The sequence below is a fragment of the Apostichopus japonicus genome, chromosome 17, assembly GCF_037975245.1.
Source record: "Apostichopus japonicus isolate 1M-3 chromosome 17, ASM3797524v1, whole genome shotgun sequence".
NCBI classification, from domain to species: Eukaryota; Metazoa; Echinodermata; class Holothuroidea; order Aspidochirotida; family Stichopodidae; genus Apostichopus; species Apostichopus japonicus.
In genome coordinates this window covers 28,264,398-28,366,585 of record NC_092577.1, presented here as the reverse complement: position 1 = coordinate 28,366,585, position 102,188 = coordinate 28,264,398, and the positions used below count along the sequence as shown (strand labels likewise).

Genomic DNA, 102,188 nt, shown 5'->3' with positions numbered 1-102,188 from the left:
GCTGTTACGCTATGTATTTCATTGGCCACTGATGTCAATCTTATCATTGAAATGTCGACTTACTGGAGGAGGCGCTATGCTTATTTAATGCTGTCATGAAACGAAATGAAATGAATTAGAATTAACTCGATGAGGAGCCCAGGATCATTACAGAAAAGTGGCTATGAAAGGTGTCTGGTATTAAACTGGCCGATTCGGTATGAAAGTGACCAATTTTATATATTGATTATATTGCATTATATATCTCATTGACCTCATTTTGATGTAATTAAAGGACACAATAAAGATGAAGAAAGAATCTCAACTCTTATTGGCACTATGATATCATACATGTTGAAGATTGAGGTTGTGTCACAATCTTCAATTGAGGTTAATACTGTAGAACAGAGCTGTGGTTATAACAACTTACTTGATGTAGTCTCTGGTAGTCAATGATACTGTTGTTACACAACAGTGTTGTACCAGGAACTGGCACACAGAGTTTCAGGGCTTCTTATTGAGCTTGGTCGCTGGAGCATGCAGTCACTTAAGATTGAGTGAGAGTGCATTCAATGCTGCTTGAGTTAGGGTTATTGAAAGTCATGTGAATGTCAATGTCACTACAATAGATTAACAACCAACCGTTTAGATCATTTTCAGTCTCCTGCCATCACTATATGAAGACTAACTCACAAACCGAATGTATTATATATCTTGATCTTTGAGGGGGTTGTTAGTTCATAAAACTGTTTATGTTACGCCGGTATTTGTGGTTAGCTCATGGTTTTTGTGTTTGGATAGTCGCTTAGACCATGGAGCTATAAACGAGATGCTCCATGCTTAGACCTACCACTGGTTTGATTTCTGCCCTGTTTTATTACGTATTTCTTGCATACTGCATTAGCCTTTATGGATCCAAGGAGGTGAAAGAGCAACATTATAAAATTAAAATAATAGTACAAAAGAGGACCGTAATTGGTTATATGGATGGAAAAGGAAAATACATTAGAAACACATACAATTATGGACTTAACCCTCAAACTGAACCAAACTACTAATAATAATAATAAGATTGAATTGTTTTGTAGATTTTCACCAAGGAATATATTAAACTTACGACCTTTTTAGTCGAACTAAATATTTCCACTATTTCGCTCAGATTTTTAGGCCATCAGCAGTTTATTTCATCCTCTTTAACATTCTAGCATCAAAAAATGCCAAACCAGTCAACACAATAGGGCACTTTAGGGCTATTTTCCGACAGTTAACCTCTCAGGCGAACGCGCATTACTCTAATTGTGGTGCGATACCTGTATTGTTCGCACTTGAAACATGACTGGCGAAATTATCACATGTGTTAAATTTATAAAGTAAAATTAGTATATAAGAAGTAAAAATAAATATGCAGACTTGCCGTATAAATGAAAAATATATAAAAAATAAATTAAAAAAAGTACAAATGCTGACCTGGCACTCTTCAATAACTGACTGCAGGTCTCTTGGCAGAGGGTGTACCCAGATGAGGGAAGAGGGAAGAAAAATATTTATTTGTACTTATGTCCCAATTGACAATCCTGTACTTTTTGACATGGATGTGAATGCTTGCCCGTTGCTAGATATCTTGTGCAATCAAAGTATATTCATTAATTATTTGCAAAAGTATCATGAAATTGACTGACATAAGACGCGATCCAGATGTTACTAAAAAATCAATGGCGGAATTTCTTCAGTTGGTTACTAAGGAAGAATGTTAAACTAACACACTGTCCCTTTAGTAGTGTCGTTCATCTTGTAGGTCTAGTTCTTAACAAGTTTGACCTTCTCAATTACACCTTTGCAAGGCAAGCCAATTTATTGTGTACATACCTTTATAATAAAACCTCTAAAGCAAACCAACTGAAATACTGCCACACAATTTATCTGGATGCAATCAAATCCTTATAAATTGATATGATGTCGAGAACCAAGGTTATACTTGTACTCATGTCAAAGAGGTTTAAGAAATGGCGCCTGAAAGAAGAACTTTATCGGTGTTCATTCTCATATTTTCTGCATCTTATATAGCATTTTATCTGCTGTTTTCTAGCCAAGAGATGATTAGGTAAGTTGTCTGCAATTATCGTTATCTATTTATGTAATTAATTGGATTATCCTTGTAGCTTACCCACAGCTAATACATGGAAGGTGACTTTGTCACTCCTTTCTGGTAAATGAACTTTGTTAAAGTAACATTCTTGCCGTTGGTACGTCAATAGTATTAAAAATAGGTTACAAACTCAGTAAAGATTGGAACATATCATTTTATGTTTACAGAAGAAATGTTTCAATATTCAAAAGAGCTGGTCATCGATTTTAGAATTTATATAACGTTAGATATGTATCAATTAACGATCGCACTATTCATGAGAACTGAGGTAGGCACCCATCTTTTTATGTTGATAAAAAGTAGTCTTCCTGGTCATTGATTCTTAAAATACAATTTAATGAAAATAAATCCCGTTGTCATTTCACGGCTAATGTAGTCTATGAAAAATACCTATAACATCTTATTTCGAGACATAATATGTGTATACACGGCTACAAGTCTTCTCGGATTAACTAGGCTGTGTAGTATGATACGTGTTTGAAGACAGCTGTTAAAATAATTGCCCCTTCTATCCCCAACAATTACATCTGTAACGAATTAAGAAGGAATGTTTTAATCGTCAAGAAGAGTTGGTCATCGATATAAGAAGCCATATATCATTAGATATATATACACTTGCGACCCCAATGTTCCCGAGAACTGAGTTTAGCACCCAAATACTTAATACATTCATTCAGGTTCGAAGCTGTCTCTGTCTCTGTCCCTGTATGGGTTGGTTGTATAGTTCCATGGTCCCCGTAGCAGATAATAAGCAACAATGCGTGCTGTGATAGTTCTTACATCAAAGATGTATAATGAATGCATTTTTTTGTAATGGTATTGTGCTTCCACATTTGGGATTAACATTACATTCTTGTTCATATATTCTTAATTTTCACGTATCTTACAACACCGACCGAATAAATAACAATAACTTCTTCTAAAGCAAACTCATGTCATATTAATACACTGCTGCACAAACCGCTTAAAACAAACCTTAAAAAGAAAGATTAAACAAATAACAACGAGAATGTGGTTAAAACATTCACCCATGTCGTTTTTGTATAAATGCATTTATCAACATTATTTGTTTCTACTTACATACAGGGATACACTTCCACAGATCAACAAACGAGTTCCAAACCTGAACGGAGAACTGTCTAAGTTACATTTACCTTCGAAGAGTTTACTCGCGATATCAGAAGAGACAAAACCATTTCATAGTTATCTTCCTAATATTTACCTTCATCCAAGTCAAGGCAGGCTCCACTCCCAGGCTATCAGCGCATATTTCCATAACCCCAAAAGTGGTGGAAGTACCATCAAAGAATGCATGAAAAATATAAGCGAAATGCAACATAAAAACAAGCCCATTCTCTTGGCATCTGACAAAGTTAATCAAGTGGTGACGAACCTCAAAAATGGTGTGGCTGAGGTTAATGACCACTATATGGGAGATATGGCCCTTGGGATATGTGACTTCGTCGGAGAACGCCCGTGTGCATACTTTACGGTTTTACGTGACCCATTTGAAAGATCGGTCTCACATTATTACTTTTGTAGAGAAGGAAGAGAGGCTATACACTCTTGTAACGGCAGCATAGAGGAATTCACGTTAAGTGTCTGCAGCACTTTCTACCTCCAAATGACATGTAGGTTACTATGTGAACGTGGTAACCAAGGAGACGAGGAAAACACTGATTGGCAATGTAAACGAGTTCGCGTTGCTGGAAGTAAGCAGTTCTCGAATGAAACAAATCAATCAGCTTTACAATATATTCTTGGAAATTTAGATAAATTATTTGCGGTCGTTGGTATAACCGAGGATTTCAAGACGACTTTACAACTTTTTGAGGATACCTTTGGAGAACCTTTCTACAAGATGTGCTATAATTACCATAGCAACGCAGGAAGGTACATCAATGGAGGGAACAATATTACAGCACGTCGCAAGAAAAAGATAAGAGAACGTGAAATAAAGAGGCTTAAAGGGAACGAAAAAGTAAGACAATGCTTACACGAAGATACAGTGATATACGAAAAAGTAAAAGAAATATTTGAAATACAAAAACAGAAATTTAAAGAACGTCGAAATCTAAATAGGGAGAAGTAGATACCATTAAAGTTCTATCTCTCATAAATTACATATGTTCTGATTCACCGCGTTGAAAGAGATTTACTAATAAACTGACGATCGGCAATGCTATAGAATTACTATAATACGCTGCTACATGAAGTTTGAATTATGTTTATTGTTTGCGTCAATGTCTTCTCCGTAGCGCCATCTGACATGAATAGCACTGAACTCTTCGAGGGAAAGAACTTTGTTGCCTGCAATAAAAACAAAACAATAATAATGAAATATTATTAATTGACCTTAAAGAAGATAATTTTAAATTGATCTTTGAGTTGGTTTTAATAAATTTAAGTAAATTTTCTAAAGCAAATGAAATGGAAAGACGATAGTCCATTGTCTACATTAGGTACGCATTATTTAAAAACCCAAATGAAGGAAAATGCACGAGCGGTGACCATGTTCAGTTTAGTATTGAAAACATCAATTAATTTCTCAATACGTATTGTTAAGGATCATTGGGTAAGTTGACGATCACACGCTTACGTTTTTACTATATGACGCAGAAGATCCACTGATCGAGATACTTAGGGTATAAAGTATTGGAAAGAGCATTTTTCAATTGATAGCGGGGAAACGATACCTCTCCGACGCTATGAAAGTGATTGTACCACGAGTTTAACTGCGGGTGAGGGGACGGGTCGAACGGAACGAGAAAATGACGAAAGCTTGTCGAACAAGTAGCTGTACGTGTTTCGCTAAAGCAGGGACGTAGCCAGGGGGAGCGACCGCTCACCCCCCCCTTTCAGTGTCGATTTTTTTTTTTAAACTGTCGTTTTTTTAGCATGGTATTTTGTCAGTGCTCTTTTGATCTTGAATACTCGTCAGCTCCGTTAACTCGATTGTAATCGTAGTAACATTCACGCCTACTGATTCAACTACTTACTTAGTTTGGCAGATGCAATTAGCTAAATTTAGCTTATAGCCAATTACAAGCCTACAGTTGGCCACTGCGTAATAAAATACATATTGCCTACCTAACCGCACTCTATGGAATGTCACGAACTGTATGCACAACAACGTCGACAACGTTCGTTCAATGAGTCGTCCTAAGTTGTTGCACGAACAGCATGTTATGAAGCTAAACTAGCAATCGTACGTGATACGCACTTCCTATAAATAATTATTACACTGCTAATACACTGCGATAACGATATTTGTTTTTAGGCCACTGCATATCTGGCTGTATTACAAAATATGAAAGTTTATATTGTCCATCAGTTAAGTTCGTCAAATGTATTAAAGTCCAGACATTGGACAATAAACAAGAATCATCCTACTGGAAAAATTGTAAAAGAGCACTATGTTTGTCTTTCTGATATATTATGTAAAAGAACATGTAAAAGAATTTAAACAGGAAACAAAATCTGCTGATAATGATATCATATGATCAGGGCGTAACCAGTATGTAGCACGATAGTTTCATTCAACACTCTACCCGCCGAAAAAAAGACTATAGGATCCGATCTTGTCAGTTTTTTAACATGTAGTTAAGAACCCGTTTACGCAGATAATATTTCAGTTGAGAAAACACTCGAGAAATTTGCATCAGATGGCAATCGTCGGATAGCTCTCGCCTTCTCTTATTAGGCTAACTTAAACTTTTACTAGCTACAGTTGTATCAAAGACAATTACTGGCTATAGTTATATCAAAGACATTTCAGGCCTATCTTTGTATCTATAAGTATCAGAAGTTGAAACGTAAGACTACTCTGTACGTGTACCTTGCTAATTTTAAATACATTATGTAGTATTGAATTAGACATTTAATAGCTACAGTTGTATCAAAGACAATTACTGACTATAGTTGTATCAAAGACATTTCAGGACTATCTTTGTATCTACAAGTATCAGAAGTTGAAAAGTAAGACTACTCTGTACATGTACCTTCAAGGGCGGCGGAACCGGGGGGCACAGGGGGCAAGTGCCCCCCCCCCACTTTCCTCAGGTTAAAAATGTGCCCTTTTTCTACATAAAACTTGTACTCTTGATCACCTTATTAGGTCAGCGATATTTCAGTAAGAGATCTAATCCTAATTTAGAACTATCAGGGGCTTAGCCAGTATGTAGCACTGTAGACCCGGGCCTACACTTTTTTTTGGCCAAGTTATCTTTTTTATTAAAACACCCATAATTCAAATCCATAAGCTTGCTGGACGAGTTTAAGAGCCTAGACAGGAAAAACTATTGAAATGAACGTAGCAAGATTATGGCTAAATTAGGTGACCTATTCTTCTGTCATCTAGGCTGTCATTCATATCGCGTGCCGTTTCATTCAATACTCTACCCGCCGAAAAAAGACTAGGATACGATCTTGTCAGTTTTTTAACATCTACTTAAGAACCCGTTTACGCAGATAAAATTTCAGTTGAGAACATTCCACAGTCAAATAAGCCTATCGTTGATTAACAGACTTTATATGTATAGAGCTGCAGCACTTTGTTGCCTGTTGTTGTCACGATCGGCGTTCCAAGTTCCAAAACAGCCTTTTCGATAAACATTTACTAGCTACAGTTGTATCAAAGACAATTTCTGGCTATGGTTGTATCAAAGACATTTCTGGCCTATCTTTGTATCTACAAGTATCAGAAGTTGAAAAGTAAGACTACTAAGATCTAAGACAGGGGGGGGGGGGGCGTTGATGGAGGGATGTGTATACGCAAATAAGATAATACAATAAGATTTATAAAGGGTACAAAATATCAGTCCAATCGAATTTCTGCAAAGTGCCCTTTGACGTCGGTGCCCCCCCCCCCCCAGATTAAAAAAGCTTCCGCCGCCCTTGTGTTCCTTGCTAATTTTAATACATTATGTATTATTGAATTACGTACTATTTTAACTCGTTTGTTTTTGGGGTTTAAAAGTGATATTGAATGAGGTGTCTCAAGTTAGAAAGAGGCCAGGGAACCAGAATGAACATTCGGGAAGGGCCGTTTCCGGCCATCTGGGGGGTTTGTAAAACCAAAAATTTTCTTGTACACTCCGCGCCAACTGATGGTGGCGCTCCGCTCAGATAGTCGTGCCTACAACTTTGAAAATCCATATCAATCGCAAAAAGTGCTCCCCCCTTTCAAATTCCTGGCTACGTCGCTGCGCTAAAGAACCACGGGATATGACAGAGAGATTAAGATCATTTTGATGCCGATGTTCGATCAGTTCCTCTTTTCTCTTCATTTGTTAACATTTTAAGTATAAAAACATATGTTATAAGTGTAGACAATCAAAGTTAAATGGTAAGGTATGATTAAAACAGAACCGCCCCTATAACGTCAGGTCGTTCAGTTGGCATGAAAAAGTTCCGGTATTCAATTGGCTTTTTTCTTCGATTCAGAAGTATTCCAGTAAGTTCATCGGGCAATAACCACACCATAATCGGACTAACTGGTTGGGCAATGGGGGTAGTGCCTGATAGCCCAGAGAAATAGAGGACCCACTAATATGACCAAACAAGCAGTGCAGCTGCATTCTCAATACGAATTCAAGTTAAGCGTCAATGTGTTGTAACCATTGGCGAAGCCAGGATCTTTTTCAGTGGGGAGGGGGGCGCAAGGGTTTTGATCCTTTCCTATGAGGGCGTCTTGTTACTATCTCAACGGAGCGCCAACATGGGTTGGCGCGCAGCGTAGCGAAATTGTTCAGCTAATAAGGCCCCCTAGATCGTTGGAAATGACACTTCCCAGGCCTTGTAAGCTGCTCTAAAGTTTTATCAACATCCTTAATTTTGAGATCCCATGTCTTTATATGGTTATCAAATAGTTTAATGAAATAGAAGAAAAAAAAACAGTCTGGTGAGTTACTTTGAAATATTATGAAATATCTTTTGTGAGTTTGACACCGGCATTCAATTTGACATTTTTCGACAAATCTGCAAATTGCGCGTGGAAGATAAGGAAAGATTGACTGGGCTTTCAGCCAAGTAACACACTGAAATGACCAAACTATATGTCAAACTGACATCAAATATTGCATCTGAAAAAGTATAAGGGTGGTAGACTGATTGGCCGGTAGTTCTCAGCGATAGTATTGTCTCCTTTCTTGAAAATTTGTTTTTTTAGCGGCTTTAAGTGCATCAGGGTACGTCCCAGAAGTGAAAATCCGATTGAAAATGTAACAGTATCGAGGCAATGGCGCGAGCAATGATGTGAGAAACTGTATGATGTCTTCTCGACCTATGCGCTATGTCACGTCAGGTTTTTCATCAACTATACCCTACAGCCGGTCCGCGGTCGAAGGGTCGTTCATGAGTGGTCATCATGGAGATTCTAGACCATTCAGACCAATGATATATTTTTCGCACATGTAATTTTTTCGACACCCAAAATCCCAGTCGGAGGGCGACTGGGGGTGACAAGCTTTCGTGGGGGACTTCGCTCCCCACGCCCCCCCCCCCCCGTGGCTGCGACACTGGTTGTAACGAAGTTCTGGTTCGATCCAAGAAGCTATAATAGAACGGTGCTGCAGCTCATCAATAATAATATTCAAATGTGTGCGCGATAATACATCTGTGTAAGGGAGAGTGCTGTTACACGCGTCAACTTGAAATGTGCTTGCGTGTGTTTGTAAGATTGTCAAATTCAGTTGGCTATGTATTTCATTGGCGACGGATGCCAATCTTATGGTTGATATGTTGACTTACTGGAGGAGGCGCTATGCTTATTTAATGCTGTCATGAAACAAAATGTAATAGGTTATAGGAATAGAAAAGGTAAACACAAACACAAACAGTTATTCACTTAACCCTCAAATTGAACCGAAATAATAATAAAAATAAGATTGAATTGTTTTGTGGGTCTTCACCAAAGAATAAATTAAACTTACGACCTTTTTGTTCGAACTAAATATTGTTCCTCTATCTGCATTATGTTCGGACTTTGTCTACAGTAAGAACTGATTACCATTTACCATTCCTGTGCCATTTTGCATGAATGAAAAGAAGCAAGTATCATGGCATCTCAGTATCCTTCCTTTGAAGTTTAGGATAAGTGATACCACTACCTGACGTCACTTTATATGGAAGAGCAGAAACCGGAAGAAGTGAAATTTGGGATAAGTGATGCCACTACCTGACGTCACTTTAAATGGAAGAGCAGAAACCGGAAGAAGTGAAGTTTGGGATAAGTGATGCCATTACCTGACGTCACTTTATATGGAAGAGCAGAAACCGGAAGAAGTGAAGTTTTGGGATAAGTGATGCCATTACCTGACGTCACTTTAAATGGAAGAGCAGAAACCGGAAGAAGTGAAGTTTGGGATAAGTGATGCCACTAACTGACGTCACTTTATATGGAAGAGCAGAAACCGGAAGAAGTGAAGTTTGGGATAAGTGATGCCACTACCTGACGTCACTTTATATGGAAGAGCAGAAACCGGAAGAAGTGAAGTTTTGGGATAAGTGATGCCATTACCTGACGTCACTTTATATGGAAGAGCAGAAACCGGAACAAGTGAAGTTTGGGATGAGTGATGCCACTAACTGACGTCACTTTATATGGAAGAGCAGAAACCGGAAGAAGTGAAGTTTGGGATAAGTGATGCCATTACCTGACGTCACTTTATATGGAAGAGCAGAAACCGGAAGAAGCGAAGTTTGGGATAAGTGATGCCACTAACTGACGTCACTTTAAATGGAAGAGCAGAAACCGGAAGAAGTGAAGTTTGGGATAAGTGATGCCACTAACTGACGTCACTTTAAATGGAAGAGCAGAAACCGGAAGAAGTGAAGTTTTGGGATAAGTGATGCCTTTACCTGTCAATGTATGTGTGTTAACTCTGCACACCATGTTCAAGAAAAACCCCGTCAAATATTATGTAATCATACTTTTTTCTCCACCCTTATTTGCTCATAAATCATACATTATGTTTACAAAGAAGTCCAAGAAATGTTATCTTTTTACATTTGGTTCTTTGGAAAGATTTTGAAAAACAAACTACATGCAATGGAAAAACAAAACCAAACTATAACATCAGTAGATATTTTTGATAAAAGGAAATGCAGAAGTATTATAAATTACACTAGCAAAAATTAAAAGCATTCAGCAATTAAGAGCAATTAAGCATTTGGTTTTCAACAGATATAAATTTTGACCTGAAGAATAAACCTTCAGTCTAGAGTAGAAATGAATGATGGTTTAGAAATCAAATTAATTAGTTTGTAACTGTAAAATGTAATGCTTTATAGTGTACGATATCGAAATTCATAGGGTGGATCAGGATGGAGATTATATCAAAAGTACAAATCAATCTTGCATATAAAATAGAATAAACAATTGTTCAGTATCAAGAAGAAAAGATAAAAAACACAGGACAAACCCAACCCAACAGGTGAGCCAGTGTCTCACTGCTCTTTTTTTTACAAAATGTCTGTGAGGGCTCGCAAATTTTTATTTGTTCAATAAATGAAGAAGATTTATTTATTCAATATTTATTTATTTATTTATTCAATAAATGAAGAAGACGAGATGTACCAAGAATACGCTGAAGAAAACGAAATTAAAAATAAATCACTTTTGCGTCAAAAAAAGGCACAGAATCTTAAACAAATTTCGCAACACACCTTCATTAACTGCTTTCAAACTTAAACTCTTAACTTATTTATTTAATTAATTTTTCAGTCTACTCTGTTCTATTTGTATTTTGTGTTTATTTGTTCATATTTATTTTGTACAGCGCTTAGGGACGTTTTTGTTGCGTTGTGCGCTTTACAAATTGTATTATTATTACTATAATTATTTTTAATAAGTATAGCATTTAACATGTGGGGATTTCAGACCCCCGTTACTGCTAACATTGTTCAGTGTTTTGTCGATTAACTTTATCAACATTTCCGGCAAAAATAAAATAAAACATAAAAGTATCGACCTCCTGAACGAAAAGTCCAGGTGGGTCAGGTAGACATTAGAAAAGAAAGACAAGTTGGGATAAAGGAAATGATTAAAAATGATATCATATCCAACTGGAGTGAGGTCTCTAGAAGACCATAAACTCAGCTGGATTTTCAATAAAAAAAAAGTTTTTGAACTTAATTCAACGTGAAAAGATCATTGCCATTATGCCATTAAAATTTATTCACAAGAAAATAATAGAACCAACGCTATTAGTTATGGTGAAGTTTGTTAAACATATGCTAGACGTGATATAAAAGGCCTAAGAGGAAACGGTGAGGTATAGCGATGTGTATTTTTGAGCCCGATGAAGACTCAGACATTTTAAGTCATTTAACATGTTAAGAATTGAGTTCCAACTCCAATCGATGAAAAGGGAAGTGCAATCCGCATGCTGAAGAATTTTGTATTGACTTACTGTGGGTATTAATCCCTTTACAAAGATCATCATCAAAAATGATCTTATGAAATAAATCAGTACCAAAATATTTAACATTTTAAGAGTTGAGTTGCACCTCCCATCGATGAGAAGGGTTGTGCAATCCGCTGGCTGAAGAACTTTGTAGTGACTTACTGTGGGTATTAATCCCTTTACAAAGATCATTATTCAAAACCGACCTCGCGAATAAATCAGTACAAAAACTGAAAAGGTAAGGACTTAGAGGGCATCCTTCTCTATAACACTCCTCCGAATTTGCAGACTTTTTTTTTAGTAAAACCATTATAACACACACACGCAGGAGAGTTGTTATTAAACAGTGCCTACACACCCTTTAAAATCAACGCCAAAATTAAAATAATCCAGAGGATTTTAGATGAAATTCCAATTCTCACTTTTCACACTTTAAATTCATACAGCTAAGTAATAATACCTGTACGCGTTTCATGTAAGAATATCACGACCTTCTGTCAGCATTTCACCATTCTCAGTGGTTAGCTGACTATTATTGTTTATCAAAATAAAATAAAACTGTTAGCAAACTGCTTATCCACTAGAGAGCCTGTGTAATAGAATGTGTAAAAGTAAGTTGACCTGACGTTTCGATCCTAGCAGGATCTTCTTCAGAGGATAAATGACAAGTACAGTAACAGAAGGGACAAAAACACGCACAGAAAACAGACAGGTTAATGAGCACGGTGAACACAATTAGATAGATGAAAGGGGATTATAAGTAGACAATGGATGGTGAGAAGAATGCAACAGGTAAAGAGGTAGGAGATCAAAAGTGGAGGGACAAAGAGACGATTAAAGGTACAGGGTAGGGAATAAACTGGAGAGGGACAAAGACAGAAAGGTGTGGAGAAAAAACGGAGGGGAAGAGAGCTGTGGGAGGATGAGTGAAGGGGGGGGGGAGGGAACAAGTGGAGAAGGAGAGGGGGACAGAAGAAAAGTTAGTCATTTCCTTCCTGAATGTTCAGCCCATGAGGTTGAATGGTGCGAAGGCGTTGCATCCAGAGCCTCTCTCTGCTGATTCGAACTAGGTCAGGGCGGCTACCTACGGATTCAATCCCCTGTAGGGACATGTCGTTAATGGTATGGTTGGGAAGGTTAATATGTTCTCCAACTGGGGTCTCAGTCTTCATGGTGTTGACTGTGGATCTGTGACAATAGAATCGCTTCTTGAGGGTGGTTTTGGTTTCGCCAACATACTGGATGCCGCAAACTCTACAAGAGATCAGATAGATGACATTGGTGGTAGTGCAAGTGATGTGACCCTTAGTCTTGTGTGTGAGTTGCATGCTGTGGCTGGTGATGGGATTGGATTCAACAATGTGGTGTCTGCGGACGATGCATCTCGAAGGACGATCACATTTGAAAGTACCATGCTGAATGGGTGTAGGGTTGGATTTAGAGGTGTAACAGCAGCACGCACAAGAAGGTCTCGTATGTTGCATGGTCGTTTGTAGGCGATGATGGGTTTTTCAGGGACGGCTCGTTGGAGTCTGTCTGAAGTGAGGAGCATGTTGTGGTTGTTAGAGGTGATTTTCTGAAGAGGAGGAAGATTAACCAGGGGCAGCTTGTTGTCGCGATCTCGTCCCTTTTTGTCCTTCACTGCCAAAGTATTTTGTTTAATAAGATTACGTCTTTCAAGGTTAAAGGCTTACTTAGAACTCTTTCCCCCATCTTCAAACCAGAGAGCTCTTGACCTAATTATACTTCTATCCAGTTTTTATTTCTTATAAAGAAGTTGAAGGTTAATACCGGCAGCATCTAACTGATGACGGATCTCAGTATGATGAGAAAAAAAACATTTTGTCTCAAGAAGTGCACTTTTCATTATAGATAAATAGGATTATTTTCGTAACTACACAACCTCGATGCTTTTACCTTTACATTAGATCACGTAAAACCGTAAAGTATGCACACGGGCTTTCTCCGACAAAGTCACATATCCCAATGACCATATCTTCCATAAAGTGGTCATTTACCTTAGCCACACCATTTATAAGGCTCGTCACCAATTGGATAACTTTGTCAGATGACAAGAGAATAGGGTTATTTTAATGTTTTGGTTCGCTTTTCTTTTCGATGCAATTTGTTATACTGGTTCCACCACTTTTGGGGTTATGGAGGAATGCACCGATAGCTTGGGCAATGATCTTCATTGATCTTCACAAAGTTGAACTCCCCCCCCCCCACTCCCCCTTCCCACAAAACTGTATACGTCGGGCCGTCATCATGACATCATCACTAGATACTTTTCCTACTCTCGAGCTTGGAGCTTGTAGATTTGGTGTAGCAACATTAACATACAGACATAGCAATGAGAATACTGGATTGGCTGATGGCAGAGTCTTCTTAAATAGCGGTGTACAATGGATGTGTGGTGTCAATGGCGATAATAGGAAGGATAGGAATGGGGTGGGTGGATATATAACAGCTCTAGAGAGTATTTTCCGTCAGAACAGATCTGGGATTGTTGGAAAATGTTGGCGGTTTCTTAGGGAAACATTATGACGTTTTGGGGGAAATTTCGATGTTTAATCTCCAAATGTTGACGTTATATTGCAATTTGACTATCTCAACATTTCTACAATTTATTTTAAAGTAATAATGTGTTTTGCTTCTAGAAAATGTCAACATTTCCTGATGACGTTTTATCTCCAAATATTGGCGTTCTTTTTAAAGAGTTTTAAATGTGACGTTTATCGTTAAATTTAGACGTTCTATTCGAGAGTTTCGACGAAAGAATACATTTAGTATTAAACTTTAAACTGATTGTTTAAAGGTCTCACTTCCTGTCAAATATTAGCATATTTATTAGAGTCGTTCCACATGCAGCTTACGTGTTAGCAACTTTCCTAGGCGTGTTAACACCTTGTAGTTATTCTTTATACCATGTAAGTATGCTACGTCACCATATAATGAGATGAGGAAGAAAACTTAATGATAACCAGTTGGGACGATCTAAAGAAAAGGTAATATCTCTCTTTTAGTAGACGAATTTAACATCTAATTTAAAAAGAAAGGCACCGAAAATAACGCAGTAATCGTGGCATCATCCAGTATATCTTGGTTGGGCTTGTGGCAAGTTTGTAATAGCTTTTCAGTGTATATTTACCATGCCACCAACCATTAATAACCTTATACTGATGCCACGATCATCCTTAGTATAAAAGGAACTGTACTTGTAAAGTTCCATCCGTCATGCTGCAGCTGACTCACATGGTAGTATACAATACTATTGTACTGTAATATTTAATAATTAACAAATGAATATAATATGTTAGTTATCATAATATATCATTGTATACCATGTATAATACTCGATGAAACAATATTATCATTCAGGATGTTTCAAATTATTTTATGGTATAATATTATTGTAAGATACGTTGTTAATCGGAGGCAAGCTGCCTATATAACACATCTTTCCGCCAAAGATTGGGGATGTGGTAAACCATTGGTTTAGAGTTGATTAGGCTACAGTTATACGATATAATAATAAATGGGCAAGTAAAAGTATTGAGTTATGATGTCAAGCTGATGTCTCATGGTTTTGTTTTTAACGTCTTTATTTATTGCTCTTTAAGGTTCGTTTATAGTACATTTGTAATACTTGTTAAAAGCTTAATAAGTTAGTTAATCTTTGATGGATGGTAATAGTTAAAGTTGAAGAAACAAGGGGTCTGGGAATTGCGGTAATGGTTCTACCAGGGACAGAACTTACTTTCAGAACCATCTGTTCCGCTTCCAGGACATCACGTGTCTGTAAGACTTCCGTACCGGTTTAAGTTCAAGCGACAGAGTCGGTAAGCGAGCAGTTTTGTGACCTTATATGGATATATGTTCTAGACGAAATGACATGGTGCTGAAGCTTAGAGGATGTGAAGTTCCTTTTTAAGGGGAAACGTAGGTATATTGTCGGTGGTTTCCCTACTGTTTAACTGCGGCCAACGTCCTCAAGGTGCATAGTTACGGTTCCATGACACCCCGTGACTTTTTTAGTTGCACAAGTTACCTGAAAAAAAGTAACTTAGGTATGACTTTATAAAGCTCCTTTTAATTTCTCAAAACCAGCACATCGATTAAGACTGATATTTATCATTTTGGTTTTGCTTAGCTATCCGGTACTGAAATATCAAGACAATATAGGCCATTAGACTTTTATCAGGTCTCATTTAAAATCTTGAAATATATAGTAAAAGTGTTTCGACAACTTTGTTCCTTACAAAACGTAAAGCTTCATTCTGCTTTCAGGCAGATGGCCCACTGCGACTGAGTTCGTCCCTTACTTCATCGATTACATAGATTATTTGTTTACATTGAAGCTTGAAATTTTGCAATACAGTAACTCGATTATTTTGCCCTATGGTACCCTCTTAACTTCCAATTTTCTTTAGATTATCAGTTACAGTATAAATGGAATGCATCATAAACTATATACAGAATCTATAAAAAATATTACAGAATATTATTAATATTATAGGGCTACCCATGTACGATTAAAACTAACGAAACAAGTTCATAAGTCGACGAATTTAGAATAACAGCGATGCAAAATCCAGAAAACTTAGCCATACCTGCTTTGGGAACTGATGGACAAGAAAGTTACCTTCTATATCAACAAACGTATACTGCTTGACTTGCATCTGGTAAGGTTTCCAACAGTAGAGTATACCCCACTCCCCTACTCACCTCCCACCCCACCTCCCATGCACGGATCCAGTGCAAAATTGACCTTTAATGAGTATCAGATACTTGATCACTTTTAAGAAGAAAATGAAGAAAGTGTTTATAAATCTACTAAAGTATGGAATTTTCTTGAAATTAAATGTTCTTTATAAGTTGCAAAAGAACCCTTAATTATAGGGTCATCTTTGACCACTTCCCCTTCCCCAGACAGTCAAACTTGCCCTATACTAAGTGAGTGTAGCATCTGACAATATTTTGAACATGAGAGTGCACCCACCCCTAACATGATGTAAGACTATTCCTGTAATTTATTTGTTTCATAAATACTGAGATACGGAAATACTTGATCTTTTAAAAGCTTGACTATTTTCAACAACATGCCGGTACAGGTCTACTGACGAATTGACATTTCTTGAAAGAAAAGGGACATTTGTAAGCTGAGTATCGAAAAGCGTGTCTGTCAGACAGCTTCCTAACAGTGAAGTACAAAAGAGAAAAAAGGAAATATTTATTAGCCTACCACATGTAGCCACTTATTAGCCTACCACATGTGGCCACTAAGAAGCCTTAAACATGTAGCCACTTGTTAGCCTGAAAACATGTCGCCACTTATTTGCCAACCACTTAGCATAAAACCTTTTACCTACCGCTTATTAGCCTACCACTTATTAGCATACCACATGTAAACACTTATACCACCATACATAGAAATTGAAGTAGGAAGAACGCGACATATACTGAAGCCACTCTCCAACTGGTGGCCCTTTGCTTGTACGGCAAGAATGTACCGGTGCGTAATACAACCACTACGTCTTTGACATAACTTAAGTGATACAGCTGACATAATATCACTCGGTATGGTGATATCGTGTGCCGCATTTGGGGGCCAAAATCGTAAACAACTGTGGCAGTGGAATGCAGTTTCACAGGTCATTCTTAGGAAACGATAGTAGAAGCAATTACTTAGGAATCCAATAACTTTAATCAAATCAAATCTCATATAGGTCACCAGCGTTCAAACTCTGAAAAACTTTTTACATGATATCTAACGATGGAGTGGATACCTCTAATACATGGTGTGTGGATTCACAACATTGACTACAATATCCATATTGTTTTTGGTGAAGGTGTATATAGTCACGTAAAGTAGACTGACCTGTGTTTATCATGCCATAGTGGTATTGTAACAGCTAGTTCTGGTTATACTAACAAGCAGAAGTCTAGTGTATTGAAGCCATCGAAACCTCAATGCATTTTGCATTTTGGTTAGATGTTGTAAAAAACGCCACATAGGTCGTATCAAGTTCAATATTTCAACTAAATGTGATTGGAATATCATAATGTATAAAACAGAAGCATATAGCTCCCGATAGAAAGGCTAAATTGCCTAATATCGGATATGACTGTGATCAAACTGCCATTCGGTGGAAAAAGGGGGAAATTCTAGATGGAAAAATTCCCAACGTTTACATTTCATTCGCTGTAGAACCGGATGGAGCGCAAAGTGAAATTGGGTTCTAATCACCGTTTTACAATTGTCATCGAATTGACAGTCTGAAACAGAACAATAACGAATCTGCAAATTGGCAGAGAACGTGGGGTTGGGGTGGGGGAGGTGAGGGGTATGGGGGTTCTGTCAGCTAGATTGTATTGCAAACAGGAGAAGCTCTATAAGAAATGAAGGGAAGTCCAAAACGTTTTGTCATCTAATCCGAACATGTATTGTACTTTGAAGGTGAGACATTGTGCTTTATCCACAATTTGAGAAAGAGTGGTAATAAAAATTGCTGTCCACCGCGGTTTCACACAAACGAACGGGGTAGGTTTATCATTTTTGGAGGTAGGAGCCAACAAAAAAAGGTTATATGTCTGTGTATCTTTCTGTATACCGTGTCACGAACTAAGGCCGATTGACTTCAAACTTGATGGCTGTGTGCACGAGATGTATTGGCCTAATGAACGCATACATTATTCACGCTATAAATGTTAAGCTTTCCATTTATATCAGATATCTGCTGAATCTACTCATATCACGGCTTGCCATCCATATTATGCATATTGCTTTATCATATTTATATTACAACTGGGCTACCATTAACATAGATAGATAGATAGATAGATAGATAGATAGATAGATAGATAGATAGATAGATAGATAGATAGATAGATAGATAGATAGATAGATAGATAGATAGATAGATAGATAGATAGATAGATAGATAGATAGATAGATAGATAGATAGATAGATAGATAGATAGATAGATAGATAGATAGATAGATAGATAGATAGATAGATAGATAGATAGATAGATAGATAGATAGATAGATAGATAGATAGATAGATAGATAGATAGATAGATAGATAGATAGATAGATAGATAGATAGATAGATAGATAGATAGATAGATAGATAGATAGATAGATAGATAGATAGATAGATAGATAGATAGATAGATAGATAGATAGATAGATAGATAGATAGATAGATAGATAGATAGATAGATAGATAGATAGATAGATAGATAGATAGATAGATAGATAGATAGATAGATAGATAGATAGATAGATAGATAGATAGATAGATAGATAGATAGATAGATAGATAGATAGATAGATAGATAGATAGATAGATAGATAGATAGATAGATAGATAGATAGATAGATAGATAGATAGATAGATAGATAGATAGATAGATAGATAGATAGATAGATAGATAGATAGATAGATAGATAGATAGATAGATAGATAGATAGATAGATAGATAGATAGATAGATAGATAGATAGATAGATAGATAGATAGATAGATAGATAGATAGATAGATAGATAGATAGATAGATAGATAGATAGATAGATAGATAGATAGATAGATAGATAGATAGATAGATAGATAGATAGATAGATAGATAGATAGATAGATAGATAGATAGATAGATAGATAGATAGATAGATAGATAGATAGATAGATAGATAGATAGATAGATAGATAGATAGATAGATAGATAGATAGATAGATAGATAGATAGATAGATAGATAGATAGATAGATAGATAGATAGATAGATAGATAGATAGATAGATAGATAGATAGATAGATAGATAGATAGATAGATAGATAGATAGATAGATAGATAGATAGATAGATAGATAGATAGATAGATAGATAGATAGATAGATAGATAGATAGATAGATAGATAGATAGATAGATAGATAGATAGATAGATAGATAGATAGATAGATAGATAGATAGATAGATAGATAGATAGATAGATAGATAGATAGATAGATAGATAGATAGATAGATAGATAGATAGATTAAATTATATATACATATATATATATATCATCTTACATCCTTCATGCTGCATATGCCACACATCTTTCAGCCAATCATGTTTGTGCCTCATGACTGGAGGCGTGTCAACCATTAGTTAAAAAATCAGCCGTTGTTATCCGAGCTTTGTATAATATATATTTGAGCAAATTGATAAAATATAGTATACACCATTTGATGTTCCTAACAGTTGCATCGCTGGTTTAAAGAAAGTTTCAAGGTATGTACGTGTGTTTGTGTGCGTGCGTGCGTGCATGTATGTATGTATGTAATAGGTGTGTAAGGTTAAATAGTTTGCTTCCCACAGTGTGATGAGGAAGGAAAAATTTGTAACCAATGGCGTAGATTTTTGTCTCAAAATGTCGTCTCTAATCTCATTTAGGTTTACTGTTTTCTCAAACAATTTTAGATTCTTTTCAGTGAAATATTTTGTTACATATCAAAATTTGACTAGGCCCAATATATCGAATATTTCGTCTGAATTTCGGCTTATCAGATCGAAATTTACACTTTTTATCTGCAACTTACCACTGTTTGTTTTTTATCCCAAAATCATTTGATTTTCTCATATAATTTCAATTTTCTAGGCTCTTCAACTCGAAATTTGGACGTTGTGTTTTTGAATTTCGACTGGTTATTTCTTGTTTTTTAATTTTTTGATGTAGAAATGTGCACAATAACTTTGCCTTTTAATGAAATGTTGACTATATTTATTGGTTGGACCGTTTGTTCGTGTGGAGATGTAAGTTATCTGCAGGGAGATATTTGTTTTTATACAAGAAAATGAACTAAGTTAAACCGACTAGGAAATGATAAACAAGATCAAAGAAAGGGATTAAAACCGGTAACTTTTGGAATTACAATCCCTGCGCTCAAGCAACTATGCTAATCAGCCCTTAGTTGGTGGCCATCCCAATATGATCATATCTTTGGCTGGCGTGCCACTTAGTAGCCACAGTACCCTTGTTACTTATACCAATGTTACTTATTATCCATTGTTATCTTTTGCTTGTGCTTAAGTTAAATTTAAGGTACTGTGTCAAATGTAGTTTAGGTGCAGAAAAGCTAAGGGCTCCAGCTCTCACTCGTTAACTCGGGCTCCTTAAAAATGTAAAGTGTATTGCTTCTAAACTAGGTCTATAAGTAATACTAAAAGTATCGAAATGTAGATGAATCGTAATGAAATTAATCAACTAATCAATCAGTGATTTATACTTGTTAATCAATTTTCGAATCTGATTGACCTTTTGTCCAAAAATAAGAAGATTATCTCGACAAGCCTACTCCAGATCCCAGCTAGATGCCTAAAGTAATCCAGGCAAGCGAATCAGATCAAGTATGGTATGGCAACAAGCCCCTCCATGTATTCACTCCCAATGGCAAAATGATGACAAAAATTTCCGAGAAATCTAGCCTTCAGCCTGAAGTATACTTACCACAAGGTGAGAGCAATAACGATTATCTAAGCAATGCTGGTATTATTGTTATGGTGCTCAGCGGCCTCCGAAACAAACATAGGCCTAGCGTTAGTTTAAATTGTCAGAAGTTACTGGAGGCTTCGAATAAACAAACTAGGCAATATTGAAATATCCTGAGAGCAGCGATCCAAGTCATCAAACCAACTAAAGACAGTTGTTACATACTACAGTAGCCAGAGTTAAACTCTCGTTGATGTAAATACTTACGTAACACCTAACTGATAGGACTATGCCTACCGTTATACTGATCGGGAATACTACAGCAAAATGTATTCAAGAAATGAACGTTTCAAGGAACAGTAAACGTCATTCTCCAAAAGAAGCAATGTTCCATGTCCTTGTTCACGGTTATTTCCGTCTGATCGAATTCTAAAGCAATCGTACTAAACAAAGTTTACTGTTTCTTTAATAAATGTTTTGATGGAATTGTTTACATTTATTTACGACAGTAACTATACATCTCAACTCAGTATATTGTGTTATATACTAAGTACGTATCCGTATATTACACAATGACCCAGTGGCGGAGCGTCAATACAGTCAGAGGGCGTATGCCCCCCCCCCCTGACGGACTCAAATGGACTGCTGGCGCCCTTTTCAGCTCTTTACCACTTTTACTTATCCGCGATTATTGACTTTTTTATTGCGCTATCATCTACCTATTGACATTTGTCACATTTTGTTGGTGTAATTTGGCGATGACACATATTTATTCTTCGTTTATCTGCAAATTAGCCAGGTCCGGAAAGGGTAATTTCCGGCGATCTAGGGAGTATCTTTACTCAAAAAATATCTGTACGCTACGCGCCAACCTGTGGTGGCGCTTCGCTTATATAGTGTCGAAAGCGCCCCTACAGACCATTCTCACCCCTCCTGACCAATACCCCTAGCTCCGCCACTGCAATGACCGTTATTTAAATTCACTGTATCGCTGAGCACGCCGATTCGTGTTACTATACATAATATTTGTAACCGTATCGCTTGATGCGCTCGTCCAATGAAGTCGTGAAATACAAATGATATACAATTTCACTTAAGTGGCACTGAATGCCACCTAAGTTGAATTGAATTTCACTTAAGTAGAGCATTTCATTTACGTAAAATTAGTGGGTAAATGTTAAAACGGCTTCTTAGGCATGTCGTTTAACATTTACCTCCCAATTCTACTTACTTGAAATGCAATTCGAATTACGTAAAATGCATTTTACTTAAGTGAAATAGAATTGTACTTAAGTAGAATAAAGATGTTCTTTTTTTACTTCAGTGTAATGCAGTTTCACTTAAGTAGAATTGTATTCCACTAAAGTGGAATTCTATTTCACTTAAGTTAAATAGGCCATATATTTTACGTTTGTGCAGCTAACATATTGGATTCGTAGAGGCTAATGTATTTTAGTACAGGTGAGATACAGGAAGTTTTACAGCTAACGTATTAGATTGTTTTTATAGTAAAGGTCAGTAGTGCACCAGATGTTGAAGGCAATACTTAAAGGGATTGCAGACTCACGCACAAAGAAACGTCAGTTGCTGGTAAACTGACTTAGATCGAACAAGGTGTAACAGAAGTGTTAGACACCACCATCATTCCCAGAAAATACACGCACAGTTTGCTACCCTTCAATCAATCAATCAATCAATCAGAAGACATTTATATAGCGCCAAAATCAACAGAAGTTGTTCAAAGGCGCTTGGTAATTAGACACTAGTTTACAGTCAGTACATGCAGCTACGGTCAATACCCACAACACAGTGTACATAGCAGTGATGGACATCTCAGGTCCAGATAAAGATAACAAGGTATCACGTTTCATTACTGTCTGCATTTTGTAGCGACAAAAACAAAAATTCAATAGCAGGCAACGGAAAGTTAACTTTTTTTCAGAGAGCGGCACGCGGTTTGGGGCGAGTCTTCAATGCCTTTAAGATCAGTTCCAAGATGGGTCGTCAGATGTTGTTCTTAGACGCGAGAGGAAACGATTGATGAAGGAAAATAAGGATATCTCTCAGGGCCTCCTTTATCAAATCCAAGTTCCTACCCCTCAGTGCCAAAATCAGTGGGGGCAGTTTTGTTGAAATCCTTTTCACGTCACTGGGCCGAGATGACTGATTCGAATCTCGTTCTAGCTCATTTTGTCTGCTCTAATTTTCAAAGTTGTCATGATAATTAACCATACACTGAATTAAAACATCGTTTGTGATTCTGGAGTCTAACTTGCGCGGGAAACGAGTATTGAATGGCTTCACAATATCCTTTAAAGAAGTTTCAAAACATGTCGTTATCATTGTTGTTACCATTAGTTACACTGGTGTTAGTGACTATACTAGCTGTTCACACCCTGCACCTTCAATTCGCTAACCATAGATTGTATCAGATCGGTGAACAAATAAAATGAGACACACATTCGATCATCATCTTCAGTCTCTGTGGTAGTTATAACCATAAACACTTTGCCATCGTATTCTCAATATGACATCATCGCACCATACGTGCCTTAATATGTATGTTTTTCTTTATTTATTACAATCTCAAAACTCTTCACATGACTTACGGTTGGCATTGGTTTCATTGTAAACACTGTTAACATTCAACCATGAAAATATGACAGGAACAACAAATGGTGAAAGTTGAAAATGTTATTTCCTAGTCGCACTATATTATCTCAGGTTTACAAAACGACGGTTCCCAGAGACGAATTTTAAACTAGGAGATTTCCCAAGTGAGCACCATTTTTCTTAAACGTTTGGGGGAGTTATTCACAGCCTTTCCGTTTTTTAATTCTCATTAAGCCTCCCAACATTTGTTTCGAGACTCACTAGGATGGATAGATTTACAAGAATCACAGCGATCCTCCTAATGGCCTCCTCTGTGTGCCTGTGTCAAAGTGAGTAAAGCAAAGTAATGTTATAGTGTATTATTATTCCATGTCCGGCCATATGATTACCATTATTATTTGTCCTAGACAAGTTTACCTGCTTAAACTTTGATTTTCACAGTTGATCCCGTTTAGAAGTATATACTTCTTCTATAGCATCGCATGGTACATAAATTTTACAAGTTTGCATATCGATTACCTTTGCAAGGAATAAATATAAGCATGTCCTTTATAGTAGCCCAGTTGTAATATAAATATGATAAAGCAATACTCATATTATAAACCTCTCCCGTCCCTCCCCTTCTCCACTCACCGCTATCTGTATCTCATAGGCATTTTTTGTCAATATTGGTACCCTCTCTTTATTGCCATAGAAGGGAAATGGAGTGAAGTAGCCGAAGCATGTTTAGGAGGTTATAACGATTGGTCAGGTACGGCGTCATCTCTTGATCATTGTAAGAGATACTGTGAGGCTCAGACGTCCTTCCGGTGTTTGTCGGTCGACTTCAACGGCGAAACTTGTATGAACAGCCGCCATAATCGTAACAGCGGACCGCTAAGTGAAGATTTTAGGCAACCATGTGGTGCTCAGACAACATTTCAGTACGCAGAACGTTTGGATATTGGTAAATATTTATTTTTATAGAGCTATATAGTAGAGTAAACATGGCTGTCACAACAAGTTGCATATCTTGTTGCATATTTTGTTTACATGACCGATATGATGTATTCACTCCGGTGGCACATCTTTATACAACCACCAAGGATATTACCTTGAAGGTTGAGGCGAAGTTTAAGGTCAATTAAAACCCTAAGTCATTCCCTACATGAAACATTCAGCCATTTGTCGTTTTTTAACATGGAATTTATATTAGCCACAAGAACAGCTTTTTTAACCTTCAACTGTGTTGGGCCATCACTCAAAGGCAATATTGATTACTATATTCATTCAAATGTTGTTAACTAATGGCAATGGCAACATATCATTGTCTGGTGAAGTGAAGTCAATTTAACGTTCTTGGGCCTTCTTGAAAACTTAGGTTAGCATATATGATTGTCACCGTATTGTGAATCATCAATTTCATTCAACTAAAACAGACAATGAACATAAGATACTGCTTCCACGTTTTGCAAGATGGTCGTCCTCCCTGCCATCACCTTTGTTTTTTGTTCATGGCATTCTTTCAAGTCGTTGTCATATTTTTGTTCAGTGGCTTGTGTTTATGCCATCATATCACTTTGCGCCATTCTTCTTTAATTGATTACAGCAATATTGATTTTGCCGCTTATTGCAAATCATGTTAAATAATAGCAAATGATTGCGTAATACCAGCATTGCTTTAATATAACATTGTCTGGTGTAGTTAAAGCAACTAAACGTTATTGAATCGTCTTGGCATTTTCTTTCATCTACATGGTTGTCACCGCATTGTGAATCATCCATTTCTCTACAACTATAAAACATACAATGAGCATAAAATACTGCTTAAATTAACAGCATCTATTCCCAGATTTTGATCTTGTGGCAATGGCACCAAAATATCCGTACCCCCTCTCTTGAAGGGTGTATCTTTAATATAGGAAGGGAAATCAGGGGTGCCTTTACTGCCTCATAATGTTGTGAGTCTCTTTGGCATTTTACACAAAACTGACAAAAATCTGCTACAACCTTAAAACTCACCAGGCCAATAAAAATCTTTATCAGCCTAAATGATGTCTTTCTTACATCTTAGTGTCCCGAAATTGGAATACCTTTTCAATTTGTATCTCATCTTTAAAACTAGTAGCTACTGCTACATTTATATCTTGTTGTATCTAATTCCTTACTAAATGACTATTTTCTCTTCAACATGCCAACTGCGTCAATGAAACATACTCATATGACTTGTAACATCATCACTTGATACTATATTCTATTAGTTACTATACTTTAAGACTTAAGTCTGACTGTTGTGCCTCCTGCTAAACATATTTATCTCTTGACTAACGATCCCCAGTTTCTTCCTCAATTACTTTAATCTATTTGTTTTCCCTTTGGTTTACTTAGTCTGCTGCTTGAGGCACTGAAGCCCAAAGTTATTCAATACAAAAAATGCCGGGCAAGTACATCTCTAAACCCCTTATGTTTAACGACATGTAGCAACCATTCTAAAGATCCTCCTATTTAGTAAGATATCACACTCATTGCATCTAGATAACAGCAACATTAACATCAGAACTGTATGACAGTAATAATTAAGTATTCGTATTCCAACGACGCACACACCAAACCACGTCGTGTGTTTTACCCATGCACAGACTATGGCTGGACGATCCCTTTCTCTGGTTGCATTAAAAACTTCAACGATAAAGACATCAGGGAGGTGGATGATATGGACGACTGCCACCAGAGATGCGAAGACGAGAGTGAATTTGTATGTTTGTCAGTAGATTACAATCCTGAAGAAAAAATATGCTTTCTGAGCCGACACAATCGCGCAAGTATCCGATCTCTTGGTGAATATACGCAGCCTTGTTACATAGAAGGTTGGAAGTACTCAGAAAAGACGGATACAGGTATTTATTTATTTTGAAATTTCATAAATAGCACAGGCAGTCAGAAACTAATTTCCTTGTTGAGACCCTTGACAATTTTCTGTGCTCTCCTCTCTCACGGAATAGCCTACTTGCGTACCTATAAAATCGAAGATCTGTATAGCTAGGTCAGAGATAAGAAAGTACACAAGATATTGAATGCAATATCTGTCTTCTAAGAAGACTGTATATGCAAAGACATGACGTTTTATTACTGGACAGCATAACAGGTAGCCAAGGGCGCAACCACGCATACTGCCCCCCCCCCCCCCGCCCAAACACACACAACCCAGAATAAAGTCAAGGGGATCAGCCCATTGTCCACAGAATAGATCAACACATTACACAATGCATAAGATGTATATACAGTGCAACCTAAGACACATCACAATTCTTCAAAACTGTTTCAAAAGTGCGAAATATAGCACCATTGTTCATCTGAGCACCCAATATGTTACCAAATTCTTTCCAAGAAAGCCATTCCTTAGGACTTCCTAACATTTAATGGCATTATCTTGTCGTGTTATGGCTGACCAAATTCGCAGTGCTCTCCCACCCCCCACCGCCTCGCCCTACCCAATGCATAATGCAGCCTAATGTGTGTGGTATTGACGTAATATTTTAATGAGCTGTCTTCTTTAGAGACTTTCATGCATTAAAATGTAGTAAACGACACATTATTGTGGTCGAAGACATAACTTGTTACTAATACAAAACTAGACGAAATACAAAAAGGTCTATGTGTTTCTCTTGATCAATTGAGAATTGGCTCTTCAGGGTAGTGTCGAGCCTGTTAAACAACTGTGACGCTTTACCAACGTTATTCCTCATAGCGTTATTATTTATTAACCTTAAGCTGATCTTTATGTCTTTTTCAGAGTTCTACTGGAGTGACACAGTTCAGGGTTGCATTCGATTGAACAATGTAGTGCATGACAACCAGACGTCGAGCTTAAGCGCTTGTCAAGATCGTTGCGTAAGTGAAACTGCTTTCACGTGTCTCTCGATCGATTATACAGGCAGCCTGTGTAATCTTCAAAGTGATAATCGCAACACAATCCGGCCGACTAGTGACTACACTCAACCGTGCTACAGTGCCGACTGGACATACTCTGAAAGAGTAAAGTTTGGTTCGTGGACAGATGACTTGGATGCGTGCATTAGAAGTCACAATATGAAAGAACTGGAAGTGCCTGATCTTGACGCCTGCAGGATGATGTGTGCCCAGACTGAGGGATGTTGCTCATTTGATTACAAAGATTCTGATCATCAGTGCTTCCTCAGCGGGTACAATAGGGCTACCGTTACTCCTTCAACGGATTACACCGAACCCTGTTACGTATCAGGCTACCGGTACTCTGAGAGAGTCGACAAGTTTTGTAGGCATTTAGATTAAACTCTGTGTCTACATTTACAGTGGCAACACATTGCATGCGCTAACGATGTGGAACCAGATACGTAAGTCTTTTTATAGGTAATATTGCTTTAATGGTTCTTTTATCGAGTTGGCAAATTTGGTATCCTGATCTCGAGAATTCTTCCAAGGTTTTTACAGTAGTTTAGATAAGAAATTTACAACCATGACAAGGAAAGTTAGATTCCTCTCTTGTTTTATGTGAGAGAAGAAGTGATTTGAGAAGCTGTTTGCCTGTGTATTATACAACATTTACTCCAAATCTTTAATAGAACGATTTAATAAAACCTAAGAATACTCTATATCAAAGCAGTGAGATGTAACACTTACTCGTCCTCTATAATTGGAATTGGAACATCTCCATCAGGCGAGGTTATACCAACCTCGATTTCCATGAACATTTTCGGAATCTAAGTTTTCCACGTCACATCAACCTTTGACATTTAGATTTATTTTTAGATTAATAGTTATATTTTAAGGCTTAGAGAAAACTCGAATGCAGATAAACTGCACACTACATCATCAGTCTTAAAAGTTGGTATATGATGTTTTGAGACCCACTGATGTTTTATTCTGTTTTATTTTGGTTTTTCTTCCATCAAACAGCAACATTCAAGACAGATTGTAATGAGACTGTATCACGATAGGAACGATAAAATCAGATAATAAATTTGCAAAGAAAATATTCCAAAGTTTTCCATTCATAGCTTTTTCTTTCACTTAAACTGCAGCAAAGGCCACGCCTTATGGTAGTTAGGTAATCTCTTCTATGCATAGTAATTACCTTTTATAAAGAGAGTAATATATCGGTCTTCCTGTATTCATTCATCTTTTTCCGCTCTACACGTTATTGGTTTAGACATTTTGTTTCAATACGTATAAAATGTACTGCAATATTGTAATGCTTGACTGCAACATAGTTCATCGTTTCTGCCGGCTAATATACCTCTAACTGGACAATTCTTACCAATCCTTTGTCACTTGGAACTATATTGTTTAGGCAAGTAACTTAGTCTTGCGTAGTGCAATAACGTGAGAGACAAATTCAGAGGCATTTCCGGAATATGAAGCACACACAGGTTTATGACATTATCAACCACCTTACATGGTTGCTGATTCGTATCAGGGAGTGTAAGCTCAGTGGTTAACGCCGGTGCCTTTCAAAGATAAGGTCCTGGGTTCGAGTCACTCCAAGATTAATGTATGTCGTCCAGTTACAGAGTTTTTGACAATTGACAATTCATAATCATGGACGTTAAAATATGATTCTAAGAGACTGACTTCGGTCAGCTTGCGGCTTTGATAAGCAAATTATGGCTTCTTCGCGAGTTCCTGCTTGCAGGAGGATCTAAAATACATACAAACATACATATCAATGTCCACAAGCATATTTAGGTGTGAGGAGGTAAACAAAGGAAGACGCTGCCACAAGGTACCGTGCATGCTCAGAACTAATCAAGAAGCTACTGACACACTTGACTGAATCATTTGTATAATCAACTAGTTAAAAGTCTTCGAACAAACATTCCATCTTTACAATACCTCCCAATACTTGTAACTGATATACTGCCCATCTTCGCACAAACACATCAGTAGTTGTTTTTATTTTCCTTTAGATTTGAAATGATGATGCAACCTTGACAAGTAACTCAATACGGTGGAGGGAATGCGTATAATCATCGGTAGATAGTATCAACATGATTCTAAAAGTGTAAATGAATAACGAAGGCAGCGATCAAAGACAATTTATATTACTCAGAAGCCTAACCTCAAAACTCTCTAATATTTTACTTTTAAGTTAACCGCTTCCTGTTTGACTGATTAAGCTCGCTTTGGAAATTGCACCACAGTGCACAGTAAGCCGCCATTGATGACGTAACACGCTTAAAATTCATTCTGATGACGTCAGGGAGGCACAACTCAATCAAACAGTAGCGCTTTCTCCGTACAAACGCTGTACTAAAGCGCAATCAGTCAACAACTAGTCTCAACCAAAACGAAAGAAATCAAAGAAGGTTCAATGGCAGGGCCTCAGCCTTAAGACTTTGATCCGATATTAACAGCAGAGGAATTACAGGCAAGGAAAACGTAGGAGTAAACAGGGAAAAAGAGGATCATGTGGCAACTGTGAGATAATTTATAAGGAGGTGGAGTGTGTTTGTCGCCGCGAAGTGGATAATTCATCCCAGAAGGCTGTTTTACAGTCAATACAGACTTTGAATCCGTTTGCCAAAATAAAGCGGTACTAAGAGCTACCTTGGTGATGAGGAACGACATCCCTGGCCACACAAGGAACATTCCATTTGAATTGGATATGAAGTAAAGCGTGGCAGGGCATGTTGTATGATTAACGTTACAGTCAGCCTACATTGTTACTTAAGCGAAGCCTAGGCATATCTTCAGCGTGCTTGTTTAGCGTATAGCCTAGGCCTTCTTAACGAACATTTTAAGAAAAGAGAACTCTTTATTTTTTCGTAACTATATGACCTTCAGGTGCCTCGTTAATATTTTAAACTGCGTTGGGCTTATAGAAAACTGCAAGCCTTCTAAAGTTCTAGCCCTAGCAACAACAGCTGAATATTTTCCACGGGGAGTCGACTACACGGAAAATGACTTTGTTACGAGAGTTGTTTCTCTCTGACGTCATCAATATGGCATTTTAAGCGTATAACGTCAAAAAATGGCGGCTTACTGTGTACTGTGGTGAGGGCTTAGGAGTCAATTTTCAAAGCGAGCGTATTCAGTCAAACAAGAATCGGTTCACTTTAAAGGTTTCACAAAAGAGAGATTTGATGTTACTGAATAATATTAATTGTCCTTAATCCCTGCCTTCGTTATTCCTTTAAACAACAGCAACAATTGTGGAACGGTCTCTATTATATCAGTGAAAAACAATTATGCGGACTGGTGACAATTAAAAAAAACATGTCCCACACCCTAAACCCCGCCTTCCCTCGGCCGTAATGGTGTATCAAAGTGATTGTTACTGAGCAAACAACAAGCAAACAAAAAACGGTTGCAAGCTGGGGGTGACACACTTATTCCATGTTGCTGATGCTTCACACAAAGGGAAGAAAACGTGGAAGATCTGGTGGGTTTTTTTCTCCATCCTCTAAGCAACCTTCCTATTTGTTGGAGCTTTGTCGCTATAAAACTGGTCATGTATGGTGGTGACGTTATACTCCCTGTACACTTGTAGGACACTGCACCCTTACGAGTTAACATGACGCGGGGCGGGGGGCGTGGGGAGGGGGGCTAGACCGCAGCATGGTAAATGGTATACTTTCTCGAACCAGCAGAATGGAATATTGTGGCTACCGATGTTTAGGATGTTCTATACGTATCTCCTGTTCCAACTGAAGAATTTTCACCCAATATAGAGCCTGGGCAGGAAGTCTGCCTTATACATGGAGACTATAGCCAGTTTATCATGACGTTGTTAGGTCCAGTTAGCTATCACGAGTCACTTGAGAAGGGAATAAATACACATGATGATCAGGGTTAAAGGTTTATTCAGGAGCAGTCTACACTGTGTACAGTACTACTTATGTTCACTATTTATGAAGAGCGCCATGCAAAACCAAGTCTTACACAGTCGCACTTGTCTTTTTCACATGTACTGCATTCAAGAATGATATTTTCCCCTTAATTTGCTGATGATTGTGTAAGTGCTGCTCTGATTGGTTCATTAACAGATATGTCAAAATACTGAGGTCATAATGACAACCAATCAAATCATATGTTGGAAACAGATTTGACTTTCAATACGTTGAGAAATACAGATGACAACTAGAAAAAGAAACTGTTGCACGATCGATTTTCATTTATCATAGATGAGTAAATATTTGCAATGGCACATTTGAGGATAGTATCACAATTATATAAGTGGAGAACACATAATACGTTTTATCAGTAACCCTTTGCAGATTAACAAATGCTTCACCATGAAGAAGAGAATGTACACATCTCCAGTACCCTTTGCCTAGAATAACTTAGCTTTAAATGAGCAGAAAGCCCAAATAGATGCCTGTATCTTAACTCAAACCCCCCTTCCCCACACCGCCCTTCCCACCGTCCAAAGACGCAAACACAACCCCAATCATCAACTTATATGAGATGGGATGATGGCTATGCTGAAGACCTCCCCGCCCCCTCTAACCCCCTCCCCCAACCCTCATACCACTCCCATCGTCAGACGAGGAAGCTCAGATGTCTTCATTAATCTGTGTGAGAGAGTCGCACATAATAATCACATGTGCTTTATTTTGTATTGTTTCTTTTCTCTTTACTTTCCATTATTAGTATTATTTTCTTTCATGGAGACGATATTTTCAGGTGCGTGTTATGATATATTTTAAAGCTGTGAGCAGTTGCTCATATCGACATATTATGGAAGAAACGACTTAATTTCACCTTAAGAAATATAATCAGAAATAAAAGAGATGTAAAACTTTTTAATAGCACTTGCAAACTTGGCTGAGCATTTGCCATTGCACTCTGCTGATGAGCCTATAGTCCAGCCGCTAAACTATCAATGTCCAACTAAAAATCTTTCTTATTATTTTTTAGATGAAGTATATTTATCAACATACAATATTGCATACCATATTGATTTGTTTTTTAAAGGGAGGGAGGGAGGAGGGGTTATGTCACAAAAGTTCATTCTAGCTTCACGTATCACAGACATTTACATACATACTACGACATTTAGAACATTCGTGTTTGCCATGTAATTAATACAACACGAAGGTCTCAAACACGTTTTCTAATGTACTAATTTAGGAAAGAATAACAGTTGTATAATAACATTTTCATGTTTGAGCTATTATACTTTACATGCACCAGTGAGGAGTGGGATCCAAAAAGGAAGTATGAGCACCAAGTATCACCTTCCTAACTAGTTTCTCCTCCCTCCCAACTTCACCTCCTCCTCCTTCGCGCATCAACGAGTCACGCCCCCAACATCCTCTACAATGGGAAATTAACGTTTAAATATATGCTTCCACCCTTTTCTATTATATTTATCATATACGTTATGATCGGTTATCTTCAAAAGATTCTATTAAAACGCAAATTCAACTTTTAAATGTTCTCATTAAAATAACTGAAAACTGACAAAGAATTACAGAAACTAAGATATCTGAAGAGTTGATTTGCCAGCGAATCACGTCACAAGTGTAATCTGTAAGACTGCCATCCAAAGCAACGTTAGCCAATCACAAAATGGGTTACAAAGAATATAAAACCAACAGATAAAAAATTCTACATTCTGTACAGGTTTTTGTTTTTATTATTACCAATTTCGCTGTAAAATTTTTAAGTATTTGAACAATAATTTTAGACTACGTTGCTACCAAGATTACTGCGTCTCATCATTCGTGTATCCTTGGAATAATCCTTCTCTGGGAAGAATTTAGCCGTTAGCCCACACATATCTGTAGTACCGAAGCCGAAGAGTACCACAAACACCACCGTCATTACGAAACCAATCAGACAGAGCCCCCAAAGAGAGATCGCCATTGTTGACCGAGCTCGACCGTCGGAATATATACCTCCCGGTACCACTAAATTATGAGTTAACCTGCAAAATGTAGACAAAAAGTATACACAACTAGCCAAGTTTGACGCAGACACAGTTTAGGCCAAGAAATTAGTTTACATTTCATGGCAGGGAACTATAATAATGAATGGAGAAGCATACTGGAATATATATCACAATATATTTGGATGTACCTTATATGTTATGCATAAAAAATATTCCTAATGCGGCAATGCAAAACAAAACAGTACGGCTTCACTTTGAGCAACAAGTCGCTTATCAAGTGCATTCGAAGTTGTAACATATCTTTGATTAGGAGTATAGCAGTCATAATTTTAACGTCCTAGGTGCTATACAAAATGTTAGTTCATCTTATTGTGAAACCTATTTGCTTGCTTGCTAAGTTGGCGACCATAGTTATTTTCTCGTAGTTGGTAGATAAGGGGACCGTACCAACAGTGTCAAAAAAAATCATAAACATATTCTGAGTTAAAGGGGCACACAAACCAAACCATCATCTGTATATATACGACAGGGATCTTTATGAACTCCACGAAACAGCTAAGAAAAGTCTTGTTCTGTTTCGTGAGCTATAGCCTAGTTTAATAGACGTGTCTGTGAGCTGTCATTTTGTAAATCTGTGATGTGATAGTGCTGCCCAGGATCTGACACATTTTACCCTCTGTTTTTATTTATTTTCTTTTTTTTTAAAGGTAGAATGTTAACTGTTTTGACCCTAAAACAATCGCCATCGTAAGTCATGTGATCAGTTTCAATATCATAGATTCAGCATTTGCAAAAACCCATCTTCATTATAAAAAATAAACAAAAATAAAGTAAAACATAAAAACAATTGAAGCACACGTGGCTCTAAGATGTCATACTTGATCAAGTCTTCGCATTGCATGTGAAGAAATATTAAATCTGTGATATCTCCCAAATGGAGAAATAGTTGTCTTACCTGTCTTTGTGACGTTGTTAATAACAGTTTTCTCTATTACATAGATCAATAATGAAGTTTGGGTTTGTATCTCCTTTAATATATTGGAACTTATACGATTTATCGATACAGGGGTCAATGAATGGATAATCAATTCGGTATTACACAATTTAATATATACCTTATCTGTTATGCAGATTTTTTTGAGGGGGGGGGGGGGCATGCATCCAACTCTTCTGATTCTATACAATAGCTTGGCATATACCATATTCGGTGTTAAAAGAATATCATAGAGCAAGACAATTATAGAGCAACACAATTATAGAGAAACACAATTGAACGTGGGCTGCCCTAGAGCTGGTCTTATACCCGAAAGGAAAATAAGTCTACCTCCCCCCCCCCTCCCTCTTGCCCCATCTGTTGGCCGACATTGATTTTTCACTCACAATTCCTGTAACTAGATTATGCATGGGGTTCTCGCAAAGTTGTAGGGCACAATTTCGTTAGGTTTGGTTAAACATGGATGAACACAGCATCTTTTACTGATTTTGGTAATGTGTACCGAAGATGTCACCATTTTATTACATTTACTGTATAATAAATCTTAATGATATTTCATTACATGATATTCATTAGCCAGTTTCAAATAACGTAGCAAAATTTGGAACTTGTGAAAAATTCTCACTTTTTTATGTATATGTTTTTAGGTTATGCAGAGCCTATATACCAATATTAAAATAGCTTCTGCACAACAAAGTTGGTATACATAAACATGGAAACATTATACTTCTCTCTCTAAGTAATGTTCACCTTCTTAAAAAATGAATTTATAGAAGTGTGTACTACTTTACTAAATTACAATCTTAATAGTATTTGGTAGGTTGGAGAAAATCGGTGACAAAATATAATTTAAAATATCCTGAAATTAAATTCGCCTAAAAGAAGAATTTAAGGAGAGGAGTACGTTACGTTACGGTTCTAATGCCGGTAAAGTCACAATACTCTCTCATATTGAGACTGGTGGAAACGGTCAGTATGCCGACTGAAGATTAACTTCTTTCATTTCATTCTAGGACAAATTACACCGTACTTACCTTCTGTTATGATATCTATATATCGCACTTTAAAAATCTCAAGTTGCTTTACTCGCTTTCTTCTTCTTCTTCTTCTTCTTGGTAATCAATCACATTGACAAAGCAATGATTTTCATCCATATATGTTTTTATAACCTCAGTATAACGTTGAACGATAACGCTTTCAGGGGTATTCTACGACGCATAGGTGGTATATGTTAAAATGCGTGTTTATCGACTCCTGTGTATAATATAGGTTTCATGATTGACTCTACACACCTTACCTTACCTTACCTTAACTAGACATGTATCCCAACATTGTTTCCTTGTTTGAAGTACAACTGATCTTAGATAACACAACCAGTCGGACCTTGGACTTTCGAAGAAATGACAATAATTAATACATAGGAGATGGATTTGGAGGGTTTATTTATATAGAGCTGGATAATAACAATGATACACTCACATTATACTGAAAATGACATTATATAGCGTGTTAGTATGCCATAATTGATAGCAGTATGATAGGCGACCAATATGATATAGTTGTTCTTTCGTCTAATGGCAGAAGAGATAATATTTTCCTCTTCGAACATTTATTTTCTGTTCACGTAAATTGCTTTGATAATCCTCCTAACAAAACAAAACTCAACAGTATTGCCCATAAATATGCTTGAAAGGTCAACTAAGGGTCACCAATTTAGAAACTTTAACATGAATGTTAAATCAAGGGCCAACAGTGACTTCTCTCTATAAGCCATCCTCATTTCCCATTCTTTAACATTTGATATCTGGAGAAAAGTTGTTTGAAACTTAAGTCTGAAATTTATTCAGCATGTATTTTGTGGCATGTTATATTTCTAAAGGAGGTCGGTGTGGAGGGAGGTTGATGAGAGTGCAAAATGGACCACCATTTACCGTCAACCTTCGTTCCTCATTCTCTTAAAATGCGCGACAACAAACTCATTCAAGAGTGGCTCAGCTTATATTACGTTTATATACCTTTACAATGATACTGCACAGTTGTTAGCCTTTTCTCTTCAATTCTTTTAGAGTCACGTATTTATGTGTACAGATGTCACCCCATGTACGCCTAGAGGCAATATAATTACACCCAGTGGTACTTTATACTGTTTGAAATCTATTTAAATAGTTACGGGATTACACGATAAGGGGAAATTCCCGACAAACAAAACTGGACATTACATCCGTTATCTTAGGATTCGTTGCATGAGCTCTAGATAGCGTTCAATGCATTTGTAAACAATTATTGGAACCACGGTAATATTAATTAATTACAACGTTCTAAAAGATATTGCTACAGACTTTACACTAGATCCGCGATTCAATGAAACCTATACCCGTTCGGGGATCACATCTTAAGGATCGCATACAAAGAGCGTGTTTACTTTTCATTTGGTAGTTAAAGAGAAACGTGTCTTATGACATCTGTCACCAAATTCCAATTCTTTCTGTGACGTGTCAGAACAAAACAAATTAAATATGTTTGATCCGGCTGGGACACATTTCACATGGGACATATTTGACTACTAGACCGTATCGCATTTAACTCTAGTGTATAGCAGCTTATTCGTCCACCCACCCACCCCACCCACCCCCTCCCAATAAATACATCCCCCCCACCTTGCAGGTCAAACCAAGCATCATGACACATAGACGGATCAGAATCAACTTTACTTCCATTCCTGTCAAATACAATTTGTGGTTTATAGATGTTATTCCTTACATCTTAAATAATTGTAATCTAAACGAGGTTTCGTGTCAGCTGAATTATCACTGTTGAATAAGCTGAATGGAGTGGATTTCGGACACCTCTTAAGTTTCGGCTTACTACTTTTCTTGTATTGAAAACAAACGAAATTACCCTTATATTTGAAATCCATTAAAAGCACACATATATACCTTTTACCGTATTTGGTCTGTAATCATTCATGCAGCTGAAGTTTTCCCTACAAACCACGTGTTCTTGTGGCGATTGAACTACAAGCGAAAATGGAGGCAACCAGTGATATTATGAACTCCAATAAGAAAATTAGGATCAACGAAATATTAACAATCAAATTGACATTTCGAAGTGACGTATCCTGCGAATGAAAATGAGAAACGATATTAATATAGTTATAAAAAGCGATTAAACAAATATAAACAACCACAATTTATAGTGTAGTACAATTTATAAATTGTAAGCGAACGTTCACGTTTCGACTTTAGAATACACGGAACCTATTCATGATATATGCCAATTACATATTTCAATATAATAATTTATGATTTTCAAATTCAAGCAAAACGTTGACGTTTGGATGTAGAGTAGGCCCTATTTCCCTTAAAGCATGTATTGATTATCTCAGGCTAATGTAATTCTATTTATAATTAGTTGCAAGTGAACGTTGAAACTTCTATTTTAGAATACGGGATCACATGATGACTTGTGTAAGGAGGTCGCAATTTTTTCACAATTATTGGATAAATGCTTGGATTTTTTTTGTTGTGTGCTTAGAATGAAAAACCTAAATTGCCAGTGACAAAGATTTAAAGAAAAGGATCTTTGCAGCGAATAACTGCATAAATTAAATGCAACCCGCCCTTTTACGTCCTTGTGAAAGGGAATTAGGGGACATGACTAGACAGATTTTAACAAGTAGGAAGTTACAAACAAATAGTTCAGTCAATAAAACGAAACATTCTTCCAAACGCAATACGCATATTTCATGTTCGTGTCTTTTCCCTTCCCCGTTTCCCCTCCGTCCCCCATCCTGTTTTCTCTAACCCCACCCCCTCCCCCTCCCTCCAGACTTCGTATCTCTGCGCAAACAGTCATTCACAAAAACCCTCAATCTATAATAAAGTTTTAACTGATTAAACCGTTTTATTGTCCTTTACTCTAACTCTCATTTACCAAAGTCAAGTCCACAAAAAAAGTAGAGATATGCCATGGTTCACCAATTCTCAGCTTTGGTGGTTGTGCTTCCCCACCCATCCAGCTTTCCTACTCCCTTTCAGTTGTCAGGCAAAGAACGAGGCTACACCACCGATGCTAACACCGTAGATGCTATGCAGGCAATACACCCATTTTCAGACATATGACTTATTAAACTCACCGTCATTGGTCCAAGAGTGGACAGAAGTAAGGACAATGCAGTGACCAATATTCCGAGAAAGGGTAAAATAGCCGCAAGAATTGATAATACAAGGTATGTAAGCTGTCGAGGAAGAAAACACCGGAATTACAGAACAATATGGATAACCTTCGCTAAGATAAAGTTTTTTAAACTTGTTTCTGTATGCTAAAATTGGAGGGCTGCATTGTAATGGGTTGTTAATGATAGCATTGTAGAATTTTTAACGTGGCACTTTAAGTGGTACAGTATAGACCCATAGTAATAACGCGTAAGGCATACAAACTTGGTTTGTTTACATTGTTAGTGTTATCTCATATTACTCCGTTTCAGAACCGGTTCAATTTGTTCTGTTCTCAATACAATATACAAGCAAGGTAAACAGATCAAAAACTAAGTTCGTAAGAAGGAAGTTCTCTGTAACCGAATCCTTCGTCGTTTCAAAGTTTCAAAGTTCTTCCAAGATACAGAAAGAGGAACTTGAACTTGAACGGAGAAACATAAAGATGCTAACATCTCTCAAGTTTAGCCCAAAGTCTATCTCCAATGACCTTTCACATATCATATAACACTATTTAACCGTATATAGGGACAGAAGCGCTACCACAATGTACCTCTAACGCCCCCCCCCCCTGACCCACCCTCCTCCCCCTCGAATAAAATCAGGAGACTCATCTCCCCCGATCACTGGCAGACATGACTTTGCAAGCACTTCTTGCGTACAGTGCATACATATGCAATATGTATGTGCGATACAACCTTAATAGTCGAAAATTCTTCAACATCGTTTCAAACTATAGGACTTTCATCTTCCAAAAATTATCGAATAGGGAGGTGCCACCCCTCCGCGGTGATACATAACAACTTACCCCCCCCCCACCCTGGACAAAAGTTGTGGTTGTGACCCTATCTGGGGAAGGAATGAGTCACCAAGGCCAAGACCGTATATGTAACGGGCTATGACGGTTGGGTGCGCAAGGCCCTTCCCATTATCGAAGGTCCACATATTCCTCGCTAGAGAACTTTTGGTCATCGTTTTTCATCCAGGGTACTGGACTGGGAGCTCGCGTGACTATATTACAATTGGCATATGCACACATGATGACGTCATATTTTCTGCATGGTTAATAGTTGACGTCACAGGTCGTTTGACTAAGTATGAGATCCTGGTTGGTGAGAATTTCTTTACATACCCTTGGAGACACGTGCTATTCTGTTCGTAACTGGTTTATGAAACTTGGTTTATTATTAACGCAATGCGAGGAATTTCATAAGTTAATTTCACAAATTTTCACAATTAGCTTTGTTAACAATGTTATAATAATTATATCCAGATAATCAAAAGGACGCAGCAGAATTCTCAGGGGAAGTGGATTAGAATATTTGGCATTCCCCTGCTCCTTCCCCTTCCCCTTCCCCTTCCCCTTCCCCTTCCCCATCCTATCAACGAATGGTAAATACACTCTATCAGCGAATGGTAAATACACAACTCACCGGAACACCTCTCGGTTTTCTAAAACGGAGAACACCTACTCCTCCAGTGACGATAAAAAACTGAGGAAAAAGAGGAAGTGGTAGCATTTTTGGAAAGACGTTCACACATTTCCATGATATAAGAATTGGTAAAATATCTATTTACAAATCGTTCGAGAAGAGGGCACGTCGATAATTGACAAGAGTGTCCGTTTGCTTTTTATATATTTCAGTCTCAATCTTAACAACAAATAATAAGCTGGTAAAAAGGTGTACTTGTTTTGCATTCAGACCGAGGACTTGAACAAAGCAATTCAAAGTCCTCGCTTCTCGGCCTTTTGGCTAAGATCATGTGTAGTACCTGTTCCCTTTCGAGGGGAATGGTGATGCACACCCGACGATGATCACACAGTCACAGTCCCGATGCAAGGGCGGATCAGTCGTTCGGTAGTTTGGTTTTCGTGCCCAGGTTCTTTCCTGGGCGACTTTTTTTTAAAATAGTATTCAAAGTCCTCTGCAGACATCGTTTGCAAAAAATCACCACGTCCTAAGAAGAATTTTATTGTTAGGGGGTTTGGTAAGGTACCGTAAGAGTGCGTAGTTTTGAACAAAAGAAAAACACTGGAGTCCTATAAGTTTGAATGTGTGCACGGTGTTGAAGGGGCTTGTGGCGGTGAACGACGGTGAAGGCGAAGGGAGTCATTTTTAAGGATAGTATTTTAAAGACGAATAGTCCTCGATTTACCTCCTCAAATGAAGACCAGATCGTTCAGAATTTTGGTAATAATTTGTAAGGCTCGCATATTAAAGGCAGGCTGTTGGCCAGGGAAAATACGAGTTATATCATCACTAACAAATCAATGTTAGAAGAATTGGAGAACTTTCAACTTTCATGTGATATATGTTACAACCTCTAGCGATTATTCTATTTAAAGTTGGGTATTTCTAAATATGTTATCCTCCAAACATTGACCATAGTGCCCTTTTCCCTATCAAGTGCATCAGAGGTGCTTTAATTGATAATAGATGGCGCTGTTGATACTTAATATGCGGACTCGTGTGCAAAAGCCACCATACTGTACAAATGCGGAATTAAGGTGGAGCTATATCAATGCGGAAATTAGATCAGAGTCAATCTGCAGAGATCTCTTACTGAACTTCAATTAACTATGATATGGCACCTCCTTTAGCCCCTTGACATGGCACCCTAACATTTAATATAAATACAGGATAAAAGAAAATGGTTTACTCTGCTACACCTGTAGCAGAATTATTCAAAACAAGATTGCAGTTAACCAAACTATACAAGAGACCCTGCAACTTATTTTCTCAAAACAAAATAATGAAAGATAAAGAGAGAACAATTAATGCTTCCCTCTGACATTGTTACAATCTCGTCGCACTGAACTGTACAACATTTCTAATACAACGGTAGCCTAGATTGACCTTATTATATTGTTCAAATCAAGACAACTTGGTCAACGCACAATTGCAAAAAGGACACAGAAAATCTGACTGCGTGAAATATTTTTCAGATTTTCAAAATGAGATAGTTAATTAACTATCTCATTATGGAATTAGTTGAATACAGATAAGCCAGGGGTGTGACCGGAGACCAAACACCACTCACAGCCCACTGGGTACGCCATGCAGTTTATACTGGGTAAACTTACCAAACCTGCCCAAACACCGACAAACAGACGATCGAAGAGTTCGATTCCTTGATAATTCGGATGCCAGTTTAGCAGCCCAGAGACGAGTCCCGCTGTTAAAGAGACAACCCCTAGGCAAATCTGCAGGAACCCTGTTACTACAAATCGTTTGGAGCCCCTTATCGCTCCAACTCCTTCGTCGTAGTCGAATGGGGTCTCCATTAGATCTTATCGTGAAAAAAAGTGTAATTTTATCAGTTATATAACATATATATCTACCTCCCGTACTCATAAAGACCATTATTATTGAAAGCAAGTGTCCGAACGTACAATGTTTCAACCATCTTGTCTGCAGTTGTGTTTTTGGAGGTTGTGAAAATTTGATCGAAATTATAACAACAAGAGTTATAGTGGGTATTTTTGGTTGAAAGGGGAGGGAGGGGAGTTTTTGGGAGGGGAAGGTAGGGTAGGAGAGGAAGGAAGGGAAGGGAATGTGAGAGGGAGGAGAGGAGATTGGTAGGAGACGGGGTAGGGGAAGGGAAAGAGGAGGGGAAGAGTAGGGAACTGGAGGGAAATGAAGACGTCGGAGTAGGAGGAAGGGGATGGGAAGGAAGTGAAGGTACAGGGAATTGGGAGGGCCGATTGTTTGTTGTGAGTTTGGCAGACATAATTGCTTTAAATATATTTTACTCTCAACAGTAACATGAGTGGCATCGACTAATGACGTGATGTGAATAAACCATCGGCACCTAAAGATGCGACTTGTAACTATGATAACGTCAGCGTTATTGATACAGACGCAGAGCAAGCGAACACCATTGTGATGTGTAGTGTGCCTGGTGGGTATATACGGAGCTGTATATATTCATACATGGGCTTGGTCATATACGGTCAACGCCGGCTATAACTCACAGCAAAGTAAAATAGAACGATCCTTTATCTTTAACTCAGTAAATGGGAACCAGCATTTTATTTATTATCGATATAGGCCTATATATTTTTAATAGCCACAAGGTTATGCCTCGACCACGGTTGAGAAGTGCTATTGGCATTTTTTTTTTACCTTAAGTGAAGGGTATTCACGTAAATTCTATACAATAGTATTGTAAGTTTTATATTTCACGTACTCACACACACACACATTTAGAAACATCAATATTTCAACCACAAAGGGGGCATATCAAGAGCTGTAATGTAAAAGATAACTGATTAATCACCATATCCGACCCTTTTAAACCTCGAATCCTCTTCCCTATATGTAGTATACCTTATCCACAATTGAACCAACAATGGCTGGGAAAGCCCCCCCCCCCATCCCTCCCCATCCCTCCTCCCCCCTCCTACTTCCCTCCTCCCACCCTAACCTTCCCTTCCCTTTCGTATGGCTGGTTATTGCTTAAGTTTTATGCTTCCATGCAGAATAAGTTGCTGGTCTGCATTGCACCTTCGGCTTGATCAGGCTTATCCCACCCCGACCCCACTCCCTACGACACAGTCTGCTATACAAACAGGGAGATGTAGGTCCAATATGCAAACACTGCTTCGAAAAGAAAGGGACGCCTTCCATATGTACGGTAGCTGTCTGAAACCCCTCATTTTCGCTTTTTTTGGCTAAATGTTCCATACCTATTGGTACAATAACCCAATAACAATGCATTCCATATACTTGATAACAATTAAGTCCAATCTTGGAGAATGAAAGAAAAGTTATGAACATTCTGATTATTTTTTTACACATTTGTTTTAATGAAATAGAATAATTTGTCTGCCTTTCTGCACCACCCCCTACATTTCCAATAGGGAGTGGACAAAAGTGCCTTTAAACATGAAATTAATGCTCAGTTATATTGGTTTCGAAAGAAAACCACTTAGAGATAAAATGTTGCTTGAACAAATGGTTTCTTAGCAATAGAGGTATCTTGATAATATTGTTGTTTATTGATTACCAGAGAGAGAGATTTGAAATTACATGTTTAAGTTGATTAATTGAAGGAATTAGAAGGATGATTCTCATGTATTACTGACTGTGATACTTTCTCCAAACTGACAAATTAAATCCACGAAAGACTTTGTCACTTTACCCGGAAAGATTACTTTTCCATTTACTATGATGATTACAATTTGTTTTTTAAAGTTTATTAAGACACCTGCTTGATATGTTTCCAGCTTGGGGAGCAGGTCGCAGCTATTGCATTTCATGTTTAAAGGTCCTTCTGTCTAATCCTTATTTTCCCACCTCCCACCCCCATCCCATCCCATCCCATCCCATCCCATCCCATCCCATCCCACCCCATCCCACCCCAATCCCGCAATGGTCATTCATGCTCAAATGTCAACACGCATCTACTTTCACCCTCAAAACATTTTCTCTCAATGACCCAGTTCATTCTATATTTTTACAAGATGACTTAAAGTACAAAATTAATGTTGTTATATGTAGTAGTCTTTAAAGATGAGTCCAGGTTGTACATGACAGCTCTAAAAATTGACCCTTAATAAAGAAAAAAAGAAAACACATCTGGTGCTGAACGATTTAAGTGACTGGAATACAAAGTCTAACACTTAGATCAATACCGAGAACGAGTGGGGAGGGGGGGAGGAAAATTGCATCATGAAATATATATAGCGCACTGACCCCCACCCCCCACCCTACCACCTCCCACACATCCGACCTTTCCTTCGTTTCCCCATATGCAGTCCTACAACATTCCTTATCCACCACTTCATAAACTAAAGTTATCCAAAAGATTATTATTCTACATACCAGTCGTCAAAGTTCTGAAACTGCGTGAAGGTTCATTTCATAGTTCATACTATTCACTTTCCCATTCACTTTCCTATCTAGACTAACCCTAAACATCTCTAGCTTCCCTGTTCCTCTATCAAACAAGTTCCATTCCTCTACACCCGTGGTATTCAAACTATTTTGCTTGGTGACCCCAGTTTATTTCCCCTCTCATCATCATCGTGGCGATCCTCCATCGACGGATGTTGTCCGGGTCTAAGGTAGGGGGGGGGTCTACTGGGAATAGGAGTTCCCCTCCCTATTTGGGTATCCTTTCTCTTCCGTGTTTTTCTCGGGGGGGGGGGAGGGGCGATCTTCCAAAATATTTTAGAGTCCATATCAAGGGTCACGACCCCATCTTTGAATACCAGGGCTCTACACTATACCTTCTTCTTCTTCTTCTCGCATTTTACGACAATCATCACCGTTCAAACATGATGTGTGTATATTTCTATAATACGACAAGATTTGATTTAATTTAATTAACAGTGCGAAAAGAAAGACATGTGAACACATACCTTATACGATCCCAGTACTTGTTCCCTGCACTCGTTGTCTAAACTGTCCAGCTTTGTATAGGAATTGATATCGCACAATCTATATCCTTTGCTTTTTTTTTTCCATTTAAATGTACTATATGGAGCGGGTTTCTCTAACCCCTTCTTTTGATCTTTTCTAATGTACCGTTGTATGCTTCGATAATTGAAAGGACAGAAAATGCTGTATTATGGTATAAGACCTAAAAGTGAAAGGTCACGTTAAGTCGCAACGTTAGTCTTATATGTACGTATCGAGCCTAAGTTTGTTAGACCCGGAAGTCAAAAGGAAAGCATTTACTTTGTACCAACGATATGATTTAGCATTTAGAATCTATTATGAATGCGTTCTTGTGAATAGGTTCATATTTCACATCCTCTTTCAGCGTAAAATGAGCTGGTATACCTGCAAAATGTTCCCGGGTGAAATCAAATATTACTTTATATCCCAGCTTTGAACGATCTGCTAACGTTCTCACACCATGATATCAGTGTGCTTACACTATAATAGGCGTTTAAAGGAGAGACAATACCGTATGATATCACTAATGGTCTATGTGATAGAGATAACTGTAATGAAAAAGCCCCCCCCCCCCTCCTCCCCTCACCCCATCCTCCGCAGTTAGGAGACACAAAACCCTTTCATCATTAATGGTAAAGCTGCTAGTAACCTTTACTTTTTCTTTTGATGTTTTCAAGATAAACTGCTAACAGTGTTGATATATTGAAACAAATACCATCATTATATATATATATATATATATATATATATATATATATATATATATATATATATATATATACATATACATATACATATATATATATATATATATATATATATATATATATATATATACATATATATATATACATGACGTCACATATTTACAGTACTAACAGATCCCTTCAACCACGACTTTTAATGTATAGGATGTCTCCCAATCAGTGCAAGATCGGAGATGCTTAAGGGAGTTTTACATCACAGAGAAGTCTGCGATTAACGAAAATTGATAGTTCGGTTTGTGTTTCCTTTACTGCTGACTAAAACGCAATACGTAAGACATAGCAAACAGAGGGCGTGCTTAAAGTTTCCTACCCTGACTTTCTTTCAGCAGTTATATTTACGACGCTTAAATTAGCGACCACAAAAGTGGGAGAAATCCGCAAGGGCTTGTGGATTACAATTTTTACGTCGGGTGGCTTCCAATTCAACATTTTAACTCAAATTTGGAATATGACTAATAGATTGAGATACAAGATGGCCGTTTAGGTTAATTCGTGATCATGAAAACGTAATTTCTTTTTCAGTATCAAATACAAACTTTCCATGCGCTCCTGTAGCCTACTACACTTTGGTTCATGTAGGAAAAAGCTTTTTTACCCCTTTGACACTCTAGAATATGCTCCATTTGTGCACATAGACTTTAGTACGCTTCAACCCCGCTTTCTTCATTGAAGCAAGGAGTTGTGAGGGCAACAACTATCACTTACCGCTCTATTCTCATTAATACTAACTTCACTTCATTTATAATTGCACGTAAGTGGCAGGGGCGGATCCAGGGGGGGGCCGACCCGGCCCCGGCCCCCCCTTTTTGGAAATCAGTTGCGTTTTTTTTATGTGGGAGTACTTCAAATTCCTAATAGGCATAACTTGGTGAAAGAAAAGCCTAATATATATCCAGCTGCTCTTCCCTGAAACGCGATCGTTTTTATTCCAAATTTGAAACTAAGGCAATTATCAGGCCTACGCGACATCACGTATTAATTAGATACGGCGCAGTACTATAGTGCTGACTTCTACTGTCAGGGAAAATCAATGCACAGTTAGCAAGTATATCATAATTATCTGAATGAAAGGGGGTGTAGGCGGTTTTACACTATCTAACACAACGTAGTCGCCAAGAACCTGAAGTATTTTTAAGGGAGGGCCCGAGGAACATGAACTTATAGCATGCTCCTCGTGGTGAAACATAATTGCACCTATTAGGTGAATTGAGTGTACTGTTAATAGTAGGAGAGACTAGCGTAGGTTCTTACGACCAACTAGACCGGTTTCTGCTCTCAAACTTTATAGGAGGAGCTTCATCAGTAGTAGCCTTTGAATATTTTATATTCGGCCTGGGCGTCTCGTTCTCAAAATGCATCTATTTTCTGTGCACGAGTTTTTATGGACTCATAGTACAGCTATAAGAGCATCTAAAAGAGCTTCGTGTGAACCTTGAGAGTCAGCTGATTCTTCGTTAGTATGAAACCTTGAGTTAACAAGTAAATCTTTGAGATTTTGGGCCCTTTTGTAGGCTAGAATCGGTTCTTTTGGAAACAGTTTGGATAATTCCGCGTGCAGGGGCGTAGCGAGCGGGGGGGGGGGGTGTGGGGGTGTCACACCCCCAATAATTTGGTCGCTGTCGGCAAAATTTGGGTCTGTCGGCAAAAGGAGAAAAGGTGAAGAGAGAGGAAGGGGAAGATAGAAGGAAAGCTGAATAGAGAAAAGGAGAACGGGAGCTTCTTTATCGGTTATTTCGATTTTCCAGTTCTTCATCTGATAAACTCATTCACCAATCAAATCACCCGACGCCTGCAAGTTAAACACCTCTCGGCAAATAACTGATAATGTCACGGCCGTCAGTATAGCTACTGTAGCCAGGCTCAGCTAGACGAGTGCCAGAATCGCCGGCAACTCAGTGAAAGAAATGGAATTAAAGGCTTCCGTATAGGCCGCAGCCCATGAGTCGTGCTATCGTGTGACAACGTGTTGTTATTATCCTCTGTTCAGAATGACGTCATCGCAGATGTCATTCGTTCTCCGTAGAAAACTTAAGGACACGGCTCACGAATTGTACACAATTTTTAACGTTTCTCGCTTGTATATCAATGAATTTGTTATTTCTCATTACCGGAAAGTTTTCTGAACATTTTTATCACGAAGTTTCACTATTTCAACGATCGGTGAAAGAGAAAACACAGTTCGATAATTGGTCCCAATTAATTCTTCTTCTGCCGACTGCCATAAAAATAATATCGAAATGGAAATTCTACGGTGCCAAATTTGACTTAAAATATGCACCAGATTGCATCTAAGGACGTTTCAAAACTAAAAAATTTCCAAAGGGGAGGGGGACACCCCCTCCCCTTAGACCCCTCCCCCATTTCAGTCACCACTTCCAGATCCGTCGACAAATCAACAAAAAAAAAACTTCGCTACGCCCCTGTCCGCGTGTTGCGAGATTAAATGCCAATGTTTCAAAAGTACATTTTTCAAATGCGTGGTTTTGATATGGGGTGTATAGGTAAGCTTGAACACCATTGGTGGTTTCTTTTGTTTAGGTTTGGTAGTGAGGTATTGCCCACGGTTTTCAAATTTTATGCCTTTCGTGGCTGAGGCAATTTCCTCTTTCTTATAGTTACGAAGTAACAGTTTCTCTGTGACCGCGTTCTTTTTCTGTAAGAAATCAGTCTCATTGTTACATAGACGTGCGTATCGTAAGACTTCCCCTTTAATGAAGCCTTTAAAAGTGGCAAGTGGGTGTGCAGAGTTTCTGTCGAGGTATTGTGAGGTTTCCGTGGGTTTGGTGTAGACTTTGGTGTCTAATAACCCATTGGATTCAAAACTTGGACCTTTGAAGATTTTTCGGTGATTCGGTGTCTACCGTCCCGTAGTTTCTTGTTAAAAATAAGTTCAATTAGTTTGCGCATGGATATGGAAGATATTTTATTTATTCCATATTCGCTTTTTTCCGCCTTTTCATAGACTTCTTGACATATATCTAATGCCTCCTCTTGGGGAGTATTGGTATACATGGCGACGACATCTAGTGTAGCAAGTACTACTGCTTTTGGTAACGGGGTGGCTTCCACAACTTTCAGAATGTGATTTGTGTCTTTCACATAGGTGCTTTTTTTTTAATACAATAGGAAGCAAGAAATAGTCCACAAATTGCGATATTTTTTCGGTCGGTGATCCGTTTCCGGGCCCTCCCTTAAAAATACTTCAGGTTCTTGGCGACTACGTTGCGTTAGATAGTGTAAAACCGCCTACCCCCCCCCCCTTTCATTAATAAGTATATCATAATTATCTAATTGAATATATCTTGTTTTATGTTTTTTCTTGGGGTGAATCTGGTGTCATAATTTTCGCGCAAAAGAAAAAACGAATCGACGCAATAATAGTGTATCCATTGTACATGCACTGTTGAACGTTGTTAAATATGTGCCTATCGAGAAAAAATATGTGCACAAAAAAGCGTGTCTGCAACGTTTCTGGTTTTTCTAGTTTTGGCGAAATGTTTCACCATTTTGCATCTAAGCACTCACAATTAACCAAAAATTTCAACCCCTCCCCCTAGACCCCTCCCCCAGGACGCAGATCACTAAAGTGCTACCATCGGGATGTCGGCCCCCCCTTTCTCAAAATCCTGGATCCGCCCCTGAGTGGGATTAATATTGTATATTGTACCGTATTTATCTTAAGCAAATAAGCTTCTAAATAAAGCTAGTTGCATTGTAAATAAGCTTAATTGTGTTTTACTTAAGTATTATACAATTAAGCTTAAAAGGAATAGTAAGCAAAAACCGCGTAATTTGAATTTACTTTCACTGAAGCGTAAAATTGAATTTTACTTTAAGTGGAACTAATTATACTTTAGGTGTATAGAGAATGAGATATATGTAATAAATATTCGATACTATAGTATCGAATATTTATTACATATATCCTGTATACAGGCGAGTATAAGCGTTACATGTAGACTGTGTAAAATGTCATGCAGTTTATTCAACCTTTTGAACACAAAAACAGACGTACACTCTAAAAAAAATATATATAAAAAAATTGACATGGGCAAATATTTTACCAAACACTGGGTAGGCTAAATATATGTATCCAACCATGAACGTTGTGGCAAAATCACGACAGGTTATTCATTAATAGCCCCCCCCCCCCAAAAAAAAAGTGATAGCATATCAAAATTGTCTTCATTATTCTTCTTTTGAGGCAAACTCATACATACTTAGCGTACATTAGACGAACGATTGCTGGAAAACAGACAACGTTGAAGCGCTGTTTAACGCAATTAACTTGGATTAGTTCATAGTTCAGTACAACGTCACATTCCTCCATTCCATTGCCGTTTACTTTTAAACTAATTTCTGTTTGCTCTTAAAGCTCACCATTTATTGACTTTGTGATCGCAAAGAGATAAAATTCCCAGATACGAACAACCATCTTATTTATACTATGCCTATATCTATACGGCTTGACATTTGTTTACTAACGATTCAGAATGGAGCGCCAAACTTTTGAACGATGCAACTGAACCAATCACTTTGCCATAGCCTATATGTAACAACCTATTGTTTAATACAGTACATTATGTATAGGGCACTAACTTAAATGTTATCGATGCAGTGCATAAACACGCATCATCGCCACCGCGGTGAGCATATATAATTAGTATGTATTCAATATAGACATACATTGCAGTTGTGCAAATTTCTGTGTAAAAGAAGGCTGAACGGAACAGCTTCTGCTGAGTATGAAAGAAAACGCTGTGGTACACAGAGCTAGGAATTCGTGTTTTGTAAGCATTGTACGCCTGGGTTGTTATTAAGCTAGTGTTTGTTCCATCCGTGCACAATGTAAGTATAAATGTATTTATAGTTTTCTGTATTATTTATAGGCCTTTGTATGGAAACTTACTAAGTTATTGTTCGGTTATTATTATCGAGTGGCGAGTTGATTGAAATTTATCTGGTATTATCTAAGTAGTATAAAGAGATTAGATATTCTATGATACCTTTGAAGAATGTACATGGCTCTCAGACCACTAGGGCCTACAGCTTGTTAGAATCTCAAAATCAACGAAGTGTGTTTATTACTGGCTTAGCTGCGTACTAGGGCAAGTGACATATAGCACAACGCAACACTTTAACGTTAACTTATAGGCTAATAGCACCTAGATTCTCTGCAGTATTTGGCTGCACTATCCAATGTTATTGTATTGCTATTAAGATTTGAAGTTACACAAAATCCCAAATTCAAACATAAAGGCAATGTCATGCTATGGCAGGCATACTTAATGATATTCTTGTGAGCATGCAGGCTTCACTCGATAAAGAAAACCACAGCTGCGTTATGCTCTACTTGGTTCGTTAAATATTGACCTAGGCCTAGATCAGTTTAAGCGATAATGTATATGCTATACAGGCAATAACTACAGCCTACCTAATATGTGAAAACTGTATTTTCTATATGTTGGCTGTATATCACTCATGTACAATATACGAATCCGTCCCTGTAAACATATACATACATTAGGCCTTAATTATTTAACTCAGGGGACTTCGACTCGGTGTGTGTATATGTGTCAGTGTATTGGTTCAGTATACGTATACGTCATAGAATGATTTATTTTATTGCAGTATTAAACAGTTTATTTTAGATGATATATAGTTGTGGTGTGATTCAAAGCCGCACTAACAGGTAATTGTAGTTTTATTGTAGTTGTATAGTTGCAATTACGCAAACTCATTGGATTGGGGTTTATCAGCATACTAACCTCAGGAGGCTCAGCACCCCCCCCCCCCCCCCTCCTCTCTCCTTCAACCCCTACAGACAGAAACTAATACAAAAAACTATAGCTTACAGTGTACATTAACATGTAACATTTGTTTTCGCCGAATAAACCTTAACAGTCGAAGGAGTAATCTCTCCTCTTGTACCTCTCGGAAGACGTAAGATCTCGCTACGCCCCCCCCCCCACTGCAGGGCAGGGCAGGGGCGTAGCGAGAAATTTGCATCTAAGCATGTTTTATTTTGAAATTACTAGCGATATCATAAACAAAAATACAAAAAATATGCTCAAGGGGGGTGAAGGGGGCAACCGCCCCCCCCCTTGGCTACGCGCCTGCTGCAGGGTGGCTGTGGTACTGGTTATTCAATCAACTGCGATGTATCATGTAGGTCTGTTAATAGTCGCTCTTTCTTTACTGAAGCTAACTAACAATATCATCATCACTGCGCGAGAAACTTGGGTTGCTTTGAATGCATTTCTTATTGAGAAATTACGTAACTGTGTATTTCTCGTTACGAAGGTACACAATGGAGTTTCTTTATACAAGGCCCAAAACGAAACGGTGAAAGGGAATATTTAAGGGTTGTTTGTTATTATTGAAAGACGTTTCTTGTAAACAAACTCGGAGCACACAAAATCCTTTCGAAAGCCCGTCCACTTATTTACCTGACGTCTGGTAGTTAAATGATACTATATAACTTTCACCAAACAGAGTACGGCTTTGAATACATGCAATGGCGAGCACAGGGGGGAAGGGGATGGAGGAAAGGCCGGCCACCTCCATTATCAGGGGATTTCATCCAGTCCGGGATTATTTTACATTTAGCCGGAGAAGTAAGACCACCCCTACGACCACCCCAGATCTAACTAAGGACCTTATTAATAGTCTAAATAGGCATCCGAAATTACCCATTTGACTTCTAAACTTTTGATATTGGGACGAACCCCCCCCCCCACCTGACCCCATGGGAGTTCTGTATCTGCCAGTCCTAAGATTCATCATAAAGGTATACACTCCACTCTAAATAATACAAAAATACTGGGGAGGTTTGAACTAGATGCAAAATTTAATGATACATATAATATGTTATAATCAATTCAGAAAACCAGAGAAATGTCTTCAAACTATCTAAAATATCTTTCTAGCATAATATTCTGAGGTTAATACATCCGTATCCTCCATTGAAACCATATTAATGCGCCCCGTTATCTTAATGCTTTTATGGTATTGTATATATTCAGTGCCTTTGAAAATCCGATCATAGGGGGGTAGCATTGTAGATATGCAACTATTCGATCCGTAATTGTTATGGCATAACAATAGCGATATTGATCAGTTCACACATTTTTGAGGTCATTTCATTTCTATACATAACCTGTCGCTTAGTCATCCTGTAAACACACAAACGTCTATTTACTTGGCATGTTGAAGCGGTACTTGTGGTGAAGAAAAATATGTTAAGTTGGATTGGAGTTAAAAGGGTGCGTCGCCGTTATTGAAACCTTAACTTACATATATTATCATTTACACTTTTCCGGAAGTCCACAAATGGTTGCTTTTCGCACGGAGTCCCTTAGACTCGGTTATTGGATAAATTCCGTGTATGTTAAAATCCCTTCGTTGAAGGCTTCGCGCCTTCGACGTATACAAACTGAATAATACCGACGCGGCGACGCAAACAATATTTTCGCAATTGGTGCTGTACATTGGTATCGGTTTATCTAATGATGTAACAAAACTGTGATAGGGAGGAGAATGTCGAGGGGTGTGGGGGGGGGGGTGATAGGGAAGAAAGAGGACTGGAAGCATGGAAAACATATATTTCCCTTCACAATGTCTCAGATGACATCCCCCCTGCATTGCACCCTGCACCCTTCCCCCCTTATAATCCAGTATTTAGTACAATACCATATTCGCTCTATTTTGCATGATTGAATAATACAATACACATCCATTAAGGACTAGTTGTGCGCCCCCTCCCCCCCCCACTCGCTAACCCTGTGCCTTCATTAATCATATGAAACCATTCTGTTACGGCTCATGTTACCCACAATCCAACTCATTCCAATGTATCGTGGTCATCCTGTTAGAGTGCTATGGATACCAAGCCAAATTGCCCTATATTCAGTACATTTATTGTGTGTGATAATCTCATTCAAAATCTCAGTTGATGAAATGTTTTGAAAAGTTCTTTTCGTTTCCAAGATATTCACTGATAAATCTGGGAAACTCATTAATATGTGCAAGCTATGACGTGGAGTGTTGAGCTCATCAAAATTTCTTATTTTAGACCTCGATAGGTTAACCCATAGTAACCCCTAGTAGCCCCTAGTAACCTCAATAGGATAACCCCTAGTTACAAGCCCACTTATATAATACAAGTAATGTGATTTACCTCTTTTCAAAGAAGACAAAGTATTATAAAAATCGCATTATGCCGCAATCCTGTGTTCAGTGTCCTTGAAAAATAAAGGAATAATAAAAGGAACAGAACATAAGGCAGTCACTCCCTTTACATCATCGATGTGCATAATTGGCTAATGTTTATTCATAAATAAAACTAGAATTAAGAAAAGACTTGTAAAATGACCAATCTTCTATGGATTTTGATGGGAGTTGCAGCTATTTTCATGATTTCTAATGCCTTTTAGAGTGATCAGGACACTGTTATTCCTAGGTGTCCGTAGACCTTAAAATGACGAATACATTTTGCACTTTATGGTACTGATTCAACATTGGCTAATCACGTTCGACAATGGAATTTTTTTTCTTCCTACTTGTTATACAGATTGGCCAGTATCTCATGACGTCATAATTTGTGCAACATGGGTGCAGACGTTTCTACGGCGGAGGCAGAACCGCTTATCCCGGTGGCCAACGAATTTGCATTTAACTTTTTTAAAGTCATCGCAAATAGGCAAGATGGTAACATCGTATTTTCGCCTTCGGCTATCGCGGCTGGGCTGTCCTTGATGCAACTTGCATCGAAAAACGAAACATCACAGGAAATAAATCAAGTCATGGGGTTCGAACAATTTGAAAAGTCAGATTTACATACCGCAGTCGGGGCACTTCGTTCCCTCCTCTTCGAAAAGAGTAAATACTGGGGGTTTTATGGGGCGAGTAGAATTTACGCACCGACTAAATTGAAAATCAACAAAAAATTCCGAAAATCTTCATTAGAACTTTATCAAACTGTCGTTGAGGGTAAAAACTTCGAAGACACGCGTCACGCGGTTCGAGATGTGAACCACTGGTTAGGGGAGGAGATGCAACATACCGCCAATGACATGCTGACGGAAAACCATGTTGACAAGACCGATTTAATAGTAATGATTAACGCCCTCTATTTCGCAGGTAAATTAGAAACGCCATTTCTTAGCTCATCGACAAAAATTGGAAAGTTTTTTTCTTCTGAAACGGACAGTTATAATGTTGCTATGATGAACGTGAAATGCAGCTTTCCATATTTTTATGATACTGATATGAAATGCCAGGTCTTAGAAATGCCATATCATGAGAATAAATTTCGACTTTTGTTGGTGCTGCCTGAGGAACGCATGGGCCTCTCTGACATCGAGTCAAGTCTGACGGTCCAGACATTACAGAAGTGGTGCCGACCACGTCAGATGGACGTTGTCGATGTTCACTTGCCGAGATTTGACCTAGATTATACCATCGACCCAAGCGAAGGTTTAAAGGTAATGGGGATTAGCGCCATCTTTGATCCACAGAAGGCGGGTTTGTCAGGAATCGGTGATAATGCGTACTTATCGAAATTCTTTCACTACGCTAGGGTGGGCGTACAAGAGCACGGTATAATCCCAGGGGAGGACCAACTCCCTGGAGACGTCCATAGCTTTGTGGTCTCTTTCGAGACGTTCAAAGCGGACCATCCCTTCTTGTTCCTAATCCAGGATAAGAGAAAGGGCGCCATCGTGTACATGGGAAGGCAAGCCTGCCCTCCGAAGATAAGTGATACAGAATTGAAGGAGATGTACAAGAGAGCAAAGAATAAGCTGAAGGCACAGACGCGGGTCTCATAGGGTGTGAATAGGCCCATGTATATTACATATATATATATATATATATATGTATATTACATATATATATATATATATATATATATATTATATATATATTATATATATATATATATACATATATATATATATATATTATATATATGTAATATATATTATATATATATATACATATATATATATTATATATATGTAATATATATTATATTATATATATTATATTATATATATATTATATATTTATATTATATATATATATATATATATATATATATATATATAAAGGGAGGCCCAGGTTCGAATCCCGGTGGAGGCTGGAAGTTTCTTCACTGTTCTGGATTTTCCAACTCACTGCAATTTCAATTACATATATATGTATATACGTGTGTGTATATGTATATATATATATATATGCGTGTGTGTCGTATATAAACAAGAAAATACAAACACGACTACACCATTGCATCTACATATCAAATTTGCAGTTAGAGAGAAATTAAATTGCAAGCTACCCGTCGGTGTAACCAAGACTTTATTTACATTCCTTAGGGACTAACCTAATAGAGGGATGGTTACATGTACCTGTTTAATGTATTAAGACTGAAAAGTTAATGATGTATTAAGACAAAATGTTTTTATTAGCACAACCGTTGTGTTTACATCTAATTATAGACAACGTTTATGGTCTAAATATACCTCAGCATGCGCACCATTGGCCTCTCAATTTTGAAAGTTTGAAAGACCCCCCCCCCTTACATGTGGGCGTCGCATTCACTGACCCCATAGCCACAGGCCCTCATTTGTAAATGTTTTGAGCAGCCTACGCCATCAATGACCTTACTGATCTTATGTTTTTATTAGCACAACCGTTGTGTTTACATCTAATTATAGACAACGTTTATGGTCTAAATATACCTCAGCATGCACCATTGGCCTCTCAACTTTGAAAGTTTGAAAGACCCCCCCCCCCTTACATGTGGGCGTCGCATTCACTGACCCCATAGCCACAGGCCCTCATTTGTAAATGTTTTGAGCAGCCTACGCCATCAATGACCTTACTGATCTTATCAGGTGATCGCATTACCAGTGAACCATAACATATCTTAATTCGGGCGCATTCACAAATCACACTTACCTCATACTCTGATTCTCCCTGTGCACGGCAAGTGCTTAAGCGGAAGTGGCTTCCAGACTAGTAGGCCTACTAAAATGTACACACTGGGTATATGCAGCAACTACGCGCGCTACTGTGAAGTTAATTCCCGCGAGGAAGTCGGCGGTTACATAATGTAAAGACCTCTCTGGTGATCTCGAATCATCTTTGATCCTAGAGCATGAACACTACAAGAGTTATCCCGTGCCCGGGTACCCCCCCCCCCCTTCCCCTTGACAAGATCTAAATCGGAGAATTAGATCTGATCTGCATTTACACTACAACCTTGATCTCGAGCACAGGATCTGATCCTGAGCAGATCAAATCCGGATCTAGTGTTGGGAATTTGTTACGCCCCCCCCCCCCCACACACACACCCTTGAAATCATGTGTACGTCACTGACACCAGTGGCGGAGCTAGGGGTATTGGTCAGGGGGGCGAGAATGGTCTGTAGAGGCGCTTTCGACACTATCTAAGCGGAGTGCCACCACAGGTTGTCGCGGATCGTACAGAATTTTTTTGAGTAAAGATACTCCCTAGATCGCCGGAAATGACCCTTTCCGAGCCTTGCTAATTTGCAGATAATGTGACAAATATCAATAGGTAGATGAGAGCACAATAAAAAAGTCAATAACAGCGAATAAGTAAAAAGTGGTAAATAGCTGAAAAGGGCGCCAGCAGTCCATTTGAGTCTGTCAGGGGGATATCCCCCCCCCCCCTGACTGTATGGACGCTCCGCCACTGACTGACACCAGTTTAGCATTGAGGCTTCGTTTCTTCTTACTGCATTATTCATGTAGGTCCAACATTTTTTAAATGTTTGTAAAAGTTTTTAATAGGCCTAATTGCTAATTTTAGATAACAAACCTATAGTTCTTGCTCTCTTACAATAATGTATTCATTTTGTATTTTATATCAGGTTTCATCAATTTCCTTCTCACTTTTCATTTTAACTTTTAAATAAAGGTGGCGGGGTTGTAGGGGGCGAGGGGTAGGCGGTACACTACCTGACGTCACAGCTGCAGGATAAACGGCCACACATTTAGAGAATGGATAACCGGGAGTTCTCAAAACAGGAAAGGACATTTTGCTGTCCATGTAAAAAACATATCTCATAACGAGAAATATTTCGTTTGTCATTTCGACATCTTCTTAGTTTTCTTTCTCTCGACACGTACATTACAAAAGACTGTATTATTGCCATTTAGGCTGTGTGCATTGCTAAATTTGGTTCAAGACCAAGTAAAGATTCATTTTACTTTATATTACTCTCTGTTTTTCTACTAAAATTAAATGACGGAATGATGTATATTAATATTGACCGAGTAATTCGTTTTACAAACATGGCCTGATTACAAGCAAAACTTATATCAATGTGTTTTTTTTTTCTATTGATTTCGAGAGTTAAGTACTCCCCATAATAATAAATATAATATATTTATAAGCGTACTGTTTTATAGAAGGTGTTTGAAATACCTTGTTGTCAAAAATACAAACAAGAAACGATGTTGAATGTTGCATTCATAAAATTAAGCAAATCCTGATAGAGGATGCAAACGACAAACAAGTTTTTGTTATACATTCTCTATTTCAATTTATTCTTTAAACGATTTTGCAAATATAGACCATCATAATGAAAAACATGTAATTTCCATTTAATAAGCTTCTATATGTTCATGCACAATACACACCCACACACATGTATATATATATATTTAGTCACATTTCATGTTAGCACAACAGAAAAAAACAAATAGTACTTCGTGCATATAATATGCATACGTCTTATTGGAATCCAACACTTATAAAATTAATGAGAACTGACATTTTCAATTCCAGATTAGTTATTTTTTTTCCCAACATTTTGAAGTTTGTTTTATAATCTTACAGGGTCCTCTAATACCCATCTCTTACCATCTCTTGAAGGCTCGCCTCAGAGCCCCCCCCCCCTTTCCGGAGGGAAATCAATGAACCTGTAAAGAATATAACCCACACATTGTCATTATCTTTCTTATGCATATACAGAAAGGGTAAGCCTTCCCAAGAAACCGGTCTGGATTTGGTTTCGTTACCTTCATTATAAAAAATACTCACTCATCGGTAAAGCCAACTAATTTCTCTCTCACTTCCAATTTTGTAAACCTCTTACCAGCTGCGGGATCTCCCACATCTAAGGGATTGATCCAGGATTTAAGAAAGAAGGGGTATGTGGCCCTGGGATCATTGAATCGGACCCCCATGAGCAGGGGGGGAGGGTGTCCGGGCACATTCATGCTGTCAATTAGGTCTCTTACTAGCTCTGCACACATGGTCCGTTGTGGTTATAACTACTTTTAATTGTGTAAAAGTAAGTTGGCCTGACGTTTCGATCCTAGCAGGATCTTCTCCAGAGGCTAAATGACAATTACTTTTTATTGTGTGTGTAGGGTTGATACCAGATCTGCATCCGTCCAGCGATAGACTTGATGTGGGATGAGACCTTAGGCACCTTTGAAACCTGTTTGCTATCTCAAGGCCATAACTTCATTTTCAGAGTGACATAAGTGAGAAATGATTCATGAAAATATTTATAGGTTGCCACACAATTGAATAAGAAGGGTTAAGCCTCACATATTCCCTCTGTAGCCTACGCAAGGCAATTCAGTTAATATATAACTAAACAAACTTGTTGAATACATCTGTTGGAATTAATTAGCAGATTATAAACCTTTGCTTTGACTGTTTGGATTTCTTGTGAGAAACGCACTTTGAAATGCATTTCAATATCAATAAAGCCATATTTTGTACAATACATATTATTCAAATATTGCTGAAAGAAACCTCAGGAATGCAGTAATTAAAGGACAACTCAAGGTAGCATTTTAGTCTGGATATGATATATGTACAAAGTGTTTCTATAGCTATTCCGTTTTTTTTAGATATACACACCTTTAAAATATGTTTGGAGTGGTCCTTTAAGGCTAACTTGAAATGATGACGTCGTTCCTCGGTGCTGGCCTTAAATATTACTAATTCACTTTAATGTTAACCCATTGTTTGGAAATTCTGATACTAAACTCAACCAAAACGAAGTTACAAATTCCAGTCACTTTAATTTAATAAAGCTCGACTGTTTAAAGGGTAAATTTTGTATAAAAAAAATATATAAAAAAATAACTAAGGTACAAAACTATGAGGTGGATTGCTACAAGTAAATGTTAACCATCTACAATACATCAAAATTAATTTTGTGCCGAAAGTCATCCTACAGCACATAAAATTAAATTAACAAGGTGTTATTAAATGACAGAGACAGGCGAACCCTGCCTGAGACATCTGTGATGCAAAGAAATACCAACATAAAGTATTTTGTTTAAATAGTTTAAGCAAGCCATCAAAATATTTTTTTCCCCAACCTCTCGCAGCATCACTATCATCTGTATAACAGCTACGTCTTTGTTGGAAACAGTTGCTTCAATCTATTTCTTCTCCTGGGCATCGCATTTGCGTCGACTTTAATGTCGTCGTCCTGTTGAATATAACCTGCAGGGTCGAGTAGGAAAGGAAACACCAAAAAAATATAATTGTTTAGCCAAAAAAAAAATAACAACAGTAGCTTTCTAAGTTTAAGAAATGTGGATAAATGATACACAGATTGACTCCCCAGTACAGAAGACAGACCCCAAACTAACTCCCCAATCAATAGACTCAACTGGAAAGTTGAGTTAAAAGTCACACTAATTGGAATTTGCATCACCGGAGTCAATAAGTTGTTGAAGGATTTCGTTTTTTAATCTGATGACATCTTAAGTTGATAACAGTCTACTAAGCAGCGCTGATTATGAATTCTTAAAAATCCCCACTTTCCTGCTAACTTCTGGGTTGTATCAAATGAAATGGTGATCCCAAGTTACAGAATATGAGAGGTACTGTGACTTCTGAATGGCGCTTACCGACTGGCAACTAAGGGTTGGAAAGCTCAGTTAGTAGAGCAATTGAGCCCCTTGTAACCCTAAAGTCACCGATTCTAATCCAGTTCTAGCCAAAACATTTCTTCGCTATTTTCCTATTAATTTGTTTTTTTCATTTCCCACCCAGTTTTTATAATTACTCATTCACTTATTACGTGAAGCTTGTTAAGTAATCTGCAATATTTTCACCAAAGTGACCAAATTTTATTCACAAAAGGATTGCTACTGATTCTTTTTTTGTTTTCTAGCTATGAAACAGTCGTTCAAAATACATATTTTTTGGGTTTTAAATGTCCTACCACCCTGTAGAGTGTCTTTTAGCACCTTTCATATATTGTAATGTACAAGACCTATTAATCTTCTTTTAGATTCAATAATGAATATGAAAGGTCAAGTTACTCAGTCAAGTTACTCAGTCACTAGTCAAGTTACTCAGACACTAGGTTAAAAAATGTGTGTTGGCCATATGTCATAATTATTTTGTTTTGGTTGTTTAACATTTGCAACCTAATGTTTTGTAACTATCACATGAGAAAGAAAACTTAATTGAATTGGAGCGTAAAGTAAGGCAAAATTATTGTCATTTCATATTGTACTCACGACAAGATAAAAACTTTTCATCAAGAAAAATTTACACATTTGAATGAGACAAATGGCTTTTACCTCTCTCTAGACAGGTCTGTGTATCAGGAAAGCCAATCGACCAGTAATGTTCCGGAGTGCTTGGAGGAGTATACCGCCCTCTATGTCTGGAGCACGCGGTCATACGTTCTTCTCTTTGCGTATCGGTTAACTGCATCCCGTTGTAAAACTAGAAATATTAAAAATTATTATTATTTTTATTAATATTAAAATATTATATATATATGATAATATATATATAAATATATATATAAATAAATATATATAATAATATATATAAATATAAACATAAAATATAATAAAAATAAATTTATATATATAAATATATATATATATATATACATAAATATATATATATATATATATATATATATATATATATATATATATATATATAGATAAATATATATATAAAAATATATAGTATATATATATGTAAATATTATTATTATATAAAAACTAGAAATAGATCGGAGAACAGAATATCACATTGGTCGGAAGTAGAATCGCAGCAATTTCGGTTGAAAACGCAACGACTTGTAGAGAACAGGTGTGGACACAAAGCAGGGTTTGATTTACCAAAAGCAATTGAGTAAGAGGAAGGTTGTATTCAGCTTCAAGCAACATGCTGAAATCAGAATACATTGGAATTATAAAATAATTGCATCCGACACAAAAGAAAAAAATGATAATATCATATACACATAATTATGATATAAGCCAGTGGTGGGCATGGAAATTGACATTACTCTTGGGCCACAGAAATTAAGAATGTAAACTATCCCACTACACAAAAATGGAAATGTATTAAATATAAAATGGGAAATATTTTGTAAACAAAATCAAGAAATTTAAGTATGCCCTTTGTTCCTCTCTGTATGTACTGTATATGTTCTAATGCATATCCCACCACAAATCTTCCAATTATGCTAATTTCCCAAATAATTCTTATTTCACCCCATTTTCCATCTGGTCATTCAGGTTGTTTCAGTTGATTTTATGGGTGCATACAGGTAAAAGACTACTCAGGTAGTGTCAAAGTTCCTTGGGGAGCATTAATGGGATTTTGGCAAAAACCACAGATATTAAATTGATAAAGATTAAGTAAAGATTTATTCAACATCAGTAATCAGTGTCGTCGTCGTCGTCGTCGTCGTCGTCATCATCATCATCATCATCATCATCATCATCATCATCATCATCATCATCATCATCATCATCATCATCATCATCATCATCATCATCATCATCATCATCATCATCATCATCATCATCAGTAATGGTCAAAGGTCAATCACACAGGGAACACCTTTATGAAATATAATTCCCATAAAATAGTCAATTTTAGTACGATTCAGTCTGCAAAATTTGATATATAGATATAATTGCATAAATCTGTACAGCAATTTGCCCACTTTTGCGGCCGGTGAGACACCCGATAAATTATTCTGTCGTGTGGTCGATGGACTCGATGGGTGATAACAACACCATCCGCACGATACGCCTTAAATGGATGAGCGCCCTCTCTGTTTTGACTCACCTCTGCGCATTGCTTACAGTCGAATCCTTTCAGTTTTTCTCTCTCGTCGTGCTTCCTTACTACTTCCCTGTGCTTAAACTGCGGCACGTCCTCGTTTCTCGGCACTCTACATTTTAACAGATGAAAAAGTTAACAAGGTAAACTATTCAAAAATCTCAATTGTTTTTGTGCATTCGATCACAGGAGAGTGAAAATATCTGTTTTACTACCTGTGCATTCAATTTGTATAACTTTTTGGACTTGAATATTGCTGTATTTGATATGTCAATACTTAATAGATCTCACTGTCGTAGGTATATAGATTACAGCTCGGGGAAAAACGTCAGATTTGAACAATGGCTAGAGGTTGGTAATTCGCTAAGGCTGGAGACCTTCTAAAAGTATACTTATCATTAAACTTTCACAATAATTTTATCATTTTAAAGAGCTCTGTTATCAGAGAAAATGGGTTTTCATTATGGGGGGGAGGTGGCGGGTTCTGCTTGTCCCCGATCCTCCTTCCATGAGAAAAACTCTATCATTCTTTCTCCTACAATCTTTCAACCTAGGAGTTTAGTACAATGTCAGAGTCAGACTCTTTGGTTTCTTTTATGGTCTTTGTGCATCCCATTGGTCCTGGCCTACCTCAAAATAAAACTTAAATTTGGTGACAGGACATATCTCCTTGTCTGTTCCATTTTTCAAAAGCAATGTTTCATGGCATCTCTAGCCCTCCATTAACATCCTATGGACGTTTCTCTTCATAGAATAAATTCTCCAGGATAGCTCCTATGATTTCAGCTGAGGAAATTTGTCAGACACGCACACATTATTTACGGAAAATATGCTCACCTGTCAAAGTCGTCGACAATCTCGACAATTTCACACACGTCGTCTTCTTCTTCCTGATGAACCCCGTTTCCTCCCTCGGCATTATCAACGTCAGATTTGAGGTCGAAACTATCCTCAAACATCAGGTCGCTTTTGTCCATCCCATCACCGACCCTTGATTCTGCCGAGACGAGACTCGCAGTAGCGACCTCGGTTGCGGCCGAATCGAGCCGATGTCCGGTCTTTGGAGGAGATGATTTGTACTCGAGATGCTGCGAGTCTCTGTCGTAGTGGTCTAGATCGATCATCGGATCCAGACTTCCGTTCAACGAGAGCGATACGTTTGTTTCGTCTGTGATTCCCTCCGTTTCTATACTCAGACGCTTCTTCCGGTCGCCTGTTTCGGGTACTTCAGGTACTTTGAAGTCATCTCCCTCTCTGGATCTTTGTTCTGTTCTGTCTTTCTGTTCTCTGCTCGGTTTCAAGTGCTGCGAGAGTGTGCTCTGTCTCAGACGTTTCTGTTCCTCTAACTTCAATCTGTCCGGCTCGAAAGTAAACTCTCTGACGTTTCCAGCTTTTCTCTTTGTGGTTTTACCTGCCTCGGAAGTGCTTCGTAATTTCTTCCCGCTGCCCACCAGAGGACTGCTCTTCCTCTTCAAGCAAGACGAGTCTCTTTGAACCTCGCCGCGAACTCCTGACGGAGTGACGTCTTGTGGCAGTAATAGATGCGAGGCTTCTGATTCCCCCGTCTGGTCGAATGTACGGGACAAAGATTTCTTACTGTGATGGGACACGGGTGTCTCAACTATACCCGGTTGAGCAATATGTTTACTGATCGGTGACGTACGTGCACTCAGCATTCCGTGTCCTGCAAACGTCGGAGACATCTGTGTGTATGAGCTGTCACTGACCTCATCTGATTTCACTTCCTCTCCAGATCGGGTTTCCCTGTTTTTATCACCGCTCTCGAGATAAGAACTCTGTCTTATCGGAGAGATTGCACCTCTGTCTCCTTCGACGATTAAATTGTCGTATCGCGAGAGTGACACATTAGCAACGAGCAATGGTGTGCTAGAGTTTCCACTCCTGACCTTTGACCTCTCCACATTTGCATCTGTCCCATTAACTTCTTCAGTGACTTCCTCCAAATTAGCCACATTTTGTTCTTGACGAGATTCAACCTCATAAAGATCTGGATCCATTGTTTCTGGAACAAAGAGTTTTGCTCCTGGTGGAGAATCGGATCCACCTAATGTCCTGCCCTCCGGGCTTATCTCTGAACTTCTACTGACCTCTGCATATCTGACTTTCCGGTTTCTTTTCCTCAGAGCGAGACGACTTTTCTTCGAGTTATCCGATCCACCGATGGTATCTGACGTCCGAGATGGTTCGCTTACATTGTCTAAGTGTCAAACGGAGAGAAAGTGGAAAAGTTCTGTTTATTAGAACAGTGAAATTGACGACTCGACAGGAAAGAAAATTATGTCTCACTTTTTCAGTTATTTGTGATTTTTATGAAGACTTAAAATGAATTTACTCACACAAGTATGATTTATGTGTTGTCATCAATTTTTAGGTCACCTTTTAACAAACCTCCCAAGTTTTGCAATAAATCAAACTAGATACCCTACTAGATTACTTCAAATGAGCAACAAAGTACTAATAGTTTAGTGGTCGCTCTGACCATGGAGGTAAAACAGTCCATGCTCTGACCTCCATGCTCTGACACTCTTATATGTTAGTATTATTCAGAGTCAAAAGCAAAGTTGAGAAAAAAAATGGAAAAAAAAAACAGAATGCAAATTGCATTCAGGTTTCGATGACTTCATTACACTAGTCTTCTGCTTGTTAACCAGAAATAGCTCTTACAATATAAATGGCCTGAACCACTATGTTGATGTACCTTTACACTATGGCATGGTAAACACAGTTCAGTCTACTCAGTACTATACAATACACACCTCCACCAAAACAGTAGGGGTCTCATACTCAATGTGATGCATCCATATGCCAAGTATGAGAAGTAGCCATGATTCCTACCTTGAGATACCACGATTAAGGGTTTTTAGAGTTTGATCTCTGCTGACCTCAAGTGACCTTTGGTCTACACATGCAACAACAGGATTGTTGTACTCAATATGACAAATCCATATACCATGTATGAAATGTATCCATGATTTCTACCATGAGAAATCATTTTGAAAGTGATTCCATGCATTTGGTGAAAAGGAAACACATAACTAATCATTTCAACAAATGGAACTTCATTCAAGCCGCTTATCTGACAAGCCATGAAAAAAGGGGGTTTCACCAAGCTAATTTTTGCCCAAAAGCGTTTCATTCATTAAGAAATTAATGATTGAAAGTATCCAAACACTTCTCCGCCGTAGAAATTCATGTATTCTGTTACTCCATGCATCTTGATTTAAACAAGCCAGTGAGAGAACGCACTGTGATGCATGTTAAGTACCAACAAAGCGCTCCTTTCTCGAAGAACAGCTGATCGCCGATGCAACTAGCAGACTAGTGACAACAGTAGTAAATGTGCAAAACCTAGCCTATCGTCATTCATAATATGGCACATTGTATCTCAGACCTTCGATCATCTTCATAATCTCTCTCATCTGACTAGGCCTAAAAGTGTACCATCTTGCAATTTCAGCAATAATCTCGCTTCCAAAGTCCTATGATATGAAAATAGTTGTCCGGTGATAGCGCCTGACGTAACAAAACAATCAAGTTCTTCTATGAAATATAACGCATCCACATGCCAAGTATGAAAGTATCCATGCGTTCGAACTTGAGATATCATGTTTACAATGTTTTTAATATTGGACCTCTGGTAACCTCAGATGACCTTTGACCTATACAAAAGCTATAGGCTTCTTCTTAATATCATACATCCACATGTTAAGTGTAAAGAGTATCCATGCTTCCTATCTTGGGATGCAGTGTTTCGCATGGTTGTCAGTGTTTGACCTCTGGTGACCTCAGATGACGTTTGACCTCCACCAAAGATAATAGGGTTCATCTACTTAATATGACACATACACATGTCAAGTACAACAAGTATTCATACTTCCTATCATGGAGATATTGTGTTTACCAGGTTTTAAGCATTTCACTGCTGGTGACCTAAGATAACCTTTGACCTCCACCAAAAACAATGGGGTCCTGCTACTCTACTTGCTATAATGCATCCACATGCCAAGTATGAAAGTTCCAATGGTTCCTAACTTGAGATAACATGTTTACAAGGGTTTTACAATTTGACCTTTGGTGATGTCAAATGATCTTTGACCTCCACCAAAAACATAGGGTTGTTTCAATCGATATGGGGCATCTACATGCCAAGAATGAAAAGTCTCCATGCTTCCTATCTTGAGAAACCGTGTTTACAAGGTGGGTGCAACACACACATACATACGCGTCCACACACCACACACATACGCCATCATGACTGCATAGGTTGCTCTTTTCATCAAAACCAAATATGAAATGAAACTTGACTAGTCAAACTAATGAAATGCTATAAGATTTCAGTATCCAATTGTATTGACTATGTACCAAAACGGAATACAAAACCAGAATGCCAGCCTGAACTGGCTAATTGGGATTCCTTGCCAAATCAATTCATGTTTAAAAGGTTTTCAGAACTACTGTATGTACCTATTTTATTTATTTATATTTATTTCATCTTTATTTTGACTCGCTAACTTGGTGAGCAAGGGCTAATCTTCCCCAAAGCCTTCTTTAATATGATCTGCATAAAGTGATTTGCACCTACTTCAATAGCCGTCTTTTACTAAACCAAGGGGAATCTATTTAGTATAAAGTTCAAACAAGCTGACCTATTCCAGTCATTGCATTTACAAAATTTTCAGACTTTGACCTGTGTTGACCTGACATAACCTTTGACCGACTGGGCGGCAGGTTCAGATGTTATGATTATAGAACAGACAAACTTTACCATCGTGTTTCGTGGCTTCCATTTGGGGTATTCTGCTCTCGTTGGTGTAAGAATGGTGATGATGAGGAGATGGTGTTGAGATCAGCTGAGTTGGTGAGGAAGGTATCCTACACATGAGAAAGAGAAGCAGGTAGTACTATAACTTTAAGCAGCGGTGAGCACACAATTCTTGCAAGCCACACCTAAATATTGTAACTAATTGGGGATACCCTTCTTCCATGAACAAAATGGAAACATTTTAGTATTCTGCACAGGGGCCGACAAATTATTTTGCCCACGTTGGATTTAAGGTATCGGTCAGCACAGCCAGGATTTCAAAACTTTAGCACAGAAATAGTCCATCCAACTGAGAGACTCATGCATTCACTCTGCTCACAATTTACAAGTTATTAACTTTAATGATAGTCCAATGCAGGAAAAGGATTTTTTCTCCCAGATTTAACGTAATGTTCTGTTTGTTCCCTTTTCCTTTTGGAAACCTTTTGTTTTATGTTATATATTTGTTATATATTTGTTACATATTTGTTATATGCCTATGCCACCATTCCTGGTATTTCTTTCGAACTGAAGTAAACAAGTTCTGCTCTCAGGCTCCGCACCTGAATGGTATCCCCAGATGGAAGCAAAGCAAGTTCAATGCAAGATGCACCTCGAAAGGAACTTGCTGATGTTTTAACAATGAAGAGCTTCAATGGTTTGCATAAAATATCACATTTAAGTTTGTGGGAACACATATTGTGCTCTTTAACGTACATCTGTATTGGATTTAGCTGTTAATAACCTAATAGTCAGGATGGACCAATCTAACCGTTGAAAGCATGTAGATCTCTGGGGTTAGAGTCGGGGCTATCTGTTTATGTACGAAATATTACCTGTCTTGGCCAGAATCGAAATGATCTATAGTGATCGACAACTCCTCTCGTAGGAAATGATGGCCTGTCTGGGCGTGAACTTACCCAATGTGTACACTTACCTATGCTTTTCTCTGTTCATCAGTTTCCTCAACCTGTGGTTTTCTTCCCTGAGTTGGTGACATGTTTGTCGGTATTTTACGGCAATTTCACCTCTCCTAGAGAAGAGAATCATCACAAGAATGCCTAGTGAATGACATATTATACTTTACACATGTCCCATGTACAGAGAAAGACTAAATTGCCTCTTTTACCTATCAGTTGTCAACCATAGTTAAGACAGAGAAACAGGACATGTATAAAAACAAAATATATTTAAAAAAGACATGAAAAAAGTGCATGAAAAAAGTGCAAGGGTAGCCCTTTATGGTCGACGATGGTCGTTCTAGTTGCACACATTAAAGAATTTCAGAAATGATGGACTGCTTTCTCTTGGAAGTTTGTCCCGTCATTTTTATATTTTGACTCAGCCTGAGAAGTTAACCCAAAACTCCTGGGAAAGGCAGATTGTTACTGTAATTAATAACTTAGTGAAATAAATGAAACCAGTTTGTACCTTCATGAGTTTCGTGTGGTGTTTCAGTAAGAATAATAAACACTTACTCCTTAACGATAGCCATTACTTTCTGAAACTTCTTTTTTAAATGGGCCACTTTTTGCTCCAATTCTGAATGAAAGAGAGAGGAAAATGTTCCTAAAATAAAATAATAAAATGAATTTTGAAGCAAAACATGAAAATACAACCAGAACCATGAAACAATGCTAACTTAATAGATGGGGTGGGGAGGGGTGGGGTGTGTGGATGCAGACTTGGAGAGTCATTGTAATTTGTTGACTTTGCAATATTACCTACACTACAGTATTACTGTACATAGTGTCATGGGCAGAATATCTATGCATTTGTAAATTTCAACTTTTTAGACATCTAAAGTATAGAGTTATATCAATAATGAAAGGAAAGAGTAATATATTTGTGTGCAAAGATGATTTGCATGTAGTAAGACACTTGCTTAGTTATGAAGAATTTTGAGGGTTTTGAAATATTTTAGATTGCATAACACTACTTGTTTTGCTCAGATACTGTACCAGTGCAAACAAACACAAGCCTATACAAAACCCAATCTTGTTAAGTCTTTTTGCCATATATGCTCCTTGTGAGCATTAAGGATGTCACTTTAAGACTGATGTGGTGAATTGATAGTGTCAACCAGTGGAGACTCACAGAGTCACAAAAAATAAAATGCAACACCCTGATGTACTGCTTTGAACTAGAAAAGAATTTTAATCACTTGATTTTCTGTTTGCAGATCCTTTCACTGCAATGATTTTGTTAACTTTTAAAGTATTCTCTCATTCTACCTATTTTCATCAAAGTATTGCCATGAGATTAGCTGGACATGAAAGTTGAAATCCAGCATCACGATTCATGAGCTTCGAGGTTTATCGAAAAATGGTACATTTTCACTTTTGATCTGTCTAAAAAATGTCCTTGCATTACATACCAGTGATTTGTTGGGTGTGGCACTGCTGTAGCTGAGTCAGAAGTAGGGAAAAGACATCAGCTGTTGATGATGGAAGGGAGGTTGACAGACTGATGGATGGAGACATCATCTCCAAAGGAGTGTCCAGGTCCATGCTGATTGGTAGATTGATAGAACATCACTGTCAACAGGAACTGTGAAAAATAAATACCCAGTAACATCATTTTACCAATCTGAAGGATGACAAATCCAACTGCGAATGAATAATTAGAGCTAAAGGGTGTGAAGACTCGCGCAAAAAGAAACGTCTAATGCAGGTTATCTGACCTAGTTTCAAATGAGGTGTAACAGAAGTGTTAGACACCACCATCAATCCCAAAAAATACACACACAGTACATACTGCTGCGGTCAATACCCACAGCACTGTGTACAAACAATAAGGCCATGGACATCTCAGGGACAGCAGATAACAAGGTATCACGTTTCAGTACTGTCTGCATTTTGTAGCGACAAGAAGAAAACTTCACTTTCAAGCAACGAAAAGTTAACTTTTTCAGAGTGCGGCACGCGGTTTGGGGCGAGTTTTCAATGCCTTTAAACCAATAGTCTTCTGTGGGTCTAATTTGAGGTTTAACCAAAACGATGCGTGAGGCAGAGTGCATCCAGCAATAGCATGATCAATCATTTTTAAGTATGAATGAATAGTTAAATATTACATTGTAGTATTGTACACTAGGTCTATTTGCATCTTCTTCCTTCATCTTGGCCATAATGGGAAAAGAAAAAATATATATTTAAGTTCAGAAATCATGAAGATGTATAACAATGTTGCCGGGCATCCCTGATTTCTGGGGAAAAGTAGTACCCACACCTCCTGTACCGTTTTAATGTGTCTCCAGATGAATCCACTGTCCTGTCCATTTCTCAAAGTTTGTGCAAAATGCCCTGAATAAATTCAATGTTACTGTACCTGTCTGACCTTCCATAAATTAATAGTAGGTATATACATTTAGAAAGTTTATAAGATGTGGTTGTTAACAAATTTTACAAGCATAAAGTTCATTCAAGGCTCACAGATAACATTTAGGCAACTAAGACCATTTAATTATTTCAAAGCCAATTATTCACATGGAAAAGTTTCTGTTACAATTATTGAAAAATAATGTGACTTCCATAACGTTCAAGTTTTTCTTTGATAATGGACTTTTATCATTAACAAATTTGGCAAATTTCTGGATGAAGTGTTCTAAACTAGGGCATTTAACCTTCATCTATGAAACAAAGAATACAACCACCAAAACACCACTCAAAATTCAACCTTTCCTTACAATGCTAGTCAACTTTGGTCTTTAGGATAGTACTTTGTAGTGTTGTTACTTTACGAAGACTGTGTTACAATGGTAATTGTGTATCAATACTGCCTGAATCCCTGAAGTGTGCCTTTCACTTGTCAATATCTGCCATACTTTATCACATTCACTGCGTACAAGTGTTAGTTTTACTTGAGACTTTCAGGCCTAAGCTTGGTTACACACTAGGCAAAGCCTGTTACTTAGTGTTACTAGTGAGTATGTACAGCAAATAATTAGTATTGTAACGTACATTAAAAGGATAGGCCTGTGTGGCCTAAGCTGAGCCTAGCATAACGAAGTTCAATTCTTTTCTCTCACCATCTCTTACTCAATGTGGTCTATGTAGACTAACCTTGACTCTGTTTTTTATTAGATCCACATTTTGGTAAACGACGACGTTGCAGAATGTAATGCCGTGAAGACCTCAACCAAGAATCATTAACATATATATTACATAACTTCGAATTACGCGCTAGCCAAGAATTCGTCTCTGAACTTGAAGTTAGGTACTTATTCCGAGTTCCTCGTTCGACATTCATACTAATTCGACAATGGATTCGATATACAACTATGGAAAGCCGAATGCTTCCGTACGTAATTATCAAGAATTTTTCGTCCAAAAAGTACAGTTTAGTGTGTTTTCCCAAGGATAATGAGGTTTTATCAATGGGTCATATGAACTTCTGAAGACGACATAAAAAATTACCACAATGGGTCTTCCCTGTCCAAACAGTGCTTGACCAATTCACATGACCACTATACCATCACTTATAAGATGGATCATGGATGTAACGGGGCCACGAAAAAATGTGGGCCTTAATCCATTCAGCACGCTTTGGATCACCAAACCGGTCACATGAACTCTAATGACAATGTAGAAGAGTACCATGATGCGCCTTGCCCGGTACAAAAAGTGCTTGACCAATTCAAATGATCCCTACATCATCACTTCTGAATTTAGTGTAACGGAACTACTAATAAAAAGCATTTGCATGGACCCTAATCAAGACCAGCACGCCTTAAACCATCTAACCAATGGGTCATATGAACTCCAATGACAATGTAGAAGAGTACCATAATGCGTCTTGCCCGGTCCAAAGGGTGCTTTACCAATTAAAATGACCACTACATCATCACTTCCTAAACTAATGTAACGGGACCACGAAAAAGTTCTGGGCCTTAATCCATCCAGCACGCTTTAGATCACCAAACCGATGGGTCATATGAACTCCAATGACAATGTAGAAGAGTATCACAATCAGTGTTCGATTTTTCCGGTATCGCATCGCAAAATGCGATCCAAAACGACAAACTTGCGAGACGTTTCCAAATCAGCATCGCACATTGTGCCGATTTGTGCGATACAAATTCCTTGTCAGATTTGGGAGCAAACACTCAAACCTTAACTTACGAACTGTCGATCACAATGTAGAAGTTATAATTTATTGAGTTTATACTCAATGTACAACTTATTCACTTGACCGTATACATGGGCGGCGATCCTGGGGGGGGGGGGATATATCCCCCCCATGAAAATGGGTGGAGGGAATGTAAAACACCATACCCCCCCCCACACCAAATGCCAGGGATAAGAATATTTTCATGCCTACATTTATGCATCATCGTTAATGTACGGCTCTTTTTTAGCTTCATTTCTCGCCTACCATAAACGCAGTGCGATCTTTTCAAATAAAGCGTCTTTATAAAGCAAAAATAGTTGACTGTAGGCTTCATTCATGGCCCTATAACAACAAAATGTATTATTGCGCCCACGGTATTGATATAGTACATATATGCACCCTCATAGTATTCATATAGGCCCTATAGTAGGCCTACACACGCACATGTTCCCTCGAACAGCTGAGAATCTCATGTTACCAGGGTAATGCTTAATACACGTTTCACCTGGATGCCCTAGCAATCGGTACCTAGGAATGTAACTATGTGTAATTGTGTATTGCATGTGAATAGGCCTATAATAGCCTGCATGAGGCCATTTTCTTCATCGAATAATATAAAAGAGCTCTCGAACATTCTAACGTTGCGCCTGAAACAAGATTGACAGGGGCAATTTTCCCAAAATAACACCCGAAATTTAAAAAAAAAGTATTTTGGATCCTGATTATGAGATATTTCGGACATGACATCCCTATTTTAAAGTTGGGTATATGCGCTTGGAAACCTCGGGAAGTGCCGTTTCCGGCCATCTAGAGGGTTTGTTAATCCCAAAATTTTCTTGTACGATTCGCGCCAACTCATGGTGGCGCTACGCTTAGATAGTCAACAAGGTCATATCTCCCCCACTCGGAAGTACGGATCGCCGCCATGACCGTATAGCGAAAAAAAAACCTGACAAAATAATATCTTACCATAGTTAAGTGTAAAGCAAATAGCCTAACCACCTCGGCGGTTACGGATCTCACGTAACTAAAAGGTTCCCTGGCAACGTGCCAAAAAAATGTTAACAAACAAGTGTTACACAGGGGATGAGCTCACAGTTGTTGGGAAGGTACCTGGGCAAATTCGCAGCACATGTACCGTGGTACAGTAGTTGGGTATAGGGTTAAACACTGCAGTTGTAAAAATGTACGCATAGTGCACGCTATTCATTGTTAGGCAGTCTAGAAACGGGGCTTTGCTGAACGTTGTTTGTTTCATAATATCGGAAGTTTTGTAAGTTGCACTTTTTGAAAGACAGATTAAATCTCTTTTCATTTTATAACATAATATAGCTACTTTAACTTGTCATTTTAAAATTTTCATCAGTTTCGTGACAATTTAAATAAAAAAAGTTGTCAGTATTTTGCATCCTCAACTGCGAATTTTTTCATCGGCAGACATCGCAAAAAATGACAATTTTCGGGGGCTTTCGCCCCCAGGATCCCCAAGAGGGGTTCTACCCCATGACCCCACCATAGCCCTAAGACGGGCCCCTGGACACCACGCCTTTATGCTCGCACGTTATGCGTGCTAGGCAGGCGAACACCGGCGGGAAATCGGCAGTGTGTTCGCGGGAAATTGAACAAGGTTTTCCAACACTGCTGAACTGTGCAGTTACTGTATGCATCATGTTCAAGGTTTTCACGGAGGCCTTTGAGGAAATGAATGGTTAGTACAGTGTATATATGCTGCACTAATGCTGTGTGTAGGCCAAGGTTCACGAAGGTCATTGGTTATATTCGCGCGCCGTAGACGTGTTTTTAGATGTTACGGAGAGTCAGGTTTCCATGGATATTAATCGAAAATGAATCTGAGTTTAACTGACGCTAAAGAAATGGATCGTCTTGGGCAGATTAACAAATCATTGCAAGTATAAATAAGTACAGGTAGCTCTGCTGTTAAAAAGAAAAGTTCAATATCGGTTTGCTGTTATCGGCAATTAGGCAAAATTTTACCGATACCGATATGCTGCCGATATTGCAAATATCGGCCGATACCGATATTGAAAACGATTATCGTAGCAACACTAGTATAAATAATAATAATAAACAAACATTTTCTAGTTAATACATTGATCGCCAACATTTGGTCCGTTTTGTGGTAATTTCAAAACTGCTATTCAATATTGGGGAACTGCTATGCAACAAAAATATTGTATAGCAATTGTCGAAATTTGTTGCTATGCAATTTTTTGGCCATAAGTCGAACACTGATCACAATGCGTCTTGCCCGGACCAAAGAGTGCTTGGCCAATTCAAATGACCACTACATCATCACTTCTTAAATTAGTGTAACGGAACAACGAATAAAAAGCATTTGGGCCATAATCAAGACCAACACGTCTTGGACCACCTAACCAATGGGTAACATGAACTCTAAGGACAATGTAGAAGAGTACTATAATGCGTATTGCCTTGTTTCACATATTTCAATTGGTCAAACTCTCTTTGGACCGGGCAAGACGTATTATGGTACTCTTCTACATTGTCCTGACGAAGTCCTAACGAAGTCACAGGAAAAGGTCGACGTATTGATATTGGAAATAGTTGAAATTTCTTCTTAAGTTATTTCCAATATTTTGCAAAGTCCCAATTGGGACACCGTAGAATCTACAAAAAAAAAATCGTAAAGCGCGGCCACTGATAAAGCATGGTTTACATGCCTCTGTAAGTTAACCACCCCACTGTCTAATTCTCGACCATACAGGAAAAGTACGCTAATAATTATACCACCAAGAAACAAAAATATTTAATTCCAAATATTTAATCAAAAAAATTGTAACTGATCATCCCACATTAACACCCCCCCCCCCTCCCTCCACCCCCTGCAAAACCATAAATTCTCCATAAAACTAGGCTGATGTGACCTTTTTCATCATAGCTCTATAGTTCCTGCAGTGTACATATAGCATAATTGGGTTACTATGATGCCTCTTATCTTAATTGCCTTGATTTCTAAAGGATTTGGATCGAGTCGTCCTACATATCCCATCAGCCCTCTCCCAACTCCCCTTGTCACATCCTCTCTCATCTTTCCAGAAATGTTGGAGTGTGTCGCTGCATCCGACTGGCAAACTGATCAACTTTATAGCTTGAGAGAAGGGAGTGTATAGGGTCTAACCACCACCCTTCAGTGCACACTGAAGGTGATAGACAATTAACACCGATCGAAAATCTGTGATTCAATTATTGGTAAGCTGGCTATATATAAAAAGTATGAATTGTCTGGTTGACTAATTTAAAAAGAAGGCCACAATAAAGAAAAAACACTTAATTGGTTATGGGATTCTTTTTGTACGCCCGCCTTACTATTGTATTGATACTTTAATCTGAATACATATCATATTTTACTTTGCCACGCTTTGTGCAAAGCAATTAAGATTACTGAAGTGAATATAGAGAACCTAGGTATACGTGAGTATTGTTTAGGGAGAACAAAGCCTCATTGTGCAAAACCAAAAAGATATTTCGTACTGAGTTGTTTTTGTTTTTTTGTGTTTTTTTTTTTAAAATATGATGTATAAACATCATAGGCTACATGGTAATGCAAACGACTATATAGTCATTGCAGCTTTTTAGATTCAAGTATCAAACCCAGAGAGAAAATTCTGTTTATTACTGTCCGAAGGTACAAGTCTGTCCAACTTCAGTGTATACGTTTTGTACACTTGTTCAGGATGAATGACGCAACAGGGCTAAACCAATAAAACCGTTTTTAAAGGGCATATCTTATATAGATGAAAAGACTCCCATTACCGTAACGGATGAACAATTTATTTTTTCTTGTCAATATTAAGTAAATAACGGCGACCTTTTGTCTGTGACAAAAATTTATAACACCAGCTATTCGATACGTGGTTTGGCCTCAACGGATCACTGGTTCTTCATTTTCAAGTGTGGATAGGTTTGCATGGTACCGGAGTATACCGTTAACCGTTTAGTATAAACGCTACACACAAAGCTGATCCGTATAACTATAAGCACAGTGAAATGAACTTCACAAAAGGACATACCTCTTTACTCAGGGTCACCATTTTTTAAGTTATCATCAATGATATATGTGCTCTCGTTCAAGTTTTTTGCAGTTTTATTAGTAACTTTCACTCCATCCTTTCTTATTGTTTGGAACATTGTGTGAGCTTGTCAAGAAGGAAATCATTTTTTCATTGAAACTTGTTAAGCTTTTGTGTGTCTGTACTACTCGCAGGCTATATATATACCGGATATTATCCAAGAAAGGACTTCAGTTTTGTTCGTCTTTGTGTGTGAAGACAAAACTGTACAATACACCTTGATTGACGGACTTACGAGAACTAATTGACAAATATGTTTATGTTTTTCCTATTTTAATGATCAACATTAGTAGTTAGAAGTCATCGTTCTTGTACCTTTTCGTTCGGAATAAATATGACATATTTGTCTCCATTAGCTTGTTGGTTAAAAAACCAGAACTGGAATGGTCCTATAACATCAGAGATATAGTCATTTAGGAATCTATTTTTGGGAAGCTGATTCGTAGCACCGAAGAAATAATGGATGATAATTCGAACTAATGTTTGCTCGACGTGGTTCTGTGTCAAGGTTTAACAACTTGAGAACTAATTACATTGTGACATTTCGTATCGCACACACACACACAAATAATCTAAAAGGAAGGAAGAAGCTAATTCGGAGTTCTTCTTAACCAATCATGTTTCAGACATGGAAATCAAAAAATAAAATGACTATTTTTAGGTCCAATCACCACCAGAGGAAACTCCATCACGTCCACATGGCTGTCACAGATATAAGATGGTCAGATAACATCTATGGCATCAAGGAGGTGATAAACCAGTACAACCTGCCTCTCCTGGTTAAGGTCACTCAGGGTCACTTCTCCGGACCAGATGAGGACTCCTTGAGTCAAGGACAGGTGAGTTTAATTTGCATATCGTGTGAGGTGGGGCCGGGAGGGGTGGGACGGGGCGACGAAGAGGAAGCAATTATCACCGAGGGTTTACAGAGGTATCCAGTTGGTGATGTTCGGACCGAAAGAACGGTTTCAGCTTTTCATTAAATCTTACCGTGGATGCACTTGTGATAACCCTAAGTTAAACTTGTAAATTACAGAGACCCGACACAGGGTTCTGAACGTTCCCACCCAACCCCACTTTCAGGGGAGGTAAATAGCCCTGATAATCAATACATCCGCACTTTCCAGCTGTACTGTTGGTTGCTTAAAAAAAGCTTTCCGGAGAAAGAAGTTGGTGGGTTCAATCATCAAAATAGTAGTAGCTCCGCATCGATGGGTGAAAACTGTAACACGGTTTGATAACACGGTCGAGATGTTTACAGTTATAAAGCGTTATATGCCATGTATGTGTGTCCCGCGGCAACAAACGACCAAGTTAACTCCTCATTTAGAGAGATAAAACGTATATCTTTGTTCTCAATTTTAATCTGCAATTTATAGATATTTTGGTATAACTCAGTTACAAGGCTACAATGGCTGCTAAGTTAACAGGACCACGTGACAGGGACAAATAATGAGAATTCACAAAGGTAATAAAACCACATAGAATTCGTGGCATGCATATTTAACCGCACAACAAAATACTACAATAATTACTATTACTCCACTGTCCTCATTCTGAGCAGCCCAACTCAGAAACCCCAACCCTGGGTGTGCGGAACGGCTCTAACATATGACAATATTTACTCTATAAATATCCTGAGCAGAGCGAGTATTAACTATGTTAGATAACAGACCAAACAGACGGACGAAACGAACACGTGATCAGGTTCTTTGCCAAAAACAGAAAACAACAACGACGATGACGACGATGACATATATAATAACAGCAACAACAACAACATTTACTCAAGATAGATACATTTCATTTGTACTGTGACGTCATAATGATGTCACTACGCGGGAGGGAAGATTAGACATGGTCTTAATCAAAGACCTTGCGACAATTTCTGCAACAAACGTTTATCTCCGAAGTATATTTTAATAACATACAATAACATTAATAAACAATGACATAACATAACATAATGTAACAAAGCGTAAAGTCAAATGACGTGATGTAATAAAAAATAAATAAATATTTGACAAAGCAACGTCTTTCGTTAACGTTATTTATTCAATTCTATGCAGATCTGTTAATTTCTTTTGTTATTTTCGTTTCATTTTTATTTCCGGATTTATCTCTCAATCAGATTGTAAGGCTCGCTGGCTGGCAAAGAATGAAACGCGTGAAAGCTCGTGACGTCAGAGGGAGAATCATAACCCTACCTCTCACCTTTCCGATTCCATTCGGGATAATACCTTACAATATGAGCACTATAAGAGGAAGATGTAAGTACAATCAAAAAATTATTCGAAACATCATGTAGCTTATATAAGTATATTATGTACAAGACCATGTAAATACAACCGACATTATGTACAACATATTGAAAGTACGTACAGTATGTAATAAACAAGATACATATAATATATAATATACAGCATATATACAGTATATATAAACAAAAAAATGTAAGTATATGCAGTATATAATATACAGAATAATGTAAGTACATACAGTATATAATATAATGTAAGTACATACACAATACAATATACAACATAATGTATGTACATATACACTATATAATATACAACATAATGTAAGTAAATACAATTTAAATATGCAAAATAATGTATCTACATACAGTATATTATATACAAAATATTGCAAGTACATACATTATATAATATACAACATATGCAAGTAGTAAGTACATGCAGTATATAATATACAACATAATGTTAATACGTGCATTATATAGTATACAACATAATGTTAATACGTGCATTATATAGTATACAACATAATGTAATTACATACAGTGACAGTGACGTAACTAAAACGATATGAAACGTAATGTAAGTACATACGGTATATAATATGCAACATAATGTAAGTACATATATTATATAATAGACAACATCATGTTATTACATACAGTGACATAACGTAACTAAAACAATATACAACGTACTGTAAGTACAAACAGTATAATATTATACAACATAATGTAAAGTACATACACTATATTATAAACAACATAATGTAAAGTACATACACTATATGATATACAACATAATGTAAGTACATACACTATATAATATACAAAATAATGCAAGTGCATACCGTATGTAATATACAATGCACTTTATTATATACAACATAATGTCAGTTCTTACAGCATACATTATACAACATAATGTAAGTACATGCAGTGACGTAACTGAAACAATATACAGCGTAAGGTAAGTACATTCAATATAGTATCAAACAGGTTGCAAGCAAAACCAAAATACAACAAAATTATATGAGTTCGATAAGACGTTATGAAAGGAAATTGTGGCACAATCAATATACGGTAGCCTATAATGTAATCAAATGGTTTTGATATGACCTTTATCTGTCGTCTCGACCGCACTGATAGTGTGCATGTATTTCGATTAAAGAGCTAAGGAATTATCACTATTGAAAAGCATCAGAAAGTCATCAAAATGACCCCCCCCCCCCCAAGAAAAAGGGCAAAAATAAGCTGTTTTCAAATAAAGATTGATCCGTGCACACCCATATACATCATGTTCATCATTTCCTCTACGAAATAAATATGTGTAAACAAGTCAGTTGATCAATACATATATATATATATATATATATATATATATATATATATATATATATATATATATGGCCGTTATCCAATTTATTTGTTCCATTTATTTTATTGCAGTAAATAAATTCCGTCAACTGAAGCTTCAAGACCTGGTTAGGAGATACCAACTCCCTCAGAAAGTCAAAATATCCAGTAAACATTTCTCGAAGAGGGAATTAATTATTCCTGGTGTCGACCTAATCAGCGATGCGTTCGACCTTGTAGAACTGTACGAAGAAGTGGTGCTGCAAGGGAATGCAATTAACTTTGGTAAGTCATTGCATAATAATAATAATAATAGTAATAATAATAATAATAATAATGTATATCATAATAATAATAATACACAACAGCATTTGTTTACTTTGATCGGAGCTATGCCATATTTCTTCCTACTTTGAGATATTTTGATATATAAAACAAAACGATGTTGTCAAGTACACTTAATGTTCCGTGGGAAATGGTTGCTTCAGAACGCCGTCTGTGTCACAGTGTTAAAGGGAAAATATTGACAGGCTACGTACAACGTCGGAAACAATTTAGACTTGCCTAACAAGTTAACAGTAGCTTGCCATTATTAAAATCAACAACTTGCAGTTCAATATCGCTGAATGACATCAAAGTAGTGGCCACCCTCAAGGTATAGTATACCAAAATCGGTATTTTTATGTATGACAGTTTGTGAATGCAACCAGTTGACTAGTTTCAAAACCCATTTGATGTTTAAATTCAGAACCACTTTAATTGAATACCACACCCTATTTGATTACAATTGGCTACGATTAATTTTGAATAACATAAGCAGACTGAGTAACATCATCGGGACAATATCACTGCAAACTTGCTCTGTAGGAATATAGTGTTCTATCCATCCATCCATCCATCCATCCATCCATCCATCCATCCATCCATCCATCCATCCATCCATCCATCCATCCATCCATCCATCCATCCATCCATCCATCCATCCATCCATCCATCCATCCATCCATCCATCCATCCATCCATCCATCCATCCATCCATCCATCCATCCATCCATCCATCCATCCATCTATCTACAATTTCAATTATATTTATTTGCCTTTGTCGTGATGAGTCACCGATTAGGTCTTGCTGACATCCTTCCTAGTTGGAAACATATTCTAGCTTGTTTTTCTTGTAATATTTACATAGCTAAAATGCAATTTCGTATCAAAAGTTGTTTGCCACAAGTTACCCCTTGAGTTTACATCTGTTTTCTTTTGGCGAAAGAATGTGTTTATGCCTTAATTCTTAGGGTTATTCAAACCAAAATAAAATCTCGCATTACACCGGAAACCCTATCAATAGTTCTTTGCCACAAATTACTCCATGCGTGGACATCTTTCTTTCTTTCCGCGAAAGGAATGGGGTGTATACCATTTTAGGGTTATTCAGATTAATTAACATTGCGTATCGGGAGCTATATAATTCTGGTTATTTTAGCTACTAGTTGCTTAGCAGTAGTCCTTTTGAAAGATAATAGTTAGCAGTTGTGTTATAAGCTGGGCATGTGAAGAATATATATATATATATATATGTAATTGAAATCGTAGTGAGTTGGAAAATCCAGAACAGTGAAAAAACTTCCAGCCTCAACCGGGATTCGAATCCGGGCCTCCCGCTTTATATGCGGACACCCTAGCCAACAGGCTATGGACGCTGATTGTTTATGTGCAGAGGTTCGAAACCGGTAAGGAAGGTCGTAATTCCACTGTAGGCGTTTGTCACCTGTATCGAACAATACTAGTTCTGTTGTATATATATATATATATTATATGTGTAGGTCAAATCCCATAAGTTGATTGTTTTTGTTTTCTATTCATTCCAATTTTTTAAGTTTTATGGTTGAATCCGAAGTTTCAAACAATAACAAACCCTAGAAACTATGGTTACCGAAATCGTAACCACCTCTGCATGAGGGTGAGTTTGTTAGCATGGATTTCAAGTGAATGATATCTTTACCGGTTAATAACGATTTTTTTTTGCCGGGTGCTGGGGGGAGGGGGAATAATTTCGAGTTCGCTGATTGACCCTGGGAAAGTACCCTACCCAAGAATTCCATTAAACTCTTACCTCTCGTCGCCCAGATACAATTCATGTTAGGTTCTTTTTCATCAAGTTCCCCCCCCCCCCCCAAAAAAAAAAAGTCAAGCGAATCTAACAATTTGAGCAGCATTGTTAAGCTGAGATTTCGCATCTACACAGATGATGCGACTGGAAAGCTATAACAACAACCGGGAAGGGAACTTCAGATAAAGCATTTGTCTATCAAAACGGCGTTCCTTGAAAACGAGCAGCGCTACAAACTTTAAGTGACATATTTGTGTTGCATGATTGATCCATGGCATCATTCTCCATGACCTATACAACTGAAAAGACTGTCGGAAGGCAATGTAAATAAAGAACCGACAGTTGTAACAATAGAACCATTGAAATTGTCTATTTTGATCTTCTTACTTCATTCTTATAATAGTAAACTACGAATTTACAGGAATTCAATTTTGGGAAAGCCCACTATCTACCTCATTACGTTAATCTCGTCTCACCAATATTCAAAATTTACTAAAACGGCGGCTCATTTTGTCAATAGCAGCTATTAATGGCATAAGATGACGTCATTCATACGTCAAAGCCCAAATTTGTTTTTGTACTGAAGATAATTGTTGGGATCAAAGATATGGTCGTGATTTTCGGTGCGTGCCAGACTTATTTGAACTACAAGCTCTATTAGACTTTCATAATGCCCGAGTAAGAGTACCTTATCTTGTACTACAAGCTATATTATACTTTCATAATGCCCGAGTATGAGTACCTTATCTTGCACTACAAGCTATATTAGACTTTCAAAATGCCCGGGTATGAGTACCTTATATTGCACTACAAGCTATATTAGACTTTCATAATGCCCGAGTATGAGTACCTTATCTTGCACTACAAGCTATATTATACTTTCATAATGCCCGAGTATGAGTACCTTATCTTGCACTACAAGCTATATTATACTTTCATAATGCCCGAGTATGAGTACCTTATCTTGCACTACAAGCTATATTAGACTTTCATAATGTCCGAATATGAGTACCTTATCTTGCACTACAAGCTATATTATACTTTCATAATGCCCGAGTATGAGTACCTTTTCTTGCACTACAAGCTATATTAGACTTTCAAAATGCTCGAGTATGTGTACCTCATCTTGTACTACAAGCTATATTAGACTTTCAAAATGCCCGAGTATGAGTACCTTATCTTGCACTACAAGCTATATTAGACTTTCATAATGTCCGAGTATGAGTACCTTATCTTGCATTACAAGCTCTATTAGACTTTCATAATGCCCGAGTATGAGTACCTTATCTTGCACTACAAGCTATATTAGACTTTCATAATGCCCGAGTATGAGTACCTTAACTTGCACTACAAGCTATATTAGACTTTCATAATGCCCGAGTATGAGTACCTTAACTTGCACTACAAGCTATATTAGACTTTCATAATGCCCGAGTATGAGTACCTTATCTTGCACTACAAGCTATATTAGACTTTCATAATGCCCGAGTATGAGTACCTTATCTTGCACTACAAGATATTAGACTTTCTTATATGGACTCATATATGGACTCGCTACAAAAGTGATCCGTACTACCCACCCATCGAGGAACGCGAACAAAGATAGGGGCGGGAGGGGTAGAGGGGTAGAGGTAAGGGTTCTTCAGATTTCACTACACACCTTCATCGCAAATTCTCTCGTCTCATTCATCTAAATCCAGTTGTTCTTACTCCGCATGACACAAACCAGCTCAACTCCAAATATTAAATTGAAGTTGAGAAGTTTATTACTGTGTTTTTCTTATGTTTGATCTAATTTTGCAGGCAATCTAGATGAGACACCTTTGAATATTCCGCTCCGTAACTCTGAGATGCAGGTGATCATTGGATTGGGATTAACGAAAGGTTCTCAGACCGAATGGGACGCCCTTCACGCCGGTTTGACTGAAAAATTTAATCGTAAAGTGAAACTACCGAAAATTGTAGACGGAAAAGGTAAGAATTGCCATTCATCGAGAATTGTCTTCAACGAGTCTATAAAATCTCGAAATAAATTTTGACTTCGGGCAGAGTTTTAGTGTTGTTATCTAGCGCGGATCCATGTGAAGAAAGGGGTGCAGGGAGGGGGGGGGGCTGTAAATAATCAAAGCAGTTATCAGCCAGCTAACACAACCTTGCGTTTAGACCTAATTATAAAGCTAGTCTAAATGTGCCTCGAAATGAACCAGTTGATGTCTAAAGTTTTATTTTTTATTTATTTTTTCACAAGGGGGAACCCAGATACCCTGAGTGGGTGTCGAATACAACCCCGCGACGACTCCTTTATTTAATCCAGTACCCGCCCCATTGATATGCTCAATTCATGTTATAAATAAATAAATGTTAATGTCGACAGTTGTGTCCTGTTAAATGTGTTAGTTAATCCATTGTTTTATAAACTCTAATAATTAAACCACATTAAAAAATATATTTATATTTAACACTTGATACAAAACAACAGGTATAACAATAATGACAGACAGCCGACTGTATTTATACTTGACAACTCTTTACATTGTAAACTTATTATGGTTATCATAATATTTATGAAATTGATGAGTAAGCAGCCAATGTTTTAAACGATAATGTCTCGATGTAGGTTTCGTACTACAAATTTTGTTTTTGGGTCCATTGACTTAAACACTAAACTGTTTACTTTCCGAGGTCGCTACAAGGATTTTTAATTGACATTTCCATAGCCATCATATGATGATAACTGATGGCTTGGGTTATCAATATTACAGAACATATGACCTGTTAGCGTTTGAGCTAGAAGAGGTGAAGTGAACATACATTCCCAGTCCATATATATATATATATATATATATATATATATATATATATATATATATATATATATATATATATATATATATAGATATATATATATATATATATATATATTTATATATATATATATATATATATATATATATATAAATATATATATATATATAAATATATATATATATATATATATATATATATATATATATATACAAGGTCTCGTTCTCTTCTTTCTCTGTTTGCCAGTGAATATCTCAAAACGAATTAATTAAGTAAATCATATTCAAATCCTCAAGATTATTAAACCATCGATTGTTTATTTCAGAATCTTTGAATTCCAGCGTAAAATAAATTGATGATAACTGTGACATGCCCCCACCCCGGCTTGTCACGACTATAAAGTTAACTTTTCGGATGCAAACTTCGCTAATTGTGATTAAATAGTATCTGTAGAATTATGGTACGTAATTACTACATAGACAGCTGCCTGATAGTATATGTACATGATTACTACATAGACTGCCTGATAGCTATGTACGTAACTACTACATAGATTGCCTGGTAGTTATGTACATGATGAATACTGAGACTGCCTCATAGCCATGTACATAATTATAACAAGACTGCCTGGTAGCTATGTACATAATTACTACAAGACTGCCTGATAGCTTTGTACATAATTACCACATAGACTGCTCGATAGCTATGTACATAATTACTTCACAGACTGCCTGATAGCTATGTACATAACTACTAGATAGACTGCCTGATAGCTATGTACATAATAACTACACAGACTGCCTGATAGCTATGTACATAACTACTATAGACTGCCTGATAGCTATGTACATAATAACTACACAGACTGCCAGATAGATATGTACATAGTTACTGCATAGACTGCCTGATAGCCATGTACATAACTACTAGATAGACTGCCTGATAACTTACTACATAAGTACTACACAGACTGCCTGATAGTATGTACATGATTACTACATAGACAGCCTGATAGTATGTACATATAATTACTACATAGACTGCCTGATAGCTATGTACATAGTTACTACATAGACTGCCTGATAGCCATGAACATAACTACTAGATTGTCTGATAGCTTTGTACATAATTACTACACAGACTGCCTGATAGTATGTACATGATTACTACATAGACTGCCTGATAGCTACGTACATAGTTACTACATAGACTGCCTGATAGCCATGAACATAACTACTAGATAGACTGCCTGATAGCTATGTACATAATTACTACATAGACTGCCTGGTAGTTATGCACATAATCACTACATAGACTGCCTGATAGCTTTGTACATAATTATTACACAGACTGCCTGATAGCTTTGGCTTTTAACAGTCTACAATAACGGTCATATTAACTGTTATTATTATCGTGATTTTGTGCATTTAGATTTACCATTTAAACTTTAATGGTTCATTAGTTACCCTACCCTCCTTCTCCTCCCACTCCCCCCCCCCCCTCCAACACCCAATTGTCTATTTAGGGCATCGCTAATGAGATGCAACCGACCTTTTTTACACTTTGACTGGTTACCTTAGCAGAGACGGATTCAGAATTAGCAATGGGTGGTTATTAAATTTGCAGCGAACATAAATATTTCGATCAAAATATAATCTATTGCAGCCAGTGGCGGCGCCAGGAATTTTTAGTTGGGGAGGCTAAGGGGGGCTGAGCCAATTTTTTGGGTGGTTTACAAGATTGAGTGATCGCCGTCCTGGGGGAGGGGTATAAGGGGAGGGGGTGCCCCCTTGAAATTTTTCCAAATCCTGGAAAGGCCTACATGCAAAATGGTGGCATTTAGCGAGGCTTTTGTCACCTGAAAATTTCTCCAAAAATATGCATTTTTTTGTGAGTAACTTTAGTCAAATTAGAATGGAAGATACCAATTCACAGAAAATACCAAAACAAGGCTTCCTGCACCATAACTGAGTCACTGACTATTATCATGTGAAAAATTCATCAAAATTTCCATTGACCATTGTAGAACTGCGTTATGGCTGACAAAATTTGGGTAGGCTATATTGTTTCAATGAGGTTTTTTTGGCCTATTTCAGTTGGGGGGGCTAATGGGGGGGACTGACTACTTCAGTGGGGGGGGCTAAAGCCCCCCAAGCCCCCCCCCCCCCCCTTGGCGCCGCCACTGATTGCAGCTTTCCTTTTTGGCTTCAATCAAGTATCGAGTCCTTGTCGTTCGACCTACACACCTAGGCCTACCGTATTTACACACCTCAGTGTTAAGGATTTCATTCCCCGCTTTCAATCAAACGAGTTTATTTTCTGGCAAAGTAAATAACAAATGACCTTATTTTTGCACGGTTCAAATAATTTACAACAATGTGCTACCAAACAAAGAATTTGTAAAGAGCTTGAAACTGGTTTGTACTTTCTTTCACGAAATATTGCTCCGGTTAGGTGTACCCTATAGTTGCGTGTTAGTACATTAAAGGTTATTAGCTGTATTGAATTTATCAACTTTCGTTATGACATGGTATTCGATAGTTAATAAAAGAAAATTTAGAAGTGAAAAAAACTTAAAGGAGACATCAACCCAACCATCCTCACTTAATTCTTAGTTCTTATGTGTTCTTCTTTTCTTATCATTACAATTTTATTTTCTGTAATGGAGGTGGATTAGTTACAAATGCTGAATACTACACAGAAAACAACGATCGAGGTTCAATCGAACCTCGTAATGTGACGTAATAACGTCCTTGGTTTCAGTGCCAAGGCTGTTAACATGCTACGTAAATTATGCAAAATAAAAAAAGATTTCAGATTCCAGTGGTACAATGACATACTGACAATATGAAAGCTCCCTCAGCTGCAGACATATCTCCTAAACATAATTAGAGTTTTCTTACCTGTTTTGCGGCAGTTGTTCTCAACACAGATTCTTGTCAAAATGAGCAAAATAGGATGAAAATCGTGCTAGGGGTTTTGAAATGCAATAGTATAACAGCTTTATATGAGACATATAGGACTGTAGGATTGGTAGATTTCTGTATTGGATTAACTGGTTAGCAACGGGTTATAAGGAGCAGACGACAACCGAATTTGACAACAAAAGAACCCTTATAGCTTGATTGAGTTGTATGCAGTTATGTGCAAATATTATGCAGCTTGGTCAGTTGAGGAAGGGCTCTGGTTTGATCAGCTCAGGCAATATATTGATCCTATGGAACGCCAAATGGATAATGGTGACCGGTTAATAATTGAAAAGTAGGCTACACGACGATTTAAACGTAGGCCTGTATACGATGATAATATTTGTATATGAATATTTTAAACATTGACATCATCCGTCTAATTTCCCATAAAATTAATTACATTATTCGGGTATGAATTTGTAATATCAGGGTGTATCTTTGTATCACCATCGTCACTGAGTTGCGAACCGTTTTGGCGCTCTATAGAATCCATATCTTGTGTATATCAAAACTTGGCTTAGTCCGAAAGAAGTTCATTATCAAATGAGACTAAAAGAACTTGAGTAACAACACAACTGTGCCGCCTTTCATTGAGGAACACTAAATAAATATCCCCTTTTGCATCAGTGACTTAAGCAAGAAACCATATAATGGAAAATATGTTCCAATTTCGTATCGCAGCGTTATATACAAAGTGACTGAAACAGCACAGCTGACCTGGTGGTACCCAGCTTATGATTTTTCATGATTTAAAAATTGCAAAGCTCACACCGTCTTTCTTTAAAGTTTCTTTAATTTCATTATGCCATTTCTTATATATTTTTTCTGTTTCTTGCAGGCGTTTTAATTGTTCACCAAGTACCTGCTAACGATCAGAGACAACTATCATCACCACATGACACCGGTGAACTATACGGTACATCGGTTCCGCGAAAAGAACCACGTTACAAGAAACGACTGGAGACCCCATCTATTGGCAGTACGCCTCCCAACAGATACCGCACGAATGAGAAGAAAACCAGACGTCTCATTAAGGTTGACGATGACAATCTAAGCTGGGATGGTTCAGTGAGCTCCGGCATAGCTAGCCCCGATGGGGCGAGATCACCAGTTTTCTCACAAGATTTATCTCCAACCAGTGATAACTTTACGTTCAGAAGAGGTTATTACAACCCGTCCTCGCCTACAAGACGATCGTCAGGTGAATATTCTCCAGGAAGATCGAGTGACGATATCTTCAATCTAGGCGATCGAGAGCAATATCCAGACTATTCAAGGATGATACTCAACACATCGAGATCTTACGATATGAATGAAGGCCATGATGACGGTGGGATGGACCTTCATCCTGCGAGGGAAGACTATCCAGGCTACCCTAAGACCACTCAAAACCCAATGATGGAGAAACCGATGTTCGAAGAAGGATCGATGGATTCAGGCAACGCTACTTGGTACAACTCTGGTGAGAGCACGATGGGTGACACGGGAGACCATTCCACCACCGCAGGTCCCTTTGGACAGAAGAACACGGAACGCCCCCAGATGATACAAGAGTATCTACACTCGGTGGGACGAGACACTATGGTACGTAACAAACATTTTGCGAGCGACAACAAAAACCTGTATCTAAAATCAAAGATGAACACTAACAGCAACCGAGGAGGAAACGTTCGCTATAAATCGAGATCGGTCCAGGATTTTAATGTGGCAGACACGCCAAGAAACGACACATTTAAAGCACGGTCCATGTACGACTTGGACGACGACGAAGCCAGTACCTTAACTAGACCACGCGATCTCTTTGGGACAGTAGCGAAAATTAGCCGCTTCAGACCGTCACTATGGTCACCAGGGTGGGGCAATCAGGGTTGAGAAGACGATCGCCACTTGGCGGAGCGCTATTTGTTACGAGATTGTGAACTTGGAAGGATAAGCAAGGTTACACTCTTGAAACGACCTAGTCATTTTTCCGACCAGAAAGTCTAGTCAAAATAGTTTTAACTAGAAAAGGGTCGGCTTGATTAGATATTCTCGTTACGGTAACTCTGATCTAGTTAATTTAACCAGTTTCGGATCATATCAGCTAAAAAAGTGACAAGGTATACCCGTAGTTACAGCTGAGTTTGCGCATTGCCTGTGGAATTCAGACGTTTGTCTTTGACATTCTTTGCGGCTCGCAACCACTGCTCTAGACTACTATAGAGAAACTGAATAAACCACATGCGTTAGGCTATGTCTATACTGGTCTTAAAAGGAAATACAGTCGCTGTTCAAACTATACTTGCATCGTGATTAATGTTGATGGTATCAGACATTGACAAAAGAATGAAACAAATCGTGTGTTAGGTTATATAAAGTTATGCAGGTTAAACTAATATTTGTTAAAGAGTGTTTATTAAACTATCTTGCGCTTAGACCTAATTTGTAGTCTAACTATGCATTATAATACCTACTTGACGTCTTAACGTCTACAAAATGTTCTGTACTAGGCCCTATCATCAGAACAGAACAGACCCCTTACACGGGATCCGGCTTTCAACTAACCCATGCCGACACCACCTACTTTAAATATCATCAGGTCCTTCCATTAAGGTTCATGCCACTACGCAAATCAGTCGGGCAATATCATAATCACACCCAAAGCACCCTCCCCCACCCCCACTCCCCACCACACATATACATTTTAAAACCATGTGCATGCCACTGGTGGAGATTTCAAATTGATCGTGTAAGGTTGCATCGCAGCCCTAGCAATAGCTCATCTTTTTGCGACAGATATAGCAGACACTTGCGTGAAATGATGTGTTTTTCACTTCTGGTGATATTACATTCTTCGGAGCATGCATTCGGTATTATACTTATGATGTATTTTCAAAAGCACGCAAAACCGATTGGGCTGCAGTTGGGTTATCATTCCAGCTATACCAAGAGCATCCCTAAATATAACAACGGATAAGAATGAGCGAGAGGAGATGACCGGACTTGACCCAAGCAGGTCATTTATATCAACGATAATCATAATTATATTAACCATCGTGTTTATAAGACATGTCCTCGCTTGATTAGCCAACCAGCTGGCTAAATACGAATTGAAATTGCAGTCGATATAGAACGCATCGAGCTATGTCAAACGTCAGTGGTAACTATAAGGACTTTAGTTAAGTTGTTTATGTTTAGAAAAAGTCATAGTTTTGTACATTATTCTTGATTAATTGCATTGCATTGCATTGTGACTGATTCTCGGAAGGAAACAACACACACGGAAGATTTACCGTTGTATCGTCAACGCCCAAATTTGGAACTTAAAAAGTTCTTGAAATTGTATATAATCTATTTTACAGTAATCATAAGGGGTAAACTTGTATTCGACAAGGTACCACGATGCCTATTAAGTAGTATAGCTTTGAAGATGTTATCATCCAATGTCGAATTCAAGGTTAGAGTAAACTCGTTCGTTTTGTCTCTTTATTTTATCTCTTCTTTTTCTTTGTTATTATTCGTGCTTTGCATAACTTCAAATTCATCATTTATATTGAATTAAAGTGTACATGTATAGTATCTATATATAAATTTAAATTATATTTGTTATATTTGCATCGATGAATACATTTGAAGTTTCCATAGATCGATCACAAACTTCTTATCATTAGTAACCAGGCGAAGTAAAAACAATGCGGGCGGGAGAGGAAAGGAGTGGTGGTAGGAGGTGGTGGTGAAATTTCCACAATATTGTAATAACCACCGCATTCAAGACGGAACTTTCATTGACACGTAAAAGTCACTTTTTTTTTGTCTTTATTAGTAATTAATTCGACAATTAATTAGACAATAAGTAGGGTTAAGTAAATCTCATCAGAGGGGTAGTAGGGTGTTTCTGATTGGTATATGTACACTGTTATTGGCTGGGAGTGGATGCCAAGGAGCAAGGACGGTCAAGGGGGAGAGCGCTGTGTAATCCCTTCGCCCCCTCCCCCACCACCCTCCCCCACTTAACACTGAACCATGATTTATCTTTCTAAGTTTTCATTATCATCGGTGCTCGTTGTAGAACGGGCCATTTGACTGGTTACTGTTGTGGAGTTCGCGATAATGTCTTTTCCTTCCCTTTTTTTTTTTGGCGTGTGGGGCAAACAACTCTTTGAGTGATGATACCTTGGTTTAATTTATAAGGAGTAAAATACCATTTTATAGAAATGTTCAACACACATAACTACTTATGACGATAATAGTGTTTATTGTTTAAACAAACTGTTAAATATGTAGAGATCATTAATATACAGTAGACGACTTGTAATAGGCCCGAGAGATTAATAAAATGTAACTTTTATGACTCATACTTTCTTTGTTCGCTTGCTTGTTTGTTCTTCGTTTGGTTGCTTGTTTGAGCATAAATGTCTAGTGGAAAACAGGTGTTATGTATACAGTGGAATCACGACATTCCTTACCTTTAGACATACAATCAGTGTCCATAGCCTAGTTGGTTAACAAAAGCATATAAATAAGCTATGACTCATAATTGATAAATATGGAGTACTGTATATTAGAATGTGTATTGGAATTTTCGGTCAGCAATACTTGGCAGTGGAATGAAAAGTACAAACTGTAACATTATGAAAGTGTGACTATAGATAATTACTAGTGGTACTGATAGAATTAGTACCGAAATAACCATGAATATACAGAAGGTGGATTAAGGAACATATGAGAACGGACAAGTTACATATATTATTGTGAAACTGAGATTTTTGTTGTTTTTATGTTCAAGTGTTGGTCGGTGATATGAGACTTACAACGAATTCTTACCGTTAACGTTTTGTGAAGGATTTTTTAGTTAGAAGTAAATCAAATACATAACAGGTTCTTGCTGGGGTGTCTATATAGGAAGATTAAAAAGTTCTGCAAAATTAGCACACATTTCTTTTTCGTGATTTATTCAAAGGTATGCTGAAACTGTCCTTTTGGCGCGCCATAGAATTCCGCATCCTGTGACAAAACTAACACTTGTCTCAGTCCGAAAGAATTTATCAAATGAGACAAAAATTTACTTGAACAATAACACAACTGTTTTGATTAATACCACGATGATCAATACCACGATCAATACCACTACTATTGATCAATACTCCGACTGTGTGAAAAAAATCCCACTTTGCGGGAAAGTACCGATTACGCAAGAAACCCTGTGTTGACAATGTGTTCCAATTTCGTAATACAGTGTTAGGCATATCTACAAGTAGTGGCGGGGTCATCACAATTGATCTGAGTGTATTTGTGTTTATATATATTATTATATATATATATATATATATATATATATATATATATATATATATATATTTATATATATATATATATATATTAATATATATATATATACATATATATATATATATATGAACATGAAGAGACCATGTAAAGAGTACTTTCAACACCGTCCCTGATGCTTTCGAGTAGGCTAGGTGTTTAATTGGTTAATATACAAGAAAGAAACAAGTATAACGGACTCAAGACAAAGAATAAGGAGGCACAACCCAAAGAAGACTCCGCGATGTCAAAATAATTGTTTAAATGTTATATATTTGTTTTACTGAAGTTGGCTTAAAGCAGCTGGTTGCGTACCCATTAAACATTACGTAACTGTATTCCACCCACAAACAGAATCATTATATGTCTGTTTTCACTAGACAAGCAAAACAATGAACACCAAAAGACCAAAAAATGAAGAAAAGAAGAAAGAAGCTGTCTAAAAGCATGGGATTTTTGAAGATAGGCTGGGATTATAAAGAAGTGAATAAATCCTTTGAAGCTATATTGCATAATACTACAATTTTATTGTTCAATAAACACGAGAATTGATAAAGGTCACTTCAAATTAAGGTCGAATCAAATAACTCTCAGTAAATGTTTTTTTTTTTTTGTTATTCCATCCGAGGCTCAATTTCTATAAGGCAAGAGAAAGCTAAACAAACTTGTTCGAGTCTTTTCAATACAACTTTGCAGAAATTCGTGACTCGAGTTATCCTTCAATGCGTCTTCCAAACAAGTTAGTGAAAAATACTTCCAAAACAAGTAGCCTAAGAGAAAAACTCACAAAAAGAAAGAGAAAATACTTCAAAAATGTAAATGATAATATAGAGCCAGTGTATATCGGTGGTTCGAAGTATATGCGTCCAGTGTACAGTCATTGACGCCAGTTTACGATATTGATCATCTGCGTGTCAGCAGTTACAATATTAGCTCGGCCGGGCTTTGCATTGAAACTTATATACAGGCAATGGCGTCGAGAGCCAGCTCTGGGCCCAGGGACAATTATGTAATCTGGCCCACCTTTCTGAAGTCCCCATTTTACCCTAAGTATGTATTATGAAAATGATAATATATTAGTCTTTATCACTTATTTCCTCGGTTCCTAAAGTGACACCCGGCTTTACGCACACCTTTCCCCTCCCCAACCTCGGATAGACAAAATTTTATTTAGACAAATTTTATAAACGTATTGTAAATATTCAAAACAGCATGAAGGGAGGTCTGTGAACAGTCAACCCCACCCCACCCACCCCCCTCCACCCCTGCCCCACCCCATCCCCGCACGCCCTTCCACCCATTCTGAAAGTTAATACTAACCATGGTTAAGTTAAGTAAATACGGAATATAATTAATAAACCCTTTGCATTTGATCATTCATTCAAATATCAAATAGGCCTACTTCATGTAGCTGAAGGAGAGAATTCGATTTATCTTCTCCAACTTCCCTGAAGACATGAAGAAGATGAACAAAAAACTGTTTAATGAAGTACTTTACCGTGATTTTACGCAAAAATAAGGATTTTTCAAGAAAACATATCAAGCTATAATGTACCCAATTTCAGCGTATTGTTATGTATTGCTTACGTTATATAAGTGTACATTGTAGTATAGGCCTTACAAATGGCTAGAAGAAACCAAGATTAAAAACTAATGATAATTGACCCCCCCCCCCCACACCCAAAAAAAAAAAAACAGAATTTAGTAAAGAGATTCGAAATTTCGACAAATTTGTATATTTTTTTGTCTTATAGACTATCATAACATCTTGACGTATAATGTCTACGATTACACATAGTAAAATTTACGCGTAATGCAGAAAATCGACAATTTAATCATTTTCGCCCAATATGTCCATATTATCGTAACTTTTGTCAGCTCGACAAATATCGTATATTTGTCGTGATGTCGTGTTATATACTAACAGGCTAATTCTACAACTGGTACGTCCCTTCAGGCTCACAGTTGACTTTGTGGTTGGAGAAGCGTAAACTAAAAAGCAAATGGTAAACGTCAAAAGCAAATAATTTGGAGAGGGAAAAAAATATTTTGAAGAGGAAGGATGGGAGTTTTAAGTGATTCCGATCCTTAGACGAAGTCACCGACGACATTACTTCTTTTTCTCCTTTTCTGGCTCCTTGAACATCTTTACGGTCATGGAATAGATAATGTAGAAAATAATAGATGGGATCATCACGATTTTAAAGAGAAACTTGTAGTCGAGATCTGGTTCGTCCTGTGACGTCGGTTTGTCTTCCATTCCGAGGTCTGCCAAGTTGAGCGCTCTCATCAATTCAACGTCAAATTCCAGAGTAGCGCCCCCTATTAAACAAAACCGTTAGGAATGCAAGATATATAACGTAATGGTAATATGGAGACTTTAAGCAAGCAAAATATATTTGTATTAATCAGTATGTTTGTAAAATCATTAAGATTTTCGTGATTATTTTAAAGTTAAACCTTTAGTTTACCATTTCGATTCGACCATGTCCCAGTGTAGCCTACAGAGCAGTTCATAAAGGGTTGTGGACGCATGCAACAGAAATCGGATGGGCCATAATTTCGCAAAATGGCGAATCTGGGCATCAAAGTTTTGTGAGGCTTACAATCTTACATAACGATGCATCCAGTAATGTAACCACGAATAAATGGGGAGGGACGGTAGAACCCCCTCCCCATCTCCCCCCCCCCCCCATCAGAATTATTGTCTCCTGAAAAGGTGCACTAAAGCAACTCCAATAACCTTCAATCTGCGTAAAAATCTACATTTTCTATTTTTGGGTTGGTTGATGAGGAACGGGAGGGTTGAGGACGAGCCAGTGGCGAGCGAAAATGGGAGGGTGGGGGGCGGGGAGGGGAACCTACAATCGTAAGTCGGGGAAATTTAGAACTCTATGGGTTTACAGCTACTACCCCCCTGATCCACCACCACCACCACATGGGAGTCTTCTGTGATGCCAGGGTTGCACCCCTAAATTTTAAAATCCTTCAGTCTAATTGTTTTCTTGGGGAGGACCCACTTCATGGTAGTCAGCCTCATAACACCAGGATCCTTAATTTGCCTCTGGCCATTCCATAAAGGGTAATGCCCCTACCGAAATCAGTCCAGGAATTTGTGAATTTGGTCCCACTACCCTTGAAACCCTGTGTATGCCACTGGGATAGGCTGCCAGGAAGAAACCATATTCAGGGTAAGGAGAACACCTGGTAATAAAATTGATTTGCAGGGTATCATGTGGACTTGGTTAACAGGGGAACAAAAACAATCGCATAAAGGTGAAACATAAATTTCTAATATAGCTATATTGCTCTTTATCAAGGCACTTATTTCAATACAAAAGCATCTTTAGTTGGGAAGCATATTACAGATTGAATATTCATATTGTAAAGCATGATTGTCATTGTTGACGTCACATCGAGGAATACTGAATATTAATTAGTTTCAAAGATGCTGTTGCCATGCTGCTCCATGGCTGCACAAATCATCTCTTGGACAAACACGGTTTATGTACAGACTTTTAACAAGGTGGGATAATGGAAACAAATGACGTCACCCCACCAACCCTCTCGGAAACAAATGACATCACCCCACCCCTCCCACCCAGTGTTCGACTTATGGCCAAAAAATTGCATAGCAACAAATTTCGAAAATTGCTATACAATATTTTTGTTGCATAGCAGTTCCCCAATATTGAATAGCAGTTTTGAAATTACCACAAAACGGACCAAATGTTGGCGATCAATGTATTAACTAGAAAATGTTTGTTTATTATTATTATTATTTACACTAGTGTTGCTACGATAATCGTTTTCAATATCGGCATCGGCCGATATTTGCAATATCGGCAGCATATCGGTATCGGTAAAATTTTGCCTAATTGCCGATAACAGCAAACCGATATTGAACTTTTCTTTTTAACAGCAGAGCTACCTGTACTTATTTATACTTGCAATGATTTGTTAATCTGCCCAAGACGATCCATTTCTTTAGCGTCAGTTAAACTCAGATTCATTTTCGATTAATATCCATGGAAACCTGACTCTCCGTAACATCTAAAAACACGTCTACGGCGCGCGAATATAACCAATGACCTTCGTGAACCTTGGCCTACACACAGCATTAGTGCAGCATATATACACTGTACTAACCATTCATTTCCTCAAAGACCTCCGTGAAAACCTTGAACATGATGCATACAGTAACTGCACAGTTCAGCAGTGTTGGAAAACCTTGTTCAATTTCCCGCGAACACACTGCCGATTTCCCGCCGGTGTTCGCCTGCCTAGCACGCGTAACGTGCGAGCATAAAGGCGTGGTGTCTAGGGGCCCGTCTTAGGGCTATGGTGGGGTCATGGCGTAGAACCCCTCGTGGGGATCCTGGGGGCGAAAGCCCCCGAAAATTGTTGTCATTTTTTGCGATGTCTGGCGATGAAAAAATTCGCAGTTGAGGATGCAAAATACTGACAACTTTTTTTATTTAAATTGTCACGAAACTGATGAAAATTTTAATATGACAAGTTAAAGTAGCTATATTATGTTATAAAATGAAAAGAGATTTAATCTGTCTTTCAATCTTTAAAAAGTGCAACTTACAAAACTTCCGATATTATGAAACAAACAACGTTCAGCAAAGCCCCGTTTCTAGGCTGCCTAACAATGAATAGCGTGCACTATGCATACATTTTTACAACTGCAGTGTTTAACCCTATACCCAACTACTGTACCACGGTACATGTGCTGCGAATTTGCCCAGGTACCTTCCCAACAACTGTGAGCTCATCCCCTGTGTAACACCTGTTTGTTAACATTTTTTTGGCACGTTGCCAGGGAACCTTTTAGTTACGTGAGATCCGTAACCGCCGAGGTGGTTAGGCTATTTGCTTTACACTTAACTATGGTAGGATATTATTTTTTCAGGTTTTTTTTTCGCTATACGGTCAAGTGAATAAGTTGTACATTGAGTATAAACTCAATAAATTATAACTTCTACATTGTGATCGACAGTTCGTAAGTTAAGGTTTGAGTGTTTGCTCCCAAATCTGACTAGGAATTTGTATCGCACAAATCGGCACAATGTGCGATGCTGATTTGGAAACGTCTCGCAAGTTTGTCGTTTTGGATCGCATTTTGCGATGCGATACCGGAAAAATCGAACACTGTATATATACATATATATATATGTAATTGAAATCGTAGTGACTTGGAAAATCCAGAACAGTGAAAAAACTTCCAGCCTCAACCGGGATTCGAACCCGGGCCTCCCGCTTTATATGCGGACACCCTAGCCAACAGGCTATGGACGCTGATTGTTTATGTGCAGAGGTTCGAAACCGGTAAGGAAGGTCGTAATTCCACTGTAGGCGTGTGTCACCTGTATCGAACAATACTAGTTCTGTTGTATATATATATATATATATTATATAAGTTGATTGTTTTTGTATTCAATTCATTCCAATTTTTCAAGGGTTATGGTTGAATCCGAAGTTTCAAACAATAACAAACCCTAAAAACTATGGTTACCGAAATCGTTACCACCTCTGCATGAGGGTGAGTTTGTTAGCATGGATTTCAAGTGAATGATATCTTTACCGGTTAATAACGATTTTTTTTTGTGCGGGGGTGGGGAGATCATTTCGAGTTCGTTGATTGACCCTGGGAAAGTACCCTACCCAAGGATTCCATTCAACTCTTACCTCTCGTCGCCCAGATACAATTCATGTTAGGTTCTTTTTCATCAAGTTCCCAAATAAAAAGAAATGGCAAGTGAATCTAACAATTTGAGCAGCATTGTTAAGCTGAGATTTCGCATCTACACAGATGATGCGACTAGAAAGCTATAACAACCGGGAAGGGAACTTCAGATAAAGCAATTGTCTATCAAAACGGCGTTCCTTGAAAACGAGCAGCGCTACAAACTTTAAGTGACATATTTGTGTTGCCTGATTGATCCATGGCATCATTCCCCATGACCTATACAACTTCAAAAGACTGTCGGAAGGCAATGTAAATAAAGAACCGACAGTTGTAACAATAGAACCATTGAAGTTGTCTATTTTGATCTTCTTACTTCATTCTTATAATAGTAAACTACGAATTTACAGGAATTCAATTTTGGGAAAGCCCACTATCTACCTCATCATGTTAATCTCGTCTCACCAATATTCAAAATTTACTAAAACGGCGGCTCATTTTGTCAATAGCAGCTATTAATGGCATAAGATGACGTCATTCATACGCCAAAGCCCAAATTTGTTTTTGTACTGAAGATAATTGTTGGGATCAAAGATATGGTCGTGATTTTCGGTGCGTGCCAGACTTATTTGAACTACAAGCTCTATTAGACTTTCATAATGCCCGAGTATGAGTACCTTATCTTGCACTACAAGCTATATTTGACTTTCATAAGGCCCGAGTATGAGTACCTTATCTTGCACTACAAGCTATATTAGACTTTCATAATGTCCGAGTATGAGTACCTTATCTTGCACTACAAGCTATATTAGACTTTCATAATGTCCGAGTATGAGTACCTTATCTTAAACTACAAGCTATATTAGACTTTCATAATGTCCGAGTATGAGTACCTTATCTTGCACTACAAGCTATATTAGAGTTTCATAATGTCCGAGTATGAGTACCTTATCTTGCACTACAAGCTATATTAGACTTTCATAATGTCCGAGTATGAGTACCTTATCTTGCACTACAAGCTATATTAGACTTTCATAATGTCCGAGTTTGAGTACCTTATCTTGCACTACAAGCTATATTAGACTTTCAAAATTCGCGAGTATGAGTACCTTATCTTGCACTACAAGCTATATTAGACTTTCATAATGCCCGAGTATGAGTACCTTATCTTGCACTACAAGCTATATTAGACTTTCATAATGTCCGAATATGAGTACCTTATCTTGCACTACAAGCTATATTAGACTTTCATAATGTCCGAGTATGAGTACCTTATCTTTCACTACAAGCTATATTATACTTTCAAAATGTCCGAGTATAAGTACCTTATCTTGCACTACAAGCTATATTAGACTTTCATAATGCCCGATTATGAGTACCTTATCTTGCACTACAAGCTATATTAGACTTTCATAATGTCCGAATATGAGTACCTTATCTTGCACTACAAGCTATATTAGACTTTCAAAATGCGCGAGTATGAGTACCTTATCTTGCACTACAAGCTATATTAGACTTTCAAAATGGGCGAATATGAGTACCTTATCTTGCACTACAAGCTATATTAGACTTTCATAATGTCCGAATATGAGTACCTTATCTTGCACTACAAGCTATATTAGACTTTCAAACTGCGCGAGTATGAGTACCTTATCTTGCACTACAAGCTATATTAGACTTTCAAAATGCGCGAGTATGAGTACTTTATCTTGCACTACAAGCTATATTAGACTTTCAAAATTCGCGAGTATGAGTACCTTATCTTGCACTACAAGCTATATTAGACTTTCAAAATGGGCTATTATGAGTACCTTATCTTGCACTACAAGCTATATTAGACTTTCATAATGTCCGAATATGAGTACCTTATCTTGCACTACAAGCTATATTAGACTTTCAAACTGCGCGAGTATGAGTACCTTATCTTGCACTACAAGCTATATTAGACTTTCAATATGCGCGAGTATGAGTACCTTATCTTGCACTACAAGCTATATTAGACTTTCAAAATGCGCGAGTATGAGTACCTTGTCTTGCACTACAAGCTATATTTGACTTTCATAATGCCCGGGTATGAGTACCTTATCTTGCACTACAAACTATATTAGACTTTCATGATGTCCGAGTATGAGTACCTTATCTTGCACTACAAGCTATATTAGACTTTCATTGCAAATCCACGAGGGTAAATATGAGTACAATTAATGACGATTAGCATTATGGACTCGCTACAAATGTGATCCGTATTACCCACCCGGCGAGGAACGCGAACAAATAGGGGAAGGGGAGGGGTACAGGTAAGGGTTCTTCAGATTTCACTACACACCTTCATCGCAAATTCTCTCGTCTCATTCATCTAAATCCAGTTGTTCTTATTCCGCATGACACAAACCAGCTTAACTCCAAATATTAAATTGAAGTTGAGAAGTTTATTACTGTGTTTTTCTTATGTTTGATCTAATTTTTCAGGGAATCTAGATGAGACACCTTTGAATATTCCGCTCCGTAACTCTGAGATGCAAGTGATCATTGGATTGGTATTAACGAAAGGTTCTCAGAAAGAATGGGACGCCCTTCACGCCGGTTTGACTGAAAAATTTAATCGTAAAGTGAAACTACCGAAAATTGTAGACGGAAAAGGTAAGAATTGCCATTCATCGAGAATTGTCTTCAACGAGTCTATAAAA

At 37.7% G+C, this 102,188-nt stretch overlaps 5 protein-coding genes and 1 pseudogene across 8 annotated transcripts; 4 read left to right on the top strand and 2 right to left on the bottom strand.

Annotated features, from left to right (window-relative positions):
• Positions 1-876: 876 nt before the first annotated feature.
• LOC139984354 (uncharacterized) lies at positions 877-28,616 on the top strand. 2 transcript variants are annotated; one of them, XR_011799058.1, is made up of 6 exons: positions 877-2,080; positions 3,212-17,992; positions 23,858-23,952; positions 24,318-24,569; positions 26,242-26,499; positions 27,396-28,616. XR_011799058.1 is itself a non-coding variant. In XM_071998227.1 (5 exons), the coding sequence occupies exons 2-5, from the start codon at positions 23,889-23,891 to the stop codon at positions 27,911-27,913; spliced, it is 1,092 nt and encodes a 363-aa protein (XP_071854328.1). In that variant the 5' UTR covers positions 19,671-19,812; positions 23,858-23,888; the 3' UTR covers positions 27,914-28,616. The 2 variants fall into 2 exon arrangements, 1 of the variants encoding a protein (XP_071854328.1); XM_071998227.1 differs by lacking the exons at positions 877-2,080; positions 3,212-17,992 and adding an exon at positions 19,671-19,812.
• A 3,943-nt stretch (positions 28,617-32,559) lies between these two features.
• LOC139984355 (uncharacterized) lies at positions 32,560-45,347 on the bottom strand. 2 transcript variants are annotated; one of them, XM_071998228.1, is made up of 6 exons: positions 45,052-45,347; positions 41,770-41,975; positions 40,118-40,177; positions 38,606-38,707; positions 37,407-37,588; positions 32,560-33,512 (listed from the first exon to the last, which is right to left on the bottom strand). In XM_071998228.1, the coding sequence occupies exons 2-5, from the start codon at positions 41,968-41,970 to the stop codon at positions 37,454-37,456; spliced, it is 498 nt and encodes a 165-aa protein (XP_071854329.1). In that variant the 5' UTR covers positions 41,971-41,975; positions 45,052-45,347; the 3' UTR covers positions 32,560-33,512; positions 37,407-37,453. The 2 variants fall into 2 exon arrangements, 1 of the variants encoding a protein (XP_071854329.1); XR_011799059.1 differs by lacking the exons at positions 37,407-37,588; positions 38,606-38,707; positions 40,118-40,177; positions 41,770-41,975; positions 45,052-45,347 and adding an exon at positions 35,505-37,117.
• LOC139957876 (U2 spliceosomal RNA) lies at positions 40,419-40,495 on the top strand (annotated as a pseudogene).
• A 4,890-nt stretch (positions 45,348-50,237) lies between the features above and the next one.
• LOC139984954 (leukocyte elastase inhibitor-like) lies at positions 50,238-55,730 on the top strand. Its single transcript, XM_071999111.1, has 2 exons — positions 50,238-50,706; positions 54,431-55,730. Exon 2 carries the CDS (start codon positions 54,468-54,470, stop codon positions 55,686-55,688), a length of 1,221 nt encoding a protein of 406 aa, XP_071855212.1. The 5' UTR covers positions 50,238-50,706; positions 54,431-54,467; the 3' UTR covers positions 55,689-55,730.
• A 2,863-nt stretch (positions 55,731-58,593) lies between these two features.
• Positions 58,594-72,015, bottom strand: LOC139984873 (uncharacterized). Of its 2 annotated transcripts, none has more exons than XM_071998988.1 (9): positions 71,815-72,015; positions 70,165-70,337; positions 69,266-69,329; positions 68,725-68,820; positions 67,752-67,858; positions 63,803-65,183; positions 62,972-63,077; positions 61,453-61,600; positions 58,594-60,361 (listed from the first exon to the last, which is right to left on the bottom strand). In XM_071998988.1, the coding sequence occupies exons 2-9, from the start codon at positions 70,295-70,297 to the stop codon at positions 60,267-60,269; spliced, it is 2,130 nt and encodes a 709-aa protein (XP_071855089.1). In that variant the 5' UTR covers positions 70,298-70,337; positions 71,815-72,015; the 3' UTR covers positions 58,594-60,266. The 2 variants fall into 2 exon arrangements, with proteins under 2 accessions (XP_071855089.1, XP_071855088.1); XM_071998987.1 differs by having other exon boundaries at positions 71,849-72,015.
• A 4,546-nt stretch (positions 72,016-76,561) lies between these two features.
• LOC139985031 (uncharacterized) lies at positions 76,562-92,493 on the top strand. Its single transcript, XM_071999209.1, has 5 exons — positions 76,562-77,847; positions 79,140-79,278; positions 80,718-80,909; positions 84,535-84,705; positions 89,344-92,493. Exons 1-5 carry the CDS (start codon positions 77,626-77,628, stop codon positions 90,375-90,377), a joined length of 1,758 nt encoding a protein of 585 aa, XP_071855310.1. The 5' UTR covers positions 76,562-77,625; the 3' UTR covers positions 90,378-92,493.
• Positions 92,494-102,188: the final 9,695 nt, after the last annotated feature.

Bases quoted from the DNA above. Each gene is read 5' to 3' on its own strand.
- LOC139984354 (XM_071998227.1), top strand. From the start codon at position 23,889: ATGGATAGATTTACAAGAATCACAGCGATCCTCCTAATGGCCTCCTCT. The intron at 23,953-24,317 runs GTGAGTAAAGCA...TTATTGCCATAG, and splicing joins CTCTGTGTGCCTGTGTCAAA to AAGGGAAATGGAGTGAAGTA. The intron at 26,500-27,395 runs GTATTTATTTAT...TGTCTTTTTCAG, and splicing joins CTCAGAAAAGACGGATACAG to AGTTCTACTGGAGTGACACA.
- LOC139984355 (XM_071998228.1), bottom strand. From the start codon at position 41,970: ATGGAGACCCCATTCGACTACGACGAAGGAGTTGGAGCGATAAGGGGC. The intron at 40,178-41,769 runs GTAAGTTTACCC...CTTTTTCCTCAG, and splicing joins TCGGTGTTTGGGCAGGTTTG to TTTTTTATCGTCACTGGAGG. The intron at 37,589-38,605 runs GTGAGTTTAATA...TTTCATTCGCAG, and splicing joins CCACTCTTGGACCAATGACG to GATACGTCACTTCGAAATGT.
- LOC139984954 (XM_071999111.1), top strand. From the start codon at position 54,468: ATGGGTGCAGACGTTTCTACGGCGGAGGCAGAACCGCTTATCCCGGTG.
- LOC139984873 (XM_071998988.1), bottom strand. From the start codon at position 70,297: ATGGACCTGGACACTCCTTTGGAGATGATGTCTCCATCCATCAGTCTG. The intron at 65,184-67,751 runs GTAAAGTTTGTC...TTTGACACTTAG, and splicing joins GGAAGCCACGAAACACGATG to ACAATGTAAGCGAACCATCT. The intron at 63,078-63,802 runs GTGAGCATATTT...GTTAAAATGTAG, and splicing joins ATTGTCGACGACTTTGACAG to AGTGCCGAGAAACGAGGACG.
- LOC139985031 (XM_071999209.1), top strand. From the start codon at position 77,626: ATGTTTCAGACATGGAAATCAAAAAATAAAATGACTATTTTTAGGTCC. The intron at 80,910-84,534 runs GTAAGTCATTGC...CTAATTTTGCAG, and splicing joins AGGGAATGCAATTAACTTTG to GCAATCTAGATGAGACACCT. The intron at 84,706-89,343 runs GTAAGAATTGCC...TGTTTCTTGCAG, and splicing joins GAAAATTGTAGACGGAAAAG to GCGTTTTAATTGTTCACCAA.